Here is a 142,978-nt window from a genome sequence, read left to right as displayed (position 1 = left end):
ATTTATATTCTTTCACTGGAGATTTATTCAGATTATTCTGTATAGCAGTAATTCATTTCTTTTTCTTGTTTTTTAAATGTATAATTCAATGATTTTTAGTAAATTACACAGTTGTGCAGTCACCATCACAATACATTTTAGAACAATTTCATCACCTCCCAAAACAGACCTTGTACCCTTTAGCCATCATCCCCTTGTATAATCGGAAATATATTTGATCTTTGTCCCTGGATCCTGGCACAAAGCTCCCAACCTCCTTGGAATTTTCTGAGCAATAGGAATGCCTTTTGCCATTCATAAGGAGCCCCTTTCAACCATATCTGAGTTCATGTTAGTGAGGTGACTTTTGGAAGTGTGTTAGTTGCTTAGTCGTGTCCAACACTTTTGCAACCCCTTGGACTGTAGCCTGCCAGGCTCCTCTGTCCACGGAATTCTCTAGAGAAGAATACTGGAGTGGGTAGCAATTCCCTTCTCCAGGTGATTGTCCTGACCCAGGAATCAAACCCAGGTCTCTTGTGTTGCAGGCAGATTCTTTACCATCTGAGCCACCACTTTTGGAAAGCCCCTAAGTAACCTAAAGGTGGGGGGCTGGTTGCCAAGAAACCAACCATGGTTAAGGAGTTGGAACTTTCAGCCCCACTCCCTGACCTCTGGGGAAGGGATGGGGGCTGGAAGATGGAGTTCAATCACTAAGAGTCAATGATTTAATCAGTTATATCTATGTAATGAAGTCTCCATAAAACCCTGAAAGGTCAGGTTTTAGAGAACTTCTGGGTTGATGTGGGGAGATGGGTGTGTCTGAGAGCATGGAAGCTCCATGCATCTTTCCACATACCTGGCACTTAGCATCTCTTCCAATCTGTCCATTCCAGAGTTACATCCTTTTTACAATAAACCAGTAATCTAGTAAATAAACTGATTTTCTTAGTTCTGCGAGTCCCTCAAGCAAATGAATTGAACCTGAGGAGGGGGTTGTGGGAACCTTCAACTTATAGTCAGTGATCAGAAGCACAAGTAACAATCTGGATTTGTGATGGGTATCTGAAGTGGGGTGAGAACAGTCTTGTGGGACTGAGCGCTTAACTTGTGGGATCTGACACTTTCTCAAGGTAGATAGTGTCAGAATTGAGTTAAATTTGTAGGACACCCTGTCAGTATCCAGGTCTTCCCTGTAGCTCAAATGGTAAAGAATCTGCTTGCAACACAGAAGACCCAAGTTCAATTGCAGGGTCGGGAAGATCCTCTGGAGAAGGGAATGGCAATCCACTCCAGTGTTCTTGCCTGGAGGATCCCATGGACAGAGGAGCCTGGCGGGCTACAGTCCATGGGGTCACAAAGGGTTGGACACAACTGAGCGACTAACACTACTACTACTGTCAGTATCTACTGATAATTGGAAAATTGCATGATGGTGTGGGAAAAAACACACATTCTGGACTCCTGCCCCAGACCGTCCCAGCTGTAGGCATTCACTTAACCTATTTTCTGTCTCTATAGATTTCTCTATTTGACATTTCATATGAATGGAGCCATACAATATATGGTACTTTTGTGACTGGGTTCTTTCACTTAGAATAATTTTCAGGGCTCATCCATGTTACAGCCTGTCTCAGTACCTCATTCCTTTTTACTTTCAGAATAATGTTCCATTGTATAGATGTACCTACCCTATTTTACTTATCTTGTATTCATCAGTTGATGGATACTTGGATTACTTCCACTTTTGACTATTATGATGTATCAAGATGGTATTATTTTTTACATTATGTACATGGTGAACATTTGTGTACAGGTTTTTGTATGGGCTTCTATTGTCGTTTCTCTTGGGTATATACCTAGGAATAAGATTCCTAGGTCATACAGTAATGAACTGCCAACCAGTTTTACAATGTGACTGCACAATTCTACAATGTATGAGGCTTCCAGATTTCCCACAACCTTGTCACAACTTTCTTGTTTGTTTTTTGATTATAGTTGTTCTGGCGAGTGTGAAGTAGCAGTAGTGGTATCTCAATGTAGTTTTGATTTGCATTTCCCTAATGACTAATGATGGCCATCCCTGTGGCTCAGTTGGTAAAGAATCTGCTTGGCCCCAAATATGGTATATATTGGTAAGTGTTTAACATGCATTTGAAATATATATGTATTCTGCTGTGTTGGTTGGAGTGATAAACATCAGTTTGGTTAAATTGGTCAATAGGTCAAATTGATATGACCCTCAGTCATACAGCCACAGGAAATAAATCCCAAGGTCACAAAGAATTTTTCCTATGTTTATTTCTAAAAGTTTTATAGTTTTACAGCTCATACAACTCAATAGCAAAAACCCAGAAATCAAGAAAGAAATAAAAATATGCATAGAAACTAATGAAAATGAAAACACAACAACCCAAAACCTATGGGACACTGTAAAAGCAGGGCTAAGGGAAAGGTTCATAGCAATACAGGCTTACCTCAAGAAACAAGAAAAAAGTCAAATGAATAACCTAACACTACACTTAAAGCAACTAGAAAACACCAATACAGTATACTAACGCATATATATGGAATTTAGAAAGGTAACAATAACCCTGTGTACGAGACAGCAAAAGAGACACTGATGTATAGAACAGTCTTATGGACTCTGTGGGAGAGGGAGAGGGTGGGAAGATTTGGGAGAATGGCATTGAAACATGTATAATATCATGTATGAAACGAATTGCCAGTCCAGGTTCAATGCACGATACTGGATGCTTGGGGCTGGTGTACTGGGACGACCCAGAAGGATGGTATGGGGAGGGAGGAGGGAGGAGAGTTTAGGATGGGGAACACATGTATACCTGTGGCGGATTCATTTCGATATTTGGCAAAACTAATACAATTTTGTAAAGTTTAAAAATAAAATAAAATTAAAAAAAAAAAAGAAAATGAAGAACCCCAGGGCTAGTAGAAGGAAAGAAATCTTAAAAATTAGGGCAGATAAATGCAAAAGAAACAAAAGAGACCATAGCAAAAATCAACAAAGCCAAAAGCTGGTTCTTTGAGAAGATAAATAAAATTGACAGACCATTGGCCAGACTTATCAAGAAACAAAGGGAGAAGAATCAAATCAACAAAATTAGAAATGAAAATGGAGAAATCATAACAACAATGAAGGAAACTATAAGCAAGGTGAAAAGACAGCCTTCAGAATGGGAGAAAATAATAGCAAACAAAGCAACTGACAAAGAATTAATCTCAAAAATATATAAGCAACTCCTGCAGCTCAATTCCAGAAAAATAAATGACGCAATCAAAAAATGGGCCAAAGAAGTAAACAGACATTTCTCCAAAGAAGACATACAGATGGCTAACAAACACATGAAAAAATGCTCAACATCACTCATTATCAGAGAAATGCAAATCAAAACCACAATGAGGTACCATCTCACGCCTGTCAGAATGGCTGCTATCCAAAAGTCTACAAACAATAAATGCTGGAGAGGGTGTGGAGAAAAGAGAACCCTCTTTCACTGTTGGTGGGAATGCAAACTAGTACAGCCACTATGGAGAACAGTGTGGAGATTCCTTAAAAAACTGGAAGTAGAACTGCCATATGACCCAGCAATCCCACTGCTGGGCATACACACCAAGGAAACCAGAGTTGAAAGAGACACGTGTACCCCAATGTTCATCGCAGCACTGTTTATAATAGCCAGGACATGGAAGCAACCTAGATGTCCATCGGCAGACGAATGGATAAGAAAGCTGTGGTACATATACACAATGGAATATTCAGTTCAGTTCAGTTCAGTCACTCAGTGGTGTCCGACTCTTTGCGACCCCATGAATCGCAGCACGCCAGGCCTCCCTGTTCATCACCAACTCCCGGAGTTCACTCAAACTCACATCCATCGAGTCGGTGATGCCATCCAGCCATCTCATCCTCTGTCGTCCCCTTCTCCTCCTGCCCCCAATCCCTCACAGCATCAGAGTCTTTTCCAATGAGTCAACTGTTCACATGAGGTGGCCAAAGTACTGGAGTTTCAGCTTTAGCATCATTCCTTCCAAAGAAATCCCAGGGCTGATCTCCTTCAGAATGGACTGGTTGGATCTCCTTGCAGTCCAAGGGACTCTCAAGAGTCTTCTCCAACACCACACTTCAAAAGCATCAATTCTTCGGCGCTCATCTTTCTTCACAGTCCAATTCTTGCATCCATACATGACCACTTACTCAGCCATTAAAAAGAATACATTTGAATCAGTTCTAATGAGGTGGATGAAACTGGAGCCTGTTATACAGAGTGAAGTAAGTCAGAGAAACACCAATATACTATACTAATGCATATATATGGAATTTAGAAAGATGGTAACAATGACCCTATATGTGAGACAACAAAAGAGACACAGATGTATAGAACAGTCTTTTGGACTCTATGGGAGAAGGTGAGGGTGGAATGATTTGAGAGAAAAGCATTGAAACATGTATATTATCATATGTGTAACAGATCGCCAGTCCAGGTTTGATGCATGAGACAGGATGCTCAGGGCTGGTGCACTGGGATGACCCTGAGGGATGGGATGGGGAGGGAGGTGGGAGTGGGGTTCACGATGGGGAACACATGTACACCCATGGCTGATTCATGTCAATGTATGGCAAAACCCACTACAATATTGTAAAGTAATTAGCCTCCAACTAAAATAAATAAATTTTTAAAAAAGAAAGAAAGAAAAAAGAAAAAACCCAGACAACCTGATTTAAAAATAGGGAAAAGAACTGAATAGGCATTTTTCCAAAGAAGACATATAGATGGCCAACAGGCACATGAAAATATATTGAATATCACTAATCATCAGAGGAATGCAAATCAAAACCACAAAGAGATATCATCTCACATCTGTCAGAATGGTGATCATCAAAAGACCACAAGTAACAAACGTTGGCGAGGATGTAGAGAAAAAGGAACCCTCATACACCGTTGGTATGAATGTAAATTGGTGCGGCAACTGTGGAAAGCAGTATGAAGATTTCTCAAAAAATTAAAAATAGAACTGCCATGTGATCCAGCAATTTCACTGTTGGGTATATATCTGAAAAAAACAAAAACACTAATTCGAAATGATACATGAACCCCAATATTCACAGCAGCATTATTTACAATTGCCAAATATGGAAGCAACCTCAGTGTCCATCAAAACATGAATAGATAAAGAAGATGTGACACACACACACACACACACACACTGGAATACTACTCAGCTAAAAAAAAGAATAAAATTCTCCTATATCCAACAACATGAATGGATTTGGAAGGTATTATGCTAAATGAAATAAATCAGACAAAGAAAGACAAATACTCCATAACATTACTTATATGTGAAATCTAAAAATATATATAAAACAAACTAGTGAATATAACAAAACAGAAACAGACTCATAGATATAGAAATCAAACTAATGGTTACCAGTGGAGGAGGAAGTGTGGGGCAAGATAGGGGTTAGGGGATTAAGAGGTAGAAGCTACCATGTATAAAATAAATAAGCTACAAGAATATGTTGTACAACACAGAGAATATAGTCAATATTTCATAACTATAAATGGAATATAACCTTTAAAATTATAAATCAATGTGTTGTACACCTGAAACATATGATATTATTTATCAACTATACCTCAATAAAAAGTTTTATGACTATAGCTTTTATTTTAGCTCACCCATTTTGACTTCATTTTTTAAATGTATGGTGTAGATAAGGGCCTAAAATTATATTCTTGCTTGTGAATCTCTAATTGTCCTAGCACTATTTGTTGAAAAAACTGTCATTTCCACACTGAATTGCTTTGGCACCTTGGTCAGAAATATATTGACCATTATATAAGGGTTCATTTATGGACTTCATTCTGTTCCATTGATCTATATTTCTATCTTTATGATATTATCATACTGTCAATAACTGTGACTTTATAGTAAGTTTTTGAAATATGGAAATGAAAATTCTCCCATTGACTCTTTTTCACCATTGTTTTGGCTATACTGGATCCTTTGCATTTTCATATACATTTCAGGGTAAGCTTATTAATTTCCAAAAAAATAAAAAAGGCTGGTGGACTTTTTTGGGGGGTTTTGTTTTGGCCACGCCTAGCCGACACGACTGGAGTGACTTAGCAGCAGCAGCAGCAGCAGCAGTGGCATACAGGATCTTAGTTCCCCAACCAGGGATTGAACCCACCCCCATGCCCCCTGCAGTAGAAGCATTGAGTCCTAACCACTAGACCACCAGAGAAGTCCTGGACTTTTTATAAGGATTTCATTTTATTGATTACAATTTACAGATCAATTTGGTAAGAATTCCTATCTTTCATGACATGGAATGTCTCTTAATTTATGTAGATCTTCAACTTCTCTCAACAATATTTTTTATAGTTTTTTGTGTAAATTTATTTCTAAATATTTTATTCTTTTTGATGCTTTTGTGAATAGAATTATCTTTCTTTTTTATTTTCACATTTTCATTGCTTGTGTATAGAATTGCAATTCATTTTTTTTTTAGTTTTTATCTCACATCCTTACTGAACTCATTAGTCTCATAGGTTTTTTATGGCTTTCATTCAACTTTTTATATTAATGATTGTTATCTGCCAAAAAAGCCACTTTTACTTCTTCCTTTCCAATCTGGATGCTTTTTATTTCTTTTTCCTTGATTGATTACCCTGGCATAGAATCTCCAGTACAGTATTTAATGTAAGTGACAGGAGTGGGCATCCTTGACTTGTTTCTAATCATAGAGAGGATTCACTCTTTCATTGTTGATGCTAAGATGATGTTATGATGTGAGCTATAGACTTTTCTCATCTCCTTTATCAGTCTGACAAATTTACTTCCTATTCTTTGTTGATAATTTAAAAGAATTGTGGTAAACTATACATAAGATAGAATTTACCATTTTAACCATTTTTAAGTGTATGTATGGATGTGAGAGTAAAGAAAGCTGAGCACTGAAGAATTGATGCTTTTGAACTGTGGTGTTGGAGAACACTCTTGAGAGTCCCTTGGACTGCAAGGAGATCAAACCAGTCAATCCTAAAGGAAATCTGTCCTGAATATTCATTGGAAGGACTGATGCTGAAGCTGAAACTTCAATACTTTGGCCACCTGATAAGAAGAACTGACTGATTGGAAAAGACCCTGATGCTGGGAAAGATTGAAGGCAGGAGGAGAAGGGGACAACAGAGAATGAGATGGTTGGATGGCATCACTGACTCGGTGGACATGAGTTTGAGCAAACTCTGGGAGATGGTGAAGCACAGGGAAGCCTGGCATGCTGCAGTCCATGGGGTCATAAATTATGAGTTGGACATGACTGACCGACTGAACTGAACTGAGAGGGTATACTTCACTGGCATTAAGTACATTCACATTGTCATGCAGTCATCATCATCATCTGGCTCCAGAACTTTTTCCTCTTCCCAAACTGAAACTCTGTAAACAGTAACTCCCCACTTTGCCCCCCCCCGAGCCCCTGACAACCACTATTCTATTGATAGTTTCTATCTCTGGACTTTGATTATTCTAGGTCCCTCATATAAGTGGAATCATTTATGTGTCCTTTTGTGACTGGCTATTTCACTTAGCATAGTATCTTCAAAGTTAATTCATATTGCAGCATGTGTCAGGATTTCCTTCCTTTATAAGACCAAATCATATTCCATTGTGTGTATATAGCACGTTTTATTTATCCATTCATCTGTTGATGTATACTTGGTTTGCTTGTCCCCTGTCAGTCCATTCAGGATGCTGTAACAAAATACCACAGACTAGGTAGCTTATAAACAACAGACATTTCTTTCTCACGTTTCTGGAGGCTAGAGGTCCAACATCAAGGTGCCAGTATGTCCAGGTGAAGGCCCTCTTCCTGGTGATAACTGGCACCTTTTCTCTGGGTCCTCATATGGTGGAAGGAACTAAGGATCACTGTGGGATCTCTTTTATAAAAACACTGATATCACTCATGAGGGCTCCACCTTCATGAACTAATCATCTCCCAAATATTCATCTACTAATAAATTAATATGAATGGGGGAGGCAATGGACACAGCCATTCAGACCATAGCACCACCTTTTGGCTATTGTGAATAATGCTTGAATATGGGTGTACAAATATCTGTTGGAGTCCTTGCTTTCAATTCTTCTGGATATATACACAGAGGTGGAATTGCTGGATTGTATGGTAAACCTACATTTGATTTTTTTTTTGAGGAACTGCCATATCATTTTTCACAGCAGCTGCACCAGTTTACATTCCCACCAGCAATGACATAGGTTCTAATTTCTCTAAATCCTTGCCAACACTCTATTTTCTTTTCCTTCCTTCCCTCCTCTTCCTCCTTCCCTCCCTCCTCTCTTTTCTTCTTCTCCTGCTTCCCCTGACTTTCTTCTTCTTCTCTCTCTTTCTTTCCCTTTTTCTCCTAAGTGCCATCCCAGTCAGTATCACATTGTTCTGTGCCTGGGTCTTCATTTATAAAGGCAACTGAATGGTGGCACAGAGAGAACAATGCCATTGAAGGAAAAGTTTAATATTACTTACAGTTCCTCTAGAACAAGAAACAATAGTCCTCTGCCTTAATCATCCCAGGGCTGGATACTAAGCAACTAGAAATCACCCCTATAGTTTAGGACCCACCAAAATTATTCAAACTAGCCAATCGGAAACTGTTTTCCCTCCCCTGTCTTGCCTTTCCCTCAGAGATCCCAATAAAGGCTGTGGCTGGAGTCTATCCCTCCCTCAACACTCAGTCACCTTTATAAATTAAGACTTGGGCAGAGAACTATTGGTGCAGTGCGCACGGTGACTCAGCATTCATTGGAGGGGGATTGCCTCTAGACTGCTCTTGGTTTACTAACTGGATGGGAAGCCTAGTGGGCTGCCGTCTATGGGTCGCACAGAGACAGACACGACTGAAGTGACTTAGCAGCAGCAGCAGCAGAGTACTTCCCAGGTGGCGCTAGTGGTAAAGAATCTGCCTGCAATGCAGGAGATGCAAGAGACAAGGGTTTGATCCCTGGGTCGGGAAGATCCCCTGGTGAAGGGAATGGTAACTCACTCTGGTATTCTTGACTGGAGAACCCCATGGACAGAGGAGCATGGCAGTCTACCATCCATGGGGTCGCAAAGAGTCAGACGCAACTGAGCATACACACACTGAGTACTGCCTGGGAAGGCATGGCTGGCTGTTGGCACACTGGCACTCTGGCTGCCACTGCCTCATGCCGTATCTGCTGTATGCTGCCATGACCCACCAACTAAATCTAAGAGGACCTCAAAGGCCTCTACAGTACTCCTCACTTAGTTTCAGGTGCTGAAGTTTCCATTGGTTGTTGCCAAAATTCCATATTTGTCATCTTACCTTGCACAGCTGGGTCCACTGAGTCAAACCTGGTTTCCCTGGTTTGACATACCTAAGTCCTGGGCAGTGACATTGGGGGTGATTAGGATCACTGGCTAATTTAGAAGATCCAGCTCCCTGCCCAAGGGAGTGAAGAAAGGCTTCCTCTGATGAGACCATGTTGGGTGTCACTCTGATCCATTGACCCAACAGGGCTGAAGTCAGCAGTGGGCTGAAGTCTTCCCTCCCAATAAGTGAGTAGACTCTAGGCGTTGGTCCCTGGTACACTTTACAGATGTACTGGCAGTACAGCTCAGGGTTCCTTTTCACAGCAAACCATGGTATATGTGTATAGTTGCTTCAGTTGTGTCTGACTCTTTGCAACCCTAGGGACCCTACCCCACCAATCTCCTCTGTCCATGGTGATTCTCCAGGTAAGAATACTGCAGTTGGTTGCCATGCCCTCCTCTAGAGGATCTTCCCAACCCAGGGATTGAACCCGCATCTCTTACATCTCCTGCACTGGCCAGGAGGTTCTTTACCACTAGCATACCTGGGAAGCCCCAAACCTTAAAGTTCATTTCAAAGGCAAATCCTTTTGTTGTTGCTTGCTTTGCTGCTGTCATATTTGTTCTTCAACTAAGTGGGATTTAAGAAATCCATCCTTGGAGACCAGTGGCTCAATGTTTGATTTAAAAAAGGGGATATGAAGGAAAAGGGGCACTTTAATCCCACTCCCTATAAAACACATGAGGAGGAGATGGTAAATGTCCAGGTCCATGTGCTTGGGCTGTTTATGGATATGCTGAATCTCCTCTTTAAAACAAAACCACCACAAAACAAAACACTGAAAAGATAAAGCCGAGGTCACCATTGCTGTCCTAGATGTCACCCCTTTGAGGTGGGGTACCCTAGGAAGAGAGGCCACTACTCACAGCAGAAGCTACTGGGGATCACCAAGAGCTTATCAGGTAAATGTCCAGAAGAGAAAAAAGAAGGGGAGAAGTTTAGCTGCCGATAAATTCTACAGACCATTAAAAAAAAAAAAAAAAAGTCCAGTGGGGATAGGGGCAGTCCCAGGGAGTGGTTGCTTAAATACAAGGGGTCCCCTTTTTCTCCCCTCTTTCTCTCTTCTCAGTTGGAAGCAAAAACTAGACTCTAGCTTTGGTTGGGTGGCGACAAGCCTAAAACAGAAGAGAGAAAAAAGATAAAGATAAAAGACTGCTGCTTTAGGTGGCTACAATCCCGAGGGAAAATAAAGGGGAACTTTAAACCTTATGTACTGAGCAAATGCCAGTTCTAACAAGCATAATGCTAGTCCTAGATTACTTATTGATTTTGAAACAAATCCCTAGCTAGACACAGGAGGAGAAAATAGAAGGTAATTAAATTAGGTAAACATAATATTTTAATATCAATATATAATATATGAATTGTGGATATATAAAATATATAGCTAAATTAAAACCAAATCCCACAATTTGATCCAATTGGAAATTTGAAATTTATACATTAAAGAATTTATGTAGCAAAATGATAGAAACAATGCTGATTGGCTTTTGTGCCTCTATAGCCTTGGTTCTAAATTAAGTTTAACATTTGCTAAAATACATCAATTGACAAGAACTTTTATGAACTTAATCCAGATGGGGCTTAAATTACAGTTGTGCCTGGGGATCCCAGTAAATTTACACATTGTGTCCCCTAAAAATCTAAAGAAGGTAACTAAATATAAAATGAAGAAAAAATGGGTATACCTCACTCTAATCGTAGCCTTGGCTAAATTTCCAGTCACAATATCTATTGCCCTGAAATATTCTATATTGGGCATAGATGCTCGATGGAACATAATAAATTCAAACTAAAGTAAGTCTTTGAGAACTTACAATTTGGCTTAATAAAATGGGACCCATGAACCCCCAGATAAAATAACTTGGTTCAATATAAGTTGAAACAAGGAACTCAAGGATTAAAACTTATTATTTAAACTTATTAATGAGAAAAGCTAATTAATAAAGGAGTGGTTATCCCCATTTCTTCTCCCTTTGATAGTGCAATTTTGCCCGTTCTTAAATCTTAAAAAATAAGAGGGGATGTACCTCAAGGTGGATTATCACTACCTTTATGCTGTGGGCCCCTCCACCAAGGACCCCATACAAGTTATCTAATATTATCAAAATCACTGATTCTATTCATTTGACAACTGGGAAATATTTTTTAAAAATATTTTGCTTTAGCTCTGGCTACCATTTTCTGTCCAGTGCCCATTCAAAAGCCTCTGAGTGGTCATTTGCCTTTACCCTAAAGGGACATTATACATCTTCTCCAGCCTACCCATGGGGCACCTCAGAAGCTTTGCCATGACACGCAGTCCTTACAGACAAGATCTTAACTACATCCACCTTTCTCCAGGAGCACAGGTATGGCATCCCATTGATAACATGCTCCTCCAGAGTAATTCATTAGACATACTCATTAAGGACATACAAATCCAAATATAAATTTAGCCCTTCTTGGGTTCTAATGACAACATATATCTCATTTACAAATTTTACTCCCAAATGAAAATCAACAGGTACTCCTGTTAATGCCCCTCTGCAAGTGCCTTCACTAAAGGGACTTTGGCAACCTCTTCTAATACCTCTCATCATCTATGCACAACTTGTTTTTTGAGGGGATGTGGTGTCTTAGTTCCCTTACCAGGGATGGAACCCAAGCCCCCCTGCAGTGGAAGTGCGGAGTCTTAACCACTGGACCACCAAGGAAGTCCTGTCTGTACCATTTCTGATGGTCATAGGTGGCTCAAGGGTTTCTGGTGCAATATACGTGCGTGAAATTGTTTCAGTTGTGTCCGACTCTTTCCAACCCTATGGACGGTAGCATGCCAGGCTCTTCTGGCCATGGGATTCTCCAGGCAAGAATACTGGAGTGGGTTGCCATGCCTACCTCCAGGGGATCTTCCCAACCCAGGGACTGGACTCACATCTCATGTCCCCTACATTGGCAGGCATTACCACTAGCGCCACCTGGGAAGCCCTCTGCTGCAATATACTGCCCCTGAAAAAAAGTGCCTGGCTACCTACCAGGATTTTCTAAAAACAGGTTCTCACAGATCTTGAGCCTGTAACCCTCCATACTCAGTAGCCCATTATGCTTTGAGCCATGGAAACAGCACCTCACCAACTCAGCACAGCGATGGGGGCCTTCTTAATCAAGATGCCACCACACCTGGGCCCTGTGACATGTTCTACTTGCAGGAGGGGATGGCTTCCTCTGTGCTTAGTCCCTTGCCAGATTCCAGGGTGCTAGAGGAAGTCACCCCTCCCCCAGGCCCTTGGCTACCTGGGAAACCCCTTGGGATTAACTGTACAAGCAACAATAGACTATGCAAATAGCCTTGCTAACCATCCTACAAGATGGAGCTCAATGAAATGTTGCTGTTTTCTGTCCCTTAACCAGGATGGCCCTAAAAAAGAACAGGACTCCCCAAACCACACACTTGGCCAAACTTCAGGCAGCCATTTTAGCACTGGATGCCCTGGCTAGCAAATAGTTCCATCTTTAAATTTATTATAAACTGGTGGGCATTGTCTAAAAATCATCTCTGTCAGGTTAAAGAACTCTGCAAAATCTTGCCTCACAGATAGCCAAAATATAAAATCGCATGTTTCTCTATATATTCAGTTCAGTTCAGTCCAGTTGCTCAGTCGTGTCTGACTCTTTGTGACCCCATGGAGAAGGCAATGGCACCCCACTCCAGTACTCTTGCTTGGAAACCCCATGGATGGAGGAGCCTTGTGGGCTGCCGTCTATGGGGTCACAAAGAGTTGGACATGACTGAGCGACTTCACTTTCACTTTTCACTTTCATGCATTGGAGAAGGAAATGGCAAACCACTCCAGTGTTCTTGCCTGGAGAATCCTAGGGATGGGGGAGCCTGGTGGGCTGCCATCTATGGGGTCACACAGAGTCGGACACAACTGAAGCGACTTAGCAGCAGCAGCAACAGGACTACAGCATGCCAGGCCTCCCTGTCCATCACCAACTCCCGGAGTTTATTCAAACTCATGTCCATTGAGTCGGTGATGCCATCCAACCATCTCATCCTCAGTTGTCCCCTTCTCCTCCTGCCTTCAATCTCTCCCAGCATCAGGGTCTTTTCAAATGAGTCAGCTCTTCTCATCAGGTGGCCGAAGTATTGGAGTTTCAGCTTCAACATCAGTCCTTCCAAAGAAATCTCAGGGCTGATCTCCTTCAGAATGGACTAGTTGGATCTCCTTGCAGTCCAAGGGACTCTCAAGAGTCTTCTCCAACACCACAGTTCAAAAGCATCAATTCTTCGGTGCTCAGCTTTCTTTATAGTCCAACTCTCACATCCATACATGACTACTGGAAAAACCACAGCTTTGACTAGATGGACCTTTGTTGACAAAGTAATGTTTCTGCTTTTTAATATGCTGTCTAGGTTGGTCATAACTTTCCTTCCAAGGTTACAATATAAGGCTTTGCCAAGAGCTCAGTACTCATTATCAACACTGTTAATAGTAACCAGGGCACAAATTTCACTACTCAAAATGCACAGTGTTGGGCTCTTGGAAAAAACAATAGAAATTTCATGTCCCTCCTGCAGAGTCAGACATGACTGAGTGACTAAGCACACACACACATATATATATATATCATGTACCCTATTTAAATTACACTGCTCACTCTTCTCTAAATATGATATACATTTCCATTCTTCTGTGTTATTGATTGTGTCTCACAAATATGTAAAAATATCAAATATGCACAGCTTTCTTAAGTGAAAGTGTCAGTCGCTCATTCATGTCCAACTATTTGTGACCCTATGGACTGCACTCTGCCAGGCTCCTCTGTCCATGGGATTCTCCAGGCAAGAATACTGGAGTGGGTTACCATGCCCTTCTCCAGGGAATCTTCCCAATCTAGGGATTGAACCCAGGTCTTCTGCATCTTCCTGCATTGGCAGGAGGATTCTTTACTACTGCACCACCTGGGAAGCCCACCCCATTTGAATGTTAAACCAACTGGACATTCCTGGGAAAAAAATCTCATTTAGTCATGATGTCATGATGTCATTTAGTCATGATATATCAATACTCCTGATATATTGCTGTGCTTAGTTGCTCAGTCATGTCCAACTCTTTGTGACTCCATGTACTGTAGCCTGCCAGGCTCCTCTGCCCATGGAATTCTCCAGGCAAGAAAACTGGAGTGGGTTGGCATGCCCTCCCCCAGGGGAATCTTCCCAACCCAGGTCTCCCATATCGCAGATGAATTCTTTACCCTGATTCACCAGGGAATTTGGTTTAATTTTCAAAGGCATTTTCGTCTCTATTTATGAGGGATATTGATGTATAGTTTTTTTTTTTCTTATGCTATCTTTGTCTGGCTTTAGTGTGACCTAATATTGGGCTTGTAGAGGGAGTTGGGAAGTGTTCTTTCCTTTTGTACTTTCTAAAATATGGTTATTATTTATCCTTTAAATGTTTGATAGAATTCACTAGTGGACTCATCTGGTTCTTGGGTTTTTAGTGTGGAAAGAATTTAAATTACAAATCTAATTCCTTTACCTATTACAATCTTTCAGATTTTCTATTTTTTCTTGAGTCAGTTTTGGTAAATTATGTCTTTCCAGGAATTTGTCCATTTCATCTAAGGTATCTAATTTGCCAGTATAAAGCAGTTAAATAATATTCTCTTATAAACTTTAAAAAATTTATTTACTTATTTATCTATTTTTGGTTGCACTGGGTCTTTGTTGCTGCGTGTGAACTTTCTTTAATGGTGGTAAGTAGGAGGCTCTTCTTCATTGAGGGGCACGGGCTTCAGCACTTACAGCCTGTGAACTCAATAGTTGTGGTGCGGAGGCCCAGATGCTCTGCGGCGTGTGGAATCTTCCTAGACCAGGGATTGAAACTGTGTCCCCTGCACTGGCAGGCAGACTCCTATCCACTGTACCACCAGGGATGTCCATCTTATAAACTGTTTATTGCTGTAGAGTCAGTTGTGATATCTGCTTCTTCCTTCTTGATTTTAGGAATTTAAGTCTTTTTGTCTTCGTTGTCTATCTAGCTAAAGGTGTATCAACTCTGTTGGTCTCGAAGAACTAACTTTTGTTTTCATTAATTTCTCTCTGCTGTTTTTCCATTTTCTATTTTATTGATTTCTGCTGGAATTTTATTATTCTTATCTTTTAAGAAGCATATTTATATATTCTTATTATTTTTTGGCTGTGCTGGGTCTTTGTTCGGGTGTGCGAATCCTCTCCAGTTGTAGTGCACGGGCTTCTCACTGCAGTGGTCTCTCTTGCTGTGGAGCACAGGCTCCAGGGTGCCTGACTTCAGTTCTTGCCACACATGAGCTCAGAAGTTGCAGTTTGTGGGCTCTAGAGCATGGGCTCAGCCCCATTGCCCTGTGGCATGTGGGATCTCCCCGGATCAGGAATTGAACCGGTATCCCCTGCATTACAAGGCAGACTCAACCACTTGACCACCAGGGAAGCCCCTATTATTCCTATCTATGCTGTGGATCACAACAAACTGTGGAAAATTCTTCAAGAGATGGGAATACCAGACCACCTGATCTGCCTCTTGAGAAACCTATATGCAGGTCAGGAAGCAACAGTTAGAACTGGACATGGAACAACAGACAGGTTCCAAATAAGAAAAGGAGTACATCAAGGCTGTATATTGTCACCCTGCTTATTTAGCTTATATGCAGAGTACATCATGAGAAACGCTGGGCTGGAAGAAGCACAAGCTGGAATCAAGATTGCCAGGAGAAATATCAATAACCTCAGATATGCAGATGACACCACCCTTATGGCAGAAAGTGAAGAGGAACTCAAAAGCCTCTTGATGAAAGTGAAAGTGGAGAGTGAAAAAGTTGGCTTAAAGCTCAACATTCAGAAAACTAAGATCATGGCATGTGGTCCCATCAGTTCATGGGAAATAGATGGGAAAACAGTGGAAACAGTGTCAGACTTTATTTTTTTGGGCTCCCAAATCACTGCAGATGGTGATTGTAGCCATGAAATTAAAAGACGCTTACTCCTTGGAAGGAAAGTTATGACCAACCTAGATAGCATATTCAAAAGCAGAGACATTACTTTGCCAACAAAGGTCCGTCTAGTCAAGGCTATGGTTTTTCCAGTAGTCATGTATGGATATGAGAGTTAGACTGTGAAGAAAGCTGAGTGCTGAAGAATTGATGCTTTTGAACTGTGGTGTTGGAGAAGACTCTTGAGAGTCCCTTGGACTGCAAGGAGATCCAACCAGTCCATCCTAAAGGAGGTCGGTCCTGGGTGTTCATTGGAAGGACTGATGGTAAAGCTGAAACTCTAATATTTTGGCCACCTCATGCAAAGAGTTGACTCATTGGAAAAGACCCTGATGCTGGGAGGGATTGGGGGCAGGAGGAGAAGGGGACGACAGAGGATGAGATGGCTGGATGGCATCACCCACTCGATGGACATGAGTCTGAGTAAACTCTGGGAGTTGGTGATGGACAGGGAGGCCTGGTGTGCTGCGATTCATGGGGTTGCAAAGAGTCGGACACAACTTAGCGACTGAACTGAACTCAGCTGATGCTTGCCTTATGTTTAGTTTGCTCTACATTTTTCTAGATTCTTAAGTTGAAAACTTAGCCATTTTAGTTTCCATTGTTTATTCTACTTGTTGAATTATTTTTTAGTGGTTGCTCTGGGCTTCCCTTGTGGCTCAGCTGGTAAAGAATCTGCCTGCAATGTGGGAGACCTCGGTTCAATCCCTGGGTTGAGAAGATGCCCTGGAGAAGGGAAAGGCTACCCGCTCCAGTATTCTGGCCTGGAGAATTTCATGGACTGTATAGTCCATGGGGTCTCAAAGAGTCGGACACGACTGAATGACTTTCACTGAGGATTGCAGTAGATATTTTAAAACAATGCCCTTTACATTAATGCTAATTTGTTTCTCGTAGTGTATTGAAACTTTGCTCTAACATTGCTCCCTTTCCTCTGCCCTCCTTTGTGCTATTATTGTCATATACACTACATCTTATATATTCTCAACACTATTTTTTTAGGCCCTAACCTGGCCACCTTCACCCCCTACAGCTAAACTCGGGCCCCTGGCTCTCCCTGCCACTAATTCATGAACAATGTTTTAATAATATTGTTTCATGCAGATATCTTTTAAATCAGTTTTGAGAAGGAAATAAAAATGTATTTCTATTTTGTTTTCCTATGTAATTAACATTGAAGTGAAAGTCGATCAGTCGTGTCCAACTCTTTGTGACCCCATGGACTATTCAGTCCATGGAGTTCTCCAGGCCAGAATACTGGAGTGAGTAGCCTTTCCCTTCTCCAGGGGATCTTCCCAACCCAGGGATCGAACCCAGGTCTCCCGCTTTGCAGGTGGATTCTTTACCAGCTGAGCCACAAGGTAAACCCTAATTAACATTGCTTATGCTTAGTCGCTTCAGTTGTGTCCGACTCTCTGCGACCCCATGGACCATGGCCCACCAGGCTCCTCTGTCCATGGGATTCTCCAGGCAAGAATCCTGGAGTGGGTTGCCATTTGTCGCTCTATTTCTTTGTGGGGACACCAGTTATAATTCCTCTTCAGCCTGATCAAGCAAGTCTGATAGCAATTTGTTTTCTTAGGCTTTTTTTTCCCCCTCTGTCTTTGTTTGTGGGGCTTTTTGATTTTTAAAGGTTATTTTTCTGCATATAGAATTATTTTTTAAATAACAGAATTATTGATACATCAATCATATTACATATGATTAACCCATTTAAATTGTACCGTTCAATGGTTTTTAGCATATTCACAGAGTTGTGCAGTCATCACCACAATCAATTTTAGAAATTTTCATCATTCAAGAGAGAAACCCTGTACCCTTTGCAGTCACTCTTCATCCTCTCAATGATTCTACCAGCCCCAGGCAACAGCTCATCTCCTTTCTGTCTTTATGGATTTGCCTCTTCTGGACATTTTATGTAAATGGAATTATGCAATGTGTGATATTTTTTGTGACTGGCTTCTTTCACTTAAGATATTGCTTTTAAGGTTTGTCCATGTCATAGCATATACCAGTACTTCATTTCTTTCTACTGTTGAATGATATTCCATTGTTTGACTATACTACATTTTGTTTATCCAATCATTAATTAGTAGACATTTGAGATGTTTCCACTTTTTGGCTATTATAAATAATACTGCTATAAACATTTGTGGACAAGGTTTTATGTGGTCATATTTTTTTCTCTTGGCTGTATACATAGGAGTGGAATTTCCTGGTCATGTGTTAACTCTATGTTTAACCTTGTGAAGAATTGCCAGACTGTTTTCCAAAGTGGCCGTACCATTTTCCATCTCCACCAGCAATGTATAAGGGCTCCCATTTCTCCATATCCTCACCAAGACAATTATTACCTATCTTTTTTATTATAACAATATTTGTTTTATAAATGGTATTTCTTCATATTCTGTGATACATTTAGATATTTTAGATTTTGAAATATATTAAATATTGTTTTACTGATTTTTTTGCTTAATGAATTCTGAGCTTAAATACTGATATTAATACACATTTCAGTGTTAAGCCAAAAGGGACCCCAAATTTTCATTTTTGCTCTGATTATTATTGCTATTTTTAATTGAAATATAGTTGACTTACCACATTATATTAGTTTCAGGTGTAGAACACCATGATTCAATATTTTCATGGATTATACTCCCTTTTGTATTTATTACAAAATAATGGCTTTAATTCCCAGTACTGTACAGTATATCCTTGTTGCCTATCTATTTTATGCGTAGTAGTTTGTATTTCTTAATCCCATTCCCCTATATTGGCCCCTGCTCTGATTATTGCAGTAAATAACTGCATTTTCTCATAAAACCTCACATGGAAAATTATCTTCAGAAATTAGAACTAGATCAAACTTTTCATTTGCTTGTATATTCCTTCTACAGAAAAGAGAGAGAGCTGTTTAACTTGTTCCTTCTTTGTACTGGCTGCTAGAAACCTTAAAACGAGAGTTTTTCTCAATCTTCAATTCTTGCAAAACTTTTATTTTCATCTTTTGTCTTATGAGTGTTGTTTTTATACCTCTAAATTTAGTAAAAACTAGCTCACTTTTTTTAAAGTGGTAAAGAAGTTACAAAGAAGTAAGTAAGTAATTATTTACTAAATATCCTTGACCTGCACAGCAATTACAAGGCAGTAGTTAGAGTAAATATTCCCTCCCAATTCTATAAATGATGAAAGTGACTCAATGAAAAGTGATCTACTCAAAGTAAAAGCTTAGAAGTGGCAAAATTTCTAACTTCTGATACCAGAACACAGATCTGAGAGAGTCTCCCATTTCAGTTCTTTATATTATCCCACGAACATCTCATCACTCTGGTTAAGACAGAGACTTAAAAAAAAGATAATTTGTCACATTTGAAAGTATTTCAACATAGCTCTTGCAGAGCTAACACTTAAATGTGATAGAGTCCCCGTGATAATATGTTCAACTAATAAAACCATCACAATGATTGAGATAATTTTAGATGTTCCTCAATCTAATCCCTACAATGGCCTACCTCCCTCTGTATGATATTAATAGAAACAAGCTTGTTAATTCTTCAGTGATGATCTGTAATATTCAGAGTATTAATTTGCTGCTAATGATATGAAAGATAATATAAAGCATAAAAATCTAGTATTTGTTTAATAATATAGGTCATAGTGGGCTTCCCAGGTGGCTCAGATGGTAAAGAATCTGTCTGCAATGCAGGAGACCCCGTTCAATCCCTGGGTTGGGAAGATCCCCTGGAGAAGGAAATGGCAACCCACTCCAGTATTCTTGCCTGGGAAATCCCATGGACAGAGGAGCCTGGCGGGCTATAGTCCATGGGGTCACAAAGAGTTGGGCATGACTGAGTGACTAACCCATCAGTTCAGTTTCAGTTCAGTTGCTCAGTCATGACCCCATGAAACGCAGCATGCCAGGCCTCTCTGTCCATCACAAACTCCCAGAGTTTACTCAAACTCATGTCCATTGAGCCAGTGATGCCATCCAACCATCTCATCCTCTGTCGTCCCCTTCTATTCCAGCCTTTAATCTTTCCCAGAATTGGAAATGAGTCAGTTCTTGGCATCAGGTGGCCAAAGTATAGGAGTTTCAGCTTCAGCATCAGTCCTTCCAATGAATATTCAGGACTGATTTCCTCTAGGATGAACTGGTTGGATCTCCTTGCTGTCAATATATAATATTTGTAGTTAGCTTAAGAACGGGGAAATATTTCCAAAAACTCCAATGTGGAATAATATATAGGAAGTTGTTTTATATTTCACTGCATTGCATTTTAAAGTCATATAAAAGAATTATTTAGCTGTATGAAATTTATGCATTCTTCCTTAAAAAAAAGAAAGTGAACGTCTATAGAGATAGTTATAGAAATGTATTTGGTATTCAATACTGGCGACTCTGAATAGAAAGAATTTAGGTTTTAGGTTATCAGGTGAGAACAACATAAGCTAGAAACTATAATTGCCATTGGATGATTTCTGGAAATTTAAAGGCTAACAGTTTCGTTTATTATTAAGTTGGGAGAATAAATTATATTTATGTTGCAGACCTATGTGACAGTTGCAAAAATAGTCTAAACATGAATAAGAGAATTCAATATATTTTCTAAATGCCTTAAAGAACCTTTTTTCCTATCTTTATTCAATCTCCACTTCTTGAATATTGTGGACACTTGCAAAGTCGGCTCCAAAAAACTAGGCCATCACTATGAATTAATAAACATCCCAAAATGACATATATCACCCACCATATACTAAGTGGCAAGTCCTTGCAGTAGTTGAATAAGTATTCATTTTCTAGAATGGTAAGAAGCCTTTGAAGTTGCATAGTTTGCCTCATTTAATTTACAGGTGTGGAAAATAAAGACTAGGTGAGGAGACTTTCTCAAGTTCTCATAATTTTACAGCAGAAGGGGACTATGGCTTCCCTGGTGGCTCAGTTGGTAGAGTCTGCCTGCAATGCAGGAGACCTGGGTTAGATCCCAGTGTCGGGAAGATCCCCTGGAGAAGGAAATGGCAACCCACTCTATTCTTGCCTGGAGAATTCCATGGACAGAAAAGCCTGGTGGGCTACAGTCTGTAGGGTCACAAAGAAAATAAAGATGAGGTGAAGAGACTTTCCCAAGTTCTCATAAATTTACAGCAGAAGGGGACTATACCCAAGCTGACTCCTGATTGGAGACTATTTCCACAATACCATGATGCTTCAAGTCAAAGTTGAAAATGCGTTTGGTTTGTAGCTTTACTTAAACCTTGGGTTTTAAAAAATGAGCATGATATAGCCTAAAATAGCACACAGTTTTGATGAACTCACATATTTAAGCTAACAGCCAACTATAAACCAATTATAATAACAATATTAGTATCAGAGTAGATAAAGGATGTATTATTAAAATCAAGTGTAAGATAACAGCATTCAGGTTTCCTAGGATATTTTATGAATCACAAACACTGCTACTACATATTTTAGGGTCACTAAAATTACTTTCTAAAATAATTTTTGTAACTAGACTAAATTACTAAGAAAATTTCTTTTAGGTAGACAAAAGAACACACTACTGGAAGAGGAGCTTAAAGAGGTTTAATAGCTCTTTCTCATCTACCTCATTTCCTGAAAAATGTGTTGAACAGTAACTTCACAGTTTGAATATTACAAATGAAAAAAGGGAAGACATAGAGAACTCCATCCAGTTCTGGAATCATGGATTGAGTTTTGGAAGATGATTTGATCTTGTAATCTTTTTTGCTGGGCCTCTCTTGGCATTTACCATCTTCTGATTAGCAGGATTAGATCTCCCTATTTTCACTGGATCCTCTTTCATTCTATGCAGATTCACTGGTTGTCCTTTAGAAGACTGGAGTGAGCCAGAGAGCTGAGACATTTTAGCTAGGTACATACGACATTCATCCTTCACCTTGTGGTAAGCCTTTGATTCTCGTTCCAGTCTAAGTGCACACTCTCTCACTTGACTTACAAGCCTCCTTTTTTCTTTTTCTAGCTGTTTAAGTAATGTACTTAATGATTCCACTGACATCCGTTCATAGACACGAATAGAAGATAGTCTAGCTGAAGGATTTCCACGGATTTTTTCCACTTTCTCTCTGAGACTAGCAATTTGCTTTTGTAGTTGATTATTCAGTTCAAGTTGTGCCTCATAACAGGCTTTCCATTCACTGCCTTCATAGTTAGAACTGAGTTTGTCTTCCAGTTTCACTATCTTTTGTCTTATTTCAAGTATTGAGATTTGCAGTAAGTCTTTCATATGGATTTCTTCCGATAACTCCCGTTTAAGGTAGTCAATGCTCATACCTTCGAATCTGTCACCTCCTCCGTCCCCCATAGTGTCAGCTCAAGAGCTCTCCCACACCGTTCCCTTCAGCAGAGCTTACAGCAGAAGACTTGAAGGGACACTTGGAAGTTGGGGAGGACAAAGTGTTGTCATGAGCTGTTGCTATGGTGAAATGATTCTTAGAATCCTAGGTTGAATTTCTTTCCCTCAGCACTTTGAATATGTCATAAGACTGCCTTCTTGTCTCCACTGTTTCTGATTAGAAATCAGCTGTTAATTTTATTGTGGTTTCTTTATATAAGGAATATAATTTTCTTCTCGCTGTTTTTGGGCTTCTCTCTTTGGCTTTGGCTTTCAGTAGTTTTTCTATGACCTCTCTAGCTGTAAATATCTTTGAGTTTGTGCTACTTGGAATTCATTGAGCTTCTTGAATGTGTAATCTTTGAAATCTGAGAAGTTTTCATCCAATGTTTCTTCAAATACTTTTTATGTTCCTTTTTTCTCCACTCCTCTTCTGGAACTTCCATTATGCATGAGTGGTGTGTTCGATGGTATCTCAGTGGCCTTTGAGGTTCTTCAATTTTCTTCATTCTTTTTACTTTCTGTTCGTTAGATTGCTGTTGTTGTTTAGTTACTAAGTTGTGTCCGACTCTTTTGCGAATCTTTTGTGACCCCATGGAGACACAGGTTTGATCCCTGGGTCAGGAAGATCCCCTGGAGGAGGACATGACAACCCACTCCACTATTGTTGCCTGGGAAATCCCATGGACAGAGGAGCATGGCAGGGTACCGTCCATGGGGTCCCAAAGAGTCGGACACGACTGAACAACTAAACAACAGTGACAGCAATTTGAAGTCTTTATGTACTAAATCTATCACCTAGGCCCTCTTAGAGACAATTTATATAAGCTACCTTTTTTTTTTTTTTTCCGTGTAAGGGCTGCTTCTTGTTTCATTGTTTTTTAATTTTAATTTTTTGTTTTTGTTTAGTGATGTGCTTGGACTAATTATGTAGTGTCTATTTCCCCTGTAGTGTGTGAGAACTGCAATCTGTGCTCAGTTGTTTTTTAAAAATTCTTGTTCTTATTTTTAATTTCTTCTTTTCCTTGTTCTCATTTTTAAGCCTAGATACCTAGAGTTAACCCTTGGATTACCATAGTTTAGTGGCCAGCCAACTATTGGTCCAAGATCTTGTTTAAACACTTTGAGCCAGTAAGATTGTATATTTGTCCGGTCAAGTTGATTGATCATGTTGTTCAATCTTCTATATGCTTAACTGTTTTTTATTTGCCTTTTATGCCAATTACTGGGGGAGATGTGTATGAATCTCCCAATCTGATTATGAATTTTTAAAATTTCTTCTTTTAGTTCTGTTACTTTTTATATATTTTCTGACTCTGTTATTTAGGGCACATATAAACTTAAGATTGCTATCATCTCCTATTGAATCAAATCTTCTGTCATTATGGAAAGTCCCTGTTTATAATGCCAGTTCCCTTAAACTCTATTCTGTCTGATATTCACATAGTTATCCTGATTTGTTGTTTGGATGATATTGTTTTGTTATTTGTTTATTTTTGACCATTTTGAATCATGTCATTTAAAATGTGTTTCTTACAAATAAAATGAAATGTGTTTCTTGCAAGCAGCGTGTGGCTGACTCTTTCATAAATTGAACTATATTTTTAATTGGAATATTAATCCAATTACTATAATTATTGACACATTAAAGTTTATATCTGCCATCCTTCTGTTTGTTTCCTGTGTGTCATATCTATTGTTTTCTTTTTTCCTTTTCTTATCTACTTTTGGATTTATTAAGTTTCTTTTAAATAAGCTTTTAATTTCGGAATAATTTTAGATTCACAGAAAAGTGGCAAAGTAATACAGAAAGTTTCCATACACCCTTCACTCAGTTTCCAATTCCTGTAATGCTATCATTTGTTGAAATTTTTAAAATAACATTGTTAACTAAACTTCAGATGTTGTTCTTATTTCACTAGTTTTTCCATTCATGTTCTTTATCTGCTTCAGGATCCTGTCATCGCTACCACATTGCATTTAGTTATCCTGTCTTCTTAATCTCCTCTAATTGGTGACAGTTTCTCAGTCTTTGTTTTTTCATAACCTTAACAATTTTGAGCAGAATTTGTCATATACTAAGTAAAATATCCTTCAGTTTGGGTTTCTTTGATGTTTTTCTCATGATTAGATTGGGATATTGGGCTTTGGGAAAGAATACCTCAGAGATGAAATGCCTTTCTAATCACATCATATCAAAGGGTACATGTTATCAACATGACTTATCATTGGTCACATTAACCTTGACTAAGGTGGCACCTGTCAGGTTACTCCACAGTAAAGTTACTATTTTTTCCCCTTCCCATGCTCTATTATTTTAAAGTGAGTCACTAAGTATGATGTGTTTTTTTATTATTTTGGTTTCCATCTTTTCAGAGAAGGCAATGGCACCCCACTCCAGTACTCTTGCCTGGAGAATCCCATGGGCAGAGGAGTCTGGTAGGCTGCAGTCCATGGGGTCGCTAGGAGTCGGACATGACTGAGCGACTTCACTTTCACTTTTCACTTTCATGCATTGGAGGAGGAAATGGCAACCCACTCCAGTGTTCTTGCCTGGAGAATCCCAGGGACGGGGGAGCCTAGTGGGCTGCCATCTATGGGGTTGCACAGAGTCAGACACGACTGATGCGACTTAGCAGCAGCAGCAGTAATACATTCTTTTTTTTTTTTTCTTTTTTAACTTTACAATATTGTATTGGTTTTGCCATATATCAACATGAATCTGCCACAGGATGGGGAACACGTGTATACATTCTTTTTCTTAGCCATTAAATATTTTTCTCCCAGTTTTATTGAGATATAATGGATACACAGCACTGTATAAGTTTAAAGTGTACAGCATAATGATTTGACATACATACATCATGTAATGATTATCACAATAAATTTATTGAACATCAATTATCTCATATAGATACAAAATTACAGAATTAGAAAAACACTTTTTTTTGTGTGTGATAAGAACTCTGAGGATTCACTGTTAACTAACTTTTGTACATACAGCAATGCTAATTATATTTACCATGTTGACATTACGTCCCTAATGCTTATTTATCTTACAGCTGACAGCTTGTACTTTTTGACTGCCTTTATCCAATTCCTTCTTTCCCCACCCCTTGCCTCTGGTAACCACAAATTTGACTTCTTTTTTCTATGAGTTTGTTTTTGAAGCATAATCGGCCTACTACACTATGTTACTGCCTGTTACACAACATAGTGATTCGCTATTTTGGTACATTTCAAAATGATCACCAAGATGAGTCTAGTTATTGATATGATATGTTACCATACAAGATATTAGTTATTGACTGTACTCCTCACACTGTACATGTCATACCATGACGTTTATTTTGCAGATGGAAGTTTGTACCTCTTAATTTCCATCACCTATCTTCTCCTCCCATCCCTCTCCCCTCTGGTAACAACTTGTTTGTTCTCTGTATCTATTACTGTTTCTGTTTTGGTATGTTTGTTTATGTATTTTGTTTTTTTTAATATTTGACAGATAAGTGAAATTATACAATATTTGTCTGTCTTTGTCTGACATTTCCCTTAGCATAATACTCTCTTGTTGTTGTTTAGTTGCTACATCGTGTACAACTCTTTTGCAACCCCATGGATTGTAGCCCACCAGGATCCTCTGTCCATGGGATTTCCCAGGCCAGAATACTGAAACGGGTTGCCATTTCCACCTCCAGGGGATCTTGCTGACACAGGGATTGAACCTGCGACTCTTGCATTGGCAGGCAGGTTCTTTACCACTGAGCCAGCAAGGAAGCCCATAATACCCTCTAGGTCCATCCATATTGTTGTAAATGGCAAGGTTTAATTCTTTTCTTGGCTGAGTAACACTCCATTGTGTGTATATATACACCCCACATCTTCTGTATCCATTCATCTATGAATGCACAATTAGGCTGCTTCTGTGTCTTGGCTGTTTTAAATAATGCCACAATAAACATAAGGTGCGTAGATCTTTCCTAATTAATGTTTTGTTTTCATCAGCTAAATACCCAGAAGTGGAATTACTGGATTGTATGATAGTTCTACTTTTAATTTTTTGAGGAATCTCCATACTATTTTCTATAATGGCTTCACCAATTTACATTTCCATCAACAGTGCAAAAGGGTTCCCTTTTCTCCATGACCTTGGCAACACTTGTTACTTGTTGTCTTTTTTGATAAGAGCCATTCTGACAGGTGTGAGGTGTAATTTCTTTGTGATTTTGATTAGCATTTCCCCAGTGATTAGTGACGACTTCCCAGGTGGCTCAGTGGTAAAGAATCTGCCTGCCAATGCAGGAGACACAGGTTCGATCCCTAGGTCAGGAAACTTCCCTGGAGAAGGAAATGGCAACCCATTCCAGTATTCTTGCCTCGGAAATCCCACGGACAGAGGAGCCTGGCGGGCTATAGTCCACGGGGTCGCAAAGAGTTGGACATGACTGAAGTGACTGAGCACCCATGCACACATGGTGACTGGTGATATTGAGTGTCTTTTCATGTGCTTGCTGGCCATCTGTATGTCTTCTTTGGAAAAATGTTTACTCAGATCCTCTACCTATTTTTCAATCAGGTTGTTTGTTTTTTTGATGTTGAGTTACATTAATTCTTTGTATGTTTTGGATATTAACCCCTTATCTGATGTATCGTTTGAAAATATCTTCTCCCATTCAGTAGGTGGCCTTTGCTGCTTGATAGTTTCCTTCACTCTGCAAAGACCTTTTAGTATGATGTAGTCCCATTTGTTTATTTTTGCTTTTGTTTCCCTTGCCTGAGGAAATATACACACACACACAAAATTACTAAGACTGATGTCAAAGAGCTTACTGCTTTTTTTCTTTTTTAGAAGTTTTATGGTTTCAGGTCTTACATTTAAGTCTTAAACTGTTTTGAATTTATTTTTTCATATGATGTGAGAAAGTGGTCCAGTTTGATTCTTTAGCACGTAGCTGTCCAGTTTTCCCAATACCAGTTACTGAAGAGGTTGTTTTTTTCCCTATTGTATATTCTTGCCTCCAGTATTGTAGATTAATTGCCCATGTAAGTGTGGGTTCATTTCTGGGCACTGTATTCTATTCCACTGATATTCGTGTCTGATTTGTACTAGTATCATACTGTTTTGATGACTGTAACTGTTGTATAGTTTGAAATCAGGGACCGTCATACCACTAGTTTTGTTATTCTTTCTTAAAGTTGTTTTGTCTATCCAGGGTAATTTTTGTTTCCATAAACATTTTAGAATTATTTGTTCTGCTTCTGTGAAAAATGTCATTGGTATTTGATAGGCATTACATTGAATCTGTAGGTTGCCTTGGGTAATATGACCATTTTGACAATATTAATTCTTCCAATCTATGAGCACAGTACATCTTTCCATTCATTTGAGTCCTCTTCAGTGTCTTTCATCAGTACCTTATACTTTTCCAAGTACAGTTCTTTTACCTCTTTAGGTAGGTAAGAGATATTGCAGATATCTTATTCTTTTTGATGTAACTGTAAATGGAATTGTTTTCTTAATTTCTCTGTCTGATTATTTGTTGTTAGTGTATAGAAATGTCTCAGATTTCTGTGCATTAATTTTGTATCTTGCAACTTTATTAAGTTCATCATGAATTCTAGTAGTTTATTGGTGGCATCTTTAGGATTTCTATGTATAGTATAATGTCATCTGAAGATAGTGACAGTTTTAGTTCTTCTTTCCCAATTTAGACTCCTTTTATTTCTTTTTCTTGTTTGCTATGGCTAGGCCTTCCAATATTATGTTGAATAAAAGTGATGAGAATGGACATCCTTGTCTTGTTCCTGATCTTAGAGGAAATGCTTTCAGCTTTTCACTGTTGAGTATAATGTTAGCTGTGGGTTGGTCATATATAGCCTTTATTATGCTGAGGTATGTTCTCTCTATACCTTCTTTGTTGACAGTTTTTTTTTTTTAAACTGATTATATTTTATTTTTTTCTGTGCTGGGTCTTTGTTGCTGCACAAGCTTTTCTCTAATTCTGGACAGCAGGGCCTACTCTCTAGCTGAAGTGTGCAAATTTCTCAGTGCAGTAGTTTCTCTTATTGTGGAGCAGGGCCTGTAGAGCACTCAGGCTTCAGTAGTTGCAGCACATGGGCTCAGTAGTTGTGGCTCCCGAGCTGTAGAGCACAGCTTCAACAGTTGTGGGACACAGCCTTAGTTGCTCACGGCGTGTAGGATTGTCCCAGATCAGGGATCGAACCTGTGTCTCCTGCACTGGCAGGTGGATTCTTTACCACTGAGCCACCAGGGAGCCCAAGAGAGCTGTTTATTTTTTATTTTTATTTTTTTTAATCATAAACTGATGCTTAATTTTGTTGAAAGCTTTTTCTATATCAAGATGATCATATGATTTTTTTCCTTCAATTTGTTAATATGGTGTATCACATTAATTGATTTATGGATATTAAACCATCCTTGCAGTCCTGGGATAAATTTCAGAATATTTGCATCTATGTTCATCAGTTATATTGGCTTGCAATTTTGTTTTTGTGACACCTTTGGTTTTGGTGTCACATATATATATGAAAAATTTAAATTACCGATTTCTTAAGTTCAAATGCATTTTAACTCCTGCATTTTTACTCCCTCCTCCTGCACCATTTAACATTTTTAATGTCATATCTTACATGTTTGTTGTTTTGTGTATTCCTTAATTATTTGCTGTAGATATAGATGATTTTATTACCTTTGTTTAATACCTTCCTAATACCTTTATACATGGTTGATTTTCTACCTTTAACTATATGGTTGCCTTTACCAATGAAATTTTTCCGTTCATAATTTTCATGTTTCTAGTGTGGTCTTTTCTTTTTCCTGTAGAAGTCCCTTTAACTTTTCTTATAAAGCTGGTTTGATGATTCTGAACTCTTACATTTGCTTCTCTGACAAATTTTTGATCTCTCCAGCAAGTCTGAATGAAAGCCTTGCCAAGTAGGGTATTCTTGGTTGTAGGCTTTTCCCCTCCATCACTTTAAATATATCATGCCACTCCCTTCTTGCCTGCAGAGTTTCTACTGAAAAGTCAGTCGATAGCCTTGTGAGAGTTCCCTTGTATATAATTTGTGCTTTTTCCTTGCTGTTTTTAATATTCCTTATCTTTAATTTTTTGCCATTTTAATTATACTGTAATTATACTATAGTCCTCTTTGGTTTGATCCTGTTTGGGACTCTCTATGCTTCCTGTATTGGGATGTCTCTTTTCTTTCCCAAGTTAAGGCAATTTTTAGTTTATTATGCCTTCAAATATGTTTTCTGCCCCTTTCTCTCTCTCTTCTCTTTTTGGGACCCTTATAATGCAAATATTAGTATGCTTGATGTTGTCCCAGAAGCCTCTTAAACTGCCCTCATTTCTTTTTATTCTTTATTCTTTTTTCTGTTCAGCATCCATGATTTCCACTACTCTGTCTTCCAGTTTAGTGATCCATACCTCTGTATCATCTAATCTACCATGGATTCCTCCTCCTAGTGTATATTTTATTTCAGTTATTGTATTCTTCATCTCTGTTTGTCTCTTCTTTATATTTTATAACACGTTGTCAAAATTTCTAACTTCTCATTCTGTTCATCCAATCTTTTCTTGAATTTTTTAACATCTTTACAATAATTGCTTGAAGTCTTTATTGGGTAGATTGCTTATTCCACCACTTAGTTCTTCTGGGGTTTTATCTTGTTCTTTCATTTGGAAAATATTCCCCTGTTGCCTCATTTTGCCTAAGTTGCTGTTTTTATTTCTGTGTATTTGGTAGGTTGTTTATGCTTCCAGACCTTGGATAAGTGACCTTTTGTAGAAGGTGTCCTATGTGTTCTAACAGCACAATCCTCTCTGTTCACCAGAGCTATATGCTCTAGGAATGCCTCTTATATGGGCTGCATGGGTCCTTCTGTTGGGCTGAGCTATACTATTATGCATGGCCTGGTAGATGTGTCTGCCCCCACTCTGGTTAGTTACTGCTGTGCCTGGTGCAAAGGCTTGCTAGCCTTGGGTGGGTGGCATCAGGTCATGAGGTGGCTTTCTGCAGGGGCCCAAGTGTCCTGGATCTAGTGTCAGCCCACTTGTGTGTGGGACCAGATTCCAGAGCAACTGTCTGAGAGGCCCAAGTTGTCCCAGAGCTGGTGTTCAGGCCTTCTGTGGTGGGGCTAGTTCCTGACATGGCAGGCTGCATGGTTGTGGTAGTCTTGAGGCTGATGGCTGACCCTTGGTGGGTGAGATCAGGTCTTAGGTTGAGTGTTGGCCTACTGGTGGGCAAAGTTGGTCCTGGGGTCTCTGGCTGCAAGGCCCAGGTGCCCTGGAGCTGGCATCAGTACACTGGTGGGCGAGACTGAAGCCAGTGTCCTAGGACTAGGGTTAGCTCACTGGAGGGTGGAGTTGGTCCCAGGGTTTCTGGCTGTAGGGTCCTAATGGTCCCAGAGTTGTTTGACCTGCTGGTGGGTGGGGCTAGGCCCAGGAGGTCCTGGAGCTGATGCCTGCCCACTAGTGGGTGAGGCTGGTCCCAAGGCTAGTGCTGGCCCAGTGGTAGGCTGAACTGGATCACAAGTTCTCTGGTTGCAGGGCCCTGGATGTCTTAGGGCTTAGGCCGGTGCACTGGTGTGCAGGGCTGTGTCTGGGTCCTCTGGTGGATGGGACCCTGTCCTGTGGCAGCTGTGGGTTCAGGAGGTCTTAAGCCAGCAGGCCTGCTGGTGGCTGTGGCTATGTCCCTGCTAAGCTAGTTGCTTGGCCTGAGTTGTCCTAGTACTGGGTGCTGACAGGCTGGTAACAAGCTGGAGCGAGGATCCCCAAATGGGTCTTGCCTGCACTGGAGTCCTTATGATAGAATGAGCTCCCCTAAATAGTTTCCATCAGTGTCTGTGTCCCCAGGGTGAGCCGCAGCTGCCCCCTGCCTTTTCAGAAGGTGCTCCAAGATCAGCAGGTAGGTCCCACTCAGGCTTCTTTCAAATTACTTCTGCCCTAAGTCCCGGAATCGATGAAATTTTGTCTGTGCCCTTTATGAATGAATAGGATCTCTACTTCCCACAGCCCTCTGGCTCTACTGAAATTAAACTCTGCTTTTCTTCAAAGCAAGATGTTCTGGGGATTGCCTTCTCAGTGTAGGACCCTTGGACTGGGGAGCCCGATGTGGGGCTCAGATCCTTCACTCCTTTAGGAGAACCTCTGCAATTCTTATTATCCTCTATGCTGCATCTCTGCCCCTCCTACCCATCTCATTGTGGTTTTTTTATAGCTTTAGTTTTAGAAGATCTTTTCTGTGAGTCTCCAGGTCTTTCTCATCAATAGTTGCTCTGTGAATAGTTGTCATTTTTGTGTGAGAGGAGGTGAACTTGGGGTTTTCCTACTCTGTCATCTTGGCCACTCTCCTAACAACACTTTCTTTTATTACTCTTTTAGTTGTTAACCTAGAAAAGTACAACATGCATTCTTGACTAAAGCCTACCTGCAATTAGTACTTTTACCACTGCTTAGTGTAAGCACCTTTCAACATTTTAAGTCACTTCATTTCCCTTTAAGTTGAGTTATTGTCATGTGCAGTTAATGTCATAAATTTTAATTCACTTAAATTCTCTTAAATTCACTTTAATTTTTTAAAAACCCAGACATTTTTTAATAAAAAAATTTGAAACAATCTCAAACCTACAGAACAGTTTCAACTACACTACAAAAACTTTTTTCCCTGAACCTTTTATGTGTAAGTCACTGACATGATTTCAAAATATTTCCATGTGTATTTCAAAGAAAGCAAAGACCATTCTCTTACAAAACTAAATATAACAATCAAATCAGAAAATTAGCATTGATACATCATTAATATCCAGTATTCAAATCCCATTCAAGTTGCTGATTTTGCCAATAATATCCTTTATAGCCAAAGAATACAATTCAGAACAAAACATTGCAGTTTTTGGTCATGTCTATTTAGTGTTCTTCAACCTGAAATGGTTCCTCTCTTTCCTTGACTTTCATGACCTTGACATTTGAGGATTATTATTTTGTAAATGTCCTGGTTATTTCATAAAATGTCCCACAACCTGGGTTTATCTCATATTTCCTCATGATCATATTAATTTATAATTTTTTTGGCAGGAATATCACTGAAGTGATGCTTTGATCTTTCATTACATTAAGGTGGTATCTTCTGGGCTATACACATCTATTTAGCCCCAGTTCCTAATCAAACTACTTATTCATTCATTCAGATCAATGTGGACTCACAATTTCTCACTTTATTCAGTGGGTTTTAATCTAATACTATCATTATTTACTGTAATTTTTAAATTTAGCCAGTGGGAGCCCTTTTAGGGAACTTCTGTGTCCTACTGATGTTTCCCCATTTTTCTTTGAGCAATTCTTTACTTTTAGGGACAAAAACACATTTCGAGCTGCTTATTCTCAGTCCATAGTTTACACCGGGCTTCACTCTTGATGTTGTAAACAAGGGATTTATTTTTTGCTCTGGCAAGCCCTCAAGGTAGGGATGGATCATCTTAATTAGATTAGAGATTGAGACTGACCTTCAGTCTTTATTAGGGTTGATCTGTTTCCCATTCCCTTTTACCCCTGCTAACTGCCAAGTCTCTTCAGTCGTGTCCGACTCTGTGCCACCCCATAGACGGCAGCCCACCAGGCTCCCCCGTCCCTGGGATTCTCCAGGCAAGAACACTGGAGTGGGTTGCCATTTCCTTCTCCAATGCATGAAAGTGAAAAGTGAAAGTGAAGTCGCTCAGTGTGTCTGACCCTCAGCGACCCCATGGACTGCAGCCCACCAGGCTCCTCCGTCTATGGGATTTTCCAGGCAAGAGTACTGGAGTGGGGTGCCATTGCCTTCTCCGCTTTTACCCCTAGGTAATGGCTATTTGGGGGAATCAGCTGAAATTCTGTGGTGTTTATCAGGGCTCCTCCTCCTTCATGGGCACTCAACTCCAGTCTTAGCCCTCCCCTCTCCACTCCCCTCTTTTACCCCTCTCTTGTCCACGATGTCTCTGAAATCTCTGCTCGGTTTCTCAGACTCCCAACCACTATTTTCTGCAGTGTTTTCTGCTTGGCTTATTAGCTTCTCAGTTAACAGCTTTCAGACTGGCAAATGTCCTAAAAGCAAAAATGCAGCCAGATGTCTGGCTCATTTCTCTCTATCTAGATTCTCCAGAATCTTGCACTCTCAATTCCTTGCTGCCTTGCTGGCCCTTCGAAATGTCCAAAAAATGTTTTTTCATGTGTTGATCAGCTTTTGTAGTTGTTCTCAGTGAGATAGTTAGTCTGAAGCAAGTTGTTTCACCACTGACAGAAGCAGAAATTGCATTAAACTTATAAAAGATCACTCTGGCTATTGTTAAGGGGGGCAAGAATGGAAATAAGGACACTAGTTAGGAGGCTTGATAAGATGATGGCTTGGACACGTGTGAAAATAGAGGTGTAAGAGAATGGACGTAGATTGAGAGATAAGAGTGAAAAGAAGTAGACGGAACTATGGGAGACTAATGTCTTTATCTTGCAAAGTGCAGGGAGGGAGGGAAATACCTCTGGTTTGGTCAAATAAGAAATACATGTTTAGCATATTATTTAAAGTAAAAAAGATAATCATTAGAGGAAATAATAATAATGTGAAAATTATATTGCAAAGATGGATGGGAAGTGGGAGTGGTGGAAGTGAACTTAATCTTCATCTTTCATTGCATTATGTAATAGGTAATGTCAAAGAAGAAATATAGAGAAGGGGACAAATGTGAAGAATTTTTAGGAGATAAGATTTGCAGGGCTTGGTGCTTGATTTAATTTAGTGAATAAGGGAGGAGGGGAGGCAAAGGTGATCTGTAGATTTCTTGTCTTGAGTGATTGGATGCATGTGGCATTACAACTGAGGTAAGGAAAATGGAGGAGTATCTAGTTCCAGAGAAAATGATAAACTCAGTTTTAGTTGTATGTGGTGCATTGTGGTTGAGAATGTATAGTTAGGTACACACACACACACACACACACACACACATGTGGTCGAAGTTCCTTACCACAGTAAAGTTAAAAAGAGAATTAACTGTAAAACTATAGCAAAAAAAAAAATCTGACCACTTGGAAATTTAAAATGACTTGTCTAAGAACACTTGGATTAAAGTGGAAATGAGACAAATTGCAAAATGTTTATAAATACATGATATTTAAAGCAAACAAAGAAAAGAACCCATGCTACTATTAAAGATAAATATCTTTGCTTTGTAGACTGCTTTATATCTCTGCTATAGACTGAATGTTTGTGTCCCCCACAAATGCATATGTTGGAACCTAACCCCCAAGGTGATGATATTAGGAGATGGGGTCTTTGGGAGGTGCTTAAGTCATTGGGTGGGTGCCGTCATGAATAAGATTAGTGCCCTAGAGAATTCCTTGGCGGTCCACTGGTTAGGACTGCTGTCACTGCTGTGGCTGGGGTTCAATCCCTGTTCCATCCCTGGTTGGGGAACTAAGATTCTGAAAGCCATGTGGCACAAACAAACAAACAAACAAAAGTATTGGTACCCTTATGAAAGACACTCCAGAGAGCTCCCTTGCCCCTTCCACCATGTAAGAATGCAGTGAAAAGATGTTAACTGTCTAGGAAGCAGGTTCCCACCAGACACTGGATATACTGCCTCCCTGTCTTGGATTTCCCAACCTCCAGAACTGTCAGAAACAAGTGTTGGTTGTTTAAAAGTCCCTCAGTTTATGATATTTTGTTATAGCAACACCGGTGGACCTAGACAACCTCATTGATAACTACAGCTGGATTTCTGTACACAGAATGGGCCAAGGAGATGAGCCTTACCCCTTCTGTGATGCTAAGTGAGGACCGTGTTTGTCTGATAGTGCCACACATTTCATTCTGTCTTGCATTCATTTATAACCCTCAGCAATAACTCCCTCTCCCAATAACCTTGATGTAAATTGGCTTCATACTCTAACAGAACTTGGGAATGTTGATATGCTCAACTATAGCATCCCAATGTTTCCATAGTAACTAATGCACAACCAGGGGGGAAAGATGGAAAATAAATGAGAATAGCATTTTAACAAAATAAGTGAGGGCGAAGAGCCTTTAGACATGTGATTACCTCTTATTTAGAAATATGAAGATATTCATCTCCTTAATAATGGGGTTATAAAAGTTGTTACAATGAAACATGTCAGTAGCCATTTATATTCCATTTTTCTCTATAATCATCACCGTTGAAAGCATTTAAATGCCTTTTTTCCCAATAATGCTGTAGAAAGTGAGTTAGAAGGACATAGTTGCTGTTCTTCCATGAGCGTGCAATCAGGATGAGACAGGTTAGGCCAATGTTCATAGTCCAGCCTGCCAGACAGAGCTTTGCCCCTGTGAATATTGGGAGGAGTGTGTACTCAAAGCAGTTTATTCAATCCTGTGGAATTTGTTTGCTTTGATGCAAGGCTTCGCTAGCAACTCAACACTCTCCTGGTTAAAGATTGCCAGTATAGTTGCTGCCCCTCTTCCTTTCTTATTCTACCAGTTGACTTTTCCCATTCTTCTCTAACATCCTTATTCTTCCTTTTCCAAATGCATTCTATGCACCATCTTGACCAATTCCAAAACAATCTGTTCACTTTGCCTCTTGCCCAGTTGTAATGTTCTCAATGTGTGTATATATGTAGGTAGATACATTGAATATTCAACCCTGAATATTCATTGGAAGAACTGATGCTAAAGCTGAAACTCTAATACTTTGGCCACCTGATTCGAAGAGCCAACTCATTGGAAAAGACCCTGGTGCTGGGAAAGATTGAAGGCAGGAGGAGAAGGGGACTACAGAGAATGAGATGGTTGGTTGGTATCACTGACTCAATGGACATGAGTTTGAGCAAGCTCCAGGAGATGGTGAAGGATAGGGAAGCCTGGTGTGCTGCAGTCCATGGGATCACAAAGAGTCGGACATGACTGAGCGACTAAACAACAAGGTAGATACATGTTCCCTATAATATCTCCAATAAACTGATAATTTCCTAAAATACGAAGCAGTCTGTTTTAGTGTTAAACCAGTTGTTAAGATCGGAATTGTGTCCCTCCAACTCATCTGAATTGTGTCCCTCCAACTCAATTCACATATTTTTAAACATTTATTATTTATTTATTTTTGGCTGCACTGGGTCTTCATTCCTGCACAGACTTCCTCTAGTTGTGGTGAGTGGGAGCCACTCTCTAGTTGCAGCGTTTGGGCTTCTCATCGCCATGGCCTCTCTTTTCAGCTCCCGGGGTTTACAGCACAGGCTCAGCAGTTGTAGCATGTGGATTTAGTAGCCCCATGGCATGTGGAATCTTACCGGACCAGGGATTGAACCCATATGCCCTGCACTGGCAGACAAATTTTTAACCACCGAACCACCAGAGAAGTCCCTCAGTTCACATATTGAAGCCCTAACCTTCACTGTGACTATATTTGGAGACAGGGCCTCTAAAGAGGTAATAAAGGTTAAGTGAGGTCATAAGGGTGGGACTCTAGTCTAATAGGACTAGCATCCTTATAAAAAGAGGAAGAAAGACCAGATCTCTTCCTGCCCCTGCACCTCCGTTTCTTTCTCTTTCTGCACGCCAGAGAGGAAAAGACCACGTAAGCACACAGCAAGAAGACAGCTGTCTGCAAGTCAGGAAGAGAGGTCTCACCAGGAACCTAATCAAGCTGGCACCTTGATCTGGGATTTCTAACCTCTAGAATTGTAAGAAAATAAATCTCTGTGTTTAAACAACCCAGTCTATATATTTTGTTACGGCAGACCGAGCAGACGAACATACCAGAGTGACATATACAACCAATTAAACTGTTATCACGTAGGAACAGACTTTGTAAGATTGAAGAGATACCTTTTTAAATTTTAGAATAGCCGAGATCAAATTTCTAGAGATAAATATAATAACTAATGGGATATGATTCAACCCAGAACAGAAACACAGAGTGTAGAAGGGCAGAAGTAGACTGAACCTGTCCAGGTCGTTAGATAGCCTGGTTTAGCTGATTCAGCTTGGCCTGATTTCTTCCCCATTTAGAAGAGAAGTTAAGAAGCACACTCCAGTATTCATTTTTTTTTTTAACACACTCATATCACCTTTTGAAAATTAGTCTTCAGTTTACCTTCTATGCAAAAGATTTCAAGGGTTAAAAGCAAGATGTGATAGGAGCTGCCAGTGGGGAAGAGGTTCCTCAGTGGGAATGAAAGTCAATTTCCTGGAGTTTCCAGGGGAAGATACATCAGAATAGTAAAGACTATTTATCTTGGATGGCCAGAGATCTGGTAGACATTCTTAAGTCCAGAGGATCTTAGAAGTCAGATTTAAAAAAGGAGTATATCTTCATACTAGAGGCTCAGTTTGGACAAGGGATGTTTCTATTTTGTTTCATTTTTGACTTGTGACATTTGGTTTTGCAGTCCCTGGGTAATGTGGAAATTTTCAGGAAATGAGGTTCTCAATAAAGCATTCTCTCTTCCCAAGGGATTTGGTCTCTATCATTATTATATCCTAATTAAAACAAGGCAGAGACTATTTATCCTGGATAGAATGGCCTTCTCTTGTCATCTATAACCAACACAGAGTGCTAAAAGCTCCTGGCCAATCAATTACATATCATTAAAATGTAGTTAAAATTTTGTCACTGCGTTTTTTCAGACCTCTAAATATCCTTAAAATTAATGCTTTAGTGAGGTAGATGAACATTATAGTTTACTATAGACAATTTTCTTCTGCCTATATCAGGGCAATTTAAAGAAAAATCATATCAACAGGGAACATATCTTTGCAGACATTAATTTCTTTTTAGTTTTTTTCTCAGTGTGGGATTCAGTCTAACAGGTTGTCTGAATATATACATAATACTTCAGTTCTGAATATAAGAGATGGGATAATTTTATATCCATTTGTGGCTGGGTAGAGGTTTGGCTTGAAATCCAAGTACTGTAGTTTTGTACAGTATATTGATGTAAAAATTAATTAAAATTTCTGTATAGGTAATATATGCGCATGGAGCAAAATTCCAAAGCAGTAAGAGAGTGTATACTGAAAATTCTCTCCCACCTTTATACAAGTTCTCTGGTTTCTACCCCTGAAGGCAAGCACTGTTACCGGTCTCTTGTGTTTCCTTTTATAGATCTTCCACAGTGCATTGATGGTGGAACAGATCTTTCCCCTTCTCTAGCTGGCACTCAGTACCTGGCAACATGAAAATGCTGTGCTTTGAGGTGGAAAGTGATGCTCTAAGTAGTAGCCTGGAACAGTGACTGCCCGTGTTCCTTCTCACATCCATCCTGGAAACCATATACCCAAAGCAGATCACATTTGTTCAAACCACTTCTAACTGGACATAATACTAACACAGATGCATTTATCAGAATACACAGCAACAGAAGCAGCTAACAGATCCATTAAATATTTACTTAGTTATGTATGTGAACAAGTAGATGCTTTTGCTAGCTGTCAAGCGGCTTCTGTTTTTATGCAGTGTGGACTCAGTCAGAGATTGTTCACTCTTTTCCAAGGAGATGGAGGTGTCATCAGAGAGGTGCTGTGTAAATGACAGAGGCAGAAAGTTGCCTCGAAGGTGCAGAAAAGGCATTCCAGCATGAGTTGTGGTCTGGGGGAAATCTTGAGATTGGAGTTTGGGATAAAAGAAAGAAGGAAATGTTGAATGGTGATTTGTGAAGAGCTGAGAAGATGGATTGAACTGGCCGGACGAGGCAGTGTAGTGAGAGTGAGGAAATACGGGATGAATGGCCATTTGCCTTTGTCTGTAGTGAAGTTTTATATAAGGCTCTATGGGCAGAGGTCAGTCAGTCCCTCTATACTTACTATGCCCTCCATGTTCCTAGCACTGCCATCATTCAGTCCAGAATTTTTCTCTCACAGAGGCATCAAAGAATAGATTGTAGAATAGTATGGTAGTTTCTCCCCAGTACGTTCTTCCACTGGTTATTTCTATTAGCATTGTAGAGGTTAATTCTATTTCCTCAGCAGCCATAACTTTCCTTAATAATTTGTTATGGATCCATCACCCACACATTTATGTAAAACAGTTTCTCAGCGTCAGCACTCTTGGCACTCTGGGTGGAATAATCCTGTTAGGAGGCACTGTCCCTTGTATCGTAAGATGTTTGGCAGTGTCCCAGGCCTTGGCCCACTTGATGTCGGTAGCACCCCACCCCCACTTGTGACAACCAAAAATGTCTTGACATTGGCAAATGTCCCCTGGGGCAAAATCATCACCAGTAGGGACCCAATAATATAAAGCCTCATGAACTTAACATCATTTCTTGTTGTTCTGTAAAAACCCCCTTTTAAAAGTTACCATTTATAAATGTTTATCAAAGTGATACATTCATGTGGACAAAAATGAAGTAGTGCCAACGGACTTCCTTATAATAAAATGCAACTATCTCCTGCCACACTCCTCCCCACCTATGGTCCCGTCCCCTGAGGGTTACCACTTTAACTCTTTCTGGTTTGAGTTTTTCTAATGCTCCTGTTGTATCCATCGACCTGTTTATTCATTCACTCAAACCACATATTTATTGAACACTGCAATAGTGCTGGTATAGCCACATACCACAGACTGGGAGGCTTAATCAGCAGAAATTTGTTCTCTCACAGTTCTGGAGCCTGGAGGTCCAAGATCAAGGTTCCGGAAAGCTTGGTTTCCTCTGAGGGCCATTTGGGAAAGATACGTTCCAGGCCTCTCTCCTTGGCTTAAAAATGGCCACCCTCTTGCTGCCTCTTCATGTGACTGTTTCTCTTCTTATAACGATACCAGTCATCTTGGATTAGGACTCTTCCAACAGCCTTGTTTTAATGTGATCACATCTTTAAAGACCTTATTTCCAAATACTGTTGTTGTTCAGTCACTAAGTCATGTCTGACTCTTTGTAAAGACTCCATGGAACTGCAGCACGCCAGGCCTCCCTGTCCATCACCAACTCCTGGAGCTTGCTCAAACTCATGTCCATCGAGTCGGTGATGCCATCCAACCATCTCATCCTCTGTCTCCCCCTCCTCCTGCCTTCAATCTTTCCCAGCACCAGGATCTTTTCCGATGAGTCAGCTCTTCGCATCAGGTGGCCAAAGTATTGGAGCTTCAGAATTTCAGTCCTTAAATATGGTTACATTCTGAAATAGTGGAGTTTGGGAGTCCAGCATGTAAATTTGGGGAGCATACAATTGAGTCCATACCAAGCACCTTCTGTGTGCCAGTCACTATTCTCAGCACCTGGGATAGAGCAGTGAACAAAACACAAAAATCCCTGCTCTTATTGACTTTACATTTTGGTGGCAGAGAGCAACAACAAACAAGATAATTAAGATACACAGTATGTTAAACGACAGTAATTGTGGTGGAGAAAAATAAAGCAGGAAAAGGAGCTAGGGAGCTCTTAGAGGCAGAGTCTGCAATTTCAAATAGTGTAGGCAGGGAAAATCTCTCTGAGAAGGGGACATTAGAGTAAGGACCTGAAGGAAGTAATAGATTAGGCCATGTAAGTATCTGAAGAATACCCACTCCAGTATTCTTGCCTGGGAAATCCCATGGCCAAGAGGAGCCTGGCAGGCTACAGTCCATGGGGCTGCAAAGAGTCAGACACAACTGAGCGACTCAACAAACAACAAATGCAAATATATAGGGAAAGAGCAGACAGAAGAGCTGGTACAAAAGGGTCCTGCAGGAGGACATGTCCCGTTTGCTCAAGGAATGGCAAAGAGGGCTGACACAGCACCAGCAAGGGAGTGTAGCAGGAGATGCAGGGCTTGGGGAGTGCTGAGACAGATGGCTGGGTGAGGTCTAGCATGCCTGTGTAATGACTGGCTTTTGTTCCAAGTGAGATGGTGAGTTAGAAAAACCTTTTCCCTCCCCGTGTTTCTCCTTTATTTGTCACGACTGCAACACTCACAACATTTCTGACACCAGTTGTGTGCATGTGGGTTTCCCTGCAACGAGCCATTGGCTGGGAGTCCTATCCTTGAACTCAAGACCACACTTTCTACCTGGAGAGAGCAGCAGATCCCACAGGTTAAGGGCTCAGTCCCACAAAACTGCTGCCCTCCCCCGCCAAATTCAGATAGCGAGTCCAGGTTGCCACCTCTCCTTCTGTCTGATGGGCTGTAAATCTGAGGTTTCTATGACCCTCTCCTTGGGTTCAATTAATTTGATAGAGCGGCTCACAGAACTGTTCTAGCAGTTACAACTCATGTTCCTTATGTTTACCAGTTTATTATACAAGTATGTGATAAAGGATACAGATCACATAGGCGTGATTGATTACTAACTCCATTTTCAGCCCTTCTCCTTTCTCAAGAGAGTGGGAGGTGATGCCAAAAATCCCAAGTTTCTAATCATGGTGTCGTCTTTCTGCTGACCAGTCTTCCTCCAGGAGCCCCCCAGAGTTGCCTCATTAGAGCAAAAGACATTCCTATCACCCAGGAAATGACAAGGGTTTCAAGGGCTCTGTGTCAGGAACTGGGGTCAAAAGCCAAATATTGAAACAAAAGATGTTCCTAGTGCTCTTACCACTTAGGAATTTACAGGAGTTTTAGGAAGTCTTTGCCAGGAATTGGGAGACAGAGACCAATAAAAAAATTTCTGTTATTTCACAGATGGGAAGCCATTGGACAAGCTGAGGCTGGCAAGGTCTGAGTTAACTTTTAAAAGAACCTCTTTAGCTGCTGTGTTAATAATAGACTAAAAGGGGACAAGGGTGGAAGCAGAGAGATCAGTAAGGGGGGGTGTGATCCATTTGCTCTAAATGATATGCCTTTCTTTGATTTACCAGCTCTAGACATCATCTACCTAGTGACTTACTGGTCTAATAAATGGGAATTTAGCTCACTTATGGGCTTCCCTGGTGGCTCAGATGGTAAAGAATCCGCCTGCAATGCAGGAGACCTGGGTTCGATCCCTGGGTTGGGAAGATCCCCTGGAGGAGGGCATGGCAGCCCACTCCAGTATTCTTTCCTGGAGAATCCCCACGGACAGAGGAGCCTGGCAGGCTACAGTCTATGGGGTTGCAAAGAGTCTGACACAACTGAGTGACTGAGCACACACACAACTCACTTAAATAAACTGCAGCAACCACTTTTCTCTTTTCTCCTAATACATCACTCCTTTTAGTTCCTTTATTTTGTTCCCCTCTCAACTGACAACCATTTTAGTGTGTATCTTTTCTGTTCACATATCTTTTTTGATTATATTTGTGCCTTTATATAAGACACATAAATATTTCTTGTTCCATCATCTATAGATAGTATCTCTTGATTCTATACTTTCTAAAATTAGAATATTAGTGCCTCTATGCATTCTTCCACCTCCCCTAAATGTGTCTACTTTCCAGTTTCTGTATGCTATGCTTTAAAATTATTTGTTAACATTTATCTTACACTTTGTAATTATAATTGTTTCCTGTGGTTGTCTCTAGATTGGATTCCAAAGGTTGAAAAGCAATAAAGACAGTGTTTGCATTATTATGATTGTATACTTTTCAGTGTAAAGCTAAGAACTGGGCCTTGATTACATTTTCATGTTACAACTTCCATCAATTATTCTATATCACTCCATGTTCTAGTTGGTCATCATTATTGGAAAATGACACTTTTAAACAGTTTTGTATTTGAATTTTTGATTGCCCCCCATTTTTTTTTTTTTTTGCTGTGAGTTGACTAAACATGTGCTGTCTTTCAGTTCAGTTCAGTTCAGCCGCTCAGTCGTGTCCGACTCTTTGCGACCCCATGAATCGCAGCACACCAAGCCTCCCTGTCCATCACCAACTCCCGGAGTTCACTCAGACTCATGTCCATCGAGTCCATGATGCCATCCAGCCATCTCATCCTCTGTTGTCCCCTTCTCCTCCTGCCCCCAATCCCTCACAGCATCAGAGTCTTTTCCAATGAGTCAACTGTTCACATGAGGTGGCCAAAGTACTGGAGTTTCAGCTTTAGCATCATTCCTTCCAAAGAAATCCCAGGGCTGATCTCCTTCAGAATGGACTGGTTGGATCTCCTTGCAGTCCAAGGGACTCTCAAGAGTCTTCTCCAACACCACAGTTCAAAAGCATCAGTTCTTTGGCGCTCAGCTTTCTTCACAGTCCAACTCTCACATCCATACATGACCACAGGAAAAACCATAGCCTTGACTAGACGGACGTTTGTTGGCAAAGTAATGTCTCTGCTTTTCAATATGCTATCTAGTTTGGTGCTGTCTTTACCATATCTCTATTCTCCAGCTTTCTTATTTTGTCTAGTGCTCAGAATAAATTCTATTCATCTAGAAACCCACTTTCTGTGTTAATTCTATCTGATTCTTCACATTTGATCCATGACTTCTTGTACAGATTTTGTTTTTCTTGGATTTCTTCATTGCCTCTTTTTGGATTATTTCTTGTCTTCTATGCTTTTATTGTATCCTAAATTTCCCTAGCTCTTAACCATAGTATCTCTTTTTCCAACTTCCCTTTTCCCTGGATGCCTCTTTTTCTGTTATCTACGGTGTTTTTCTGGATTCACTGGTTCCAAATCAGCGTGTGTTCAGTCAATATCCTTTCCTCCAATTTCTGTCTTCCAAACATTTGTAAAATACAGTATCATCTGAGTCCTTCTTCTCTTCTTTGTTATGAGCTTATGCCTTTTCAACCCCTTTATTATAATTCTAATAGTGTCCTAGGAGAGAGTGGATATAAATGCATGTGGCCTTTCTGCCATATTGAATGAAAGATATACAGCCTTATAATATAAATATTTCTTTTAAAGTTCTAAAATTAATAACACTTTTTGTAACTAATTCAGACATGAAAGACCTGTATAAAGTAAAACTTAAAAGTCTGTTCACCACTCTCACTTGTCAGAGATAACTACTCTTCAGTAAATATCCTTCCAGACTTTAAAAACTATACATATGATATATAAAGTCATACACATACAAAATGAGTTTTTTATTTTACAAAGTTTGTATTTTAGAAAAGTTTAGATACTTGGTTTTTAAACTTAATATATATTGAGCATACTTGCTTGTCAGCTGATGCTTACTTTTTTAATGTAAAAGTCTTTATTGAAATATATACACCTACAGAAAGGTGATAGTCTTCTCTTTCCTGTGTATGCAGTTAATGAACTTTTGGTTGCTGCTAACTATTTCATTGACAAGCAATGTTATAGTGAATGTCTTTGTACACATCTTTGAACACATGTGCTAGTATTTCTTAGTAGAAGTAGGATTGTTTGGTCAATGGTTATACAATATGAAAATATTAAGAGATACTACTGAACAGCCCTACTAAAAGATTTTTTCAATTTACTCTTCTATCAACAGTATTTGAGAGGGAACACCCTTCTGAGGCAAGCTGTCCTTAAAAGATTGGAAACTCTGTGGTGCATGGTTGAGAATTGGACTCTGCCCTGTTTCATGTTTATCTTTAATGACTTCACATGAGCTACTCTGTTCTCCCTTAGAATACTTGAAGTTCTTTAGAGCCTGGGATCATGTCGTTTAGTTCTTGGATATTTCCCATAGTGCTTGGTATAGGCTGAGCAAACTGTGGGTGCTTGCCACAATTTAATGATTGACCATAAACCAGTTTAGAGTTTTGGGCTAACACAATCCCTTGAGGTCAGCTCGTGGAATGAGAGGGCTGGGCAGAGCGGGAGGCTAGGGCTGTGCTGGGTTTGTATCATATGCTCTCACTTAGACATCAAGTTTAGACCATAATCTAGGGACCTAAACTGTGAACACCTAGCACAATCCTTGGCTCAGAGGAGGTCCTTAATAAATGGTCTCCATTGATGTGATTATGATTCCTGTTTAGTGAAAGTGGGGTCAGCAGTAAAGAATCAGCCTGCCAATCCAGGAGACGTGGATTTGATCCCTGGGTTGGGAAGATCCCCTAGAGAAGGGAATGGCTACCCACTCCAGTATTCTTGCCTGGGAAATCCCCCAGGCAGAGGAGCCTGGTGGGCTACAGTCCACGGGGTCACAAAGAGTGGGACACGAGTGAGCAACTAAACAACAACAAGAAGTCTTAGGATTAGTGTTGAGGGCTCCGGCACAGCATCTGAAATCATTCTGGGTGGAGTCAAAGCTCCACAGTCTAGAGATGAAATAAAATTCAAAACTGGCAAGAGCAGACCGGCATCAGAGGCAGGAGCAGAGACTGGGTTTGAGCAGTTTAGTTGCACTGTCATAGGATCTTCCTGGCACCCAGGCAGTTTTTACTGGACTTTTTGTATTGTATTTGTTATACAAATATTACCTATTTGTAAAATGTTTGGTTTTCACATGGTGGCATCCTAAAGGTGCTTCTCAGTCTCTGACAGGAGCCAACAATCCCAACACAGTGATGTGAACACAGAAGGTATATAATGACAGAGATACCAGTGGTCTCTTACTTATTGAAGCACCTAATATTCAGGCAATATTGAGGATTCACTGGAGATGATGGTGCTACAGAACAGCCACTCTACTAGACCAAGATTATAGCCCAAGCTTTTCCCAAGCAGAAGCAAGGTTCCCCGGGAACTGGGAAGCCAAGGGGCCAGTTAGATAAGGATTAATTCCAAGTGACAGATTTAGAGGGTCTGTAAACACACAGCACATGGATGACAAGGGTTCAACAAAGTGAAGAATGGGTCTGTTTCTTCTTAAAGTTCTACCCCAGTCATCAGTGCAGATAAAGGAGGGAGGTGAGAAACGGCAGTTACCTACAGATATCATTAGAACATACATCATTGATTGTGTTTCTCCTATATGTTAGACATTTAGCACACATCATCTCCCATTCCCTGTGTTTCTCCTATATGTTAGACATTTAGCACACATCATCTCCCATTCCCTTTATAACTCTATGAAGTAGGCATTAGCTCTGTTTTACAGCTGAGGAAATTGACTCAGAAACGAGAAATTACTTGACATAATTTACACGAGCTCCTGAGTAGCAAAGTCAGGATTTGAACCTAAGTCCGTCTGGCTATAAAAGCACTGGCGCTTTCTACTATGCATACCATCTTGCCTCTTCTGTATCAGGGAGAGCAGCCCAGCCCCCAGGGAAATAGCTATTGCTTAAGAACACTAAGTTGGTCCCTGTGGACAGGATGCCCATGGTTCTTTCCTTTGTTCATCAATTCATTCTACAAATATGTTTATTTATAGTCAGAAAGTAAGGAGAAGAGAGCAGGCCAGGTGGGTGAGCTGGAAAGGGATACTTGTGTGGGTCGGAGGGCAAGGCGGCCTGAAAGGGTTGAGGCCAAAGTAAACAGACAAAAAAACAAAAATGGGGCCAACAAGAGCTTAAATGCAGGATGGGGACTAAGTTTGGGGATCTGTTTTAGATACAGTACTGAAGGGGTCTCTGAGTGTTTACAGGAGAGATGTGTGGAGCAACACTAAGAGGCAAGTTGCAACTCCATGGTAGCACTCAGGATCTGAGGCCGTTGACACCTCCACACCACGAACACACGCAGGAACTGTCAATATGGAGACAGGTATTTTTAAAAAAGCACACCAGAATGTGTGTGACCACACAATGGAGGCCTACGATTTTATTCCATGCCATTTCGAGTGCTTACCACGTGACTGCAACTCCCCTTCAAAGCAGCCAACACCCCTTTGGATGCATAAAGTCTAGAGGTTTGTGGAAAAGAGAAAAAGAGAAAACAATCTTCATTTATAGTCACAGTGTAGTTAAGGATGTGTATTAAGACCTTGGGGATAATATGAAACGATGTAATGACATAGAAGGAATTGGTATGGAGGGTTTGTCCATATCCATTTTCCTTATTTTTCTTTCAGAGGTGAGCACAAATGATAACAGATTGTAGTAAAGCAAGCCTGACCTACACAGTCACTTAATAATCCCAGAGGGAATGTGACCCACAGCAGGGAGGGGCAGAGCTCAGGAATGTGTTGCTGTGACTCATTCCAGGACTCCCAGGGCTTCACCTACACCTGAGACGTTTGGGTGCTGTGGAGGTTTATTTTTGTCCACTCCCCAATTGGGAGGATGACAGCTGGGGTGACTGTGAGACTCCAAAGGGCCTCTGGTATACACAGACTTGGGAACCCAGGGGCCTGCTGGGCTGTTCCTCTCCTTTCCATACCAAATGAATGCAATACCAGCAGCCTCCAGGATTTCAAGGGGAGAACTGGAGGTGATGATACTGATCATACAGTTCATAAAAACTACACCGATGATTATAATCAGCATGAGTGCTGGGGAACAATAAAAGCTTTATAAAGATGTACTTTCTCCTACAAATGAATTATAACAACTCTCTCATAAGAGAATTACCTAGTAATTTTTTTATCCTTTAAAATTTTTGATTGAAGGGTACCATGAATGTGTCAAATTTAACTATCATTCGGTAGAATTTTGCTTCATATCTTGTGGGACCCAAATCTCATAAAAGGAGAAATAGTTCTTGACCAGGCACGTGGTCCTTCAACTAATACAAAAAAAAAACTGCCTTGGGAAGAGCTTTGGCAGTCTCTTTTGTATTCATTGCAAATACCTTCACCCCAGAGAAACTTTGTTCAAGCTTAGGAAAACAGCTGACAGTCTGGGCACTCTCCCCGATGGTGTGACAGGTAAGGAAAGACCATTTTCCACCCTCTCTCATATTTCCCCTTATATTTGGAAGCCAAGAGCCACACTAGTGGAAACAGACCCAGTATCTTTTAAAGTCTGTTGTAGAATATTGATGCCGTAATTCTCAATTGTTTTCCCCACTCCAAACTTATGCTAAAGGATGCGACTCAGATCAGTAGCAGTGGCTCATTGTGGTAATAACTGCCCTGTCAGAGAGATGGCAGAAAGAATCAATGTAGCTGGTAGGTAGAGTTTCTGCTGCTCCCCTCTGAGCCCCACTCAGCACCTCATTATCATAAGCTCTTCAAATCTAATAGTCATTTACAAGCTTTTGAAGCAATCTTTACTTCATCACCTACCTGAAAGAATTTATGTCCTGTCAGTAGAGTTTCAGCGTCAATTTTTTGTTTACGATACTGCAAAATGATTCTGCCTTCTTGGGGACAGTTATCCCTTTCAAGTTCCTTTTTATATCTGTTTGTTTTGTTCCTAAAGCCAGAGATGCAGGCCAGGGTGACTGGGACAGAGGTGGGATCCCTACCTCGTGAATAGGACTTGGGAGGCAGAGGACTTATTTTTACGCGGGTGCAGAGTAAAATCCCAAGTCGCGATTGATTTCATGTAAGTACGGCTGGAGAGGCCCAAGGAGGATCCAGTTTGGGGTGAGCACCGGGATCTGTGAGCCAGGGTTCCTTCAGCGTCTCATGATACGTGTGTGTGGGGGGGAGGCAGGTCCCCCGTTCCTCCTAGCCCCATTGACACTAAGCTTCATCCCAGTCCCTGCGGAACTATATTAATAGAAAGCGACACTTCACACATCGGTGCTCAGACCCCAAAGGGAGGCTGGCAAAGGCTTGGCAGGTGGGCACGAAGCCGGGAGATGGGTGGGGGAATGGGGCGGAGGCATCGTCGAGTGGCGTTCTGCGCAGCCAATGGTAGCTCGGGGCAGGGGTGGCAGGGGCGGAGGCACCGAGGCGGATCAGCCAATAGAGGGCTAGCAACTACTGGAACGACCTGGTGACGTGAGGAGCGTTCCATTTGGCCAGCGGTGGGCGGTTGCCACAGCTGGTTTAGGGCCCCGACCATTGGGGCCCCTTGTCAGGAGGAGGCAGCCTCCGGGCTGGGGAGAAGCCGCTGCCACCTCTGGCGGCCGACGCGGTCCCCTGGGACAGTGCATTTCCTGGCTTCGGTTCCCGATCGAGTTCGGTCTCCGGGGTTCAGGTAACAAGGGGGTGGGTGGGGGTGGGGGTCTCCGGGGCTCGGCCGCGTGGTGGGTTGCAGCCCCCTCGGCTGCACCGGGACGCGCAGAGCCTACTCTGGCGTTCTCGGCTCGGCGACTGCCGAGCCCTTGGCCGGGGGTGACTACACGTGGCGGGGCGTGTGTGTGTACGAGCGTGCGGAGGTGGCGCGCGTCCCATCCTGCCCGGGGCGGTGGTCGGCGGCGTGGCTGAGGCTGGGCGGGCCTCTCGAGGCCGCGCCCGCCGCCCGTCCGGGACTCGGGCCTCGGGCCCCGAGCCGCTGGGCTGGTCGCTGGTTCTCGACGGATTTTGATCTTTGTTCTCCCAGGCCCGGCTCCCCTTCCTGGTCTCTCCTCCCGCTGGGGCGGTTTATCAGGAGAAGATTGTTGTCCAGGTTAGTTTTACACAAAGGAAGTGTTCTCTGCACCTCCGATGCCCCCTCCCCTTTCCCAAGCCTTCCAGCTTCTTTCCCTGCTCAGCTCCTAGTCTGTCTTTGGACCGTTGCCCTCTCCAGCCCAGTTGGTTATTTCTCATCAGTCAGTCGAGCTGCAGGTTTCCGCCTCTTTCTTGCCAGCGTGAGGCATGTGGTATCGGTAAATAGAGGCCACAGCACCACACCTGAGAGGAGAAGGGTGACAGTGGTGAGAAAGGCTGGGCCTGGGGATTCAGGATGCTAAGTGGAGATGGTACTTCTGAAATGTCCCAGAAAGCACCTTTATGACTTTTCTTAACTGCTGCCACCCGCCCCCCCCTCCCCCCGCGTTGGGCCCCTCCTCCTCCCAGCCATATCAGAATCTCTCTGGCTTAAGTCAGCCTTTCACCTACAGGTCTGTGATGTGGTTTCATTAAGATTCCCACAAATGTTAGGCTAGACCAGCAAAGTTGGTTCATTTCCCAGACTCAGGAAGTTAGGAGGGTTTGATTAGGGGAAATCTGTTTTGAGTAAATACAACCTGGGTTTGTGTACAGTGTCCAAAACCTCCTAGCTCTCCCAAAGGATGACTTGTTCCCTGGTGTGATTCAGATTCCAGTGGCTAATTGAAGAAAGAAGGTGAAGAAGTGGAGGAGGGGAGGGAATGGCCCTTAAGGATGGAAATTCCATTATTTTTAGAGTCTTCTTCATGATGAATATACAATAGTATGGTATAGTGGAGAGCGCCCTGGACTGAAAGTCAACAGACCTATTTTCTTGGCTTAGCTTCGTGGCTTTGGGACCCAGAGAAGTGATTTCCCCACTTCGGTCTTCAGTTTACTTATTTCCAAAACAAAGTAATTGGGGCTGTCACCTATAAAACCTCTTCTAGTTCCTAGTTCTGTGATAATCAAATCATCAGTATTATACTGAAAGTAAAGGGATGTATTTAAGATATACTAGCCTCTTTCTCTTTTTGAGAACCGTTAACCTTTTCTTCTTTTAGGGGACAAAAACAGATTGGAAATAAACTCTTCCATTTCTTCACTCTCAACCCTTGAGGCAGTGCTCATCGTTCGGCCTCTGGGAAAGGAAGATTGAACTGCATTTTCTTGTTCTTGCCTCATTTTTTTTTTCTTTTTGTGTTTTTCCTTAGGACTAGAAATTGGACTTCTGATGATGTTTGACCCAGTGGCTGCAATAGCATACAACGTGATTTCAAAGCTGGGCTCAGCTTCTGTTTCTTCCCTCTTATAATCACAAACCCATTTTGGACCAGGAATTCCAATCATGTCTGTGATGGTGGTGAGAAAGAAGGTGACACGGAAATGGGAGAAACTCCCAGGCAGGAACACCTTCTGCTGTGATGGCCGCGTCATGATGGCCCGGCAAAAGGGCATCTTCTATTTGACCCTCTTCCTCATCCTGGGGACATGTACACTCTTCTTCGCCTTCGAGTGAGTTTCCATTGAGTACTGTTGCCTGATTATGGTTACTTTGGACCCAGGGGAAGAACCTTCTTTCTGGGGAGTTTGTGGCTAGTCCTTGGAAGGTTGTCACTGTCCTCTTGAGCAGTGTCTGTAGATCATGTCAACTGAATTCATTGCTTTGTATGTGCCTCCTTAAAAGACCAAGACGTTTCATAACCAATTTTATAGCACTGATTTGGGGCCACCCCTGGAACACTTAGGAAATAAAAGAATTCATCTTCATTACTCACCTCCCCTTTTCAGTGGTCTCCTTAGGTGGTTAGTGACAGATTGCTTCTTCTCCACCCCTCCTGAGCCTAGGAGCGCTCCCTGTGGTCGTAACTCCACCCCATGATACTTACCTATTCTGTTATTCTGGGTCCTATTTCCTTAGGGCTCAGCTCTCAGCTCGCTGTTAAATTGAAAAGCCAACTGAATTGGGAACCTGCAGATTGGTTCCATCCTCAGCTGTGCCACAGTCTAGCTGCCTGTGTGGCACATATGTGCTTATTAAATGTGAGTTGCTCTTTCTTTCAGTCAAAATCACTCAACATAAACAGCTCTCTGTTCTGTGTGTGCCTGACACCAGCCTTGGAGTTATTTTTTTCTGTGATGTAACAGCCAGTACTAGAGGCAGCTTAAAATCTGTGTCGGTCACTGCTCTAGGGAGGTGACCAGTTGACTACTGTGGCATGACTCCTGGGTATGCTGAGAATGTGGTACATTCCAGGGATGAGAGCAATGCTAATTGGTTTGGGATTATTATGAGGAAGGCCTTGAAGGAGCCAAGAGATGTGTCTGTAGACCATGAGCCATACCTAATATGAACCTGCTACAGTTCATGCACTCCAGTGACCTGGAAATGGAACTCCCCTCAGGGGGTGTGGCCATGGGATGAAGGAGGGGGCTTCTTGGCTTGCCTTTGTGGATAATTAAAATGAACTCTGATCTTTGGGGGCTCATTTTTGTCTTTCTTCTGTAAGGGCTTCAGGCTTTCCCAGTGCATCAAGAGTGTTTTTGGGGGGCTGGTTTGCCAGACTTTGGGATAAGTGCAAATGGCTTGAGTAACAGCAGGGGAAGGAGAGGGATGTAGTTTATAACAGGGCCAGGAAAGTAAGGTCAGAGGACCTTTTTGTCAAAGGCACTTTTTTTGCTGCTGCTGCTACCAAGTTGTAAAATATTTGGCAAAATTAGACAGGTTGATCATGGCTTCTTAGTTGCTTTCCAGTCAGAGTTTCATGGCTGAGTGTGTGTGTGTATACTTTGTGTGGTATGAGTGAGAGTGTGCAGGCGGGCAGGCATAACATAACATTTAAAACAATATTTCCCCACTTCTTACTCTTGTCTTCAAGTTAGCTTTGTTTCTTCCTTGCTTGTTTATGGAAGTGCAGAGCTGAACTCTGCTTTCTGTCATTCTCACTCCTTCCTCTGCTAAATCACTAGCTCTTTTTGCCTCTCTCCCCTCCCCAACTCAGGGTTAAATTTTTGTGGTTGAAACCATTCAAAACAGAGATGAGATTTGTTTCCAGGCCCTGAGCGAGCTGGTAATTCTGGGCCCAGGAACCCTCTGGTTTGACTGGCCAAGGGAACTCGAAATTTGGAGCTACTGGCATTTGGCCCTTTTTGTATCTGGGAGCCAGACAGAGTATGATTTGGCTGTGTTCTGTTCGGCCCTGAAGGCCTCTGAAGAAAATTGCCTGTGGGATGAAGCTTATAATTAACCAAGTTACTGTTTGACAGAGGCACCTTGGGTTTTCTGGTGAGACGACTTTTCCCCCCAAGTTATTTCTTGCGCTTTGCCCTCAGATATGAAGGGTGAGGTTGTTTGTAAACTGCCCTGGGTTCCAGCTGTGTGTGTGGTAGAGTAAATAGTTTTGAGGGTAGGGCTGGGTGAGGGAGTAGGAAAGGGGGAAGGGAGAAGGAAGTAAAAGTGTTAGCTGAGAAGTGGAATGGGGAAGTTTACATCTGACCAAAGGGGAGAGGGCCCCGTCAATGAATCCTTCTCACTAAGAATGGTGGAATCTGTGTTTGTGAGCATGTATGTATGTATGCATATATGTGTGCACATGCATGCATCTGTCTGTCACATGCAGACACGTGGGCACTCTAGGTGGCGGCTGCCTTGACCCTAGCCACTGACAGGCTGTACAGAGGATACCAGCCTGCCTCTGAGGAATGAAGTCTCTTTCTGGTCGACCTTTTACTTTGGGGGTCTATAATTTGGTATCCACCACACGGTGGAGGATAGGGTTTGGGGGCAGAATATGGGCTCCTTTGCTAGTATGAGAACTTACAGAGACCTCAGGAAATCACCTGGTTTAGTCCCCTGCCTTCAGGCAGTTGAGGGTGTCTGAACCAGCAGTGACAAAGGACTGTCTCTTTTCATGTTTAAATTGTATAGGAGCATAGACTGTACATTCTCCGGCTGCTGCATTTTGGCCTTGAGGAAGAAAGTTCAGATCTTGAGGCACATCTGGACCTGCATTTAGTAACAGGGTCCTGCTGGCAGCAGGTGTGCAGGAATGAGTGAGAGGTGATTTATAACCCCCCGTGGCACAGCCCTGGGTTGGCCAGATGGCTTGAGAAATCTGGTCAGGCGTGTGGGCGCCCCTTGATGAAAAACATGCAGTGTTAGTAGTGTCAGTGGACATCTTTTTATTTTTGGATTTTGCTTTTACATGTTTAGATTTCTCAAAGGAGGGTCCTGTGATTTTTCAGTGAACAGACAGTAGGTTAACTACATAAAATGGGAAGAAGTGGTCCATACAGGTGCTCGTTAGCTCTGTGTTGTTAGAAGCATTTCCAAAGAAGCTAGGTAGCATCTCTCAGAGCTGCTGTCATAGAGTGAATTCCTGCCCAGGATGGGAAATAGGGCTAGATTATCACTAAGCCTCTTGCAGCTCTGAGAGTCTGAAATTCTATATAACTCTTGTGTCTGTCTGGAAGATTCTAATACACACATAGAAAAGTAGAGGATAGAAGATTACCAGTAGATAGCTGTATTTTAAATGTAATTGTATCTATTGTATCTATAGTAAATGTATTTGAATTTAGAAGCAGAGTATACATTGTACAGTGCTTAAACAAAGAATTTCCTTGCAAGTAGAGATTATCATACTAAGTGAAGTAAGTCAGAAAGAGAAAGACAAATACCATATGATATCCCTTATATATGTGGACTCTAAAATGTGACACAAATGAACCTATCTATAAAACAGAAACAGACTCAGGGACATAGAGAAAAGACTTGTGGTTGCCATGGGGGGTGGGGTTAGGGAAGAAATGGAGTGGGAGGTTGGGGTTAGCAGATGTAAGCTATTATATGTAGAATGGATAAACAACGGGGTCCTACTGTATAGCCCAGAGAACTGTATTCAATACCCTGGAATTAATCATAATGGAAAAGAATGTGCATATAACTGAATCACTTTGCTGTACAGCAGAAATTAACACAACATTGTAAATCAGCTATACTTTAATCAAGTGTATTCTAGTTAAAAAAAAAGAGAGAAATTTCCTAATGCATTCTTAGGATGAGGTATTTAGGAAATGTGAGCTTTAAGCACATGAACCATTCTCCATCCTTTTTGCCCAAACTCTGTCCAGCTTGTGTGATGAACACATAGCCAACAGCTGGGCTAGGAATGTCAGGACACTATAGCAGACCGACACTGACAACCTGTGAACTGTCCAACTACTGAAAGGCTATTGTGGTATTTAGTCAAATTCAACTTTCTGATAAAGCTTGGGGAAAAGACCAAGTGCACTGTGTTCTGAAAGTGGCTTCCTAGCTTTCTCTTTTAACTGTGTGACCAGATCACTACTGGGGTCAAGGTCTCTTGTGGCATGAATGATTGTGTGACTCTTGACCCCTGAAGTAGGAAGGCGTTTACTGCTGTGATCAGTGCTTATGCCTCACTGTGCCGTATCTAGTGGATATCGTATCAAGGCATTATCAAACCCTGTTGGACTGACCCTCCTGGGTGCTTCTGATGTACAGAGGAGTCATTGAATTGGATGAACTGAAAAAAGCTTTGTAGCACTGCTTAATAATTGTCCCACTTCTAGCCTATTCAGACTTTACCTCTTTTTCAAGTCCCTTCTTGACTCTTCCTTCATGAAATTTTTCTAGTAATTTCTGCATTCATAGGACTAATTGTACATACCAGTCATTTAACACATAATTACATGACATTTTTAATATTTTTTAATTCTGTGGATATTACAGTTTGAGTTCTTTCAGGGTCAGGGACTATCCTCTGCATGTGTGTGGCCCCTACAGTGCCTTCTACTTGGCCTTAAGCAGAGTATGTAATCAATAAATGTAGCTGAATTGATACATTCTGGATGCACTTAAGATGTAGCCGTCTTGACTCACAGAATCATAGAATGATAGATCTGAAAGGGGCCTTGGAGACCATCCCCATCCTTTTGCGGGTGACAAAACCAGGTCTATAGAAATAGATTTCAGCAAGGTCAATCGGCCAGCCAGTGCCTTTATACGACACTGCCTTTCATCTCATTGTTACCTTTTGAATACGGAATCCTGAAGACATGCAGATTACTCAAGCTGTGCATAGTGCCAAATGCTGGACTGGCATATTCTGGAGTCTTGCTAGCTAGTGTTTGTGTTGCCTTAGTGGATTCTAGGTTACCTTGGCCTCCTTAACTCATGCTCCTAGTGGCTCAGATGGTAAAGCGTCTGCCCGCAATGCTGGAGACGCAGGTTCGATCCCTGGGTTGGGAAGATCCCCTGGAGAAGGAAATGGCAACCCACTCCAGTATTCTTGCCTGGGGAATCCCATGGGCAGAGGAGTCTGGTAGCCTACAGTCCATGGGGTCGCAAAAAGTTGGACATGACTGAGTGATTTCACTCACTAGAAAACGAAGACATGTTTGTGGAAAACTGACTGTATTCTAGCATGGCATTCTGGTAGCCTTGCAGGAACAAGGAACCTCTTCCTTTAAGTGTGAACTTAGAGAGTAAGCTTTTGAGTTACAAGGGATCATCACCCCTGTTGCTGCTCCTAGTCCCTGCTTCCAAGATGAGGACAGCTCTGAGAAAAATTAGGTAATGTGTGCTCCTTACCATGTTACTCTGTGGGTGATGGTGATGAAAGGGGCGCCGTGTCCCCATGTCAGACAGAAGGGAAAAGGCAGTCTGATAACAAAGTTACCGGGTTTGAGGAGACACAGGGCTAGGTAGACCAAGGCCAAAGTCTGACATGGAGGGGTATCCCTGTCTATAGGACAAAGTCCAGGTCCCTGAATTCCTTAGGTGAGATTAGGAAGAAGAAAAAATGACTTTATCATGATCTCTAATCAAGAGAGTATTCGCTGAAGAATTGCCCTGTGGAGGTTCAGTCTTGTGCTTATCTAGTCCTATTCGGTGACTCTGCCAACCAAAGACAGTTTTAGAAAGGCATAGTTGCTTCTTTGATATCAATCTCTTACAGTACTTAGCTAAACTCAACTTCCTGATAAAGCATGGTCTCTGGAGAAGGATTGGGCTATGTCTCCTCAACAATGTGTTTCCCTTTACCAATTCTTTATGCTCCTGTCATTCAGAATTCATCTGTGTATTTTCAGCTTTTACTACCGTTTGTGGTGATGAGGTTCACACTGTCAGTCTCCACTGAACGTATCTCCCATCTTTTGAGAATGTCTTAGTTGAGTATAGTGATCGTCTGCTATGGGAAAAGTGAACACAGAGGACAGGGGTGTCCCTAGCATGCTGACAATAGTTGAGATGCTTATTGAGGGAAAGGAGCCTTAAATCTTCCTCCTCAGAGATGCCAGAGCCGGTATTGTGTTTAACAACAAAAAAGACTTTATGCCTCCTCTTGCGGTAGCAAGAGGCTAATGAATTCAGGGTAATGAGGAAGATGTGTCTGGAATGGAGCAAGGAAGAGGCAAGAAAGAACCTATGATGATGATTAGATAAGGCCAGTTAAAGGAGGGCCTCAGAATACTGGCCTGAGGAGGTGGGGGCTTAATATAATAGGTAGCAGGGAACTGTTCTAAGTTCTTGATCAGGAAGATATTATAGTTGAAATTTGTTACTTGTTATTTTTGAAATTGGTTATATTTGTAACAATTGAAATGTGAAATGTATTGTTACAACTGAACTTTGGGAACTACTTAATAGGTTTGCTTCTATAGAGATTTTGGCCTTCCTCAGTGAGAGGATGGCTCATTGCCTCAGAATTGAAAATGTCCTTGTTTGTTTAATTTTCCCATTGCTGCTGGAGCAAAACAGGGTTATGCATTTTCAAAACTCTGACCTTCACATAGCAGCAAATCTTGAAGCTGATATTAAATTATGTTTTTAGTGTCCATGGAAACTTTGTCCCTTATGCAAACTCTGAATGTCATCAGCAAGAATGTTGAACTGGTCCTATGGGTGGTTCTACATGTTTACTATGCTCTAGAGATAGGATCAGAGAAGGCAATGGCACCCCACTCCAGCACTCTTGCCTGGAAAATCCCATGGACGGAGGAGCCTGGTGGGCTGCAGTTCATGAGGTCGCTAAGAGTCGGACACGACTGAGCGACTTCACTTTCACTTTTCACTTTCATGCATTGGAGAAGGAAATGGCAGCCCACTCCAGTGTTCTTGCCTGGAGAATCCCAGGGATGGGGGAGCCTCATGGGCTGCCGTCTATGGGGTCGCACAGAGTCGGACACGACTAAAGTGACTTAGCAGCAGCAGCAGCAGCAGAGATAGGATGTAGGTATAAGGACAGATGGCGGTCCCTGTCAGGGAGGACTTACAGCAAAGGCTTATTTCTGTTATGTGGGCTCAAGGGCCATTGTGGAGCTCTAATCCTTGGCCCTTCCTGCTGTGCCAAGCTTCCTTAAAGCCACCCTTAATGACTGCTATGGGAGCAGTTTCAAGCAGCCCCCAGATTCCCAAGAGAGCTCTTTTCTGACCACTTACAGTCCTTAGAGTCTGACTCACCATCTGTACACTTGATTATTGGTCTTATCTTATTTAGCTGTTTCATATGTTAGTTATGTTTCTCCAACAAAATTAAGTTCCATTTCTCTTGTTCTTCATTTCTTAGACCCATAAATAGTTATTGGCTGATGGTGCTGATAAAAGAACAACAGCAGAAAACATAGCAAGAAAGCTATTAGGGAGACAGAATCAGAGCACAGAACACTAGTGCACACTGCTGGTCTGTGAGGCAGCCCTGTCGTGGAATCTGTCTGGTTTCTTACCACTTCCACTCATGAATCTCTTTTGAAGTTTTTTGTGTGAATTGAAGTCTATGTCATTATGATTGTCCTTCCAATGAACTCTGGTGTGCTAGAGACGGGGGATGGGATATGGCACACCAGCCCAGCCTGGCACTGCTGGTTACTGCTGGTCAGTACCATCATGTGGCCCATGAGACATGTGGGAGTCCTGTCATGTAGTCCAGCTGTGGAAGCCTGAAGCTGATCAAGAGGTTGAAAGAAGATGGCTTAAAGTGATGATGTCTCTGCAGGTGGCAGAAATGGAGATTTGGTGGGGACATAGTTGCATTTATAAAATTCACAAGGGAGAAAAGTCACTTCTAACTGCCTGGTATTCTGAAGACAAAGGAGAGTTCTGTTTCAAGAAGTGTATGGATATCATTATTCATATCAATATAGATAGAAAGTACCACAGGGTTTCAAAGACAGTTTATATTTGCGGATGATAGATCCAGTCTTTCTCTAGGACAAATTAGTGGTGTTTGAGGGTACTCCTGACTTTGGAGGTTGATACTGGGAATTACCACCAAATCTTTGCATAGCTTCTTATTTAAGAGAGATCGCTAGCTTACTGCAATTATGAGGCTAACCCAGGTGGGTATTAAAGGCAGACAGATGGGTTGTAGTTTGCAGCGGTCTTAGCCTCTGGCTTTCTTATTTCCTCTTATTCTGGGTAGAAAGGCCTACTGGTCCCACATCTGCCTTCCCAGCCACACCCACTCACTAGTGACAACTGGCTGCCAGTAGCCTTGTCTCCGAAGAACAATACAATGGGCCTGTTGTGTACTTGTTGACACACAGAGTGGATTGTTTTAGCAGGTGCAGAAGATATTCTGTGTGGAGATTACAGAGACCTTTATCCTTGATGGTGAAGCGTAATTCAAATCTAAGTTGTCCTTTGTCCGGTCAACAAGCAGGTGTTGAAATGAGACTTTAGTTAAGCTCAGTCCTTCAGGGCGTGGGGGCATCATTAATGTGTGTGTTTGCGTTCTACTCTCTCTGTATCTTTTCCCTCGAATAAAACAGTTTTAAACTCCCTTTGGTGGCCAATCAGATGGCTCTGATTTTTCTAAGGCTTTTCATTGGCAATGATACACCCAGGGCAGTCTGAATTTTGGAGATGTCACTTCTTTGTTTTCAAGAGTGATTTTAGGGATGGGCAGTGATGAGGAAAATGGCTATTTTCTGCCAGTGTGGTAATTTCATTTGGCTTGTCTCAGAGATGGAGCCTTGTGTTTCTCCTGTGTCCTTTTGGGTCCCTGATGAGTGCAGGTGACTTTTCTGAATTCATTTCTTGATTATCTGTACCAGTGAAGGGGAGCAGTGGAAAAGAGAGTAATCCGCAAGCTCGTCCGTGAGGGCTGCCTCACAGACCAGCAAGGACCTTCATTACCCTGAACTCAGTTAGCCAGACCCTACCCTTGGATTTTAGGAGAAGGAAGAAAATCCTACAAAAGCAAGCTGAGAGCAAGGATTTTGTTAAAAAACAAACAAGCAGGCAAGCAAACAAAAAGCCGCAGAAATCATTTGCAAATTCACTCCGTATGTTCACCTTCATGGCAAATTGCTCAGCCGAGCAGTATAGTTGGTTCCCACGCGCCATGCAGTTGAGTGTGTGGCAGGGAGGCAGGAGAAGGATCTCATGGGGATTGTTCCAAACGTGCAGCAAAGGTACAGCCTGGGGTTAAAGGTCTACTTCGAGTTGATAGTGGCGTGCTTAATCCCCATGCTGATGAGGTAAGCCTTTTTCCTATCTTATTCTCTTCACTCTCCCTCTGGTCCTTGTACATCTACTTATAGTCAGCTTCCAAGACAAGATTTCTGTGTTGAAGAAGGAAATATGCATCAGGAGAAGGAGAATAAAAAATAGGTCAGTGATAACTCTCATCACATATTCCCATTTATTTGGTTTGATATTCAGTTCAACTGGACAAGTATTTGTTGATAGCTTCTTTGTTCCCATACTTGTATTAGGCTCAGGGAGATAGAGATCCATGATGATAATGCTAATAGCTGACATTTACTTAGCATTTACTATGTGTCAAGGGCAGTTCTAAGCATTTTATTTATATTCATGCATTTGAGCCACACAACCACCCTATGAAATACTACTATTATCATCTTCATTTCATAGATAAGGAGACAGAAGTTAACTCAGTTACCGCAACTATGAGCTGGTAGAGCCAGAATTCAAACCCAGGTGTTCCCACTCCTAAAAGGCAAAGTTCTTGCTCTTCGGAAGTTTAACTGGGGGAGATGAAGTCAACGTAGCGAAAAACAGTGCAGTTTAGGATAGGCCTTTGGAAGAGGCAAGACCTCACTAAATCCCAGATTCTTCAGCCATCACAGATGTAGTGTGAGAAGTAGATGCTACCGTGCGTCTGAAGAGCCAAGTGCATATGGTGTGTGCTCAATACATTGTGGTTGTAATGCTGACAGTGATGGCATTGGTGCATTGATGGCTTTGGATCTGAAAGGCCAGTCGAGCTGGGATATCCAGAGAGGGAGAGGAATGGCCTTCCAGGTGAGTTAAGGGAAAAGAGGGGAAGAAATATGATATTGAGAAGGGGTGCAAAAGAGATACAGTTTTCTTATTCACTTGCTTATGGTCACTGGTCACCTACTGGCTGAGCTAATTGAGGAAGGTAGAGGAGTGAGTGGATGTTGCAGAGTCAGGCAGCATCTCTGAAGCTTTTCAGTGGCCTTTGAACACACTGGACACACCACCTGTTTGACACTGGGACTCTGCTTCATGGCTGGTCCTCATCTTTTCTTCCCTCTCCTTGGGCTCAGGCCCAATGTCAGATGAGTGAGTACGAAAAACTCTAGACATTCCCCGAGTGAGAGCAACCTGTGGTGCTTACAATCCAGGCTCAGGTACATCCCGGACCTTAACAGGTATGAGCCTTTGCTGAAGTGCATAGGAAATGTGGCTCCCAGCAGGCTGATGGAAGGGACTGGGCTTGGGGGTATCGGAGGTCCCTTAGACTGTCTCCTGTATATTATAGGTAGCATCAATCAGTGATGTATTTGTTGAGCTCCTAGTATGTGCAGAACCATGTGTTAGGAGGTTTTGGTAATTTGAGAAAAGCAAAAAATATGTCCCTGCCCTTGAAGTACTGTGATTTTGTTGTGGAGACCAGAGTGACACACTGGTAATAATTCGAGGTCAGTATTGTGTAGGAATAACTAAGTGTTCAAATGTCTGCTTTCTTCAGATGCCGCTACCTGGCTGTTCAGCTGTCTCCTGCCATCCCTGTGTTCGCTGCCATGCTATTCCTTTTCTCCATGGCCACCCTGCTGAGGACCAGCTTCAGTGATCCTGGAGTGATCCCTCGGGCCCTACCAGATGAAGCAGCTTTCATAGAAATGGAGATAGGTGGGTTTTCTGACCAGCTGGCAAGATGCTGTACAATGAGTGGCTTTGATTGGTAAGGGAGTGGAATCATAATTATAGTTGCAGATTAATACTCACTTCCAGCCTTTTCCCCCAGAGATCCTGAATCTGAGATTGTTACCACTCAGTAAAGAATGTGAACTTCATTCTTCCCTCTTTAGGGTTGCATTTCAGGAAGGATTTCTTACCAAGGTCCTGCTACACTGTTTCCAAGAAGATTTTTTTTTTAATTAAGAAAATAAAAACTTTTGGGGGGTCATCAATTCATTTGAATTTTTTGAATGAAAACTATAAACCTTCTCTTCATAAAAATATTCTTATATGCATCACACACATACAATTTTTTAATATTTATTTTATTTGGCTGCACTGGGTCTTAGTTGTGGCACATGGGATTTTTGTTGGGGTGTGCAAGATCTTTTTAGTTTTTGGCATGTAGGATCTAGTTCCCTAACCAGGAATTGAACCTGGGTCCCCTGTATTGGGAGCTCAGAGCCTTAACTGCTGGACCACCAGGGAAGTCCCTGGATATAATTTCAGGACTTCATAGGTCTTTTGAAGCACTTGCATGGGTTTCTAACTAAGAATTCCTGCTTTAGGGAAACACAGGATGAAAGGGGACACTTGTGGTGCCAGGAACCATTGAGAATTCTAGGAATGGTAAAGGAAGTAGTTACAAGCTCATCACAGTGCAGTCTGCAGCTCAGGGTAGGGCTCTTTGGGACAGAGATGAAGTGCTGTACTAACCAGGAGCCAGCCAGGGTGCCCTCATGAATTGAAGCAGAACATTCCAGAACTCGAGGAGGGGATATCCTAGGAGCTCACACTGCAAAAGAAGGCTCTGATGCCAGTACTCCGAGAGACTGGGAGCCCACCGGATCCAATAGCAGTCGGTGCTGCCTAAGTTGTTCTCAAGTCTGATACTCAAGTAGCTAGAGTCAGCATCCAAGTCATGTAGAGCAGAAGAAAGGGACCCGGGATTCTAAGACTAAAGCTGTGCCAGTGGAGCACCGACCCGTGGTTAGCCTTTAGTTCCTTCAGGTGCTTTGTTGTTATTGTTGCTTGTTTGTTGGGATTTTACTACTAATAATATTATTTTATTTAATTAGAAAGATACAAACATGTTAGAGTTCTAATAGGTATTATATTGCATTTATATCTTATTTTTGAGAGAATTTATATTTGTATAAATATTATATGCCTCTCCAAGAGGATAGTATATTTTTCTGTATTTTCAGACTGAATTTTGTACCCTTTGATATAATTTTTATCATTTTTAATATAATTTCTGTACTTCTCATCCTGAGTTTATTCCTAATGTTTATATGCGTGCTGTTGTCAAGGAAATGTTTTCTCCCAGTTCTAGTTGGTTTCTTTTTCCCCCCAGTTTTATTGAGATATAATTGACATGTGACATTGTGTAAGTTTAAGATGTACAGTGTTTTGATTTGATATTCTTGCTTTGAAAGCTTCCAGCTTTTGTATTTCTTTTGTTTATTTAACTGTGTTTATCTTGCTTCTTAGTGGATTTCTTTTCGAAAAATTTCAGCCTGTTTAGTTATGCTAAGGGGACACAGGTTTGTGCACATCTGAGCTCAGACTACTTAGGGACACAGTGAGGGTGGGAGTTGTGGGAAGTAAGCAGAGGTGGGGCTTGTTGGCACAGCTGGAGTTGGGGAAGACCTGGGCTAGTTAGCAGCAAGATAGGAAGGGACAGTTGTGAGTGTAGTCTTTGCTCTCTCTGGGTTATTCTTTCATCATCCTCTTTCCATTCACATATGGAGAAACTGAAGGTCAAGGCAGTGCTTTGATGTGATCTTGCCTCTCACAGCAGACGGTTAGCAAGGTTAGCTCTGTTTTGCCAGATTGCTGGGCCCAGGGCCCAGTCTTGAGCTGTCAGGTTGTTACCTCTGCATTTAGCACGTTTCTCTCAATAGTAGAGTGTGTTCTTGAGTTCATACATATGTTTTTGTTAACAAGTTTTTGTCAACTTACATTTGGCCCTGTACTAGGTATGCTGTGGGTGGGGGCTGGGTAGGGGAGAGAAGACAACATGTGGTTCCCTTGCATAGTAGCCCGCCTCATGGGGAGGGTGAGCCATGAACTCTGTCTCCCAGGTGCCTTCATGCAAAGCACATGCAGAAGAAGGTTAAGGTGACATGCTGGTACTTATTATCATCCTCTAATGAATAGCTCTCCCCATTCTTTTAAGACTTATGTCACACTGTTATTGTTTGATTTCACAGCATCCACCCCACTCTGCAAAAAAAGGAAAAAAGTTCCATATGGCAGATATTTTTAAAATCAAAGTGAATTGAAAAAAATCTCTTTTTAGAATTATCCTGCACAGCAAGGGTGCAATGAGACAGGCACTCTCACATGCTACAGATGGGCGGGCATTACATTGATACAATCTGTCTGGGAGGCAGTTTGGCAATAAGTGACTTGGGCTTTAAGGGTTCTTACCCTTTGACTTAGTCACTTCACTTCTCTCAGGATTAGCTAAAGGAAATAAATCTGGGATGTACACAAATAATCGTAGAAGGATTTTTAATGCATCATGTTTTTCTTTTTCCTAGCTATTTTAATGACAGCAACTTAATATATTACTGCCCAGACTTCAACATGTTTTCCTTTTTTTCTTTATGATTTAGCAATAAATTTTAACACATAAACATATTCTTGAGGAAAAGGAGGAGATTGTGATTAGGGTGGAGATCAAAGGGAACAAGCTTCGTCTTGAATGTTTTAAGTTTTTGCATACAACATCATTTAAAGAGCAAAATTCCAGAGACAGTTTAAATGCCCGATAACATGGATTGGTTAAAATAATTGCAGTACATGCATATGATACAATATAGATAATGATGTTTTCAGAAAAAAACAATTAACAACTGTGGGAAAATGCCCATTGTATAATGTTAAGTGAAAAATACAAGGTATAAAATTGTATCTATAATATAATCTCAAATTTAAAAAATTATGAATGTTTATCTGTTGAATAGAGGGAAATACACCAAAATGCATAAATATCCCTGAGTTGAGAGATTGTCAGTGGTTTTTCTTATCTCCTATTCGTATTTTCTGTTTTTTCAAATTTTTTTGCAATAAGCATGTATCACTTATTTTTAAATAATTGTTTTTCTGATTCTAAATATTGCCAGTTTTTTCATGCATATATTTACTTTTGCAAGATAAAATCCTTTATACCTGTTTCTTTTTAGCACACATTTTCATTTTTCAGTATGTTGTGAACATTTCCCTATATCATTTAAAATGCATGCATCATTTAAAATGGCTACATAATATTTCACCCCATGTGTGTATCATAATTTACTTAACCGATCTCCTACTATGATATTGAGGTTATTTTCAGTCTTTCGCTATTAAAAGGGACTTCTGTGACAAATATCCTGCTTTAACATCTTTTGTACATCTCTTTATAATTTGGTAAGTTCCTAGAAGTTGAATTGCTGGGTCAAAAGTATACACATAAAATTAAATAAAATTTTGGTAGTCACTGCCATATTGCTTACTGGTACCTCCTCCCCATCCTTGCCAACACTGAGTATTTTTCTTTCTAATATTTGTTAATATAGAAAGTGGAAATGGTAGCTTTGTGTTAATTTTTTATTTCTTTGGTTATAGGTAAAGTTGGATGTTTTCATTTCATATATTTTTAGCCATTTTTATTTCTTCTTATATGAATGTTTTTCTTTGTTATCAGCCAAAAAGCTTGAAGAAACACTTTTTTACGTGTAAACAAAATAATTGAATGGCACTCAGTGGAGTTTTGGAAAGATACTCTTGTGATGTTGAGAGTCTAGTCTGGAGATGATAGTGGGCCTAGGGAACCTTTGATTATTGTCACTGCTCTTGGAGAGGTGGTATTAACTGTCTTTACTGATCTACAGAAGCTACCAATGGTGCGGTGCCCCAAGGCCAGCGACCACCCCCTCGTATCAAGAATTTCCAGATAAACAACCAGATTGTGAAACTGAAGTACTGTTATACATGCAAGATCTTCCGGCCTCCCCGGGCCTCTCATTGCAGCATCTGTGACAACTGTGTGGGTGAGTGAAACCAAAGGGGCTTTGCCTGGGGGAAAGGCTGACTTGAAGAGGATCAGAGTGATTTTTCTCAAGAAAAATCAGTGGGGATGGGAAGATAGATTTAGATAGAAAATGAGCTAGATTTAGTTAAGAAACTTTAGATAGGAAACAAGCTTCTGAACAGTTGTAAATCAACTGTACTTCTGTAGATCAGATCATAATTTAAATATCCTCTAGTCTAAAAATTAAAAAAAAAAAAACCTCTTGTAAATGAAGAGATAAACTTTACCTGTTTTTCAAATCTGAATTTTCCTCTGCTGAATCTGTTTCAAGTGGAACCCACCTTACAAAGGGGGAGGAGAATCCTAGTCCACTGGAGGGCAGCATCGAGGAAGGAAGGGCTAAATAAGAAGTGGTGTTCCCAAGAAGAAAAAAGTTGCTAGCACTTATTGAATTTCTCATATATATTAGGCACTGTGCTAAGTGCTTTTTCTTTCTCTCATTTAAGACTTATAAAAACACCGTAAGATAGATATTATTCCCATTTTACAGATGAGGAAATAGGTGAAGCACCTTTGTGTAGGTTCGTATGAAGCTGGAAAGGGTCTAATTCCAAAATCCTCATTTGTTCTTTCTCTGCTTCTGCTTCAAGTGTGGCAGGTGTATGTGTACATAATACAGGGGTCCGTGCTTCTATTTGCATATATATGTGACTTAGTTGTAATCACTGCCTAGTGTATGCTGAGCCCTGGAAAAGATCAAAACCAGACAGTAAATACGTCTGTGGAAAGGCAGATGTATGCAGTTCCTTATATTATCAATAGGCATTCTTCCAGCATTCTTTGTATATGCCATGGAGTATGCCTGAGTACATTGCTTTCCTCTTATTAGCCAATTCTTTTTAGTTTAAGGGTGGGAAGATGTATCTTACTTTAAATGGTAAAAGCTATATGTAGATAGGATTTTTATAAATTGAAACATTTTAAGTGAACCAGGAAACTTGATATTTCAAGAAAGTCTGATATGACGGTTTTCAGAAAAAATTTCCTCTCCTTATTAATATTCTTAAACATAAAGAACTCATGCAAGTTGGTTTTTTAAAGAAGAAGCCCTAATATTTCAGTAGACATATGGACAGCAGATAAAACAGGAAATGCATTTACTTAGTTAACATGAAAAAAATGTTCATCTCTACTCAACATCAAAGAAAAAAATTAAACCAAGATCTTTTGAAATCTAGAAATTCAGCAAGGAAAACTTGATAATGCTTCATCCTACACTAGTGAGAGTATACATTGGAACGAACTTTTTGAAAGGCAACCTAGTAAGATTCATGCCTTGGAACATGTATACTCTTTGATGCCACTAACTTGCTTTCTAGGGATCTATCCCAAGAAAGTAATTAGGGATATGTTAAAAGATTTAGGTATGCACATATTTACCTCCAGATTATTATAATAATGAAAAATTGGAAAGAACCTTATTGTTCACCAGTAGATAGATGGTCAAATAAATTGTGGGACATTCATGCAATAGACTTCTGTCTATGGGAAAAGCTCATCCTAGAGAGTGGAATGAAATAAAATAGAAGATAGGCTACGTTTAAAGTGCGATCTCAGTTACCCATTGAAAAAAACATAAGTATGTATAAAGAATTATGCATGGAAGTACTCCAGAATGCTTTTTGTCTATTATCTATAGGTTGTGGGGTTATAAGGGATTTTGTTTCCCTCATTAGAAAAAAATTCAAGTTTTCTACAATGAGCATGTACTAGTTGTATTATTAGAAAAAAGTGTGATTTTAATATAATAAAAATATATCTGTATAAATATATATTTTCCAATGTTTTTTATATGGTGGGTTTGTTTAAAGTAAGGCTATCTTCATTCCTTTTTCTGAAAAGATATTGCAGCCCTTTAACTAGGAGATGCACCATTCTTAACACTTATTTTTTTGACTGGTACACAGCTCATTGTGCTTTAAAAATGATGTATTTTATTCTTTGTGGGTTTTTTTGATTCATTAAAATAATACACATTCATTATAGAAAAGATGGAAAGTACAGGTATAAATAAAACTTAATACCAAACTCATTCTCCATTTTGTTGTATTTCCTTCTAGTCTTTCTCGTTTGTAAAATTGGATCATACATGATAGAGTTTTTAGTCCTGCCTTTGTCACTTAATGTTATATCCTGAGCATTTTTCTACATCTTTAATAAATGTTTTTTGAATATATTATTGTTATTATTTTGACCTCACTGCATGGCCTGTGGGATCTTAATTCCCCGACTAGGGACCGAACCCACATCCCTGCATTGGAAGGCAGTGTCTTTACCACTGGACTGCCAGGGAAGTCCCAGAATATGTTATTTTAATGACTGCATAATCTATCATATGACTATATTCTAGTTTATTTAGGCAATCTGCTATCAGTATATATTATTCACAATCCTATTTCATTCATTATTATAACACATTAATCAAAATTATTAAGTTTAGGGATGTGGTGAAATTGGAACCTTCATACTTTTCTGGTGGGAATTGTAAAATGGTGCTGCCACTGTGAATAATACTTTGGCAGTTCTTCAAAAAGTTAAAATTATATGGCTCAGCAATTCCACTCCTGGATATATACCTGTATTAGTGTGCTTGGGCTGCCATAACAGAATACCACAGACTGAGTAACTCAAATAACTGAAATTAATTCAGTCACAGTGCTGGGTGTTAGTGGTCCAAAATCACAGAGCCAACTGGGTGGATTTTTGGTGAGGATTACAGGTGGCCACCTTCTGGCTGTGTCCTCATCTGGCCTTTTCTCTGTGCTCGCATACTTGTGGTGTCACTTCCTTTTCTTATAAGGCTACCAGTCGTATTGGATTAGGGCCCCACCCTTATGATCTCATTTAACTTTAGTTAGCTCCTTAGAGGACATATCTCCAAATATAGTCATATTGGGGCTTAGGGCTTCAACATATAAATTTTAGGGGTGGGGGATGACACAATTCTGTCCATAGCAATACCAAAAAGAACTGAAAAACAAAAACTCAAACATATTTGTATATCAGTGTTCACAATAGCCAAAAGATGGAGGCAATCCAAGTGTCCCTCAACAAATGAACAGATAAGCAAAAATGTGGTATAGCTATACAATGGAATATTTTTCAGTCATAAGGAGGAATGAAGTGCTGATACATGCTACAACATGGATGAGTCTTGAAAACATGCTGGGTGAGAGAAGTCAGACGCAAAAGGCCATATACTGTATGATTCCACTTAAGTGAGATATCTAGAATAAGCAAATTCATAGAGATAGAAAGAAGATTAGAGGTTACCAGGGGCTGGGAGAAGGGGAAAATGGAAAGTTACTACTTAATGAGTACAGAGTTTCTGTTTAGGAGTGATGAAAATTTTTGGAAATAAGTATTTGTGATGGTTGCACAACACTGTAAATGTAATTAATGCCAGTGAATTTTACACTTAAAATTGGTTAAAATGGAAAATTGTATGTTTTATATATTTTACCACAATAAAAAATTTAATGAAAAAGAATTGACCCTAAATTTCTGTGCTCTTCTCTATTTCCTTATGAAAAATTACTGAAAATGGATTTATTCTGCCAAAGGGATGTGAGCATTATTAAGGCTCTTGATACATGTGCCCAAATTGCTTTCCAGAAAGGTTCTCTCAATTTGTAGATCCACAAACAGTATATTATACATTTTACCCTGTTCTCACTAGCATTGAATATTATTTTATATAACCTTATTTTGATAGGCAAAAACTTTCTTATTGTTGTATTAGTATTGCACTGGCTTATTAATGAATCAGAAGACTAAATATATGTTTATGTGGTATTATTAACTGTTTTGCTTTTTGACTATTTTCTTGAAGGAGTATTTGTATTTAATTATTGATTTATAAGGACTTTTAATACACTAAGTTACAAAGTTCAAATATATTCCTGTTGGGTTTTCTTCCTCTTTAATTTTCCTGATAGTATTTTTAACATATAGGAAATATTTTTTAAAGTGTATGAAGTCAAATCATTTCTTTGTCATCTGTGTTTTTTTCCATTACTCTTATGCTTAGAAAGCCCTTCTCCTTTCAGGAGACAAATGTTCACCTAGTATTTTTGGCTATTTTAAGGTTTCACCTTGTTTTTACATTTAACTCTTTAATTCATCTGGAATTACTTTTGATAAATAGTGTGAGGAAAAAAGATGGAACCTTATTTTCAGTCAAGTAACCAATTGTTTATGGAATGATACTGCCTTTCACCACTGGTTTTGTAGCACTGCTTTTCCCAGACATATATTCTATTTCTGGGCTATTTCCATTCCATTAAGCTATGCCACACCGTTTAAGGTGTATAATTTTTTACTAACTGGAGTTTAAGAAAAACCACACTACTCATTTTTCAAAATTTCCTTGGCTATTTATACCGATTTATTCGTCCTGCACTTAGTAGACTCACGTACTAAGACTTTTCTTTGGAAAAACAAGCTCTGTGCTGTTAACTGACGGTGAGACAGATCACTTAACCCCTCAGTATCCCAGTTTCCTTATCTGTAAAATGCAGAAAAGAACATCTTCTTTTGCCTAATTTCCAGGGTGATTGTGGGGATCGAAGGAGATGGCTGTGAAAACATTGCAAAAAGTAAAAACCAGTATTTTTTACAGTTGCAGTACACAAGGATCCTAGGGGTCTGGGAATTAGGTATGAAGTGGATGGTAGGGTTGTGCTTCGTCTTGGAGGCTTTGGTGCTGGACTCTCTCTCTCTCTCCCACAGAACGCTTCGACCATCACTGCCCCTGGGTGGGGAATTGTGTTGGAAAGAGGAACTACCGCTACTTCTACCTCTTCATCCTGTCTCTCTCCCTCCTCACGATCTATGTCTTCGCCTTCAACATCGTCTATGTGGCCCTCAGTGAGTATACAGGGCAGTGTCTGTTGGTGGAAGGGTGGGTGGGGGGAGAAGACTTGAAGACAGCTTAGGGGAGTGGTTCCATATCCTGGGGGGACTTTCCCATTGCAAAGGCACCTTAGGACCAGTTAGAAGTGAGCACCACTGTCTGCTCCTGAGCAGAGCTCCAAACCTCAGGATTTACTGAGCATGTTGGCCTTCTCAGTGGCCCTCTGCTGGGGATCAGGACCATAATTACTGGTTTGTCCCTAGAGTACCTGGCATGTCCCAGGTGATCTCAAAGGTTGGGGATGTATTTTTGGTGTATGTGTCCTCTCTTCTGCCTCATAAGACCTGCTTGGTGTCAGGTGGTAGAAGGGGTTATACCAGAGAAATGTTTTTTAGTGGCTCATGGTCTGCTTCGGAAGATAGAAAACACACTTGTGCACGTCTGCACATGCACACATCCCCACACATCCAGAAACCCAAGAACAGACAGGATGTGGAGTTAAAGGAGTGGTCTTCCTCAGGGTAGCTCCCTGGGAAGAGATGAGTTCTGAGCTGGGTTTTGAACAGTGGAGAGATATAGATTGGTGAAGACAGAGGATTTTTCTTGGATATTCCTGGTTTCTTTCACCTATGAATGCATTTCCCCCCTCCATGCCCATAGCTGGAGGTTAGGGAGAAGGGAGGGGAGCCAGATGCTGGGCTTGTGGCTGACTCTCTAGTCGTGTTGGGTCCTGCATTGGAAAGGTGAACCCTTTAGTCAAGAGAGCACCAGCTTGCAGGTGAGTCCCTTACCTGAATGAGGGCTTATCTCTTGCCAGCTTGTAACAAGGATAGGGAGGGAAGAAGGTGAGTAGGCACTAGAGTATGTGGGTATTTTTTACTGAAGTTACTAATCTTTCTTTCTACTCCTCCTCCTAATTTCACAGAATCCTTGAAAATTGGCTTCCTGGAGACATTGAAAGAAACTCCTGGAACATATCCTCCCCTGGCAGTAGGTCCCTGTGCAGCCCTCTTAAACTACTTTTCAGCGTGCTTTCTGTCTGCAGTTCTCCACCATCTCATTTTTCAGACGTCAGAGAGTGCCAATGTCTAAAGTTGAAAAATGTAGTCTTAGTGGTAGTAACCAGAATGGAAAATGGCTGGGGCTTAAAGAGAGGTCTTTTTTCACCCTTGTCTCCCCTGCTTCCCTCCCAAGTCCTTCTGATCCCAGGCTCAGTCGTGCCTTCTCTAGTGGGCTGTACTTTGCTCTCAATAGACTTGTGTCACTAGAAGTCCCACCTTCCTGTTACAGCTAAGGCTTATTTTGTACAGCAGTTACATTTCTGAGAAGGAGATTCAATTGGGATTTCTAGAAATCACATTCTGGTTTTTTTCCCACCAATTTTTTTGTTTATAGAGTTTGTTTTCCGGTGACAGAGATGACCATCATTGTTTTGCTTTGGACCCCTCCTAAATGTCCCTTTCAAAGAGCCAATGATGAATAAACAGACAAACGTCTAAATACACTAAATCTGTTAGAGAGATCCTTGTAGTGTATAAACAGGAGTCTGTTACTTTTCGTGAGGGATAGAGCCAGTGAGCTTAGAATTCATCCATTGTTATAAATGGATATATATTTGTGATGTATGTTCCAAGGGCTAAAGATGGTGTTATTGGTGCCATGAGCATGGGCGGAGGCATTAAGTCCCCTGGTGTGGCTTCTTCAACATTCCTTAACAGCACCTCACTGTTCTAGAAGTACTCATTTGCTTCTTCACGCTCTGGTCCGTCGTGGGACTGACTGGATTCCACACTTTCCTTGTGGCTCTCAACCAGACAACCAATGAAGATGTGAGTCAGCTTTTCCTCTCCTCATCACATATTCTTGTACCAAAAGCCTATTCTCTAATTACCTGCTAGAGAACTGTCTCCATGGCCTGGGAGGTTGAGGCAGGCAGAAGCCAGGTGTGGGAGATGGTTAAACCAGGTGTGTAGAAGAACAAGCAGACTGCTTTGTTTGGAGCTGAATGCCTATAGGGAATGAGGAAGAAGAGATTGAATGGTTGAGTGGGCACAAGGTCTTCAGACATTCATACGTCCTTAAAAGTTAACTAACTGGGTTTGGAATGGAGAGGGATAAAGTTGCATTGAATTACATCCTTGCTTTTAAAAAGTTACTGATTAATCCATATTTACTGTAGAAAATCAGAAACTACAGATAAACAAAAAATAGCAAATAAGTCCCTGTAATTTTACCTCCTGCTAAGTCACTTCAGTCGTGTCCGACTCTGTGTGACCCCATAGACGGCAGCCCAACAGGCTCCTCCATCCCTGGGATTCTCCAGGCAAGAACCCTGGAGTGGGTTGCCATTTCCTTCTCCAATGCATGAAAGTGAAAAGTGAAAGTGAAGTTGCTCAGTTGTGTCCGACTCTTAGCGACCCCATGGACTGCAGCCCACCAGGCTCCTCCATCCATGGGATTCTCCAGGCAAGAGTACTGGAGTGGGGTGCCATTGCCTTCTCCTAATTTTACCTCCTAGGCCTCACCATTGTTATGGTATGGTCTATAGTGTTCTAGACTTGTCTAGACTTGTTCCCATGTTTGTTTATGTGAGTATATTATGTTTTCTTCCAGTCTGGATTTATTTTTTTTCTTTTTTTAAATAAATTTATTTATTTTAATTGGAGGCTAATTACTTTACAATATTGTAGTGGTTTTGCCATACATTGACATGAATATTATGTATTTTTAAATGGAAATAATATGTAACGCTCAGGTATCTACATTTTCAACTCTATTGTGAATATTTTTCCATGGCTATGCATATATTTCTTTTTTTTCTATTGTGGTAAAAGACATATAGCATAAAATGCACCATCTTAAACCATTTTTAAGTGTACAATTAATTGGCATTAGTACATTGACATTGTTGTGCAACCATTGCCACCAGCCATCTCTAGAACTTTTCCATCTTCCCATGCTCTATGTAGTTCTTCAACATAATGTTTAATGTAAGCCTTGGCTTTTGTCTTGCAGATCAAAGGCTCATGGACAGGGAAGAATCGTGTCCAGAATCCCTATAGCCATGGCAACATTGTGAAGAACTGCTGTGAAGTGCTGTGTGGCCCCTTGCCCCCCAGGTACTCAAAGGACTGGAAGGTTCTGGAACTCTTGGAACAAGCAGTTAGACCCAATCCTGTCACCTGGTCTGATGCGTTCTTCTGAACATGGCCTCTTGGTGTCAAAAGAGGGCTTCCCAGGGATTGTCCCTGGGTGCCATATCTACATGGACCGTAGACCACAGGCTGGTTGTTTCAAAGGGATGACCTTTCATTCTTATTTCATCTGTTTATCCCTTTGTTAATGTGGTATTCCATGATTTGTGGAAGAAAAAAGTGAATGGAAGGCAGGAGGTGCGTGCTTGGATCAGGCTAGACTGCCAAAGGGCAGATTTGTGTTTTCCAGCACACACAGCAAGCAGATGTGGTGGATGTACAGGTGGGTGTGACGTGTTTTGTTAACTCTGCTGTCTCCTTCAGTGTGCTGGATCGAAGGGGTATTTTGCCACTGGAGGAAAGCGGAAGTCGACCCCCCAGTACTCAAGAGGCGAGTACCAGCCTTTTGCCTCAGGGCCCAGTAAGTGTTACTGACTTTTTTAAAGCTTTTAGACTTTAAGACTGATTCGGTGATAGAGGGTATAGGCTAAATTTATACCTTAGTGATATAATTAGGCAATTTTGTGTCCAATCACTCCAGCTTCCCTGTGTCTGCTTCTGTGCTGACATTTTCTTAAGATCTTTGTGCCCTTGACGTAGATTAAGATCTAGTCATTTCTCCAACATTTTGTGCCAGCCAATGTGCTAAGGATACACCAATGAACAAGGCACGCAATGTCCCTGCTCTTACGGACCTCATTGTGTAGTGGGGATGAGAGACAATAAAACAGGCTGTTAGTTGGTACAGTGACAAGTGTCTTGATGAGGGAAGAATAAAATGCTATAGGAGCAATGGTAGTGGTCAGGGGAGTGGGTTGGAGTTAGTGGTGTGGTTACCTTGATAGAAGGGGGCTTCTTCTCTGAAATATGCAGGTGTTATGGAAACTCTCCCAGCTATACTGCTCAGATATGTTTTAATAAAATATGTTCCTAAGAAGTTATTAGTTGAACTTTCTTCTTAAATAATAGCTCTATTGAGATATGATTCAGATACCATAAAATCTCAGTTAAAAATGTAGGATTCACTGGTTTGTAATATATTCACAGAATTGTAACAATCAATTTTAAAACATTTTCATTGCCCTTCCCCCCCCCAAAAAAAAAACCCTGTACCCATTAGCAGTCACTGTCCCTTTCCCTCCAGTTCCCTCAGCCCCATCCCTGCTGCTGCTGCTGCTAAGTCGCTTCAGTCATGTCCGACTCTGTGCGACCCCATAGACGGTAGGCCACCAGGCTCCCCTGTCCCTGGGATTCTCTAGGCAAGAACACTGGTGTGGGTTGCCATTTCCTCCTCCAATGCATGAAAGTGAAAACTGAAAGTGAAGTCGCTCAGTCCTGTCCGACTTGTAGCAACCCCATGGACTGCAGCCTACCAGGCTCCTCCATCCATGGGATTTTCCAGGCAAGAGTACTGGAGTGGGGTGCCATTGCCTTCTCCGAGCCCCATCCCTAGGCAACTGTTAATCTGTTTTCTTTTACTGTAGACTTGTTTCTTCAGTACATTTCATGTGAATGCAGTCGTATTATATGTGGTCTTTTGTGACTGGCTTCTTTCATTTACGATTGTATTTTCAAGGTTCATCCATGTTGTAGCTTGTGGCAGTACTTTTTTCCTTTATATGGTTGGATAATATTCCATTATATGGATAGACCACATTTTATTTATATGTTCATCAATTGATAGACATTTAGATTGTTTCCATCTTTTGGTTATTATGAGTAATGCTGAAATGAACATGTGTATGCAAGTTTTTACATGGACATATGTTTTCATTTCTCTTGGCTATATACATGAAATTACTGGGTCATATAATAATTTTATGTTTAACCTTTTGAGGAATGGCTGTACTGTTTTCCAAAGTGGCTGTACCATTTTTTCACCCCCACCAGTTGCATATGAGGGTTCCAGTTTCTACATATCTTGGGCAACACTTGTTATTATCATCAACCATTTTGATTCTAGCCATCCTTGTGTATGTACAGCCATATATCATGGTAGTTTTGATTTCCATTTCCCTGATGCATTGATATTGAACATCTCTTCATTAGTTTATTGGCCAGTTGTGTATCTTCTTCTTTGGAGAAGTGTCTATTCAGATCCTTTGTCCATTTTTAAATTGGATTGTTTGGGATTTTTTTTTAATTGTTGAGTTGTAAGAGTTCTTTATTCTGTATGTAAGTCCCTTATCAGAGATTTGATTTGCAAAGATTCTCCAACTTTGTATATTGTCTTTCCACGTTCTTAATGGTGTCCTTTCAAGCACAAAAGATTTCAGTTTTGTGTAGTCTAGTTTATCTATTTTGGTTGTTTTTGCTTGTGCTTTCACTGTCAGATCTAAGAAACCATTGCCTAATCCAAGGTCGTGAAGATTTATACTCTGTTTTCTTCTAAGAGTTTTATAGTTTTAGCTCTTATATTTAGGCCTTTGATCCATTTTGAGTTAAATTTTGTATATTGTATGAGGTAGAGGGTTCAAATTCTTTATTTTGCGTGTGGATATCCAGTTGTCTTGGCACAGTTTATTGAAAATTATCCTTACTCTGTTGAATTGTTGTGGTACCCTTGTCAAAAATCAGTTGATCATAAATGTGAGAATCTGGTTCTGGACTTTCAGTCCTATTCCACTGATCAATAAGTTTATTCCTGTGCTAGTATCGCACTATCTGGGTTACTGTAGCATTGTAGTAAGTTTTGAGATTATGAAGTGTGAGTCCTCCAAATTTATTCTTTATTTAATTGTTTTGGTTGTGGTCCTTCTAATTTCCATATGACTCCTAGAATCAACTTAATCAATTTCTGCAGATGTACCAGCTGAAATTTTGATGGGGATTGTATTGAATCTGTAGATTAATTTGGAGAATATTATCATCCTAACATGATTAAGTCTTCTGAGCCAATAATATGGGCTGTAATCTCATTTATGTAGGTCTTTTAAAATTTCTTTCAACAATGTTTTGTAGTTTTCAGAGTATAAGTTTTATATTTCTTTTGTTACCCTTATTCATAAATATTTTATTCTTTTTGATGTTATTATAATATAAATGGGCTTCCCTGGTGGCTCAGGTCATAAAGAATCCGCCTGCTGTGCGGGAGACCTGGGTTTGATCCCTGGGTTTGGAAGATCCCCTGGAGAAGGGAATGGCTACCCACTCCAGTATTCTTTCCTGGAGAATTCCATGGACAGAGGAGCCTGGCGGCTATAGTCCATGGAGTCCCGAAGAGTTGGACATGACTGAGAGACTTTCACTTTCACATAATATAAATGAAATTATTTTGGAGACTTCCCTGACTGTATCATTCAGGAGATATTTTCAAAGCAGATATACCATCTGAAAATTTAGCCACCCTACCCTCTTCGGTTTAGAATCACTGTTATAGTGAGCCACGTATTAGGGCCCAAAGAAGATTGAGAGCCACTGTGTCAGACCTTGTGAGATGTGTATGTTATAATATTCTGTTGTGAAAGAGGGAAGGTGATCTGTGTAATTATTTGTGGTCCCATTTATTAGTATCATGAATAATAATGGAAATATCTGTCCACAACAGACAGTTAAGAGTAGAACTCAAACTTCAATTGCCTTCTGTTGAGAAGACAATAGTCTAGTTTTGGTTCTGAGTTTCAGGCTGGTGGGAGCATATCTCCAGCCATGAGTGTGGTTAATGGGTTCAGAGGATGAGTTCAGTGTCTATGGATTATCTCCATTTGGATTCTGTATTGACTTTGATATCTTTTCCTTCTCAGGCTCCAATAGACCATCTAAGCAATGAGATGCCGGAGGACACCAGCACTCCTGAAGAGATGCCACCCCCAGAGCCCCCAGAGCCCCCACAGGAGGTGACGGAAGCTGAGAAGTAGCCTATGTATGGAAGAGACTTTCGTTGTGTTTGATTAGGGCTGTGAGAGATTTAAGGGGAGAAGGTAAACCTGAGACAGAGAGAGAGTAAGCTATTCCTCTCACTGTTTTTCTTTGGTCTTTATTCACCCTGTTGTAAACTGACATTTTCTTGCTGCAAGCTTTTTTAATTTCTGGACTCTAAGCAGTCACAGAAGATGTCAGTCACCTCTGGTAACTGGACAAATGGGTCTATTGGGCCCTGGCGCTGGTTTTCCATGGCCTCAGCCACGGAGTCTCTTTGGACTCCCCTCTCTTCCCTCCAGATCCCAGCTCTCTTGCTTGGGGTCACTGGCCCAATCCTGGGGTAAAGGTCCTTGAGACTGGCTCAAATCCCCTCAAGTTGCTGCATGTCACGAGTCCAGAGGCAGTCACAGAGACTGCTGGCCAGGGCATTCTACCTGGATTCTCGAGGCCTTCAGAATGGAGGAGGATGGAGAGTAGGGTTGGAGGATTCTCACGGCTCCAAAGTGCCAACATTGCCAGCAAATCCTTTCAGGAACGGGGCAGGTAGCTTCCAGTTGTTGTATTTATTCGTGTAGCTTCTCCTTTGTCCCCTGTCCACTCTCTTAACACCTAAGCCCCACTCTTTTCCCTGAGATATATGTAAGTAGTTGCAGTATAGATAATAATTTACATTTCTTGTAGACTACCCAGAAACTTTTTACTACCTGTGCCATTCTCAATAAGAACTTACGAGATGCCAATGGCATGGCCCCTCACACTCTCTGTCTCATCTCTCCTCCTCTCTCACTAGCCCCTTTTAATTTGTTTTCCTTTTGACTCTTGTTCCCGTTGGGAGCAGGAACGGCAGTAATAAAAGTCTGCACTTTGGTGGTTCCTTTTCCTCAGAGGAAGCCCGAGTGCTCACTTAAACACTACCCCCTCAGACTCCCTGTGTGAGGCCTGTAGAGGCCCTGTATGCACAAATGGGGAAACCAAGGCACAGAGAGGCTCTCCTCTCCTCTCCTCTCCCCCTGTATCCCCTCAAAACAGAAAAAGAATAATAGAAAAAGAGGATAACAAGTACTTCCATTAGGCCTCGGCTGAGTGAGGAGGGAAAGCCCCGCACTGCTGCCCTCCCGGGTTACCCACTCCAAGGCCTTGGCCCATCTCGGGCTTGGTAACCACACCAGGGGCTTCCTCCAGGCCCCACTCTTCCAGCACTTCCACCGGCAGAGTCCCAGAGTCGCTTCACCCTGGGGGTGGGTTGTGGCCCCCAGTCAGCTCTGCTCAGGACCTGCTCTATTTCAGGGAAGAAAATTTATGTATTATATGTGGCTATATTTCCTAGAGCACCTGTGTTTTTCTCTTTCTAAGCCAGGGTCCTGTCTGGATGACTTCTGGGGAGGGGGGGAGTGTAAACCAGAACTTTTAATCTATTTGAAGGTGATTAAACTGTGTCTAATGCAAACTGCCTGCCTCCTCCTTCCCCTTCCACTTCAGGAACCACTGTGGGGTGTATCTATGTGTGGCGGGCTGGGGGGTGGGGGTGGGGGTTGAAGGGGTTGCTTGTTACTACTGCCCATACTTCCCTTTTCCAGGGGACCTTGGGTTGGAGAGATTGCTCCCAAATTCTCCACTGATCTATATTACACTCTGGGTTGAAGTTTACCTTATTCTGAACTATGAAAAAAAAGCCTTTCAAGGCCATGGACAGTGTTAGAAAGCTTGGGAGGGTCAAGGGTTATATTAAAGTAAGAGAACAAGTTCTTTATTAGGATATTGTTTTTATGCAGATGGATGGTTTTAATTGCAGATGAGTCTTGGTTATTAAAGCAGGCTCATCAGCCTCCTGCCCCCGGAAATATTTTGTTAGTGATCTTTTACGAGTGATGGTATATATTTCTTTTTAAATGGTATCTAATCAGAATTCCTTACCAATTCCTATTTCACTCTCCCCAATTAATCAAAAGTAATGAAACTTGGCTGCTCACAGATTTTTCTCTGTCTTCCTATTTTCCTTGTAGCAGGGTTTGAGGTTAGCAGTCCTTGGAGAGACAGAGAGACTGGGACTGTGACCGACTCTGATTCCTGTCCTATCTGCCTCTGCTTTCCCATTCTTTTTCTGGCTCTCTCGGTTTTGTCCTTGTAGTTAGATTTTAGTCAGTTCAAAATAAGGCCAAGCCTGGAAAGTTGGGAAGATACTAGATTTTTTTCAGTTAACTTGCCACTCAGATGAAACTGTTTTTAGTCAGTTCTCAGCCCGTCTTGTCTCAGCCCATGTCCTCTCTCCTCCTTCAATTTACCTCAGCCATCTTCTGTTGACCCTTGGGTGCATTAGATAAGCTGTCTTTTCCTGAGGTGAAGGGTCAAAATGGAAACCCCTTATCACTAGTGTGAAATGATTTTTTTAAAGCTTCTGGTTTTCCCTACTCCCTGCCCTTGTTCTTTTCCTTTATAAATCTTCTATTTTTAAGACCTTGGCCTGAAGATCTGTCCATTCATACCATGCACCAGCTGGGACTGTTCCTAGTCTGAGTTCTGATCAGAGTGGAGATTGATGAATTGGTCCTTCCCAGGGGAATAGGCTTTAAATTGTTTACTCTTTTCAATGGCTGACATTCTTTCCACCTCTCCCCTTCCTCCCCATTCCTTAAGTTTCCTATGTTCCTCACTTCCCCAGGCCAGGATGGTTGGCATGAATCCCAAACCTCTGGGGGCTGGTGGAATTTGACTCTTTGGGGCCTTTTTATTTTTCATGTCCCTTTGGCCCTGGGGTCCCCTTTGCCCTAGATGAGAACACCATCTCCCCCTTTGCTTTTTTCACCAGTGGCAGCAGTGGGTTCTAAATCTATAGCAGCTAAACTCCATTCTTCCTGTCCTGACCTTCCTGCCTTTACCCATAAGTCCCTTTTTCCTGCTGAATGAATCTCGTTACCTTGTTGAGGGAAAAATAATTATTTTGTTTTTAAATCTGTTTTCTAACTTAAATGCAATTTAATATGTAAATCTCAGCACTTTTGTGTGAGCCTACAAATGTGTGTGTGTGTTGTGTGTGTATGGTGGGATTTTCACTCTCTGGTGTTGTTTTTTTTTCCCCCCTCTGGTGTTTCTTAATAAAGAAATCCTTCTTTCCGGGGGGAAGCCAATTAATGAAGGAGACTTGAATAGTTGTAGAAATAGAAGGATGTCTGTTTCTTTGTGCTTCTGCCTCATTTCTTTACTTGTGCCTGGTGTGAATGACCAGACCCCTCCACCACCTTTTGACCCCCTCCCTTTTAGAGAGCCCTCAGCCTAGTGGGGCAGAGAGAGGGACCTGTACTGGGTCTGGTGCCCCTCTGGGACCACTTGGATTGGCTCAAGCAGTAACCTAGCAACCTAGCTCCCCTCCCTCTCCCCAAGGCCTGGCCCTGTTAGTCCTTTTCTTCCAGCTCAATTCACTTTATACCTCTGAAGCTTAGGGCTGGGCTAGGGAAAATCACCAAGGGATCACAGTAAATTTTTTTTTTAATAATTTTCTCTCGTGCCTTGGTGCTACTAAAGAAGACCAGTGCTTCCAATGATTCAAAAAGCATTTGTGTCACTTTTGAGAACACATAGGAATTGCTTGCTGTCCTTTGGCAATATGCTTTAGAAATAGTTTCAAAGGCTACAACTGCAAATATCATTAGTTTTAAAGGATGCAAGGCCTACTCCCTAAAAGGAGTCATTGTGGATTTCATGTTTTGGATAAATATGAAAGGGAAATGGGAACTAGAAATCTTCTGTAAACCATCAGATGCCCTATAGGACATCAGTATAGGTAGAAAAACCTAGAACAACTATTTGGGCCTAATCGTTATACAAATAAACACAAAACATATTTTTATAGTTTTAATATTATACACTGAGTTTCCAGTAATGCAGCAATTGTGTAAATTGTGTAAAGATGGTCCTTTATTTTAATCAGAAATTTACCAAGAGTTGTGACTTTTGAAAATCAGGTCACCAACAGGAGTGCCATTCATGGTTTTTAAGTCTCTAATGTTTAGTCTTCCTTTGTAGCATTTGCATTTGCAGTGAATCTGCGTGTATAGTGGAAGCATTGGACTATTAGATCTTTTAGTATAGTCTTGTAAAGGCATTCGCATCTGAAGTATAGTTCTCTGATTCTAAATGACTTTTCTTTTGTTTCTTCTTTATACTATAGTTAGTGTATTATATTGCTATTCTGGAAATTATGTGTATAAGCAGTTTATATTAACTATGAAATTCATTTCAGGCCAAGGGTATATTACAAAATATTATATATACCAAGGGAGGGTTGAGAACCCCTGGACTAGATTATCTCAAAGGTCCCTTTCTACCTCTAAATAGTTGGAAGACTTAGAAAATCAACAATGCCCCTCATCTCCTTATACCTTTAGTGTGCTTTTTAAATTTTAAAAGTAACACATGTTGAAATTTTGAAAATACAGGAATGTAAGAGGATTGAAAAAAATCACTCATAAACTTATCACCAAATATATTAATCACTGTTAATGTTTTGGTTTATTTCTTTCTGGTCTTTCTTCTTGTGCATATATATATATACACATACATATTTTTGAACATAACTGGAATTCAACTATCAATATAGTTTTGTAATCCAGCTTTTTTTACTTAGTATTTTTCATACCATTATAAATTATTTGAAAATGTTTTTTAATGACTCCATGATATATATATAATCTTTCCCCTATTGTCAGACATTTTTTAGGCATCTCCAATTTTTCCTTATTATAAATATTGCTATGATGAACTTCCTTATATATGAGCATATCTGTGATTATTTCTTTCAGATAAATTCCTAAAGGTGGAATTACTGAGTTTAATGGCTCTTGATGTGTGCTATGCTAAGTCACTTTAGTCGTGTGACCCCATGGACTGTAGCCCGCCAGGCTTCTCTGTCCATGGGGTTTTCCAGGCAAGAATACTGGAGTGAGTTGCCACTTCCTCCTCCAATGGCTCTTGATAAATATGGCCAAATTACTTTACAGAAAGGCTGACCCAGTTTGTCCTACCACTTCTGTATCAGAGAGCCTCCTTCAACACACCTTATTTAAACATTTGGTCATCTGATAGCTAGTTATTAACTGGTATCTCCATGCCTTCATTTCCTAATTCCGTTAATTATGAGGTAAAACATTTTCTGCACCTCCCATCTGCCTTATGTTTCTTGCCATTTTTATTCTGTGAATTGGCTAAGTCCTTTGTTTATCTTTCTTCTGGCATTAGGGGTTTTTCTTGTTGTTTAGTCACTAAGTTGTGTCCGACTTTTTGTGACTCTTTGAAGTGTAGCCCACCAGGTTCCTCTGCCCGTGGCATTCTCCAAGCAAGAGTACTGGACTGGGTTGTCATTAATAAATGGAAGCTTGGAGCTCATCCTCCACCATAGGCCAGGAAGTAAGGGAGCCTTGAGTTAGAAGTGTCTTTACAACTCTGGAGCACAGCATAGATTTACCACCCTAACATTCCATGTCTCTTCCCTTTCTTCAAGCCCCCCTCCCAACTACCTTTTCTGCCAGCCACTGCCGGTCGTCAGCTATCACCATTCCAACTTGCCTGCATGGGTGGCAGTTTTGTGCCCCAACTAGAGACATGGTTGTCATAAAACCTGGCCTCTGTCCATGACATTCCTGAAAGGAAAACACCAATCAATCATGTAGTTCATATTGCTTGTGCTCACTTTTGTGAGCCCTCTCTGTCTCTTAGCAGAAAGTACCACGACTTATCTAAGGTCACATGGACAGTTACTGGTTAAGCCAAGACCAGAACCCAGATGTCCTCAGTCCCAGTCCAGAGAGTTTTCCAGCATAACCCCCTACCCCTCAGTCGAGCAGGTATAGACAGAGAAAGCGGTTTGAATAATTCCAAGTGCCACTGAAATTAAATGAGCCTTTCCTTTATTTAACACTCAATAAATACTTGTTGAAAACTGACCACTGCTGCTGCTAAGTCGCTTCAGTCATGTCTGACTCTGTGCAACCCCATAGACGGCAGCCCACCAGGCTCCCCTGTCCCTGGGATTCTCCAGGCAAGAACACTAGAGTGGGTTGCCATTTCCTTCTCCAATGCATAAAAGTGAAGGTGAAGTCGCTCAGTCGTGTCCGACTCTTAGCGACCCCATGGACTGCAGCCCACCAGGCTCCTCTGTCCATGGGATTTTCCAGGCAAGAGTACTGGAGTGGGGTGCCATTGCCTTCTCCGGAAAACTGACCACATTCTAGGCGAAATTGCATTGTTGACCCCATTCTCTTGAGAGTTGAGAAGCAGCGATGATTTTAGGATTTTTTTTTTTTTTGCCATATTGGATGAATTTTACCAATGATGTCTCCATTTTAGGCAGGCAGAGGGCTGACTATATATAGTCGAGCTGGTCTGGGGGTAGTTGTTGGGTTTTTGTTTTAAACTTAAATCTCTTAAATCTCTCTTCAGACACCTGCGCTTAGGTTGAACTGACGGTGGGGTTTCTTTAGCACAGAAAGTCAGGAAGTTGCCTAGCCGGGTTCCCACAGTCAAGTCGTCTGTCCCTTTGTGAGGGCCATTGCCCTGGGCCCTTTCTGACGCTATCCCTGGCAGCTCCCAGAGGCAGTGGTATACAAATGCTATATTGGTAACTGCGAAGTTATAGGAAAAGGTGAAGTCTACATATCAAGTGCTATAGAATTGCATTTATTTAGGGCTTTCCTGGAGGAGGAGTGTTGGCTGGGTCTACAGGGGAGGCAGTTCCTTCCCACTTGATTGTGTTGTTTGTTGGCCAAGCAACACAGAATGTGGCTGACGTTGTGTGAGAAGTGAAGGTAGCCTTTATTGTGAAGGAGGGGTGGGAGAGCCACTTCTTTTCCCCAGATGGGAAACCTCATACCTCATCCTGAATTTCCTGCCTGGGAGGCTGAGGGGGAAGGCGGTGAACCTCACTGAGACTACCGTGATCAGGGCCCATTTTTCTCTTTACAGACCTCTGTTAGCTTGGTTTTAATGCCTGTTGTCTCCCATGGCTCCACCGAGGCCTCCACTTCTGTGAAAAACCCTTCTGGGCAGGGTTTCTAAGAGTCAGAAACAGCAGCTGGGGCCAGTGTCAGACCACCTTGCTCTAGGGTCTGGGCAGGGACAAAAGAGGGAATTTGTGGAGGCAAGAGCTGTTGTGGGGGTGGGGGGTAGCTGATCAGGACCTACCTTGGGAAAGAGAGGTGGCGAGTGACAGGGGAGATGGTTTAGGAGGAAGGTGCAGATACCGCCGACTGCTTCCCCTAACTGCTTCAGCCTCTAATCCTGACTTGATGCTCTTTCTTTTTGAATCTGGCTTTTATCCACTTCTTTCTGGCAGCACATGGACGTCCAAGGGAGTTGCCTAAAATAAGGCTGGTACCCAGGGCTGATCATCTTCCTCTGGGCTGGGCACAGCAAGGGCTGTCCCGGGCTTCCCAGGTGGACTTTCTCCCATCACCAGCCTCTCCACACACCAGAGCTGGAACCCCCTACCCTGAATGCTAGCACCCTCTGGAAGCTTCGAGAGCTTGTCTCTGAGCTATAGCAGGTAGCCTGCAGACAAGCACATGTCAGCATGGCCTTTGTGCCCATTCTTGAGCTCAGTACCTTTAAGGTTACAAAAAATGTAAAACTCCACGATTTATTGTCACTATGTGCCAGGAACTTTATACACTATCTCATTTCTTTCTTTGCCAACCCCAAGAGGTAGGTATTATTAGCTGATTATTCTTTTTTGTTAAATTTAATTTTTATTTATTTTAAATTATTTTAAAATTGAGATTTAATTAACATAACATTGTGTGAGTTTAAGGTGTATAAAGTGTTCACTTGATATATTTATCACAATATAGATCATTATTTTATAGAAAAGAAATGTATGTGTATGTAATTACCTCAAATTGTGTTAACTAGCTAGTGAGTGGTGGAGCCAGGATTTGAAGACACTTTAGTAACTCCAAAGCCTTTGCTCTGGGTCACTGCACTAACTAGGGGGTCCAAGGAGAGATGGGCCTTAAAGGGAGTGAAATGGAGGTCACAGGATGGTGACATGATATCATTCATTGTGCATGAATTTTGTGCTCAACGCTATGCCAAGTATTTTGCATACACTACTTCATTCAATCTACCTAACAGCCCCATCATGGGGGCTAGTACTATTATCCCCACTGCACTGATGTGGAAAGTAAGGTTCAAGGAGGTTTAACGATTTGTCTGGGATGATCCAGCTAATGAGTAAGAGACCCAATACTTGAAGTCAGGTTGGCCAGAGCTGCTAACTGCTAGTACTCTCCTTTCTGCCCTAGAGGAGCTTCCACTGGCTGGAAGAACCCATGACCCTCTTGGCCTATGCCTCCCCCACCTTCCAAGGGGAGCTAGAGGCTTGGCCTTTGACATCCTGGGCTGGGGGTATCTGCTCTCCAGCTGTGAAGACTCTGCCTCCTAGACACCAGCCCTTGGTTTGCTGGGCCCGGGGCTCCACTTGACATCTTTTAGATATCCCTGGGGCTGGACAGGAGCTTCCAGCAGCCCTTCCTGGACAAGGGGCTGCAGGCTGTGGGCTGCAGACCTACAGAGGCGCACTGCCTTTCTCCCCCTGGCCTGTAGTCTACATTTCCTCATTGCCCTTCTTCACGGCCCACTCCCTAAATCTGATGATCATTGGAGCCCTTGCACAACTACTTACTTTCAGCCTATATTCGGCTTACAGACCAAACTGAAGCCCAGTAGCTGTGAGACACGTTCCCATCCCCCGCTCCAGGGTGGGGCAAGATTGCAAAACATCGTGTTCTCAGTCATTCCTCTTTTTCTGAAGTTTTCCTTTCCCCAGCGGGAGTTAATAGGGGGTTTGAAAACTGTAGGACTCTCCTCTGATAGGCTCCCCTTGGTGTATGTGGATTTTAAGTACTTTGGGTCTTATTCACCCCCACTCCCCATCTTTCCAAAAGCCTGCATAGAAAAGCAGCAGGAGAATGACTTTGCTGCCACCCTAAACTGGAGGCTTAGGCCTGTTAGTTCCATTGTTTTCAAACATTAAAACTTTGGTCCTTTTTTATAGATACAAAAATCATTGTTTTGAAATTCAAATAAGACAAGAATGTATTAGGTGAATACTCCTCTTGCTCACTCCCCTAATCCCACCCACCCTCCTCACAAGATCACCACTGGTTAACCATTTGGTGCAGATTTGTCTGGTCTTTATTCTTGTGTATATTTCCTTTTCATAAATAAAAATGGAATCACTCTATAAATAAGGTTTATTACTCACTCCCCCCCCCATGATATTGCTCAGACTTCTTTTACAAGAACGTTTGTACGTTATTTGTATAATTTTAACATTTCAAGTTAAACAATAAAAAATCACAAAGATTTTTCCTGTGTCATTAAATATTTTTCTACAATATTGTGTTTAATGACGTTGTATGAATGAACCATAATGTATCTAACTAATTCCCCATTTGCATTGTTTACCATTTTTTACACGCAGCTGGCCTGAATATCTTTGTCCATATATCTGTGTGCACTCATGTGGCTCTTTGTACAGATGGAATCCTAGGAAGGGAATGGCTGGGTCAAAGGATGTCAGAGGCACATCACAGAGGGATAGACTGCCCTCTGGAGGGCTGGCCAGGCTTTGAAAGCTTATTGGGTTTCCCACTCAACCTGTTTCCTCTGTAAATTGGGAAGATGACGGAAGATATCCCCTCAGAGGGAGGGGATAGCCTGTGTTGGTGCTTTTGAAATGACAGCACCTATTCAGTACCCCTCGGGCGGTGAGGCCATTTGGGCTGCCCAGCCACTCACGGTAGTTGGATGATTGTGGCTGGGAACAAAGCATGGAAGCGGAGTGGCCTCATCCTCACGCTGGTGGGAGCTCACATTCCAGTTTGCTGTCCCTAAAGCAGTTCATGTTGGAGAAACAAAGCCAAGGGTCCTAGTGTCCAGTCCACCTCCCAGGAGACAGTGGAGCTTCACTGGGTACATGGTGGGACCCGAGAAGAGGTTACCTTGGAGAAAAGGCCATGCTGACTGCAAGTCTCCCTGTCTTGGACCTGGACAGCCCCCAGGACAGGCTCCTCAGTCACTGGGGGTGGGAAATGAGTAGTTCTAAGGAGAGAGCTATTGCACCCCACCCTCAGACCTGAGCACGGCTGGTGGCCACAGGAGCCTGGGCTCTGAGGAGGGTTGGTTAGCCATCAGCAGGATCAAGGGCACGAGCATCTTTTGGGTAAGGGACAGATGGCCCTGACAGTGAAGGAAATTCTGCTGAGTCTAGCTTTGAAGGAGACTGATCTGTTCCATACCCCCCACACCCTGCCCCTTACCTCCCTGCCTCCTCCATAGGAAAGACAGGAGACAGTAATTTAGTTCTACCAGTTTATTGCTACCAACCCGTGACCCTCCACCCTCATGCACACATGCTCAGTCATGTAACCCCATGGACTGCAGCCAGCCAGGCTCCTCTGTCCATGGACTTTTCCAGGCAAGAATACTGGAGTGGGTTGCCATTTCCTTCTCCAGGGGATCTTCCCAACCCAGGGACCAAACCCGTGTCTCCTGCATTGGTAGGCAGATTCTTTACCACTGAGCCACCTTGGAAGCACCCCCCCAACTCCCTCATATTTACACTGAAACCGTCCCCCCAAGATGGCTTCTACCAGAGTTTCTGGTTCTGGGTCCAAGTGTGTCTGCGAAGCAGGCAGTCCAAGACATGGTGGGCAGTGTTTGCCCTCAGGCCAGTTGGGCCCTGGGAAAGTGTTACTCTGGGAATTCTGGGCATAAACTTGGTACTGGGGTCAAGGGAGGCCCCCTACCAACACTCTCTCCCTTCTGGAGCTCAAGGTCCATCAAAACCTTTAGCAGAGTAAAGGTGGAGTAGCAGACTCCACAATGTTAAGCTTTGCACTTTATTTGCTTTTAAGGACCCACGTGAGAGGCCAGGTCTGGACCTGGACCTCTGAGGGGCCAGTCTGTCCTTGGAAGCCAGGTCTGGCTCGGCCTTGGGAAAGTGTCATTTGAGGGGCTCGGAGGGTGCTTATTGAGGTGTGGGCATTGACTTAAGCTGGGGCAGTTACAGCTTGGCTTGAGTTATATGGGAAGGTATGGAACGGATGAGCAGGAGCCATTTCATTTGGGAGACCAAAGCCCCTCCAGCCCCCTCAGTAAACCCCACTGGTGTCCTGGGCCATAGTAACAGGACAGCAGACATTTAACCATCACAGAATGTCAGAGTTAGCAAGGCCCTCAGAAACTATACATTCTTATCCTGACCCATCCTAGACCGAGACTGAAGAAAGCACTTGGTGAAGGAAAGCAGGAAAGATACATGTGGCTTTCTTCAAACCTTTGAGAATCTGGATTCATCTGTGATCAGTTAGAGTCCTTTGCAATGGTCACCTTTCCCAGGGTGTTGAGAGATTGGATCTGAACCACTGATTTGGCCCCCTTTTCAGGATCATCACGACAAAGGAAGATGGTGTGGAGGCAAGGAGGGTTAGGAGGCCTTGGTGGCCTCTTAGTACCCCCTTGCCTTGGCCGCAGCTGGAAGAGCTGTGCTGTCAGTAGCTGGTGGAGGGAGGCGGCCAGGCTTGTGTGGCCTGTCATGCACTCCAGTTGCATCTGTAAGGCCTGGCCGGCCTCTGCTGCCCTAGGGGCCCCTGGGGGAGCAGGGCCGGGATCAGTGCCAGTCCTCTGGCCTAGGGCCACCACGGGAGGCCAGGTCCATCCCCGCTCTGGCCTCAAGGGGCCCCAGACAGGGAGAGGCCATGCAGTTGCTCCTCAGTGCCCGCAAGCTCTGCCTCATCACGCCCGCTCTCAGAGCCCTCGAAGCAGCCAGAGTCACGTGGGATGTCCACCTTGGGGTCTGCCACTGTGCTCACCGCTGGCTCCTGGCCACTCTCCGTGCCCTCTTCTGCCTCCTCGCTGCCAGCTGCCAGAGGCCAGGGAGGAAGAGGAATTTGTTGGGGCTCAGGCTTTAGCGGTGAGGCGGCTTCAGAAATCCCAGGGGCCTCTTGTGGGTGGAGGGACCCTGGGAAGCCCACTGGAGGCTGTCTCTCCCTCTGGGGGCCCACTACTACCCTCCCCCTGCCCCGAGTACTGTCCAGGCCAGCTCTCCTGTCCAGGAGTGCAGACATCTTCAGCACTGAGCTAGTAGCCAGGAAGCCTGCTCTTGCATCCTGGCCCCATCATTACCCGACACTGAGGCCTAGAGTCTGTGCCTCACCTCCTCTGGCCCCAAGTCTCTCCCTTTGATCTCACAGGATGTTGTAGAGGTCGAGAAAACTCTCCTAAAACCCCTTCTCCTCACAAGCTCTGCCCAGAGATGGGAATTCAAGTGTAGGAAGCGCCTGCCCACTGCAGAGGGGCAGGCCTCCCTGCCCCACCCCCCCACCCCCGACTCCTAAGCCCACTCACTGTCGTAGTCCAGCAGCAGCTCGGCGGCCGTGAGCAGCTTGGCCCGATGCTGCGGGTCCATGATGTTCAGCTCATTGAGGTGTGTTTCCCGTAGCTCTTTGAAGTCCTCCAGTGTCTGGTAGCCATTGAGCAGCAGAGTGGACGTGTGCTCCTGTGGGCAGAAGCAGGCCACTTGCCAGCCACCCCCACTGAAGACCCATCTCTCCACCCAGAACTGACTTGCCCTGGCCCCCATCCCTTGCTCCTAGACATGCGCGCAGGCCCCCGACTCAAACCTCAAGGCCGATGCGCTCCAGCAGCTCATGCAGAGTCTTGGGCTTGGGCCTCTTGCCCTTGCTCTGTCGGCGGCTGGGGCGGGCAGGCCCCACAGCCTCCTCGGGCAGCACATCCACGTAGATGAACTTGAAAGAGCCCATCCTGCCATTGAGCAGGCCCAGCCATGTGCCCACGGGCGGCTTTTCAACGATCTGGATCACGTCTCCTTTCTGTGGGAGGAGAGTAGAGTAGAACGGACGGAGGATGAGGGGGCCCCTTGGCCTCTTGCGGACACCACCTTACCCTGGCTCAGTGCAGCCTCCTGTATGGGTACAGCCTGCCAGGCTCAGCAGACCTTACCTGCAGTTTCAGTGAGTCACGGTCATAGGGGCTGGGAGTGAAGTCAGTGTGGACTCGTGCCCGGCCACAGAAGGGGCCCGTGTATTGCGGTGCAGTCGATTCCTCCCCAAGGTTTCCAGAACCTGGGCTGGGGCTGCAGAGTTCACTGCCTGCAGGAAATGGGGCGGGGAGGAAGGTCATCTTTGTCCCCAGGACAGCTGGGGCAGTGACCAGCTGGTACCTTTCAGGGGGTCTGGCTAGAAATCCCAAGGGAAGAAAACTGAGTTCCTAGAAGTCTCACACTGCAGAAGTGATTCTGAACCAACCTCTCTGCCACCCTGACGAGCATAGCTTCAGGGGCTCCGGGCATGAAAATAGTTGACCATAAGAGGATCAAAGACTGGGCAAATTGGGAGGGTCTCTAGAAACCAACTGGGCCAACACCCAATGAGCAGATGAGGAAAACTGAGACCAGACAGGCTAAGTGAACTGCCCAAGGCGTCTCACCTTATAATTGGCAGCCCTGGGTCTGTTAGACTCCAGGCTTCCTGACTCCCACTCCAGGGCTCCTGGAAGTCACCTTCCAACAAGAAGCCACACCGTGCATCAATATTTTTCTTTGTCTACTTAATAAGACTCAGTGTCTAGCTACATCACATGGAAACTCGGATTCTGAGAAGGGCAGGATGAAGGGCAGAAGTGACTTTTAGTTGGGGTAAGGAGGTGTCTTTGGAGCAAGAGAAACATCAGAGAATTTGGAACTAATCATAAGGGTGAGAAAGGCAGTGCCTCTGTAGGTCTGCAGCCCACAGCTTGCAGAACCTCGTTCAGGTAGGGCTGCTGAAAGCTCCTGTCCAGCTCCAGGGACATCTAGACGATGCCAAGTGGAGCCCCGGGCCCAGCAAACCAAGGGCTCGTGTCCAGGAGGTGGAGTCTTCACAGCAGGAGAGCCAATACCCTGACCCCCAGCCTGGGATGTCAGAGGCCCAGGGAGCCCATAGCCTCTAGCTCCCCTTGGAAGGTGGAGGAGGCCTAGACCAAGAGGGCAATGAGGTTCTTCCAGTCAGTGGAGGCTCCTGGAGGGCAGAACTAAATTCAAGACTGGGTCACCTTGGGCAAGTCACTTAATTTGCCTGAGCCTCAGTTTTCACATCAACGAAGTGGGGATAATAATATTACCACCCCATGAGATTGTTAGGAAGATTTCATTTCAAGAGACTGGGAAAGGTCCCAGCAGATTAACAGGAAAGATTCATTTCTTTTACCACCCCCTCCCAGACAGTCACCCTGTATGGTGTTCACCCTGTCCTTTCCTCCAGGGTCAGCAAGTGTGCCCCCACCTCCCACACTCACCTGTGGAGGCCTGGCGGCTGAGAGCTGGGAGCTCCCGCTCCTCCTGCTCAGAAAAAGCCAGTGACATCCTCTCAGGGCCGGGGCTGTCCAGGCTGCAGTCTGGAGACGTCGGGGACGCTGAGCCCTCCTCCAGAGTATCTCCCTGGAGGGGAGGATAGGCAGGAAGCCCTGAGTAGCCTCAGTTGAGGTGCCCATGGGGCCGCCCCGGGTGCAGAGGAAGTGAGCCGGGGCTCCCAGGAGAGCTGGGGCCTGGCTGCCACCCCAGCCGTGCCTCTTGCAAGGCTGCAGGGCACCCTCTGGGCCCTAGTTTCCTCTTCTGTGAAGTGGGACTGAGAGTGCTTGCCCTGCCCGTGGAATGAGGCTCCCTTGGTACCATGTGAATGTGCTGCGTCAGCCTGAAGTGCCCATGTACACACACAAAGTCTCGGTGCTGGAGTCTGAACTCAGAGGTGTTAGTAGCGCATAGCCAGGCAGGTCACAGTGCTGAAGAGACTCACTACTTTTAACTATGTTCCTATGTGTCACACAGAGGATTTCCGTTCATCCTCACTCGAGGACAGGTGCTTGTTCCTCCCAAGCTCACAGGTGAGAAGTCATGGAGGAAAGTTCTCAAGGCCATGCAGGAACTCACAGCCCTGTCAGCCTGACTCCACAGCTGCCGGGCCTCCCCAGTTATAGTCCCCACTCCCACTGGGCCTCCTCCTCAGTGCAGTTGTAACTCTTTCACTAGTTGACTGCTGCTACTGCTAAGTCACTCAGTTGTGTCTGACTCTGTGCGACCCCATAGACGGCAGCCCACCAGGCTCCCCCGTCCCTGGGATTCTCCAGGCAAGAACACTGGAGTGGGTTGCCATTTCCTTCTCCAATGCACGAAAGTGAAGAGTGAAAGTGAAGTCGTTCAGTTGTGTCCGACCCTCAGAGATTCTATGGACTGCAGCCTACCAGGCTCCTCCGTCCATGGGATTTTCCAGGCAAGAGTATTGGAGTGGGATGCCATTGCCTTCTCCGCTAGTTGACTGAGTGGGAATAAAAACCCTGAGTTGTAGGGGTTGCCAGCTTCTGTGTTGTAGATGCTTCCCACAGTGGCCAACCGATCTACCGCCTAAATGAGCAGCGTGCATGCATTCACAGTCGTGTTAAACTCTTTGTGACCCCATGGACTAGCCCACCAGGATCCTCTGTCCATGGGATAGCCCAGGCAGGAATACTGGAGTGGGTTGCCATGCCCTTCTCCAGGGGTTCTTCCTGACCCAGGGATCGAACCCGCATCTCCTATGGCTCCTGCATTGGCAGGCAGAATCTTTACCACAGCGCCATCAGGGAAGCCAGCATGAGCGGCAGCATTGGTTATTTGCACCCCCCAGCCCCTGGGACAAGGGCACAGAGCACAGCGAAAGGCAGGACAAGAGTTAGGAAATGAATTTTGAAGACTGACTTTACTCTTTTTCTTCTTAAAATAATTGATTTAATTCTAAGTTGGTATAAATTAATTTTCAATAATGCTTGTATCTCACACCTGGCTCATGAAATTACTGAAGATTTGAGCAACTGCTGTCTTGAGCTGGCAGGAGTCTGCTAGCGGGAGCTAACTCCAGCACACTGCTGCCAGGGCACCTCCTCCGAGAGCCAGGAGCAAACCAGACGCCCGGTGTGATTTTAGCTACTTGGATGTGCCTGCCCCACAGCTGTCTGTCTTGCCCTCCCTCCCTGGGCCAAGGCCAGCCTTTTTTTTTTTTTTAACTTTTTATTTTTTATTGGAATATAGCCAATTAACAATGTTGTGATCATTTCAGGTGGACAGCGAAGGGACTCAGCTATACGTGTACGTATTCTACCCCAAACCCCGTCCCCACGGTCAGCCTTCTCGATTTTCTTTCTTCGGGCTTCTTTGAATCAAGCCTTCCCAATCCCAGTGGCTCTTTTCAAGTAAAACTTCGTGGTGGATGAATATGCCCCAGGCTATCTCATCTCCTCAGGCCTGTCTCCCGAGGAAGCTTGTTTCCCAGACCTTCATCCCTCCTCAGACCCCACTCCTGCTCCCTTCCTGCCACATGCTTGATTGGGGGAGCTCCCTTCCCACGGTGACCTTCCTGCTTGTATGGGGCCAGGCAGTGTGCCCAGGTAGTGGCTCTCCTGAAGGCCATGCTCACCCCCTACTAGACCGCTGCTTTTCCTTGTGGCACCCCCCCCCCAACCCGCGGCGTCCCTGAGTCCCAGGCCTCACCATCTCCTCTGACAGGGCCTTCACCATCTTCTTGCCCGTCTTCCTATTCATGGTTCGGGAAATCACCGCCCTCCACTTCTTCCCTAGCTTCTTGCCGCTCTTCTCAGCATCCTCTGGGGTTGGCACACCTGACTCATCTTCTGGAATCTGTGACAAGAAATGTGGAGATTCGGGAACCCAGGTGGCCATGTTTGGGTCCAGGACTTGGGAGCAGAAGGAGGCCTTGGGGTCCAGGTAGACCCTGGAGGGGTGGGAAGGAGAGGTCCCCATCCTCCTTTTATTCTCAGACCTATTCTTGGCCCTATTCATTTGTATTTAAATTATCAATTTGCAAACAAAAAGAATGCAGGTGAAGCCTTAGGGCCCAGAATTTTGGTGGGTGCAGAGGTAGGCCCATCGATGGTGCTTAAAAAGGCTTTGCCTCCACAATTCTAAAATCCTCTTTCCCCTCCCTCCCTCCCTCCCCTCCACTCCCCAATCCAGGGCCCGCAGCCAGATCCCCCAAGGAGGCTCTGGAACTCACATTATCATCCAGATTAAATTCCTTCTCGCTCACCACAGGGGAGCTGGGTTTGGATTTGGCAAAATCTTTGAAGCTGCTGGAGCGCTGAAGGGAGAGCTGGGAGAAGCAGAGGTGTTACCAGGAGTTAAATTGTGTTGCATTACAATTGTGGTCAGTAAGGAGCACAAAGCTGTTCTTGCTCCCAGCACAGCGCGTTTAACCCAGGGCTGGGCCCAGAGCTGAGAGGTGATGCTGCAAGTCCTCATCCTGTCTTCAGCAGCGAGCGGTCCCCCGAAGCAGGCTCCTCACCTCAGGAGCCTCAACCCGGTCAGGCCACAGGCTGAGCCCACTGTTCCACCAGAACCTTAATTCTGGTCCCCAGAATCCTGTAGTAAAAGACTAAATGTGTCTGAGGAAACACGTGTCTACTACTGGAGACCTACCTCATGTACAACAGCATCACCTCTTCATATAGTATAGCAAACCCTCCAAAACCCTGCAGCCCGGCCTCCAGGCTCTCTCTTCCCCAGGCGTGGTTTCCTGTGACTGATCGTGGGAAACACACTGGGGCTTTCAGCCTGACACATCGATATCCCAAGAAGAGAGAGGGCCGTGACACATAGGTGTCCCATCCAAGGGCCAGTAAGACTGGCATTATGCGTTCAGGAAGGCCATGGTACAGACTGAATTAGAAAAGGTTTGGGACACCAATGATTGGTTCTAACATAATAAAAGAACACTGCCATTTTCTGTCTTCATCTCTGCTTTTAATCTCAGCTGCTAATGAGCTGGCTACTCTACACACTTGCCAGTGTTCAGGTTTGTTGTTGTTTAGTCACTAAATCCTGTCCGATTCATTGTGACCCCCATGGGACCCCTATGGACTGTAGCCCACCAGGCTCCTCTGTCCTTGGCTCAACCTATTGTTTGTGCTGCGAATGAAAACTGTTGCCCATCTCTGCTGTATCAGCAAACAAAGGATGCCATGGCCATCCAACCATCAGTCACCCCATGGTGAGCCTGAAGGCACCAGGATGGAGACTGGCTGCCGGCTGCCAGGCCCTTAGCCACTTCCGCCACCCCTGATGATGCTCCCTGAAGGGACACAGGATGGGAAAGAACACAATACTGGCCCTTATCTTTGCATAGCAAAGGAATGACTTCAATAAGCACAGACTCTTGCATCTTCCCATAACACAGAGAAGTGCTAAATTTATTTACTTGGGTTGTCTAGTTTCCTTTAACTAACAGTAACCTTTTGATATTCTGACTACCTGGTCTTTGTTACAAAACTCCTTTGTATTCTGGCTCCTCCCTTACCTCTTGGGAGCAGTCCCTCGGAGCTATCTGAGAGGCTTCCCCCATCCCCCACCCCCAAGTCCTCAGAAAGTCCACTCAATAAACCATAATTCTCAACTTTTAGGTTATGCATTTTTTTTTTTCTGTCGACAGTGCTGATAAGCCTGTTTTCAGGAAATGAGCTTTCTTAACTGCACACGTATGCACATGGCAAGATAGCAGGAGAAAGTGAGGCCAGGTAAGGACAGCTGACTTAAGACACAAGAAGGGGAGGCTGAACCCGAATCAAGTCAAGACCAGAGGTGCACACAGGAACCAGGGTTCACAGATGGCCAGACAGATACAGTGGGGTCGGCTGCAGACACCAGAGATAAGGGCTTGAGGAACCGAAGCCCCAAACCTGCACAAAGTTGAAAGTTTCACATCCTCTTTCCTACGAAAGGGGGGTCCAGTGACAATCCCCCAGGGCAGGGGCAGCATCACACTCCCCCCCATACACACAATCGGTCCCCCACTCCCAGGGACTACAGTGGAGCACTTCAGTTCCCTTGGTCTTGACCAAGAGCAAGTCAGTAATCAGGGGCAGTGGCCACACCTTCCGAGAGGTCACAGCAAGCTAGTGGGCCAGAAACGAGGTCAGCGGCCAGGTCAAGCAGATACCACCACCATGAAGGCCTCCTGGGTGAGGCGCCTGCATCCTTAGGGAGAAAGCCCCTTGCATGTGATGCTGGGGAGCTGGGAAAGGGACCTGAGTGGTACAGGGCGGTGGTGGGGTGACTGTTCCTATTCCCATGCATCTCCTCCATCCTCCTTCCCTGGTTTTCCCTACCCACTATTTTTTCCTCTTTTTCTCCCTCATTCTCCCCTTCTTTCCTCCACCTTCCATTCATTTCCCCCCTCTTGTATAGCTAGTATGCAGCTGCCTGGATAACTTCTTCCTCTTATTGCCTGGAAAAGAGGGAACAGAGAGAGGGTGGACACCAGGCTGGCCCGGGCCCAAGGAGGGTAGGCTGGGCGCCTATATTTAGGCTGATCAGGCCTATTGTGGCTTTCCCTTCATCAAGCCCGAGTCTGGTCTGCAGACCAGGAGGCTGAGAGTCGGCCCTGAAGCCCCAGGGACCAGTGAGCCTGGAAAGCGCACAGCAGGGAAGGCGTGGGGCCGGAAGTGGGCTTTGTTGAGGAAGAGTAAACTGACCACTAGGCTGCCCTCTAATTGCACTCCTTTCCTTTTCCTGTCATTAATCTGCCGTCGTCGGGGTTTGGGGGTGGCTGGGAGGGCGGCTTTTTGGCTCCTGGGACCCCGTCCCAGCTTTAGCTCGAAATGGGAGAAAACAATCTAAAAGGCCCGTGGGGACTGCGCTGGAACGTGGGCCTGGCCGGGTGCTCCTCAACCCTGGCCTGCGCACACAGAAAGGACTAGAAAATTTCTTTGGGGGACTAAGGATAAGGGTCTTTTGCCCCACCCACCTCTAAACTCAGGAGCACCCCAAATATCCTGAACGCCTTTCAGTAAGTCTGAAGTGATCCCCTACCCAGGTATGAGTGGAAATCCTTGAGCCCTTTTGGATTTTCTGCCTGGCCTCCCTTTAGGGTGAGGCCTTCCTGGGGGTCCTGGGAGGGAGGTGGTACAGTACACTGTAAGCCCCATTTTCACATCTAAGGGGAGTATGCAGGCCTCTCGGAAAGAACTACTGTTTGGGCGTCACACGTTGCTGAGTGTGACCTTCGGTAAGTTTCTTTATCTTCCCCAAACCTCAGTCTCTTTATTTGGCGTCAGCTGGCAAGAGTTCACATCTTGCTTCTGCCATGGAGCAGCTGTGTAAAGCTGGGTGAATTTCTCAACTTCTCTGGGCTCCTGTTTCCTCATGGGTGAAATGAAGAGCACAGCACCCATCTCACTGGGTTGTTGTGAGGTGGAGAGGGGTGAGCACGGGACACGGCAGCCCCTCGCGGCTCCTACCCCTCGCCTTCCCTACAATCAACCGTAGCTTTTCCCATCATTCAGAACCCAGTTTAACTGGAAACAACTCAAACACTCATCAGCTGAAGAGAGGACCTGTGAACTGTGGCACAGTCACATGAGGGGATAGCACACGGCAATGAACTTCGTGCAACTCTCCTCAGCAATATGGTGATGCTCACAGCTACACTGTTGGGCAGAAGGGATCTGCCACCAGGGTATACTGTATGGTTCCCTGTACAGAAAGTTCAAAACTAATCCATGCAGTTGGAAGTCAGGAGAGTGGTTGGTTACCTTTGGGGGAGAGGGGGCATGCAGTGACTGGCAGGGGCATGAGGGAAACTTCTGGAGTGTTGGAAGTGTTCTGTGTGATTCAGGGGCTGCCTACATGGGGATGCTCACTTTACAGAAATCCGTTGAGTGTTACATTTGTGATGTACACGCTTCTTTGTATGGATATTATACTTCAATAAAAAGGATTTTCAAATCTAGTTTTAAAGGCGCCACCCTCCTGCAGGAAGCTTCCCCCATCGCCCGCTCAGAGGCTCACCCTGCTGGGCCTGGCATCTTCTTCCCTGCTTTCTAAGTAAGTACGGCTTTCCAGCGTCCCCCCAACCCCATCCCAGGTGTCTCTGCTGCTATGCTGTCTGCTCCTTCAGCATACCGGTTGCATAGTGAGCACCCTCTGGGCTCTGGACGCTGGCCTGTGCATGTGTGGGAATCCAGTAACGAGAGGTTGAGTACCTTCCCTGTGCCCTGTGCCTTGCCAAGCACTGTGTGTGTGTCCACTCACTTCAGCCTCCCTGCAGCCCCGTCTTACACCCACTCTTTCCAGCTGGGGACACTGAAACTGGGAGAAATGAAGCATCCTAGATGGAGTGACGCAGTAGGTGGAGGCCAGCGTCAAGCCCATGTCTGCGATTCTGGAAGCTTCTTTTTGTTACTGTGCTCAGAGCTCACGAAGTCGCCCCTTTGTACAGAAGTGGATGAAGGGTAATGGCGACTGCAGGTGGGATTTGGAAGAAGCTACCAGGAGAGCAGGTGGGAACATGGAGGGAGAAGGGCTCTGGAGGGCTTCGTGGAGGAGGAGGCACGTTTGAGCTGGGCTGTCCTGGGGATCCAGGATTGCTCCAGGTGAAGCTGGGAAGGGTTTGATCAAAAGTGATGATGGAATGGTGGGTATACCAGTGTTTGGGGTGAATGGTGGAGCAGAAAAGGCCATGGAAGGCCCTTGCCAGCCACGGTGTTCGCCTGTGGGCAATGAGGAGCCATGGAAAATATGAAGCGCATGCTAGTGGTGGGGGTGGGGGGTGGCACACCAAGGTGTGCTGTAGGAAGGGAGCCAGCAAAAGTAATGTGCCAAGATTGGAGAAGAGAGGGGCAGGGAGAGACTGGAAGGAGTGGACAAGTGACCCCTCAGATGGGAGCCTTGAGTCCTCTTCATTTTGGTGGCAGGTCTGGGATGTAGTGAAGAGTAGGTGTGTGATGGGGTAGGACTATCCTTAGGGGAGGCAGGTCCGAGGACAAACTCCTGTCCACTGCCTATACTCCAACAGATCAGAGAGAGTGCAAAGAGATGCTTTGATGGAGGCAAGAGCCTCCAAAAGGCAGCCAAGGGGTATTGCCTCCCCCAACCTCCCTCCCCCCTCAACTTGGGCATCTCCTCAGTCCTTCATGACACACACATCCTGACCCCACCACCCTGGAAGGCTTGTTCCTGACTCTGCTTGGGGCTCCTTGGAAGGTCACTCAGTCCATAGCCATCTGGGCCTGCCCTGCAGAGCCCTTCTGCTGATAGGTTGAGTCTTTTATGCTCATCAGACTTCTCCACTGGTTTTGAGGTCAGTAGGGAGATGAGAGTAGAGGGGGAAGGGGTTAAGACTCTGGACACTGACAGATCTTGGCTTCACTCCCTGCTTGGCAGCTTCCTAGCTGTGTGTCCTTGAGTAAATCACTTCACCTCTCTGCGCCTTGGCTGTAAAGTAAAAACAACACTGGCCCCCACCTCACAAGGCTGTTGTGAAGCGCCAATGAGCTAAGAGATGAGTGCATAGCATAGCACCCAGCATCTGGTGAGCTACGAGGTCTTGTTTTCTCCACTTCAGGGCTGGGACCAAGGCTTGTTTTTGGCAGTGGGCTCTCTGCCCCCACCCACAGCTTCAGCGTGCACCCCTTCGTGTGCACAGGCACACATGTGATAGCGCACTCGCATGTACTGTTGCAGGTGATCCATACAACCTCCTGAGGTGGGGAGGTCAGGACCTATCCCTCTTTGTCAAGGTCCCCAGCACATCCTCCACTTACTTCACACTAGCCTTTGTACTATTCCCTCCACCACGTTGCCTTGGCCTCTGAGGGGCAGGGACGTGCCCAAGTCACAGAGCTGGAGCTGTGCCGCTGCCTCCCAGCCTGGGGAAGCTGCTGTGTCTGCCTTCTGGAAAGCTGGCTTGTCTAAGAGTGTTTCCAGGGGATGCGGCTGGGAGGGTGGCTCTGGGGGCTGGCCCAGGCTCTGATGGGCTGAGGCACGGTTTGCCAGGCCGATGTTGCCCTAGAGGACATGGCCCTCAGAGGGCTGCGACATCCTGGACTCTCATGGGAGAGGCCTGTGAGGAATCCCAGAAATCCACCAAACCCAGAATCTGGATGATGGAAGTGGGGAGAGAAAATGGGATTTCTGGCTCCTGTGAGCCTCCAGGCCCCTCCACCTGAGATGGCACAGGCTGCTCGTGTGGAAGTGTCAGCTCTTTCTCAGACTCTTTTCTCCGCTCGGCTCCCCTGTAGTTTGAGGCCCAGCAGTGTCTTGGGCGGTCTCTGTTTCCCACCCCCGTCAGCCGAAGAGCAAGGGGAAGTGGACCCACTTGCTGAGGAGGGCCAGCCAATGGCAAGTCTGCCAGGTTAGTCTGCCGGGGCTGGCGCTGTGTGGGTCTTGGACAGGGGTGACAGAGCCTGTGTGAAGAGTGGTGAATCTCTTTCCCACCCGCCCACCTCCACTGCAACCTCAGCGAAGCGGCTTGGGGTGGGGGAGAATACAGCCGGAAGTGGCAGCCACCCCAGGACTTGAGGGGGAGCAGGATATACACCCCAGTGCCCCGAGGCTCGGCTTCTCAGCTGGTTCGGTCTGTGCCTGGGAGCCGCTCCTCTGACAAAGGGGCTCCCCCACGGAGCACCTGGGCTAGGCTCCAGGGGAAAGCAGCAGGGCACCATGGGGGCCTAGAGGCCCCTGACCTTGGCCTGTGGCTATGCCTGGCCTCTCCGACCTGCTTCAAGCCTAGTTGGGATGGTCCTAGGATCCTGCTGGGTGTGTGGGATGTACCTGCTGATGGATGGGGAGAATCTGACAATTGAGTCCAAGATTGAAGTCTAGAAATCCTCAAATTCAACTAGAGAAACCTAAATGTGGCAGAGTCTTCAAGGAATCTTCTAGGCTGGCCTCAAAACTCCAGGAAGATGAGCAGCTGCTTTTCTTCCTGGCCTTTAAAATATGCCTGCTCCCCACCCACGGAATTTTTCCCCCTCAGCCCTCACTCCCACACCTCATCTCAGCAGCTTCATTTCTCATTCTTCACAAATAATTTCTCCCCAGCTGGGAAGAACCTGCACGCCCCCTGCAACCCACTGCGGCGGGGGCTCTGGGAGCATCATGGCTCCTGGCTGGGCAGCCCAGTGGAGCCCTGTGAGTGAGATGGCTCCTGAGAGGCAGGCTCGCGAGGGACCGCTGTAGGGGAGAGACTAAATAGTCTTAGGTTCAACTTGAGAATTGTATTCTGTAATTCTTAAATTCTAGTCTAGGATTCTAGTCCCCAATTTAAAGTCTCTTACCCTGGTAGTGTTGAATCCTGCAACTCAAGGCTTCCGAGAGTGTATTCTATAACTCTGTTTCTCTACAATTTGGGAAGTCTCTCCTGGACTTCTGTTACTAGTCCCATGCCCTTGGGAGAATGGCCCTCACCTACAGACCCAACAGAAGGTCTTTGGCTCTTCCCACTTCTGTGAGTTCTCGAGAGGATGGGCTGAGAGAGCAGAGGGAAGGAAGCAACAAGTTCCCAAAGATGCTCCTCACCTTTTTCTTCTGAGTAGGCTCCTTCTCGCTGGCATTGGAGGGCTTACGGCGCAACATGGTCCTCTATCCTGATGATCCTCTGTGCCTGCTCTCCTAGGTGTCGAGATGTGGAGGCCTCTTGTTCAGCCTCGCCAGTACCGTCCAGGGGGCACGGCATGGACTGAGCCTGTGGCTGCCACTCTGACTGCTGCACTGGCAGCTTGGGGGTGCGGGCCATGGACACCCGGCGGCAGCGGCATACAGGAAGCCCCGTCACGTGACCTACTCTTACAGCAATCGCAGCCCCTGCTGGCCCCTGGGGAGGAAGGAAGTCCCAGCTTCAGTCTCCAGAGATTCTGATGCAGACAGCTTTTGGGTTGAACAAGCAGAGAAAAGTCCCTACCCTACCATCTCATGGCAATCCTTGCCAATCCTTCGGCCAATCGACCTAATGTTATATAGCCTACTCAAGCCTTTAATCTCACTGACCAGAATCCAGATACTGGAAGTGGGACCATCTCTCTGCTGGTGTTGGGCCAATGCTCCCAGTCACCTTGTGTCACCAAGATCATCACTGCTATCACTACCTCTACCATCACCCTAGATTCATCATTCCTATCTACAGCCATCACCTTACAGATCAGCCCTGAAGTCATCCCCACTGCCGTCAGCACATCTACAGCCATTATTGCTAGAACAACCACAGCCATTACCCCTACAGTCGTCATCACTGCCTCTGTGACGGTCACAACTGTTATCCTTTCAGCTGTTACCCTTACATTACAACCAGTCATCCCCATGACACTCTTCCCCATACGACCATCAGCTCTACCACCATGAGCACTTTCCTGCAGCCAACACCTTTGGGTTCTCATCCCTGCCGTCAACACACCTGGGTCATCTGTCTGTATCTGCCTCCCGACTGCCACTGTCATCCATGCAGCTATCATCCTCTTAGCTACCACCCTTCCAGACACTATCACTAGAGCCAGTCATGCCCAGTGATGCCCTCACCCCTACAACCATAACTCCTAGAGCCATGTACCCTCTGTCATCATTACCCTGCAGCTGTCATCCCCACCACCACCGGCACACCTCCAGCCATCCTCACAGAGCAGTCACACCCAGAGTCAACATCCCTTGGCCATCACCACTTATATTTATCACGACCACAGTCATCATCACACACACAAAAAATGCAATTGCAAGTCAGTCCACACCACCAGCAAACATCCCTTTCGGCAGGCATTTCTCGAACCTCTGTGTGCTAAGTTTAGAATGTTCGCTTTGTGGGTCTTTGGTGGCAGACATTTTAATAACGTTAAAGACAATCTTATCACAAAAGCAATTCATTTGTATCATATACAATTTAGAAAAGAAGGATAAACAAAAAGAAGAAAGTTCAAATATCCCTTTCTGTTCTCTCTCTCTCTCTCTGCAGTACAATTTGCACAGAAAGCAGATTAGTGGTTTGGGGGGTTGGGGAAGGAAGGGAGAGATCAGGAGGGACCCAAGGATGCTTTGGGGGGTGATGGATAGTTTACAATCTCGGTCGTGGACATGGTTCATCATTATATACAAATGTAAAAACTCAACAAACCGTATACTTTTCAAAAGTGCAACTTATTGTAGTTCAATTGTACCTAAATAAAGTTGTTTTTAAATTTTCAAAAGTTCAAGTCCCACTTCACACAGTGCATTGGTATCTGCTTGTCAAGCTGACCACAGTATCAAGATTTTCTGGTGCTATGCACGTTCTGCTAGAGGTGATTTGTAATGGCCGCCGAGAAGCCCAGGCATAATGCACCACGATTATTTCACCAGGCCTCTACAGATGAATTGACGTTGGCTTGATATTTTGACTCTTCATCGTACATCCTTAAAGGAAATATTCATAGCTACATTTTATTTATTTATTTATTTTTTCCCCTTAGGATACATTTCCAGAAGGGGAATCCTTGGGGGAAAAGATGTGCACCTTTTAAGGCTTTCCATTACGGGGCACTTGTGAAATTCGAGGTTGTTCCCAAGATGTTCTGTTGACTTTCTCCACCTACTCTGCAGACTGCCCTATGCCCTCCCACCATCCATCGGTGGGGGTGAGCTCAGGAAAGCCTAGGTCCTTTCCCCTCAAGCTGAAAGCATACTTTTTTTGGCTCCGTCCTACTCAGCCTGCCCGGTAGACTCGCAAAAAGACCAGCGCCGCCAGCTCGCACCCCTTCCTCTACCCTCCACGGGGCCTGCGCTTTCCAGCCCCAAAGTCCTTTCCAGACAAACCCCGGGCCGCGGGAACTGCCGAGCCACGGTGCGCGGTGTGGGGGACCTGGCGGGCCTTGGGGGACAGGGGACGGCGATCAGGGGCGCCAGGCGCGGGACACGCGGCTGCGGGGCTTGGGGCACATGGGGCTCGGGCGGCCGGAGCGGAGCAGCCGGGGAGGAGCCGCTGGCCCAACCTTCCCGGCCCTCGCCGCGAGCGCGCGTCCCGGGCCCGCGCAGGATGTGCCGGCTTCCTGTTTGCTCAGCCCAGGCCGCGAGCCGAGCTCACACACTAACCGCAGTCTTCAAAGGCAGCCACCTCAGCCCGGCGCTAGGCGCCGCGACCGCCTCGTCGAGGCCGGGAGAAGGCAGGGGAGTGGGGGAGGGGGTGAAGGGACCTCGAGAGAAGTACAGCGGGCGACTTGCCCGCGGGACAGAAGGGAGCGGGGGTTTTCGGCCCTTCCCCTCTGGCTTCTTTTCAGATCTCTCTCTCCTGGTCCGCTGTGTCCACTCAGGGGGTCCTGGGCTCCCTTCTCCGCACTTGCCTTCTCGGAACGTTAGTCCCAGCAGACTGCCCTGGCTCTGGTCCCATTAGGTCAGGCCCCAGCTGGCTAATGGGCCCTAAACACGTTTTTAATAGGTGTTGCCTTCCGGGCAACACATTTGTATTTTATAGTTTCTGTTCCAGGTACACAAAGCCCTCAGTCGAAAAAGCGATCCAGGTCAGTAGTTCAGGGAACAAGGCCACCTCCAACTTGATAATGGGCTGGCAAACAGGACCCAGGATAGAGCTCTCTGCCCACAGCCTTGTGCCAGGCATGCTGAGGAGATGTGAGATAATAGCTGTCAGGGTCCCTTGCACCTGGGAGCTTCCATCTTAGGTAGGGGTGGCAAGCTTACATCTGCCCAGCACTGTTCTTTGCCAAGCACGACAGGAGGCACTTCAGAAACATTTAATGCCACCACAGACCCTGCCATCCCCAACCAGGGGAAGCAGTTTAAATTGGGGTTATTATGGCAAAGATATGTATAGTATAATAGGTGGGGCAGGAGTATTGTGGTGTGTGTGTTTGTGTTGTGGGGTAGGGGGAGTATTCCACAAATAGTGAGATCTTCAGAGAACCTTCAGAGAGCAGATCCTGGGCTTCCATAGACACAAAGGTCACTGTAGACTGCATTCACATAGAGCAGCCCGACTTGCACCTCATCCCAAGAGATTCTAATTTGCTAGATGATCATGGGTGGAATATTTGTGGCTAATGCGACCTAGACTTGTATGAACGCATCCGTCGCTCTGCAAATGGGTACAATCCTGCTGTGAGAGAGTAAGAGTTTAGATAAGCACTATCTAAATTTGGAAAACTTCCCAAATGATTCTGATTCTCACCTCTCCCTGACACCCACACACATCCAGTTGAAAATAAGAACACTATGTGGCAGGCAGTGGGCTCTACAACAACCCTATAATGCAGGCACTGCTGTTATCCTCATTTCCAGGGAGGAAGCCAAGACTCAGAGGGGTTCAGCAAACTGTGTAGGCCAACACAGCTAAGAAGTAACAGAGCTAACTTAAACACAGGCTTGGTCTGGGTTCAAGGCCTGTGCTATTAGCCACTAGGTTCAAGTGCCTCTGATATAGAGTTTCTGAACAAGAAGGTGAGAGAATTGCCACCCTATCCTGGTTGGGGTACCACAGGGCTACCTTGAAACAAAGAGGGGGGTGAAGAGGATGCGGAGGGCATCTGGGAGGGGCATCACATACACAATAGCTGGAGAGTTAGGGTTGATTAAATGCAGGCGATCTACAGGGGCATCCTTGTCAACCTAGGGAGTATTCACATCTGTAATACCTGACTTAGAGGGTTGGGATGCGGAAGCAAGCCAACTTCAAACAGTTGTTGTATAGACGAAAGGGCAGTATTCTAGGTGGCCAGGAATGATGGGGAAGAGATAAATGGAAGATTTGGGTCATTTCATGGAAGACATTTTTTGATATTCAGTTGGTACTAGCTCAGCCCTGGTAAATGGTGATCTTCCTGTCTCTAGAAACATTCAAGCGGAGACCACGCAGTCCCTTGGAAATACCTAGGCATTTCCAAGGTAAAGTCCATCTTGGTAGCCAGAGCCGTTGTCACACTTCATGATGGTCATTTTAGGCGGGGTCAAGGGCAAGGAGAGCAGAAGTGCAAGTGAGAGGAGGGCAGAAGAGAGCCAGGAGCCTGGGCAGGAAGCCACCATCCCCGCACATATAGACAGCACATGGGGAGCTCGCAGCTCTGGGAAGGCTGGGGAGCCCCTGGCAGCAGGGGCTGATGGGAGGGAAAGACAGTCATCTCTGAATCTCTGAACTCATGATAAGGTCTGGGTTTAAAAACAAAAAAACACCTGCAGGCAGCTGTGGCAATTACCATCAGAGGAAGAGGCTGGGCTCTATGACCTTGGGCAAGTGACTTTGGGCCATGAGCTCTAATGAAGAGAATGACAATGATAATGTGGGCCTTGCGTGGGGGTTGGAGGGGAGGAGTGTGGTGTGTGTGTGTGTGTGTGTGTGTGTGTGTGTGTGTGTAAGTATAACCAGCGTTACTCAGATGACACGTATAGAGAAAGCGCTCTAGGCACAGTGTCCAGTGCTTGGAAAGCTTGGTCCCTGCTGGGTGACTCCATCTCAGTTCCCTCCAGGCTCCACTCAGAGTTTCTCCTCCAGCCTTGGCACCTGCTCCTACATCTTATCTGGACCCCAGCTAAAATCTCCGCTTTGTGACCTAGTGGCCCATATCCTGCATGTCTCCACCTTGTCAAGGGCAGGGTCTTTCAGCCCAAGCAATTCTAGAACACAGGAGGTGTGACAAGCAAGAAGTCCTAGGACTACTCAGGACCACTGGGAGGGAAATCAGCTTTTCAGCTTCAGGGTCTTGCCATGGACCACTGGGACTTTCTCAACCACCAGCCTACCTCACTTGAACTGCTTGCTCAGTTCCTGTTTCACAAAGAAACTAGGAAGTGAAGAGATGGGCCTGCGTCGGGGCAAGGGTTGGTTGGGCGGAGCAGGGCTGGGGAGTGCCTCCCACTCCCCGCTGAGAGAACCTTGAGGGACAAGATGGACTGAGAGGAAACGGTTGTTATTGAATCTTTCATATTTCTATTTTTTGGCACCAAGAGGGTCCAATCACTAATTGAGGAAGTACCCAGTGAATTGGTAACGTTCACTGCTGACGTGGTTTAGCTGGGTGAAGGGTGGCTAGCCCCGCCCCTTCTGTGGTTCTAGCCCATGAACAGCTGGAGCAGCTGGCGGGCAAGTGAGAGGACTAAGTCATAATTTTGAAAATGAACCGTTTAGTCTCTGTTTACATATAGAGGTATGTCATCTTACCCACGTTGTTTTGTATTCCAGAAAGGATATAAAGGGTCAAAAATGGAGGTCAATCCCATCATCACTACAGCCATCACAGCTCTGTGACCTCAAAGAGGTCTCCGTGCGCCTCAGTTTGCTCATTAGCACCAGAAGGGGAGTAACTGAGGCCCACCCTGGGAGTCAGAGGGGAGCTAGCTCAGAGCTGAGTCAGGAGTACTGGGGGCTTCATCTGAGCTCCTACCCCAAAGAACAGTGTCACCTTGGGTAAGTCCCTTCTTTTTTCTGGACTGCTGTTGCAGTTTCTCCATCTGGATACTGAAAAGGTCAAACCTGCTTTTTATTTGGTCCTGGAGCTATTAGTCAGGACTGGCTATGGCATTTGTGGGGCCTTGTGCAAAGTGAAAGGCTGGGTTGTTCAGTTGCTAAGTTGAGTCTGACTCTCTGCGACCTCATGGACTGCAGCATGCCAGGCTTCCCTGTCCTTCATTCTCTTCCCAGAGTTTGCTCGAAGTCATGTCCACTGAGTCGGTGATGCCATCCAACCATTCCCTTGTTAAAAAAAAAATCTTAAAGATTTCAAGATGATGACATCAGAATATCACATCAAGTTTGGGGCCTTTCTAAGCACAAGGCCTCAGGCAACTGCACAGGTCAATCAGTCAGAATGTGGCCCTGCAATTGCTTCCAATACAACTGTATGGGAAGCCCCTTCGGCTGCTTTTCTCTTAATTGAAGTATAGTTGATTGACAACATAGCATCAGTTTCTGGTGAATTGGCACTCTGCTTTGCCCTGTGGCATTTCTGAGGAGCCCTGGGCTCCAGGGAGCATAGCTGGGAAAACACAGAGACTTGTTCAAAAGCCTGTCTGGTTTTGACAATTTATATGTAAAAGTTGAGCCCAAACCTTTTCCTTATCTCCCTCCAAAGGTGGGCAGATGATGGCGTTTTCATCTGTGAGGCTTCCTGGCTTACAGGGCGCTGTCACATCCGGATCTCATGGGCCTCTCATCATAACTTCATGAGTAAGGTGGACCAGGGAGTTAACAGCAGGGATAACTGAAGACCAGAGAGGTGTGGTGACTTGAGCAAGGCCACACGGCTGGTACAAGAACTCTAGAATCCTAACTCCTAGGAAAAGGGAGTTTTCCACATGGCCCGCTCCACAGTGGCGATTGGCAGGTGAGGAGGGGTTTGGCAAGCTCTGTTCTCCAGTATAAAAACCAAGGACCAGAGCCCAAGGGGACATTTATTTATCTTAGGTTCCTAATGATATCTCAAGCGCCCTGGGTTAGCCCTGCTGTGTGCCCTGAACGTCTCCCTGTCTGATCCAGAGGGAAGCCCTTGAAGCAAGATGCTCTGCAGGCCGGGCATCTGAGGCCCAGGAAGGGAGGTGGTAAGGGGCTGTGGCCCCCTCTGCAGCCAGGATTCTGGGGCCAGGGTTCTCAACCCCAAAATGGTGGACTGGAATAGGCAGTTAAGTTGTGGGGAGATGAGGCAAAGCCCTGGGTCTTGCGCGAAAGGGAGGAAAGGGGTGTGAGCTGCCCTAGGGTGAAAGCCTTGTGAGGGGGTCTTGGCCAGGCACTAGGGCCCCCCTGCTGCCCAGGAGCCCCAGGAGCAAGTGTCAGGGGTCAAAAGGCCAGGGCGGGCAGGCCCTGGGGAAGCAGGATGGTGTGAAGAACGTGAGCTAAGTCCCAACTCACCAGCCGTGTGATCCTGGTTGTACCTGTTTTCTCATCTGTCAAACAGTGAAAACCAGAACTTCTTTCCCTTTTTAAGGGAATGGGTCCTGGAATCCTTTTCTTGGTTTAAATCCTGCTTTTTTCATTTCCTTGACAAGTGACCTTGACAACTTGGTTAATCTCTATGAACCTAGCTTCCGTTCTCTCATTTTAAAATGGAAACAATATAAGTACCTTCTCAGAGACTGTGGGGATGAAATGGGAAAATGTGATAATGTATGGTACACTTAAAAATTTAAGAGAGTAGATCTCATGTTTAATGTTCTTAGCACAATAAAATTAAAAAAATGTAAAACACAGTGCCTGGTACATGGTGAACACTCTGTGGATGATAGGTTTGATGACCATGATGGTGGTGGCGGCGACTCATTATGACTACCTGTCTTTGTGGGGTGAGCTTGTGAGGGATCAAATGACTCAGCAAACAGGGGCCCACCATGGGGTGCTACAGGCTCTCAGTGAGGATGGCTCAGAGCTGGGGACTTTGGGTGCAAGCATTGGTGGTGATAACTGTCACAGGTCACCCTCACACTTGGTGGTCCCGCCCGGGGAACTCCTCAGCCGGGTGCCCTTGCTCAGCACTCTGTCCCAGAGTTCTCCTTTTCTTCTCCCCTGACTGTGCTCCCTTGGTGCTGGCCCCAACTTTCCGGGACCACCTTTGACAAGTTCCCCAGCATGGGCTCCCCTAGTCCTGTCCACAAAGCTACAACCTTTACCACAGGAGGTGGTTGGCTGGGCGTGGCATGCATGAGAATCCACGTACACGCACGCATGCTCACTTGCACCTTCTCAAGCACATGTGCTCCCCAACTGAGCTTCTGGGAGCCTCACATCCCCGCCCCCACCTCACCTCCTCCCCTTCCTCCCCCACCACAAAAGCCACAGGTAACAGCAGTCCCCGGCTGCACAGCAGACAATGCAAAACCCAGAGGCAGGCTTCACTGCCAGGCTGTTTCAAGCTTTTAGCAGGATGTAAGCCCAGGTGGCTAACGGTTCGGCTGGCCAGGGACAGCCCTTCCCTATCCTCCCCACTGCCCCAGCCGCTGGTTCGGTGAACCTGGAAAGGGCTGGCAGGTAGGCTATGGCATTCTGCATGGTACCAAGAGGCAAAAGATCTGGACTGCTGATCCATTCTGGCCCCACCATGTTCCCACCAAGCACAGTGTGTCCTTGGGCAGGTCTTACCCCATCGGGAACTCAGTTCTCCTATCTGTAAAATGGGGAGACCAGATTTCACCCACACAGGTTAATGATCACCCAAGGATGCTGGAGGATTTTTCAGCATGGTCCCAGTGGCTGTGCTTTGGAAAGCTCACTGGGTGACCCACGTGCTGGGAAGTCTGGGGTAGTGATTGGGTAGAGTTGCTCAGGTTGTTCCCAACTTGGAGTAGGGCCATATTCCAGAGTCCCCTCCTACCCCCTGGGCAGATTCCTATGGCTTAACTCCCTATGCTGTCAGTAGGCATGGAGCCCATCCAGGGTTTAGGAGTGATGGGCTTACACATGGTGGGTAGGGGGGCTGGTCTGTCTGACCCTGGAGTGGCAGTAACACAGCCAAAGGCCTCAGCCACCATCCCTTCCTCTCCCTCCAGGGGTGCAGCAGCCTGGAGGCAGCAATTGTTCCTTCAGCCTGTGGACTGCACCCAGGAGGCCACTGTAGGGTCAGGGCCAGGGCAGGAGGCCAGTGGCGGCCTCAAGGGTGTGGGAATACCCACAAGTCAGGAACCAGTGTAGGTCAGGCTGTATCCAGCAGGTGTGACAGAGTGGGGCTCTCACAGGGCCTTGGAGCTCCTGGGAGGTAGGGTGCTGTCTTGTATTGATCTTTTGAAGCAGGGGAGGAGGTGGGTCTGCCAAGTCAGTGGCCGGTCTGCTGGACTCATAGGAGGAAAGGGGACCACCTGGCTCTTGTATCCAGGGGCTAGGGGTTGGGAGCTGAGGGTGACATGCCCCAGCCTGAGGGTGGGAGTGTAGGGTGGAGAGGGGGTGGGGGGAGGTGCTGACAGTGACCAAGAAGCCGCACACCCCTAGGGCTTGGTTCCGGAGGAGGAGGCTGAGGGCGGTGGTTTCCAGGCAATGGGTCGGCGGGGGCTCTTGGGCATGGGTGTTGTGGGGTGAGGGGAGTTGAGTGAGAGGGTCAGAAGGGGAGTCTCAGACACTAGACACTCCAGCCTAGGATAGCAAGAGCAGAGACTGTCACCAGAGGGGCCAAGGAGGCAGTGGGCGCCGCCCTGGCGGTCAGGGGCTCTGTGTGTCGCTGTAGCCAGGAGAACTCCTCCTGAAGCTGGCGTCGCTGCAGCTCCGGGCCCACCTTCTCACGGATGATTTGGTAGTAGCGGTTCAGGTACTGGAGCTACAAGACATAGGAGGAGTGAGGGCCTCGCAGGCCAAGGTGTGGGAGCTTGGTGCCAGCTCGGCCCAGGTCCCCAGCCATCCTCAGGTGAGCAGGGGAGGGATTCCCCAGTGTGAGCCTATAGGTGCCACTCGTGTGGACCCTCCCAAAGTGAGGGAAGAGGCAGAGGGTCTTAGGGTAGGGGGAGCAGAGGCGAGAGAGGGCCAGGGCCAGGGAGAAGGCAGTCAGTGGCTCAAGGGCTGGAGCTAGACAGCGCTGAGGGGTGCCCGCTCACCTGCTCAGGGGACAGCAGGCTGACATCAATGAGGTTGCGATCGTAGGGCACCAAGGACACCACTTCAAAGGTCAGGTAGGTCCCTGGGTACTGGGGGACCCACAGGTAAAGGAGGAAAGCAGGAAGTGAGCGAGGCTAGATGGAGAGAGAGAACACTCCACCCAGAAGCCAGGGGCACAGGGAACTGGCCTTGTCAAGCCTGAGCCCCCACAGTGCCCTTGGCCACCCCTGTGTCCACCACTTAGCCACCTGCCTTTGGTGCTTCCCTCATGATTCCTGAAGTTTAGACTTAGGCCTACGTTTCTCAGATGTAGAGATCTAATTTCCATTTCTACATCTCTCTATCTGTCTATCCATATCTCTGTTTCTATCAATTGATGTATCTATGGAGACAAGCATAAAGAAGAAATAGCCCATAATTCCCACCTCCCAGAGAGCTCTTGCATGTATGTGCTTAGAAAATTCAAACTACAAAAAGAGACTCAATAAAAATGGAAAGATTCCTCCTTGCCTGGTTTATTTCCTGAAAACATTTTTGGCATATATAATATATATACACATATATTCTAAAAAAAATTCAAGCATAATGGATTATACACTTTCCTGCACCTTCCCCCACTCTGTCGCCCCCATAGTAAACTTAGGAGAGTGCTCCATATTAGCACAGGAACGTCTACCTCCTTCTTTTTAAGGGCCCATAGTATGTGGATGATAATTAATTTAACCAATGATGGGTATTTGGGCTGTTTCCAGTTTTTAAACTATTACTGTGAATGTGACGATCAACATCATCATATAAACATCTTTATACAGAAGTGACATTTTGGGACTATAGCCAGAAGGTACACATCTGGCAGTGGGACGGCTGAGACAAAAAGTACAGGCATTTTTAGTATAAATTTTGATAGATATTATCAAGCTGCCTTCCTGAAAGGTTGTAGGTATTTGTACCTACCCAAGCAACGTATGAGAGTGTCCTTTTCCCCACAAACTCACAAGCACTGGGTATCATCAAAGTCTTTTGCTCTCGTCAATCAGGTGGTACTCCATTGTTACTTTGATTTGTATCTTTTTAACAATAAAGTTGAGCATCTTTTCGAATTTATGGAACATTTGTGTTGATTTTAGTTAATTGCCTCTTTATGTCTTTTAACCATTTTTTTCTGTCTTCCCTATTTTGGTCTTACTAGTTTTTTTTTTAAGTCGCTCAGTTGTGTCCGACTCTTAGTCCATGGAATTCTCCAGGACAGAATACTGGAGTGGGTAGCCTTTCCCTTTTCCAGGGGATTTTCCCAACCCAGGGATCTAACCCAGGTCTCCCGCATTGCAGGTGGATTCTTTACCAGCTGAGCCACAAGGGAAGCCTGGTCTTACTGATTTTTAAAAGCTTGTGGTAAAAGAAGGACATACCCCCTTTTTCAGATATACGTGCTATACTTGTCATACATCTTTTGACTTCATTTTGGCATTGTTCCCATATAGACGTTCTTTGTTTAACTGAGTCAGAGTTATAAAGGCCCCTTTCTGCCCTGGGATTATAAATGAATTCATATAGGTTTTCTTCTAGATCTTTTATGGTTTCACCTTTAAACCTTGATCCATTTGCAATTTTTTTTAGAGTAACAAGGAGGTTCTTCAGTTTAATTCCCCCAACCAAATGATTAGCCATTTGTCTCCCCTGCCCAGTGATCAAACAATCTCTCTTCCTGACTGTTTTGAGGCAACAGCTTTATAGTAAACTAAATTCCCATCTTGTTTATGGAAATTAGAGGGTCTATTTCTGGACTAACTATCCTGTCCCACTGTTCCATCTGTCTTTCCCATCTCTATTGTCTTACTGTTTTAGTGATGGCAGCTTTGTAGTGTGGGCTAGTATCTGCAAGAGCTAGTTTCCCTTATTGTTCTTTTCCAGAATTATCCTAGCTACTGAGCTATCTTTGTATGTTTATCTTTACAAATAAACTTTACCATCATTTTGTGAAGTTACAAAAGCATCCAGTTAATGTTGAAATTGCGGTTGTCTTGAATTTGTAGATTAATTTAGGGAGAAATGACATCTTCATAATATTGAGGCTTATTTCCAGAGAGCACCGTTTACTTAAATCTTTTTTTATGTCCCTCAGTAGAGATTTTCTGTACGTAAGTCTTTTAAAGTTTATATCTAGGTATTTTATCTTCTTGGTTGTTATTATACAGAATCTTTATACCTAACAAGCTCCCCTGGTGCTTATTATGGGCATGGAGAACCAATGATTTAGGGCAGGGCTAGTGATTCATTTGGCTCAGAGTGAGACCTGGGCATTGGCTTGAAAAAAAAAAAAACTCCAGATGATTCAAATATTCTAATGTGCAAACAGGTTTGAGAAACTGATTTATGGAATTATTCTGGTGCTAAGGAAGACTCTAAAGAAATTCATGCCCATACATTGAGTTCTCCTTTGACCTTCCTCACCCCCAATGCAGCCTAAAGTCCCTGCCACACTGTCTACCCCTCCAGCCTGTCTTTACCTTGGTCTTTGCTTCTACCACAAGGGCCACATCTTCCAGACGGATCCCAAATTCTCCATCCAGATAGTAGCCAGGTTCTGGGAGACAGAAGAGATGCTGGTGACATTAAGTAGGGGGAAGACCCAAGCCCAGGTTTACTGTACTGAATGAGGAGTGGCAGTCCTACACTTGTTAGATGTTAGAAGGGGCTTGGTGTTATGGTGGGACAGCCTATTTGGGACTGGGGAGGTGGATGAGGGAGTACAGCAGTGGGGTCTGGGTGGGCCTGTGTGGGGTTGTGCTCCCTGAAGGCTGGCATTTGCTAGAATGAAATCGTGGAGGAGCCCAAGAACCGTACCAATGGAAGTGAACATGCCCTTGGCCATGGCAATATTGCTGGACTGGAATCCCACTGGCCCTGGAAAGGGAGAGAGGGAGAGGCAAGGCCAGTGTCAGCTCTCCTGCACTCACCAGCATGGCATCCAGCAGGTTCCATGGCATCTAGTAGGTTCTGGGGAAGAGCAGGTAACTGGGTACCCCCAGCAGCGTGCATCCACCACATCCTCGTCTACCAGTGACTGGTATGGACTGGGTTGGCTCTGGCTTTTATTTCTCTGGGGTCTAGGCCAGTCAGCCACTGTGTCTTGACCTGCCTCTCTTCTTTCTGGAGCTGTCCTGGATGCCAGTTGGAGTGGCCGACTGCCAGCATTTCTCACTTACCCTGTGGAGTCCCAACTTCCCACCAGCTGGGTCCCCTGGCCTGGGTCACTGCCCCTCCATGGGTCCCAGTCCTTTCCATACCTGTGAAATACTCCACCTCTCTCATAAGAGGGGGGACCGCAGGGGAGTGCCAAAGAGATACCTACACTCGTGCACACATAGGAAGTTGCCAATGCCGTGGCCTGTCCCGTGACCATAATTGAGCCCAACGTCCCACAAGGCTTTGCGGGCAAAGGCCTCCACCATTCGCCCTGGAAGAGAGACGACCTCCAGTCAATTGGCTGGACGCCATAGTATTGGCTTTGCCCCTTCTGGCTAACTTTTCCCAGACTAACCACCAGGATGGTGCATGAGGAGAGGGGCCCGAGAGGCAGGTAGGCATCCCCTGTCTCCAGTCTATTCTACGTTGTACCCATTACCCGGACCTCCCCATGTCTCAAGACAACTGCTTCCTCCCAGAATCCTCCCATGACTGCTGCAGCACACTGAGCGCCCCCGCCTCTGAGCTCAAGGCCTGGCTCTCCCACTAACCCTCTGTGTGATCTTGCGCAAGTGGCTTTCTCTCTCTGGGCCGGACTGGATCTATACAGTGGAGGGGGTGATGATGTAACCCCTGCCCCACTGGCCTCCCACGGTCTGGCTGCAGTGGAATCAGGGCCTGAGGCTCTGGGTCCAGCCTGGTTTCCAAAACCCACCTGAGGTAGCAGCTGGGAAGACGAGTCTGGACAGGTCGATATTTCCTATCAACACGCGGGTGTATGCCTCCTGATGGACAGAAGGCGACAAAATATGCACAGAGCCCAAGTAGCTAGAAACTCATATGTGGGCCCAGGCCAGGGTAGGGGGATACGGGGGGACCCATGCATGCTTGTGTGTGGGCACACGGGTTCCGGAAGACAGCCAGAGGAAGCTGAGGGGCACCTGCCCAAAGCTGGGGCTTGGTCCACGTGGTTCCCTTTGGCTGGTCTAGGTCAGGGGTGAGCTGAGGCTGCGACAGTAAGGGTTTAGAAGGCAAACTCCCTGGGCTAGAATCCTAACATGGCCACTCACAAACTTGACCTTGATCAAGTGTTTTGAGCTTCTTCATGCCTCAGTTTCGTGGTCTGTAATGGGATGATCATAGTACCAGCTCAGAAGGTCGTTGGGAGGAGCGGGTAGACTTGTGCATGTAGGGTGCTCTCGACAAAGTAAATGGGTCAAATAGAGGTCAGCGCCCCTCATTGCCCTTATTATGATCACCCTTGAGTTTTCTTAGAGCCTTATGATTAAGTTGAGGCCTGACAATGGGCAGGTCAGCCTTGCTCTGTTGGGGCTGTTACCTTGTGGAAAGAGGGAGGGAGGCATCTTCTCCCAGTCACTCCCTGTGGTGATGTGGTGAGTCCCCTTCACCACACACATACACACACATACCCCCCACACACAGGGCTTGTCATCTTGAGCATGATGACAGCCTGGGGCACTGGATCTACCCGCTAAACTGAGCTCCTGGAGGTCTGACCAGTGTTTGTTTTCTCTGTCTCTGTTTCAGGTACAATGTCTGAGCCACAGTCCACATGCTGAATGCACAAATGTGGTCCCAGAGGTTCACAGACCGTGTCCCCACACCTACCCCCAGCGGACCAGCCCTCATTGCTTCCTGAACAGTGAAGTCCCTTTCGCCAGTCCCTTTCCACCTCTGAGATTGTGCTGGTGCCAGTTTTTACCCCCTGGAATGGAATGCCGGTCTTCTTCCTTTCTGCTCAGCACAGGGCTACGCTCACAGACTGCACTAAATAAATATTTGTTCATTGAGTTTCTGAAATGGGATGATGACAAGCTTGGGCTGAGGCCCTGCCAGGGGCCTGAAGTATCTCTGGGGAAGTAGTCTGGGACACTGTATTTCCTGGTACTAATCCACTGTGTGACCTACGGTGAACTACTTAACCTCCCTGGGCTTCAGTTTCAGACTCTATATAATCGAACGGCTCTTGCAGGAGTGGTTGCTTGGGTGTCCCTTGGGTGAGCGTGGGCAGGGAAATATGGTCTGATGCCTACCTTTTGGAAAGCTGAGGGGGTGCCCCAGTGGACTGTCCTGGTGACGTCTGTTGTCCCATCCCTGTGGAGAAGGACAATCATCAGGTCCAGCTCAGGTGAACACTTTGGGGTAGGGATCGTGGCCATGTTCTTCTGGAGTGTTCACCACTGGGGTTTGAGTGGCAGGACTGGGATGGGGGTGGGGAAGGAGGCCAAGGGAAGAAGATGGCAGCCATGATGCAGTTCCCATCCTCAGTATGTGCATCTGAAGGAGCTCTGCAAAGTTCTCAGGAATCCTGAGTCCCCACATACATCCTCCACCCCAGTCCCACCCATTTTGACCAAAAGTTTCCTTGGGCCAGTCTGGCTCTAAAAGAAAGGCTCCCTCCAGGCTTCCTGTGAGGCAGGAAGGGATTGTGGCACTCTTACAGATGGGGAAACTGAGAGATCATAACACTCTCACACATTCATACACTTATTTACTATTAACAGAATAAGGGATGCAGAACAAACCTCATTATCCCTGTTTCATAGGCGAGGGAACTAAGGCCACGAGGCCCTCTCCCTCACTGGCCTCACGGAGGCCGGGCCTGGCTCAAGCAGTGGCTTTATACAGTTCTCTCCATTGTAAACATGAATCTGCCCCAGGGATTTGCTCAGTGAACCGAAGCTGCCAGAAGGCAAACAATCTGCCTGCCAACCACCACCTGCAGTCGTTACCCCAGAATGGCCCCTGTGGCTACCCCCTGCCCCCAGGGAAGTGGGGAATGGTTCCAGGGTCTTTGGGACTCCAGCTTGGGAGCAGGTCACAGGATGTGGCTGACTTCTTCAGAAGGAGAGAAGAGGAAGTGAGGTGACCGTTTCCCTGGCCTCACCCTGCTTGAGCACGCCCCGATCCAGCAACACACCGAAAATTCACTTCCCCTTTGCACATCAGCCATCTCAGGTCTGCACTGCACCATACTGGTGACTGCAAAGGCTGCTAGGCTGAACACCTGCCAGGCTGCTCCCAGTGAAGGGCCTTTGTCATTAGCACAGGATAGATGATGGGAAACGATTCCTGGCTCCTGCATCAGTTCAGCACATCCCTTCCTTTCCCCCAAGTTTCCCAGAGTCCGACTGCTTCCTAGATGAGAAGGGAAAATCTTCCAGCCCATTTCAACTCAGCTCCTGTGTGAATGATTGGTCATACATTTGGAAGGAATGGGCTTAGCTTATTCTCATAGTTATCATGGGCTTCCCTGGTAGCTCAGCTGAAAAAGAATCTGCCTGCCATGCAGGAGACCTGGGTTCGATTCCTGAGTTGGGAAGATCCCCTGGAGGAGGGCATGGCAACCCACTCCAGTAGTCCATAATGGGGCTTCCCAGGTGGTGCTAGTGTTAAAGAACCCATCTGTCAATGCAGGAGACATAAGAGATGTGAGTTCAATCCCTGGGTCAGGAAGATCCTCTGGAGGAGGATATGGCAGCCCACGCCAGTATTCTTGCCTGCAGAATCCCACAGACAGGGGAGACTTGTGGGTTACAGTCCATGTGGTTGCAAAGAGTCAGACATGACTGAATCGACTTAGCACGCATGGCTATCATGTCTAGGTGTTCAGCTTGTGCACTGTACAAAAGTAACACATCTTAAAAAATGCCATTCACCGAATGGGTATATACTAATTTCAATGAGAACACACAAGTAGACATGCAGATTGTGGAGTCCTGGAGCAGGGGTCAGTGCCCTCCCACATAACCCTATCTGTGGTCATGCACATACTCAGAACACACACACGTCTACTCACAAACATCCCATGCTGATGGGAGTGCCTTGTCCCCACTGTGCTGCTGGTTGTCCTCTGATGCTGCATCACTCACCTGCCTACTTCTCCTGAAGGTCCGATCCTGCCCCACTCCACATGATGCAGTCCCCTCACCAAGCTCGCAGTGAGGGGCGGGGTGGGGGTATGCACTGTGCTGTCACGGCATGCAGGTGCGTCCACGGTATTTGGGTGAGAATACAGGCATACTGTTTGCACAGTCAAGCAGGGCAGTTCGGACTGTGTAATAATGTTCGGGCTTAAAAAAACCTTTTACTTTCACAAGGGGAGTCTTTTCCTGATTCTTACAGGGTGGCATCTGTGGGCAGCCCCATTTTTGGCCTCTGTCGGTTGCCCACCGGGCAGGGATTCCCACGTGTGAAAATGGACAGGCTACTTAAGCAATTCAACCCAGGCCTCTCCTTTCTTAGATGCAGGATCCACGCCCAGGAAGGGAAACCTTTGGCCGGCTCTTGTCTGAGCTGACACAGCCGGGCCGGGGCGGGGGCGAGGTGAAGTACATACCAGTATTGTCCTCCAGAATCCACCAGGTATATCTCATCTGAGGACAGCTTGCGGTGCAGCTCTTTGGTGGGGCTGGGAAGGGCAGAGATGCTGAGAAAGGAGCAACCTAACACTGAGCCAGGTAGGGAGGGGTCCTGAGTGAAAGCAGAGGAACCCCTTCCTCCCTGTGGGTTGGCTTTTCAGCTAACTCCTTTGGGGACATCATCATCTCCCAAAGGGCCCTGGAAGACTAATGAGCTTCTGCCGCTAATGTCCTCAGCGCACATCTGTGTATCCTACATCTCCCCAGGCCAGGCCCTGGTCCCCAGGGAGGGAGAAAGGAAAGAGCCCTGAATGTGGGAGATGAGAAGGCCTTAGCGAGCACCCAGTCCAGCCATCTTTTAGATCAGGAGGCCCCTCAGGAGAGCCATGAGGGAACTGGGCCTGGACCCAGATGCTCAGTCTAGGGCTTTCTCTAACTTCCTGCTGCCTCTGGGAGCAGAGGGCCCCAAGAAGCCAGGGCACAGGAAGGGAGGGAACTCAAGGGTGCGGCTGGAGAGCAGCAGTTGGTAGAGCTGAGGAGTTCCTACCCTGCTCCTCTCTAGTAGGGAGAGGGGGCTGGGCCAAGGCAGCCAAAGGCTTGGGGCCACCAGGAGAAGGAAGTCTGGGATAGGCTAGGCCAACCACTGGAGGGTCTCTGCCCTCTTCCAGTTTTGCCCTTGCCAGCTGGAGGCATCTGGTGAGCGTGACCACTCCCCTCCCCCAATTTCACCAGGCTGGCTGCAGGTGTTTGTTTTCTATGGAGCCAAACATCTGCCCAGCCTATATACGGGGCCCACCTTGGTTGGTTCAGGGAGAGTGAATGGGCACTTCTTCTCTACATGCTTGTGAGCTTTAAGAATTAAGTAACTCACAGGAAGCAAAGGAAAAACATCCAGCAGCAGTCCCACCATCTGCCTTCCAGATCCTTCTGCCCTAAGTGCTCATAAAGTCCCAGCCTCCTGGGCAGTGAAATTACTCAAGTCTTTTAATTCAAAGGAGACTCCCAACACCTGACTGGGCTCTATTCCCCACCCCCAGCTCCCACAGTGCTAAAGACCTTAAAGCTTAAATGTGGACTCAAGTCCTCCACAGGGCCCCAGAAAATTCTTCCTCCTGACGTACCTGTAGTGGGCCAGGGCGGCATTCAGGCCACTTGCAGAGATGGTTTCAAAACTGGATCCAGAGAAGAACTCTTCCTCTCTGGAAAGGACAAGGCAGGAATGGTCAATGAATGGGCTCAGGGACTAGGCTGGGCCCAGGAGAGCCAGCAAAGGCAAGTGAAAAGTCATGTTCGCCTCTACCTCGGCCAGGCTCCATTTGGCTTTCCCAGTCCCACCTCCTGCCCTTTCCTGAGCCCTGACCTGTCACTTATAGACCACTCAATGTCAGAGAAGGAGAGACTGCAGACACCAATTATTCCTCCTCCACCTCCATTTTACAGATGGGGAAACCAAGGCTTTGTGTCCCAAAGTGAGTTCCTAGTAAAGTAAGTGTGAAGAAATCTAGCTCCCTGTATCTGAAAACTCCCCCAGCCCAGGAGCAGCATTTTGGGCTAAGTATGCCCTCAGGGAACCTCCCTCCTCAGCCTGATATTCTCAAGTGGTCCAAGGTCCTACTGGCCTGAGCTGGCCTCCCCCCCAGAGGCCTGTGCCTGAAGCAGACACTAGGGGGTGCTGTTGGGTTGTGGCCCTTCTAGGTGTCCAGCTCTCAGCAGAGTTGGGGAATGTCATCCAATACCCCTGCCCAGCTTCCTGACCACTCAAGAACCTGTCACTCCTTATGCCAGAGAGCCCTCAAATACAAGGAGGGTCTTCCTTCCCCAGTAAGTAAGGAGACCAGGCTCCCCTCCCTGCCCCCACTCCCACACTTAGACAGTCAGCCGAAAAGGATGGCTGTGGTCATTCACCCTCGGAGCTTCTCCAGTTGTTCTGCCCCCGAGAACTCATCCACAGTGCCTTGGGGCACATTCTTCTCCAGCCAGACCAAGTAGCGGATCACAGCCACAGCATCCCGCACCTGGAGCAGGGCAAGCAGAAAGGCAGACCGAGGAACGGTCTCAGCTGGGGCTCCAGGATGCAGGAGATGGGGTGACTGCTCTGGGAGCTGAGCTTTAAAAACGTGAGGGTGTAACTGCTTTGTGATACTATTAAGGGGTTCTTATTCACGTCTATATACATGATCAGAGTATGGTCATGTTTTGAAAAGAGTTCTTGTCAGAGATACTGAAATGTTGCTAGAAGAAACAATGTGATAGATGGCATTTGCTTTAAAATCATCCAGCAGCAGAGGATGGGGAGTGGAGGTAATGACTGTGGGGTTGTAGAGGAAATGAGAGTGGCCTTGAGTTGATGATTATCGAAGCTGGATGATAGTGACGGGGATCACTAAGCTATTTCCTCTACTTTTGTACATGCTTAACATTTTCCACAAGAAAAGTTTTAAAAAATGAGGCAGCATATCCCAATTTTAACAGGAATATCCAAAGGGGCAAGCCATCCTCTCCCCAGGGTGAAGAAATTATAATAGCTGACACATTTAAGACTTGGAGTGTGCCAGGTGGAGGTATTAAAAGCTATATATATATTTAATATATATAAGTACATAACTGTATTTATCGGAGAAGGCAATGGCACCCCACTCCAGTACTCTTGCCTGGAAAATCCCATGGACGGAGGAACCTGGTGGGCTGCAATCCATGGGGTCGCTAAGAGTCAGACACGGCTTCACTTTCACTTTTCACTTTCATGCATTGGAGAAGGCAACCCACTCCAGTGTTCTTGCCTGGAGAATCCCAGGGACGGGGGAGCCTGGTGGGTTGCCGTCTATGGGGTCGCACAGAGTCGGACACGACTGAAGTGACTTAGCAGCAGCAGCAGCAGCTGTATTTAGACACATGCTATGCTAAGTCACTTCAGTTGTGTCCGACTCTGTGTGACCCCGTAGACGGCAGCCCACCAGGCTCCCCCGTCCCTGGTATTCTCCAGGCAAGAACACTGGAGTGGGTTGCCATTTCCTTCTCCAATGCATGAAAGTGAAAAGTGAAAATGAAGTTGCTCAGTCGTGTCCGACTCTTAGCGACCCCATGGACTGCAGCCTACCAGGCTCCTCCATCCATGGGATTTTCCAGGCAAGAGTACTGGAGTGGGGTGCCATTGCCTTCTCCAATTTATACACATAGAACTCTATAATTATTATATAAGTATCATATATTTACATAATTATTATATGTTTATAGGTATATTTTGCACATATACATAGATGTATATAAATGCATATATGCATACTGTATATATTTAGGGCTTCTGAGGTGGTGCAGTGGTAAAGAACCTGCCTGCCAATGTAGGAGCCACAAGAGATGCAGGTTCAATCCTTGGGTTGGGAGGATACCCTGGAGGAGGAAATGATAACCTACTCCAGTGTTCTTGCCTGGTGGGCTACAGTTTAAGGGGTCACAAAGAGTCAGACACAACTGAGTGATTAAGCACGCACATATTGTATATATTTATATTATGTATTACAATTAATATATTTAAACATATTATTATTTATACTATATAATGTAGATATATATGTCTTTAATTATCATAACAATCCTCTGCTGCTATGATAGTTACATAGTTACAGCTATGATCCTCATTTCATAGAGGAGGTAACTGAGGCCCAGAGAGGTGAAGTGACTTACCTAAGGTCACACAGTTAGGAGGTGGCTAGAGGAACTAGGATTTGAACTCAGACACTATAGCTCTGGGGCTCAGGTTCTAAACCACCGAACCAAGCTGTGAGTGAGGGGGTGGAGCATAAGTGGGTGTCCAGGAGTTTGGTGTCCACTTCTGTGTTTCACTAAGGACCTTCTTAAGGCTCCTTGCGCATGGTCTCCTTTCTAACCCATCAGACCGGGAGCTCCCCAGAGGCCTGTGTGTCTGCCTGCCCACGGACTTACATGACTGGCCCTGAGGAGGGTTTGCTCCTTGCTGTTTTTCACCGCCTTGGTTACCATCACTGGGGAATAGGTGTCTTCTAGGAGCTTCTCCTGTGAGGAGCAGAGAGGAGATGGTCTGGGAGGCCTGTCTAGGGCACGGTGGGGTTTGAAAAGGATTGGCAGGAAATCCTGGCTGAGATGAGAGTTGCCGTTTCCTGGAGTGGCAGTGCCCTTCCTGTGTGTGCTTTCTGACTATGCAGGGCTTTCCTAGTCTTCTCTGTCCAGCCTAACCTTCCCTCTCTCCCTTCCTCCCTTGCTTCCTCCTCCCTCCCTGGTCCTGGATCCCCACAGTGCTCTGGGATGGATGCGAGCCTGGCCCTTGCCAGTTGTGGGCTGTTCGGACAGTCTATTTCCTGCACATCTCGTATCATAACAGCTGCCACTTACTGAGAGCCTGCCCTGCTGCAGGCACTGGGCTTTATATGCACTGTCTCCTTTTAAGCTCCTCAGAGCAATTCTTTTGAGGTTGTGACTCTTAGTGCCACTTTACAGGTGAGGAAGCAGAGGCCTGGACTGACAAAGTCACTCATCCAAGGTCCTGGCACAGTTGTTCTCCGTTTCTCGTTTGGTGACCTCAGAGCCTCTGCTTCCCCAGCCTCTGTGACAATGTCTAGGCTCTCTGTGGACAATGTCCTGCTGCTGTTTCTCCTGTCTCTTTCCAGGGAGGCCTAGAAGGGGACTCACTGCACCACTGCTGACTGACCAACTGCCAGAATGGTCAAGGGGCTGTCCCCTCTTCCCTGTTAGATTGAGACTTATCGGGGCTCTTGGTGGGGGTAAGGGGGATGGTGCCTGGCATGAGCCGGGGCCTGGCAAACCCACCTTGGGTATCACTTCATAGAGCCCATATGAGGTATAGCTGGTCCCGATCCAGACCTTCACGTCTCCTGAGGTGTAAGCCTGGACACTGTCACGGACTTGGCCATAGTCTTCGACTTGTACACACAGGGGACCCGTGCAGCTAGAGTTCAGGTACTGCAAGGTCTCAGAGCTAAAGCGACTCTTGTTTGCAAATAACCTGGGTGGATAGGGAAGACTAGGAGGGTCCAGAAGTCTCTAAGGGCAATGCAAAAGACCAGAGGCCCTGTATTCCTGGAAGTCAGAGGTGGCCCATACCAGGCAACTGTGCAGACCAGATTTGGAGTATGTGGGAACAGAGGTCAAGGGGGTCAGGAAAAGGTGATCAGAGGCTTCCTAGAGGGTCCTGCAGGGGCAGGCACCCCACTTCTGGGAAGGCTGCAGGTCGGGGCTGTGAGGGGTTGGAGGAAGTCACTAACCGCAAGCGAAGGACAAGTCCTACCTGATGGAGGAGTCGGTGAGCAGCGTGTAGGAATAGAAGAAGGGATTATAAGGGATGTCACTGCCACGCAGGTTGAAGAGCCCTGGGGAAGAGAATGGATGGGGCCTACCTGAAGCTGACCTGCCTGAGGCAATTGCAAATGGCGCCTTTTGCCCTCTAGCTTGCTTTGGCGCCCAAAGATACCCAGCAGCATGCCTACCCGCATCCTCTACCCCTGAATGTTTCTCAGTCTTTCTGGAGAGGGGCGGGTCTTTGAAGCACTAATGAGCTCTAGGGACTCTTTCTCCCAGGAAAAGCAGATACCCAGCCAGTAGTCTGCGCAGGGTGTCAGTGGGCTTCCAGCCCAGAGCTGGGGTCGGGTGAGAAGCGCTGAGCAATGCTGGGACAGAGTTGGGCTGCATGGGGTGCTAAAGCTGGGTGTGTGAGTGCCCTGGACTCATGGCCAGGCGGTAAGAGGTGTTTTCTGGGCCTCCTCCCCTTCATGAGACAGAAATCTCTACTGCTTTGGTCACCTGGTCCTCCAGTAGCTGGCGGGCTGGCCCCAGATCACATGGGGCTTCCTGGTTTCCTTACTGGGTAGGCATAAGCTACTGCCCTCACCTCAGTTCCTACAGGTCAAGGCCAAGGAGCTCTCAGAACCCACAGGTACATGGTCATTGCTGCAGGGCCCAGGAAGCTTAGGGGTTCCAGGGCAAGCCAGGCCCTCCCTGTACCCACAGATCTATACTCACAGGCTGTCTCATCCAGTGCGGACAGAAGGACAGCAGTTGGGGCCTTATGATGCTCCTGCATCTGGCTGCGAATGCCAGCTACTTTCTCCTGCCAGGTGCTCCCTGGAAATGAAAGAGCCCAAGGAAAGCATGAGTGACCTACCTTCTCTTTGCCACACTTCCTGAGAGGGCTCCCTTAGGGCAATCGTTTTCCATTCCTTTAAAAAGCAATAGAACCCTTTCTTTAACCAGACTCTTACTTGTGTAGTCAGTAAGGATATGGGGCTCTTGATCCAGACTGTTTGGGTTCAAATTCCAGCTCTGTGATTACTTGCTGGGTGACCTTGGGAAAATTACTAAGCTGCTCTGTGCCCTATTTTGCAGATCTGTAAAATGGAGATGGATTATAATAATAGTGTCTACCTCAATAGAATTGTTGTGAGGGTCAAATTAACTAAGATTTGTAATACATGTAGAATGGTGTCTTGCTGTGTAGAAAGTCTAGTATAACTTTCTGAATAATAAATAGGCATGCAGAAGAGAGATCAGCAGAGCAGCCTGAGGTGAAGGGCAAACAGATAGGGCTTGGCCATGTTTAATCCTCTTCTCTGTGGTAACCCCAGCACTTACTAAAGCCACTTGGGTCTGAGCTAAACACTCTGTGTACATTGTTTTAATCCTTACTTGGCCCATTTTACAGATAAGGAAGTTGAGGCTTTAGAGAGGTAAAGTGATTTATCTATGGTTTTTCATAGCTGGCAAGGGGTGGAACTTAGACTTGACCCCAGATCTGTTTGACTACATGGCTTGCACTCTTACTGATACAGACATTGGATGACCTTGCTAACTGCGTTAGTCTCCACCTTGTCCTTAAACTCTATGTCACAGAGCTGTCCTTTTGGAGATGCTTGTATACTGGTTCTAGGACTTTGATTTTCATCTTTTTTTCTTGCTCCCTGCAATCCCTCTAAAGAGTCTGCCCCTCTGCAGGGCCAGGAATTTGCTGGCGGAAGATCATAAGCATGAAGGGTTCTAGCTGGGCTTGGAGATTAGCATAAATAACATAATTCAATTTAAAAAATCTTTATGCAAACAGGTAAAACTATTCAACAAGAACCAAAGCTTTGGGTGTAATACTGTTTTTTTAAGGTTGATTCTATTTTACTGTGGTAAAATACACATACCATGAAATGTATCATTTTAACCATTTTAAAGTGCACAACTCAGTGCCTTTAAGAACATTCACGAGATTGTGCAACCACCAGCACTAATTCCAGAACATTCTCATCATCCCAAAAGGAAACCCTGCCCTCCAGCTGTCCCTCTCATTCGTTTCTCCCCCCAGCTCCAGCAACCACTGATCTGCTTTCTGTCTCCACGGACTTGCCTATGCTGGATATTTTACACAGATGGAATCATACAACATGGGGCTTTCGCTGGCTTCTTTCACTTAGAATGATGTTTTCAAGGTTCATGGATGTGATACATTTTTGAGACGACAAATGAAAGCCAACTTCAATGGCTCGATACACAGAGGTATCTTTGAGTAACTACTTTTCATGCTCTTTACTTCATCCCCTTTAAAACCTGTGAGTGACTGGAGAGAAAGTCTCTCTTATACGCTTAGAAAGACTCTGTTCTTGGGCTTCCAGGCCCAATTCTGGCTCCACGTGGCCTTTCCTTAAAGACTAGCAGCCTGCAATGGTTCAGTTTCCTTTCACTTGTGGGAAGTGATAAAACGCATGTGAATTCTTTCCCAGCCCCTGGAAGGTTTTCCCTCTTTACCCCCTCCTCTTCCTGATGGAACTGCAGCCTTCCTTATCTGAATGGGATGAGTTTTATTTATGATGGAACTGTCTTGGATAGCAAGTTTCTCTAAAAACTGTGTCAAGCAGCAGAAAGATTCTGCAAGTTACATCAGAATGGATAAAGAAAATTGGACCCAACTGTGACTTGTTTCATCAGACCCAGTATTTTGAAATTTCTCTCCTGTTTTCCAGATTCCTTTCCAAACAAGTATGCGTAGACCTGTGTATGGAAATGGGCCTCTCAGATTGCCCAATGTTCCCAGGAGTCCAAGTCAAGGGCTTGTGTCAGTATTCCTAGGAAGGTAGGGAGTGGTGGTGGTCAAGACACTGATTCATAATCAGCAGCCTGGGTCTGGTCAGGAGCTTATTTACTACTTACAAGAATCATAGACCATACTGTTCTCTTATGACATATTTAGATGGTGTCAAGATTTTTGATGTTAAAACTTTAGGGGGTCAGTTAACTTTCCTTTGTGGTTTGGCCAAAACTTGAATCTTAATCTGTGCCACAGATTGATCTTGAGTTTAGTTTATGCTTCCTTTGTCCACACCAGCCCATCTGACCCCAGCCATCTTACATCTGAATTTCTCATCACAGGAGGGCCAGAAGTCAACGTCTGAATGATTCAATACAAAGCAGTCTTCGGTACCAGAGAAGAAACTCATGTTTTTTCTCTCTACAAAGGGGTAGGGATTTTTTCATCATTCTCTGACTCCCTTGTTTCCTCCCTTCCTGTTCCCTCCTGTTTTAAATTGTAACACTCTTTATTCCAGCATTTTCTAAGTGTGGTCTGAGGATCCTCTGATTCAGATTCTCTGAGAAGAGGGGGCCTAGAAACCTGCATTAAAGGTGCACATGAGACCATTGCTTTGGAACCTCTTAGGATGAATTTTCCAGCCAAAGGAGCAGCACTGCGGGTTGGTGCTGCTTCAAGCTGGGAAAGAGGACCAGCATAAGAAATTACCTGTGAATGCCTCCTGCAGGGCATAAATGGGCTCACTTGGCACTGGAGGCCTCTCTGCCCCCCACACCAGGTCCACAAGGTTGACGGTGATGGACACCAGCTCTCTGTCAGAGTCTTGTAGGGCCTTGTCATAACTCTCCCAGGAGTCTACAGAGACAGGAAGGAGTTTAGACTTCAGGAAAAATTGTGACTAGGGCAAAGTTAGCTCTTGTCCCCTCCGTCTCTCATTCCACTCCTGCAGCCTGGCTGCCAGAGCCTTTCCAAGCAGTCTGAACCTTCTGAGCTCTGCCCTTTCACCTTCTTCCTTCACTTTTCAAAGCTCAGTTGCCCTGAGCCCACCCCAGTGCTGTCCACAGTCAGCTGGCTAAGCTCATCTTTTTAAGTGTCAATGGCTGTGGGGCCCTCTTTTCAGTCCTGTCTGCATGCCACAGCCCAAAGGAATGGCAAGGTCCAGGCCACTGGAAAGGCTGGCAGAGAAACCAGGTCTCAAGTGGGAGCCTTCCAGTACATATTCATGAGGATGCCACCTTTGGGGGCAGGCTGGCCAGTGGTGGGGGCACCAGGGCTCAAGGAGCCATGTTCCTAGAGGGGAGAAGAGGGGACTGTGCTGCTGCTTCTTTTTATTTATTGTTTGGACATGCCACACAGCACACAGGATCTTAGTTCCCAGACCAGGGATTGAACCCATGCCCCTTGCAGTGGAAGTGCAGAGTCTTAACCACTGAATTACCAGAGAAGTCCCAGGGACTGTGCTTCTTTACTCAGAAACCCTTCCAACTCCTCCAACCCTTCCAAGCTGCCTTCCAGAAGAGGGCTCTCAAGTGATTCTAGTGCCCCGATCAGTAGAGTCCCAGGGTACAGAGGATGGTTCTAGGTTGAAGACCATCTTAGCCTACTCATTGATTAGGTCTTAACAACTCCTTGAATCTTCTAGTTTGGGTCTCTGCACTCCTGACTTTTAAAAAACTCTATTTATTCTTTTAAATGTATTTTCATTACACAATCCCAGAATACAGCCTTGTTGCAAAATACTCTGCAACCACAAATTCAAACACTCTATTTTTAGAGTCCCCCTGCACCTCCTTCTGCCAGGATGGGTTTCTTTACATCCCGAGGGCCTGAGTCTCCCTCGCTGGTGTGGACACACACGGGAACTGAGGGAAGAACGTACTGATGGAGAAGAGGAAGGGGTCGACGCCCACACGTGCTCCAACAGGAATCTCGGTGAGGAGCCAGGTGACGATGGGAGTGGTGCCAACTGAGAGAAAGACAAGGAGGGACATTGAGGTTACCACAGCCCTCCAGCCAGGCTTCTGTCTGTGACAGTCCTGTCAGGTCTGTCCTCCATGATATCTGTCTCAAAGGTTAGGGATGGCTCCAAATTTCCCGAGCTCGTCACAGCAGCCCAGAATGGTCTTGCAGGCATGCCCTCACCTGTAGCTTCCCCAGCGGAGTCTCTCACCTTCCTTATGAAGCTCCCAGTTGCAATCCATCTGCCGCTCAGCCTGGGTCCAGTAGCGGCTGTCGGTCCAGAGAGAGGCTTTCCCCATGGTCACCACCGCGACTCCTGGGGCAGAACAGAGACTCTTGGAGGGGAGGGAGACAGTGCAGAGCAGGGCTTTAGTTAGCACATGCGCGATGCGGTGCAGTCTCTGACAGTGTCACAAGGGGCCTCTGGAAAGAGTTTCTCTCTTCCCTTGGAAGGAAGTGAGCCAGGAGATGTTAAAGAGAGTGTTGGGGGGAAGGCTGATGTGGACACTAACCCAGAGGCTTTGCTGAGGACAGGCAGAGAAGCCAAACCTGCGGACTTTAGCAAAGAGAAGAAGGGCCAGTGATAGGCAAGCCAGGCAGCTAGAAGCCCAGGGGAGGGATGTTTAAGCATCAGCAAGGGAAGCTTAGGTTTCACGCAATGAGCCAGGATCAGGGTGAGAGGCCCATTCCGAAACAGGTACCCCAGAAAGGGTCTCTATGTTTGTGTCTCATTGGACCACGTGAGGTGATGCTGTCCATAAAGGGACCAGCAAAGTAAAACTTTGCCCCCCAAATGAGCCATTGGGTGAAAGAAGTCAGTGGCTAGATATAGAGGTAGCAACTGACCCAGAAATGGAGCCCAGGGAGTGTGTGAGGCTGGGCCTAGCTGTGGCCGAGGCTGTGAGCACAGGAAAGAAGTCAGGAGGGCCATTTGCCTCATGCTGAAGTGTGGCTGGTGGGCTTTAAGATGTGCCCTGTGACCCCTTTAGGAGTGATGGAGGGGAGACAGAGAGTAGCAGGGGCCTCTGGACACTAAGTCCTGGGGTCCTGGCTGCTAAGAATTAGTCACACTAGAGCCTCTCTGACCACTCTTGGCCTCCAACAGAAGCAATGAGGGGCAGGTAATAGCTGTTACCTGCAGACCCTGTAAAGCCTGTAATCCATGCACGCCTCTGGTCATATTCACCAATGTACTCGCTCTAGGAAATCAACAACACTGTCATTAGTCTCCTTCATGGAGTCACACACGACCCCAACCACATCAGTTGTTTCTGTCTGCTGCTGCTGCCAAGTCGCTTCAGTCGTGTCCGACTCTGTGCCACCCCATAGACGGCAGCCCACCAGGCTCCCCCGTCCCTGGGATTCTTCAGGCAAGAACACTGGAGTGGTTTGCCATTTCCTTCTCCAATGCATGAAAGTGAAAAGTGAAAATGAAGTTGCTCAGTCGTGTCTGACTCTTCGCGATCCCATGGACTGCAGCCCACCAGGCTCCTCCGTCCATGGGATTTTCCAGGCAAGAGTAGTGGAGTGGGGTGCCATTGCCTTCTCTGTGTTTCTGTCTAGTCAGAATCAATCAGTCCTACAAGCCTGAGCACAATGGATACCTCTTGCAGGAAGCCCTCTGGAACTCCCCCAGCTCTCAGGATCGTCCCTTCCTTTGAACAACTGTATTTCTTGGCATCGAAACCCCACAGTCCTGCACTGGATTGTTTTGCCAATAAGTTTTGTCTCCCCAGCCAGGATGCAAATTCTCTACAGTTGGGATCATGCCTTTTTGTTCTACTGGGTTCTCCCCTGCTGTTGTCCCCCTCCCCAGTCTAGCACAGTAGAATGGATATATCATAAATAACTTCTACAGAGAGCTTTATACATTATTGTATTTTGGTCCCCATAATTCTTGAAGACAGATCTCATTATTCCCATTTTGCAGTAGAGAAAACTGAGGCTCTGAGAAGTTCAGATCCTTACCCAAGCTTCTTAGCCCTTTTCAGCAGGTGGGGAAACTAATTCAAGGAGTGGTATTGACACTAAAAATGCCTTCTCTTCCAACTGGGTTGGTGCTGGCAGGGTGAATGGGGTGGAGGCTGAGCCAGGGTGGGCAAGAGTGGGGTGGGTGGGCAGCTCTGGTTCAGACCAGCATCTTCCCTGACTACTCCCCCTCTTTCAGCCTGTACCTCATACTCTTGGACTTGTGATCATTTCAGCACTCCATCCATCAGCTGATGGGAAGGGCTGAGCCAGAAGGCAGCTCAGGGTTCCTCTAATTCAATTTCCAGCCTATATTCTAACCTCCTAGGGCAGGGGTATCCTAAACATTCATTCTGGATCCACCATTTAGGAACTGATCAAAATTGTTATGAAGCTGTTTATAGTTTCTTGGCCTGAGGTCAAGGAAATTGGGCAATGTCTTCTGTCCTATGTAAAGGAATACATTCTTTCAGTTGCCCTAAAACACCCGTGTCCAGGTTCCCCACTTCCTTTCCTTTGCCTGTCAAACCCTTTCTCTGTCTTCCATCTTCTGAGTCTCAACAGTCCTGTTTGTGGCCTGGGTAGCAGAAAGGGTGGGGGTTGCGGGGAGGAGTCATCCCTCACCATGTGGGCATCCGTGTCGGGGACGATGTAGGCAGAGAGATTCTGGGTGTACATCTGCTGGCGGAGGGCTGTGAGCCGCGCTGTGGTATTGACCGCAGTAACTGGAAGGTACTGACAGGTGACAGGAAGACACCAAGACATACACACACACGCACACACACATACACACACGCACACGCACGCACACACACACACACACACACACATTGCTTTGAGAAAATGATGGATGCAGGGGCCTCCAGCCTCCCTTTAGGTAGGGGTTGGGGGTGCATAGGCTGCGGCAGCCTGGACAGAGATGGGGCAGCAGCGGATGTTATGGATTATTCTAGATTAAGGTGCCTGGATGGAGATGTTTATGAGTTTGGAGAGGGACTTTCTGTGACAGTGATGAGACCTGAGGTGGGGAGGGGCGGGTAAGAACTGTAGGGGTCTGAGCCCTGGCACTGGGCCAGGTCAGGGGATGGTCCCTCTTTGGATACCAGTTTAGCAAATAAACATACAGGATGTTCACCCAGTCACATCTGAATTTCAGGTCAACAGTGAATCATGTTTTAGTATAAGGAAGTCCCATGTACTATTTGGGCATATTTACATTAAAAACACGATTCACTATCTGCAAATCAGATGTAATTCGGCTGTCCTGTATTTCACCTGGCAGCTCTGCCTTGTTAAAGGTTATTTGATCTTAAAAATAAAAAGTGTGGGTTTTTTGTTTGGTTTTGCCTTCTACTCAAGGACACATCCGTGTTGGTTGTAATATAAAAGTGCCCACCGACCTGCCTGTCCCAGGGGTCACATACAGTGGGCACAGCACGCACATGTGTCCCATGTGTCTTGAGATTGTAGTGACCTGCTGGCAGGCCCGCGAGCCCTCACGTCTGGGCTGCTCCTGCCGGGCAGCTCTTTCGCACTCTCATCTAGCTGTGGTCTCCAAGTAGGAGCTGACAACCGTTCAGCTCCAATGTGCTGGGCCTTCTCACCAGTCTTCACACCCGAGGCCTCCCTTTCTTGACCTTCCGCTGGCTCTTCTAGCCCTCGGTCTTCCACCCTCCTCCCAGTTCCTCCAGAACTGTTGTTTTCTTTCCTCCCATCCTCCTCCTGGCCTCTGCCTAGCCTTTAGGCTAGCTAGGGGCCTCCCGCCTCCTTACCGCCCCTCCTCCCACCCCCTCCCTCTCCCAGGGGCTGCCCAGGCCCAGGCCAGGAGGGAAGGCGATAACCTGCCGTGGGAATGGCTGAGAGGGCGGGATGGGGGCGGATGTCAGACACCTGAGAATGTGCCGCCCGCCCCGGGGGAGGTTAATCAGAAACTGTGGCCCCCGAGTCCGGAAATCGGGAGGAAGGCTGGCAGAGGGCGAGGCTAGCAGCTGGGCCCGTGGGGGATGGGCAGGAAGGCGGGAGCGGTGGGGCGGGGCGAAGGGAGGGCCTCACCGGAGGGCTGCTGGAACAGTTTCTCACATCTTCTCTCTGGTCCAGTGACTTTGGGTGGCCCCAGGCATAAGCTAGAAACCGGAGAAAAATCCAGGGTCACTCGGAGACCAGATAGGTCCTAGACAGCACGGGGACATGTTCCCCCAACCCCCCTCTGAACCCCGGCAGAGCCGCCATCCTTTGTAGCACTGAGATGCTGTCCAACTCTACTTGAGGATAAAAATAATCACATTTCATAGGAAATCAGGCTGAATTGCATGGCACCCTGGGTCACAATCAAAGAAACCTGTTTCATCGACAAGTGATTACTTTTGGATGGGTTTTAGTGCTCATTAAATCAATTTTTCCCTTCTAATCTAATTGGGTCTTTTCAGGGTCTACCGAACTGGAAAAGTTGTGTGTAAATTAAATTTTTGTAATCAGATTTTCCCTTAAATGCTCTAGAGGATCTCGCTAAATAATCACCCCACCTTCGTTTTACCCTTCTATAAATCTAATTATATATATATTGGGTTTACTTAAATTCAAGGCCCACTTACACCATTTCTTACACTCCAAATCACTGCGGCTCATTCCAGGCCACAGAAGACAAGCAATCCCAGGCTGACATCGTCCCCTGGTGGGGTAAGGTGGGTTAGCATTTAAAGAGCTCCTACTGTGTGCTAGACACTGAACTCTGCTACCTATCTATATAGTATTAGATTACAGCCCCATCTGCCGTAACAGAGAAACCCAAACGAACTTTTTGGCCAACTCTATATATCATCTGATACTTGCAACAACCCTGTGAGTTGGGTATTATTGTCTGCTTTCTACAGAGGAGGAAGTCGAAGCCCAGATATGTTTAGTTACTCTCCCAAGTTTTGCCACAGTGAGTCTGTGGCAGAGCAGGAATTTGAACCTGGGCCATCTGAGTACAAAAGAGTCAACCATGGAAGGCTGGTGTCCCAGAAGTGACAGAATGTATGGAGACCTAGTTCCCACTTGAGGCTCTGCCACAGGCTTCCCTTGTAGCTTAGTTGGTAAAGAATCTGCCTGTAGTTCAGGAAACCCAGGTTTGATCCCTGGGTTGGGAAGATCCCCTGGAGAAGGAAATAGCAACCCACTCCAGTATCCTTGCCTGGAAAATTTCATGGACAGAGGAGCCTGGTGGGCGATAGTCTGCGGGGTTGCAAAGAATCGGGCACAACTGAGTGACTAACACTTCTTTATTTACTTACTTGAGGCTCTGCCACAAATTTGATGTGTCCCAAGAAGAGTCGCCCAGTATTCATGAAGCAAACATTACCTAAGTGCCTGCTGTGTGTCAGGTCCTGGGCTAGCTCCTGCAGGCTCTGGGCCTTCACACTCTGAAAGTCCAGTGGTCTCTGATAGGCCTTCCTTCCAGCCCCTCATGTTTTGGGGGAATCCTTTCTGAGTACAGAAGAAGTACAGCTGGGTTCTAACACTGTCAATGCCACGCCTGGCTGTCTCTCTCAGTCACATAAACTCAAGGAGGAGATGAGACCCACCCTGTTGATTTTAGAAAGTGAATACTTGTTTCCATAGGAACTGCTGCTGCTGCTGCTGCTAAGTCGTGTCAGTCGTGTCCGACTCTGTGCAACCCCATAGAAGGCAGCCCAACAGGCTCCTCTGTCCCTGGGTTTCTCCAGGCAAGAACACTGGGGTGGGTTGCCATTTCCTTCTCCAATGCATGAAAGTGAAAAGTGAAAGTGAAGTCACTCAGATGTGCCCAACTCTTAGTGACCCCATGGACTGTAGCCTACCAGGCTCCTCTGTCCATGGGATTCTCCAGGCAAGAGTACTGGAGTGGGGAACAGATCCATAGGAACAGATCTGGCAAAATGGTGGGGCTAAAACACCTACATAAGAAAGACACAGCCAACCTGTGTCCCTCCAGACACCCCAATTACTGTTCTCTGAGGCCTGGGCTGTGGCTCACAAGGGCCAGCTCTGCAGCCTGTGGTCCCTGGCACAGGGCCTGGCACTGGGGAGGTGTCAGGAGCTGGGTACTGAATGAATGAACAGGGACCTGCTGCCACAGAGCAAAGGGAAGGAGGCCTCCCTAAGCTCAGCATGGAGTGGGTGTGGAGGATGTTGAGCTGGGCAGCTGACTGTGAACAAAGAGAACAAACAGGACACCATAATGGTGACAAAGACCAAACTGTAGTTAAGCTCCTCCAAGCCCTCTTCTCCATTAGGCCTGGAGTTCCACCTCCGTCCTGTCCTTACTGAGCCTGCATGCCCAGCCTTAGCAAGAATCCTGGTAAGTCACTTTAGAGAGAATCACTCACCTTTTGTATCTTATCAGCCTTGAAATCTGATCAAATTCCTCATCTCCCACCCTTGATATCTCATCACCCCGCCTTCAGCAAGAATCCTATGAAGTCAATTTTGTAAAAATCGCTTCACCGTTGATGTCTCCTCTTGGTAGTTTTACATCCACTGACCCTCTCACTCTGCTCAAGAAGTTCTCATCCATCTTTACTGTTTTCAGAGTTGAGCCCTTTATCCCCTATTGCAGTAGAGGGTTTCTTTGCTAGCTCAGTGGGTAAAGAATCTGCTGCAATTCAGGAGACCTGGGTTTGATCCCTGGGTCAGGGAGATCCCCTGGAGAAGAAAATGGCAACCCACTGCAGTATTCCTGCTGGGAGAATTCCACAGACAGAGGAGCCTGGCGGGCTACAATCCATGGGGTCGTAGAGAGTCAGACAGGACTAAGCGATTAACAATTTGGGGCCTCCCTGGTGGCTCAGACAGTAAAGAATCCACCTGCAATCCGCCTGGGTTGGGAAGACCCCCTGGAGAAGGAAACGGCTACCCACTCCAGTATTCTTGCTAGGGTCACAAAGAGCTGGACACGACTGAGTGACTAACTTAGCTTACTGCGATAAAGTAAAAGTGAAGTTGCTCAGTCGTGTCCTACTCTTTGTGACCCCATGGACTGTAGCCTACCAGGCTCCTCTGTCCATGGGATTTTCTAGGCAAGAATACTAGAGTGGGTTGCCATTTCTTTCTCCAGGAGATCTTCCCGACCCAGGAATTGAACCCAGGTCTCCCACATTGTAGGCAGACGCTTTACTGTCTGAGCCACCAGGGAAGTCCAGTAGTTAGACTATAAGTCCAATAGTCTTTTTTTTTTTTAGTCCAATAGTCTTATTGCAATAGTTTTGAATAAAATCTTCCTTACTCTTTTCACAAGTGCCAGAATCATTTTTTCTTTAACAGGTGGGAATGGAAAGGGGCCAAACCAGACTTGAGATGGGTCTTGAGGGTCCCCAGGACTGTCCTGGGGTTCCTCTTGCTCATGACAGAGAAATCAAGAAAAGAGAGACAACCTGGGCCCAGCCTTCATGCCAACCCTTTCTGAGCCCAGCGCGGGGAGGCCAGGGTGCACATACCACAGAGGAGGACAAGCCAGGGGTGGCCACCCCAGCGAGCCCGGGCCATCAGGTCTTCAGATGCCGGTGCTGGGTGGATGTAGGGTCAAGGGAGAGTGGACAAGGCTGTTTCCTTGGCCTCTTCCTCCAGGCCTTTCCAGGGCAGCAGCAGCCAGAGGGTGGGGGCTGGCAATGGGGAGGAGGCGTCCAGCTGGTGGATGGAGAGTCTTCCTCTGGTCTTTCGTTTATGAGGATTCCAGGACTTAGGCTGGGTGGAGAAGACTCAACTGCCCCAGGCAGCCTCTGCTGGCTCCCAGTCATCCAGAATAGGGTATGAGCCCGCCCCGGGCAGAGTCCAAAGATCTGAGACAGAGGAGCGGCAGCTGGTCTCAATCAGCTTGCTTCTCCCAGCCCCCTCTTCAGCAGCCAGCCTCGGCCATTCCCGAATTCTGTCCCCCTCCCTCCTGCAAGCTGTTTCCCATTAGCTCCCCCACCCAGGCTCTGGCTTCGGCCCCACTTTTGCTTCAAGATGGAGATGGATGTTTATCCTTCCGCCTCGTCTGAGTTGGCCTGACTCAGAAAAAGCCAGTGTCCTCTCTCCCCAGTGCCTGCGAAGCACCACAGCACCCTCAGGGAAGTTAGTTACGGCCGAAGATTGACTTTCCTGAACTGAGGGCTGAATCACCTCAGGAAAGCCCCTTGTGCAAAAGTGGCAGTAGCCACTGGCTGAGGGGAAGATTCCCTTCTCTTGGGATGACCGGGATGGTGGAGTCCAGTCAGCTGCTAGTGCCGTTTGCACCTGAGGGAACGAAGTCCTGTTCGGGGGGAGAAAGAGGAGTTTGGGACTTGTCGAAGGAAGGGAGTCTAAATGAGTGAGGGGGTTCAGGAAACTCCACCTCCAGGAATAAAAGTAAAGGCAGAGCCCAGGGCCTCAGAGGACAGACCAGGACTGGAGCTGAGGTTATGCCCAAGACCAGAGGACTGGGGAACTGCCCACTCAAAGGCCTTTCCCTCTCCTGTGCACTGTATTTGCCATCCTCAACTGCGAGCAGGTAGACTTCATGGGTCACCCAGGGGAGGGGCCCTGAAGACAGTCTTCTAGGACAAGCAGCCCTGCCTGGACCAATGGCCTAGGAGCCAGACTGCCAGGGCTACCATCCCAGCTCTGTCACCCACTAGCCTCATAGTGCTTTGGTCACTAAGTCGTGTCTGATTCTTGTGACCCCGAGGACTGTAGCCCACCAGGCTCCTCTGTCCTTGGGATTTCCCAGGCAAGAATACTGGAGTGGGTTGCCATTTCCTTCTCTAGGTGATCTTCTCAACCCAGGGATCAAACCCCTGTCTCTTGCATCACAAGTGGATTCTTAACTGCTGAGCCACCAGGGAAGGCTTTACCACTAGCCTCATGGTCTTGGGCAAATGATGCCACTTCTCTGAACCCACAGTTTCATCACCTGTGAAATGGGTAATAGTTGTAGTATCTTCCTAGGGATATGATGAGGACAAAATGCATTCATGATTGTGAAGCTCTCAGAATGTGCGTTGCCACAAGGAGTAAATGCTGTCTAAGTGTTTGTTAAATCAAATGTATAACTAGAACTCAAACCATTCTCATCTGTACCTGGTGCTTTCTGCCCCTGGCGTCTAGTACTGCTGAAATGGCAGTTAATATTTTAGCCAAGATCAGCTGGAAAAAATAACCTGAGCAGACATCCCTCCCCCATCTTCTGGACTCTGCCCTGGGATGGTCCCAAGGCTGCACACATGACTCAGCCCTCTGATTTTGTCCCCACCGTCCCTGTCTTGGCCCTGGTGGTAAAGATGACCTCATCTCCCTTCACCCTCAGCTCCTCCCTTATCTCAAAAGCAATGGGGATGTGAACCCACATTGGCAATAGGCCTGATGTGGAAAAGAGTAACTCAGGGTGGACAGGGTGAATGGCCAAGAGTCTTTGTATCAGTGTTGTTTGGATGATCCATTGCTCACTGGAGTCTGGCCGTGACAGTGCAGGCAGCCAAGTCCTCCGAGTCCAGCTGAAAGGCCAAATTCTGAAATGGGAGAAGGTGTTCCTCAGTGTCCTTCTTGTCCATATCTCTTTTTTGGCACCCTGATCCCAAAAAAGGGTTGGGATTGCCACTCTGCCTTTTGACCTGGATCTGCCTGATCTGGGCACCCAGGATGGCCTGACTTCATCAGAACGTACCTTCATAAATTGCATCTTCTCCCACTGGGTGAAAATAGATGTCCTGAGTCACTGTCTCGATCAGTACCACAGCCCATCTCATGTGTGTGACTGAGAAAAATGCATGTAAAGTGACTAGCATGCCAGGAGGTCTAGCACCAGGGTGACAAGCAGTCCTGCTGTGGGACTCTCTGGAAGAGTGGAATCCAAGGATGGCCCAAGAGCAAAGGACAGCCAGCAGGACAGAGCTGCAGAGAGCATCCTGGCAGCCTCGCGCAGTACCAGTGAGGTGAGCATTGGCAGGAGAGGCGTGGAAACAGCACCGCAGGCAGTGGTCAGGGGGGTCAGGGCCAGATTGGTGGTGCTGACATAAACAACAGCCCGAGAGAGCGCAGGCAGGTGGCACCATGGCCTGGAGCAGCCTGTGGCAGCCGGAAAGTCAGAGACCCAAAGGGTGCGCACTTGGAGCATTGTGAAACAGCATGCTGGGGATGTCCCAAGATACTGAAGATGAAGCCTGAAAGGGGATCTGTGGTCCTGCAGTTCTGCAGGTGGGAGGGGACTTTGGATCTAACTGCTGATGTGACCTCTGAGGCGAGAGACCAGCCCCCCTTGCCATGTGGGTGGAGCCCATGTCTGCTGCTTCCCAAGCCCCTTTCCACTCTTCCATCATGTTAGTCCACCATCTTGCGAGACAGGGTGGTCCTCACCTGCAGAAAAGGAGGCAGGCTGGAGAAAAGTAGTGGTGTGGCCCAGGTCCAAGCTGATCAGTGGCAGAACTGGGACTCAAATCTGGATTTGGGGGCTTCAAAGCCCCTGCTCCCTCCATTAGACCTTACTGTCACCCCCATCTGAAATTCCTCTATGGCTCCCACTGTGCTCAGGATGGAAGTCAATCTCTCCAGCTGAGCAGTCAAGGCCTTCCTCCCTGATATGTCCCATCATTCATCTCTTTTTTCCCACATTCTCTCCAACCATCAGAGTCTAGTTCAAAGGTCACCTTGTCCAGCAGTCCTGACCCCTATCTCAAATTCATCCCTCCACTGTGGAGGCTCCCAAAGCATTTCATTTGAGCTTCTATATTAAAAGCTTGCATTGACCCTTTGCTTTCTTGACTCTGTCTTCCTAGGTCACCATCCCTGAGGGCAAGAACCCGCTTTTATAAACCACTGTATGCACCAAGTCATCCAAGACAGAGCCCAGCAAAGAGTGGGCTCAAAACGAGCCTGGTGAATTGAACTCACCCTGGCTCACCAAGGTTCTTGTCAATTCCACTTCAGGATCCTTTTCATGGTCCTTGGGCACTCTCCCAACCAGCCCGAGCCCTTTACTTGTCTGTCCTCCTCTGCCTCTCTCCTCTCCAGTCACACTGCCCTTCCAGTAGTGCCTCTTACAGAGCTCTGTCTACCACAGGACCTTTGCTCTGCCTTCAGTGCCCTTCCTGCCTCTCTTGCCCTGTGAATTTCTTCTCCTTCAGGTCTCGTCTCATGTCCCTTCATCTGGGAAGCTTTCCTTAACCCCCTGGCTAGGTCGAATCTCCCACTGGTCTTCTTGCTGCCATTGTCATGGTTCCTGCCGCCTGCTTCCCAGCACCTTCCCAGCCGTGGAGATGACCGTGGCAACCAGCTCCTGGCTGCCTTTCCCCCACATGTCTGCCTTTACTATGGGTGACGTCAAGGTTCCGGTCCGTGATCCACTTAATGTCCTAGTTTTTCAAGTTCAGAGCCCTTTCTCCTCCACTCCTCTTCAACACCCCGCCCCCCCAAGGCAGCATTCTCTGGCCTCATCATTTCTTGGGATCACCATCCTCTGATATGAACTCTGGCCTCCCATTTTCTGACCACATCCTCTTACCCTTCTGGCAAGAGTCCTCCTTCCCTCACTTCTATTACACCTGCTTTTCAATGTCACCAAAACTTCCTGTCACCAAACTTCCTTATGCTCTTCCTCTCCATTTATCAGCATCCCCTGGTCTCTCTTCCCTCCTTAGGTTCAAATGATGGAACCCATCACTGCAGCCTTTTTACCGGCACATTTAACTCTCCTGTCCCTTCCTCCTTCCACCACATCGATCCTGCCAGTCTCCATGCTCAAGCAAAGTGTGCTTCTATTGCAGGGCCTTTGCATACACTGTTCCACTAATAGGCATGCTCTTTTTTCAAATATCAACATGGCTCACTCTACTTCATTCAGACTTCCATTCACATGTCACCTCTGCAGAGAGGCTTTTCTTAATCTCATTATCTAAACAGCACCTCTGTCATTCTGTATCCCTTTATTCTGCTTTATCTTCAGAGGGTTTACCTGACATTATATTTTGTATCTGTTTATTGTTGCCCATCTCTCTTACTAGTATGCAAGCCCCACGAGAGCAGGGACCCTGCTTATTTTGTTCACTGCTGTATCCCAGAGCCCAGAACACTGCCTAGCACTTAGTAAGCACTCAGATATTTGTTTAATGACTGAGTGAACCCCAGGGCTTTTGAACCATGTGTCTTCTCCAGAGGAGAAAATATCACAACTCTATTGGTTGGAGCCACTCCAAATGCATGGTGTCCAACCTCAGCAGGTCTCAATGCTTCCTGGCAATCCTTTTACTTGTCCTGCCTTAGCTCCCTTTCTTGTTCCCATATCTAGAAGTAGAAAAGTGTACATTTTTCACTTTAATAGATTCTGCCGAATTGCCTTCCAAGAACAGCTGTACCAGTTCACACTCCTACCAACAGGGTATGAAAATAACTGTTTCTACAATCTCATCAACACTGGATCTCACCAATGTTTTATTTTTTATTTTGATGTGAACCATTTTTAAAGACTCTTTTGAATTTGTTACAGTATTGCCTCTGTTTTATATTTTGTCTATATTTCTGTTTATATTTTATATTTTGGCACCAAGTCATGCAGGATCTTAGCTTCCCAATCAGAGATCAAACCCACACCCCCTGCATTGGAAAGTGGTCTTAACCACTGGGCTGCTGTTACCAGAGTCCAAGCTCTCTGCTCACTGCAGGATAGGCCAATAAATCTGAGAGACCAGGGGTTGAGGCAGGGAATACAACTTTATTTGGAAAGCCAGCATCTCAAAAGAACCATCTTGTTGGGGCCTGGATGCCAAGTTCTTTTATGAATCAGAGATGGAGGGAGGTGAGGAAACAAAGTAAAAAGACCATTCAATCCTCTAGGAGATATCCTTCAAATAAAATCTCCTAGAATGGCAAGCCTCAGGCAGGAGGATGTGTTACTTTCACTTCCTTACAGCCATTTCATGGGTGGTGTGAAACGGAGTATCTCCTAGCA

General features: G+C 45.2%; 4 protein-coding genes across 5 annotated transcripts; 1 reads left to right on the top strand and 3 right to left on the bottom strand.

Moving 5' to 3' along the window:
- Window positions 1-22,126: 22,126 nt before the first annotated feature.
- Window positions 22,127-22,855, bottom strand: CCDC169 (coiled-coil domain containing 169). Its single transcript, XM_006065652.3, has one exon. The coding sequence runs from the start codon at window positions 22,766-22,768 to the stop codon at window positions 22,127-22,129; it is 642 nt and encodes a 213-aa protein (XP_006065714.1). The 5' UTR covers window positions 22,769-22,855.
- A 26,564-nt stretch (window positions 22,856-49,419) lies between these two features.
- ZDHHC9 (zinc finger DHHC-type palmitoyltransferase 9) lies at window positions 49,420-79,622 on the top strand. Of its 2 annotated transcripts, XM_025276664.2 has the most exons (11): window positions 49,420-49,614; window positions 49,960-50,025; window positions 51,200-51,500; window positions 61,973-62,133; window positions 66,066-66,224; window positions 70,997-71,134; window positions 72,046-72,094; window positions 72,847-72,949; window positions 74,136-74,239; window positions 74,639-74,735; window positions 78,058-79,622. In XM_025276664.2, exons 3-11 carry the CDS (start codon window positions 51,334-51,336, stop codon window positions 78,169-78,171), a joined length of 1,092 nt encoding a protein of 363 aa, XP_025132449.1. In that variant the 5' UTR covers window positions 49,420-49,614; window positions 49,960-50,025; window positions 51,200-51,333; the 3' UTR covers window positions 78,172-79,622. The 2 variants fall into 2 exon arrangements, with proteins under 2 accessions (XP_025132449.1, XP_025132450.1); XM_025276665.2 differs by lacking the exon at window positions 49,960-50,025.
- Window positions 79,623-88,647: 9,025 nt separating this feature from the next.
- On the bottom strand, window positions 88,648-102,812 carry SASH3 (SAM and SH3 domain containing 3). Its single transcript, XM_006065650.4, has 8 exons — window positions 102,567-102,812; window positions 95,269-95,364; window positions 94,746-94,892; window positions 92,522-92,663; window positions 91,190-91,338; window positions 90,850-91,059; window positions 90,575-90,725; window positions 88,648-90,089 (listed from the first exon to the last, which is right to left on the bottom strand). The coding sequence occupies exons 1-8, from the start codon at window positions 102,621-102,623 to the stop codon at window positions 89,899-89,901; spliced, it is 1,143 nt and encodes a 380-aa protein (XP_006065712.1). The 5' UTR covers window positions 102,624-102,812; the 3' UTR covers window positions 88,648-89,898.
- A 7,315-nt stretch (window positions 102,813-110,127) lies between these two features.
- Window positions 110,128-137,875, bottom strand: XPNPEP2 (X-prolyl aminopeptidase 2). Its single transcript, XM_006065649.4, has 21 exons — window positions 137,520-137,875; window positions 134,119-134,189; window positions 132,691-132,801; window positions 131,234-131,297; window positions 130,310-130,414; window positions 130,019-130,105; window positions 128,848-128,994; window positions 126,096-126,197; window positions 125,365-125,446; window positions 124,887-125,082; window positions 124,026-124,115; window positions 121,992-122,101; window positions 121,208-121,285; window positions 120,065-120,136; window positions 117,759-117,819; window positions 116,420-116,489; window positions 115,871-115,975; window positions 115,363-115,422; window positions 115,026-115,102; window positions 112,518-112,607; window positions 110,128-112,243 (listed from the first exon to the last, which is right to left on the bottom strand). Exons 1-21 carry the CDS (start codon window positions 137,566-137,568, stop codon window positions 112,049-112,051), a joined length of 2,022 nt encoding a protein of 673 aa, XP_006065711.3. The 5' UTR covers window positions 137,569-137,875; the 3' UTR covers window positions 110,128-112,048.
- Window positions 137,876-142,978: the final 5,103 nt, after the last annotated feature.

Source organism: Bubalus bubalis, chromosome X (assembly GCF_019923935.1).
Source record: "Bubalus bubalis isolate 160015118507 breed Murrah chromosome X, NDDB_SH_1, whole genome shotgun sequence".
Lineage (NCBI taxonomy): Eukaryota > Metazoa > Chordata > Mammalia > Artiodactyla > Bovidae > Bubalus > Bubalus bubalis.
Note: the sequence above shows the minus strand (reverse complement) of the source record. Positions and strands in the feature narration are given on the sequence as shown.

Bases quoted from the DNA above. Each gene is read 5' to 3' on its own strand.
- SASH3 (XM_006065650.4), bottom strand. From the start codon at position 102,623: ATGTTGCGCCGTAAGCCCTCCAATGCCAGCGAGAAGGAGCCTACTCAG. The intron at 95,365-102,566 runs GTGAGGAGCATC...TGCTTCTCCCAG, and splicing joins AGCCTACTCAGAAGAAAAAG to CTCTCCCTTCAGCGCTCCAG. The intron at 92,664-94,745 runs GTGAGGCCTGGG...CCTCCCCTCCAG, and splicing joins AGGCCCTGTCAGAGGAGATG to GGAGATACTCTGGAGGAGGG.
- XPNPEP2 (XM_006065649.4), bottom strand. From the start codon at position 137,568: ATGGCCCGGGCTCGCTGGGGTGGCCACCCCTGGCTTGTCCTCCTCTGT. The intron at 132,802-134,118 runs GTGAGGCCCTCC...GTCACCTGTCAG, and splicing joins ACTGTTCCAGCAGCCCTCCG to TACCTTCCAGTTACTGCGGT. The intron at 115,976-116,419 runs GTGGGTTTTGGA...TCTCTCTTCCAG, and splicing joins CTTCCCAGCTGCTACCTCAG to GGCGAATGGTGGAGGCCTTT.
- CCDC169 (XM_006065652.3), bottom strand. From the start codon at position 22,768: ATGGGGGACGGAGGAGGTGACAGATTCGAAGGTATGAGCATTGACTAC.
- ZDHHC9 (XM_025276665.2), top strand. From the start codon at position 51,334: ATGTCTGTGATGGTGGTGAGAAAGAAGGTGACACGGAAATGGGAGAAA. The intron at 72,950-74,135 runs GTGAGTCAGCTT...TTTGTCTTGCAG, and splicing joins ACCAGACAACCAATGAAGAT to ATCAAAGGCTCATGGACAGG. The intron at 74,736-78,057 runs GTAAGTGTTACT...TTTCCTTCTCAG, and splicing joins GCCTTTTGCCTCAGGGCCCA to GCTCCAATAGACCATCTAAG.